This window comes from Carassius auratus, unplaced genomic scaffold (assembly GCF_003368295.1).
Source record: "Carassius auratus strain Wakin unplaced genomic scaffold, ASM336829v1 scaf_tig00030164, whole genome shotgun sequence".
In the NCBI taxonomy this organism is placed as follows: Eukaryota; Metazoa; Chordata; class Actinopteri; order Cypriniformes; family Cyprinidae; genus Carassius; species Carassius auratus.
In genome coordinates this window covers 16,085-117,813 of record NW_020525830.1, presented here as the reverse complement: position 1 = coordinate 117,813, position 101,729 = coordinate 16,085, and the positions used below count along the sequence as shown (strand labels likewise).

At 36.8% G+C, this 101,729-nt stretch overlaps 1 pseudogene; it reads right to left on the bottom strand.

Annotated features, from left to right (window-relative positions):
* Positions 1-29,618: 29,618 nt before the first annotated feature.
* Positions 29,619-84,929, bottom strand: LOC113080036 (cadherin-11-like; annotated as a pseudogene).
* Positions 84,930-101,729: the final 16,800 nt, after the last annotated feature.

Sequence of the window (101,729 nt, the reverse complement as noted above, 5' to 3'; positions counted from 1 at the left end):
TACACCACCACCAGCGTGGCTTCACAAATGCTTTGCTGCATACCTCGGTTGTAAAGAGTGGTTATTTCAGTCAAAGTTGCTCTTCTATCATCTTGAATCAGTCGGCCCATTCTCCTCTAACCTCTAGCATCAACAAGGCATTTTCTCCCACAGGACTGCCACATACTGGATGTTTTTCCCTTCTCACAACATTCTTTGTAAACCCTAGAAATGGTTGTGTGTGAAAATCCCAGTAACTGAGCAGATTGTGAAATACTCAGACCGGCCCGTCTGGCTCCAACAACCATGCCACGCTCAAAATTGCTTAAATCACCTTTCTTTCCCATTCTGATGTTCAGTTTGGAGTTCAGGAGATTGTCTTGACCAGGACATACCCCTAGATGCATTGAAGCAACTGCCATGTGATTGGTTGATTAGATAATTGCATTAATGAGAAATTGAACAGGTGTTCCTAATAATCCTTTAGGTGAGTGTAATTACATTGCTTTACATTATGTTATGTTAACTGACAGAGAAATTAACAAATTCAGAGAGAACAAGATTCTATTACACTATGTTTTTTTTTTTTTGCATTGCATTGTTTTGTGTTGCACTACTTTGCATTACATTACAGAGATGACAATTTCAGATAATTCAAGATTATGTAATATTGCTCTGCACTGCATTGCATTGTATTTGTTGACTTCCATTGCTTTGCTTTGCATTACGTTGTGTTGTTGCAGCATTCCTTTAAGCTATATTTGCAGTTTAAGATAAACTGAGATTGTTACATTATTTTTCTGTGTCTTGCATTGCGTTGTTGGAAATTGCATTGTCATGTGTTGCAATAGTTTGTGTTGCATTACACAGTTTTATATTACCTTAAAAATAACAGATGGGTTTGCAATTTTATGCGTTAAATCTTAATATCCAGCAGTTTTTGGAACTGTCTGCCATAATATTCTACTCACCGCTTATCAGCCTTTGGCATCATGGTAGAGTCTTCCTCTGGCTAATGTAATTTTTCAGTGCAAGTCAGTCATTTCTATTGAAGAACATAGATCATGTACTGTTCCAGTCTAACGCGGTGTGTCCCCCAAGGCTCCAATCACAGCCCTCTCCTCTTTCCAATTTATATGCCTCCCCCTCGGCAAATAATTTGACGGCACATTCTCAGATTCCATTGCTACACTGCTGACACACAAATCTATATCAGCTCCCAGGCCAGATCAGTGTTTTCACATCCTTTCTGATCTTCTTGACTTTTTTGTAGTTGTTTTTTTTTTCCCCGGTTTCTTTCCTTTTTTTTTACTCAGAAAGAACAAACTCATAACCCTAAGAAGCAAACTTTGTCATGCATCTCCTTTCAGCTCCATTTGCCATAAGGATAATATATCAATGATGTGTGCTATTACTTTTCTAAGTGATCAAACTAATGATTTTCACCTTGCAAACATAAAATTGGGGAAAACAACCACATTTGTACAAGCAAGTACTCCTCACACAGCTTATATATATATATATATATATATATATATATATATATATATATATATATATTTTTTTTTTTTTTTTGTTTTTTTTTTTTTTTTTTTTTCATAAAGCTTCACAAAGCTTAGTGATTTAATGAAATGAAGTGTTATGTTCACAGCATGATACATTTCATGGAGTTATACATATAACATATTATTCATTTGATGGATAATTTAAAGAAATGTCCATATGACAATCTGTGTTTAATAGGAAATGGCAGAGACAAAATACTATCAGACAACTGCTGCATCTAAATTATTTTTCTTCAAATGAGTTATGATGTGCAATAAATAGATATAATTTGTTTAATGACAGATTTTTATTAAAGTCCTATGATCTGCCAGTAATTTTACACATTCAATAATAACAGTGATCATCTACTCATCATCTTAGGACCATTTTTAGTGAATTAAATATGTATTTTTTTAATCAGTGGTTTCCCCCTAAATTATATTCATGCAATTGAGCTTCTCTCAGTTGTAGGGAAAGCGCGACTGATTAATTTAACCAGTGTAATTACGGGCCGATATAGATGCTAATGGGTCAAGGGAAATCAATGTGGTTAACCTTTCCCAGCCAGATATCGGCCCCTAACGATTGTGAAATCTCACAGCCGGAGTGTTGCAGAGATGCTTCAGGCTTGTTTGTGAGAGAACCGCAGTATTGATTGATGCCGGTTTGCTGGAAAGGGAGCATGTGCTTCTTTTGCAGCATCATGTTACATTGATGAGATGCTGTTTATGCTTGATTCTCACTGGCTGCATCCAGTATATAACCATGAACCAAATAAATAAATAAATAAATAAAATACAAATATTTTATTTTTCTATGATGCCCTCTTAAAAAAGTACTGCAACCAAAATTCAACAGCCTGAAAAAGCCTAATATTTCTAATTTAAAAAAATCTTTTTTTTTTTTTTGCGTCGAAAACATACTGGTATGCAATGATACAAAAAGAGTGTCATTCGTGTTCGTGGTGACACCACCAAATGATCCAATCCAACTGATCCCCAAAGAACAAGTAGAACAAGCAGTGAGGTGACTCAGCGCTCTGTGCCGAAGGTTTATAGGTTTAGACTTTATGTGCTGATGGCTTACTAGACGGTAACAGCACATGGTCAATAACATGTCAAAAAAATTATGAACTGGCTGTTTCAAATCCTCTGTTTCAAAACCGGCTTGCTTGAATGCTGACTTATATAAGCAGCTACTTCAAAGTTTTCGAAGTATATATATATATATATTTGAGCTATAAACTCAGAATTATGAGTTCACAACTTGCGATTACAAGATATAAACTTGCAGTTGTTGGGAAAAATGTCTGAATCGTGAGATAAAAACTCACAATTGTCAGGAAAAGAGTTGCAATTGTGAGATATAAACATGCTTTTGAGTTTTGACAGGAAGAAAAGTCTGAAAATTAACACGATGCAACCTTTTTAATATTTAGATTTTGTCACAGAAATAAATTTAACTTATCCATTTCGCTCTCAGAGAAAGAGAGACCTGCCCACACACTCCTCTGATTGGCTGGAGATTTTTCTATTTATTTTGACTTATATTTGTATTTCATGTCTAGTCTCCACTTATCGTTGGAATTTTGTCACATTGCATCCGGTTAGGTCGGGGAGTAACATCAATATACCAGTGTAGTAGTTAAAGCTGACAAAAATAGTGAGAAGCAGTAATTCTGTAGTTAATGTTTAGCTATTTCATAAAGCCCTTCAGTATGTCCCGCCCCCAGCTTCCTGTTTAAATGGGAAATGTGTCAACTCGGGAAAGATAACTTTGCTTTTCAAACATTTCATGTTTTTCATTCAGCTGACAAGATAATCTGTAGTATATGCTGACATCTGAATTATGTTCTCAGGTGCCTGTTTATTCAGCAACAATGTTTAATGAATTATTAGATGGAATCAATAATTTATGAAAAGATGAGGCACTTCTATATGCAGTAACAGATTAGGCAATTTTCTAATGTCAAAAACAAGCAGTTTTTTACCCATCATGAGATGTGGGTTTGAGCATCCATCACACTTCAACTGCCTTAATTGATTGGATCCTCCACTGAAAGGGAAAGAAGACTGAAGAATATTAAGAGAAGATCTCCCTGAAGAATATTAAATGGTGAACTTCTGAGAGCGTTCCTATCATGAGATTTCCTGCACGCTCTTCTGCTTGGATCCTTCATCTTCAGGAGCCACACACAGGGCTACAGTCACAGAGCGATGATAGACCAATATCACAAGAAAGCTTATTATTGTATTGATGTCTTGTAGAAATAGTGAGACCAATACAACAGATCATCACCAGGGACTTACGGCCAGGTTTAATAAGTTAATAACTCTCTCTCTCTCTTTTTAAGGGTCAGATTGGTCTCAATATTAGTTGGTCAAAAAATCAGTGTGTTTCACTTTATACTTGTTGAACTTTGATAGAGATTAACTTCCACCATACAAATGAATTATAATACAAATATAATGAATTAATGTCTCAAGCTCAGAAGGAGAAGATTCAGAGGTAACATCAACAAAAAAGAAAAAAATCCCCCTCTGACTAAACCTCTCCATCACGTATGGATAAATGAGAATCTAACTATGTCTCTGTATTGCAGTGATGCTTTTGCAGGTTGAAGGCTTCAGCAATTCCCACCAGCCGTTTGATTTTTATGCATTTAGCAGATGCTTTCATCCAAAGTTTTTTACAATGCAAAGTATACATTTTTATCAGCTCTTGCATTCCCTGGAAATTGAGCCTTGGGGTTGCTAGTAGCTCATTTGAGTGTAAACATTTGTACATCTCTAAGTTTGTTCATATCAAAACGTTTACATTTTAGAATGCGTCAGTACTTTGATGTTCATTTTCCCAAAGTTTCAAAAAATGCAGTTAACGTGCAGCTCATTCCGAATCTAGCAAATGCGAAGGAGATAAAACAGACTGCACAGACAAAATATAAACTCCCATTAGAGCAAATGACTGGCAATCACAACATCTGTTGTTTCTAAAGATTCATCGCTGGAACTTAAAGGAGCAGTTCGCCCAAAAATGAAAATGATTTGTTAAAAATGTACTCACCTTCAAACCATCCAAGATGTTAAGCGGTTTATTTCTTCATCAGAAAAGATTTTGAGAAATTATGCATTTCATCAGTTGCTCACCAATGGATGCTCTGCAGTGAATGGGTGCCATCAGAATGAAAGTCCAGCATCTTATAAAAACATCTCAATAATTCTCAAATAATCCACACCACTCCAGTTCATCAGTTAATGTATTTAGTTTGTAAGAAACAAACGCATCAAGATATTTTTTTTTTTTTTAACATTCAAACCATTGCTTCTGGTTGAAACGAGTCCTGTATCCATAATATTGCTTTCTTCAATGAAAAAGTCATCTCATCTGAATCAAGAGAGAAATATGTTCAGATCAAATACCGTTTACAAGCCAAAAACAGTTCTAAACAAATATGTGGATGGATTTTGATATGAGAGCACAGCAAGAAATTGACTTTTTCACTGGATTTTAAGTGTATTGTTGATTATTGTGATGTTTTTATCAGCTGTTTGGACTCTCGTTCTGACGGCACCCATTCACTCCAGAGGATCTGTTGAGCAAGTGATGAAATGCTAAATTGCTCAAACTCATCTACATCTTGAACGACAACATTTGATTTTGGGTTGAACTATTCCTTTCAGTTTTACATTTATGCGATTCACCTTTGATGTATTTGTATCACAATATCTATCTATCTATCTATCTATCTATCTATCTATCTATCTATCTATCTATCTTTCTATCTATCTATCTATCTATCTATCTATCTATCTATCTATCTATCTATCTATCTATCTATCTATCTATCTATCTATCTATCTATATATTATATATATATCTATATCTATCTATATATATATATATATATATATATATATATATATATATATATATATATATATATATACATATAGCTGAAATGACTTGTCAAGTCTTATGCCAGTTGTTGCTCTGATAAGGCTGAAAACACTGAATAACATTCAAACAGAATTTTCTGGCATCCTAATGAATGATACCCCTTCATTGTTTTTCTTTTACAGCCATATTTAATGCATTCTTCACATTGTGCGTCTGCCAGAAGGATTGTGCATTTGCATTATTAATAGCATTTAAAGCACATTTAAATGACTGTGTCTAATCTTAATGCCTAATCTTCTTTATGAAGCATATCTCTGCCTAAAGCTGCAAGTGTTTGACTTTTCCACCTCGGCTTTTATGATAAGAACAATAACCTGTAAAATTGCCATTTACTTCTCTATTTTATCAGGCAAATTAGTTTAGCTAAACTCATTTGGTGTAATTTACTGCATCAAACAGCATATTAAAATGAGAAAATGAATCAAAATAAGTTTGCATGATAATTGTGCTCATATTAAGCCAATACGAGAGTTTTCCTATCTACTTAAAAAAACAAGTGTCACGACCTTTTGTTTTTTGTTTTGATTGAGTTGAGAAATGATGGCATGCACATGTTAGTTCCACGGGGATGAGAACTAAACTTGGTTAAGAATAAACCTGCTGTTAAATCTTTTTATTTTTTATTTGTTTTATTTTTTTATGAAACAACAACTGTCACACAGTAAGATTTCAAAGGTAACAGAGGTTACCATACGATTTTAATGATGTAGCATCAAAGAAAAGTTAGGAAAATTGATGTCAAGTCATTTGAATATCTCCATGGAAACAGTCAACTCTAGATTTAATCACAGTGAAAAAAGAAGATATTTGAAGACATGGCTATAATCAGTTTATGCCAGTCACAGAACGTGTGTACAATGGTTTTTACCTCGAGAACAGCAGGGGACACAGTTCTGCAGTCATTACAACGCAAATAAGATTGGGAATATCAGTAATATTGTAAAATATTTTTTACAATTTAAATAACTTTTTCTATTTGAATATATTTTAAAATGATTTTTAATCATGCGATGCTAAGCTGAATTTTCAGCATCATTACTCCAGTCTTCAGTGTCACATGATCTTTCAGAAATCATTTTAATATGCTGATTTGCTGCCTCAAGAAACATTTCTTCTTATTATTATCAATGTTGAAAACTGTTGTGCTTATCAATGCAACTGTGATGCACTACCATGCAATTATGTGAGCTTTGCGTCATGGGAATAAATTACATTTTAAAATACAATAAAATAGAAAGCAGTTATTTTATTAATTTCTTACGATACATATTATAATGTATTATCACATTGCGATATCTTTTAACTTATATGATACATTATGGCACAATGCTTGAAACGTGGATTTTTAATTAAGAACAGGTAAGTGTTGTAATGTATTTTAGCTGTGTGTAACTAATGAAAAGGTCTCCTCAGACTCATCGCGCTCTTCTGTGATGAATGGGTCATGTTGGGCAATAGTATTGATTGTCATTAAAGTGCCATTATAGAGTCATTATATTCACTACTGCTCTTTTTTATTTTCTCATAAACTAGATTTCTTTAGCTGCAAGATACTGCCAGTTATTTTATATTTTCATAATTTTTTTATTTCCCCAAGAAGCTAATGAAGTTTAATGGCAGCTGTATTGTAATGATATTAAATTACAGCTGAGTTGTGAACATACTTTTTGTGGAATGTCTTAATCAATCTACAGTACTTCTGATTCACTAATTCAAGTTGGATTTTAGTTGTATATGCTGAAATGTTGTTGTAAATATATATGATTTATAAATGTGTAGTTTTCATATTTGGTGTAAATATACACTACCATTCAAAAGTTTGCGGTCTCTTCTGCTCACCAAGCCTGAATTTATTTGATCAAGACTAGAGATAAAGATTAAAACTGTTAAATATTATTAAAATGTAAAATAACTGGTTTATTATTATTATATTTTAAAATATAATTTATATCTGTGATGCAAAGCTGAATTTTTAGCATCATTACTCGTATTACGTGATCTTTCAGAAATCATTCTAATATACTGATTTGAAGTACCCTAATAATATATACTATTTTTGTTGACTTTTATACTTTATTTCCAGGATTCTTTGATGAATAGAAAGTCCAAAAGAACAGAATTGAATGAAAATATAAATATTTTAAATATTTTAAATAAAACATTATAAATGTATTTTCCTTCATGTTCTGATACACTGAATGCATCCTTGCTGAATAAAATGATTAAAATATTTGCAAACAATATTACAGGCCCCACATTTTTAAACGGAAGTGAATATGTTCAAGTTTAATGCTGTTATTTATTATTATCATTACTATTGTTATTACTATTGTTATTATTATTATTATTATTATTATTATTATTTGATCTTGTTAGTTCATTCAGACACCAGCTGGTCATTTCATATTTCAGTTCATCCAGTCAAAACTGTAAAACAGAAGTTTAGTTTAAAAAGAAGACAAACATTCACTGAATCAATTCATGCCTAAACAAATTGACTCACTAGACTCAATCGAACTTTACTGAACCCCAGAGAGAAATTTCATGCATAAACAGCAGCATTACTGTAAAGTTCTCAGTCGTCAACTACACAAACACTTGGCACAGAGACAGTGTCATTAATCGTGACTGGGGAAGCAGCCCAGACTGCTGTGAGGACAGTCGGTGCAGGAGGAAGATGAGGAGGCGATGTACAGTCTGATGACAGCAGGTAGAAAAGATTCCCAGTAGCACTTGGTAGAACACCTTGGTGAAATAAGCCAGTGGCTTGACATCATTTGACATCACTGAAAATCTTCAGTGCTGGCTGGGAGCTAGATACCCAAACCTGGCAAAACATTGTATTTGTGCACTTAGAAATGTTCCAAATTTGGCTGCGGTAATGAAAAACCTCCACATTCTTCATTCTTCAAACTTCGTGTCGTTTAGTTTGTTGTGTACATTTGAATAAAGAATTGCAACGGCATAAAGCCTCATGAAATGTGCTTCATACTCTTATATAATGACTCATTGCAACCTCACTATATAAAGTTCATGAGGTTTTGTGGAGCTAAAAAGCTTGTGATGTGACATTGATGGTTTATGGGTCTTGATAGGATATCGTTGAAACTTTGGAGCCCCCTACAGTTAAGTATTTTAATATTATAGACCCGTATTAAAGCTGTACAAGACCACATCAATACATCATAGTATGTGAACAGAGTATGTCCGAATTCACAATAGGCCTAATCTTAGTGCCAGGATGATCTATAGTTTCTAGCGAGATCTGATTAAGGGTTGTGTTCACATGACAAAACTGAAAAGATTTTCCTTTGCGGTTTTGAAAGGCTTTGCGTACATACAACACTGATAAAACAACAACAACAACAACAACAAAAAAACAATCCCATTTCACATTGATGAACCAAGATGACTAAAATGCTGTGCAATGTATGCCAGGCCAGTAGGTGGCGATGTCAATTTGTAAAGAAACACTAGGCATTTATGCCTGGTTTGTACACATACAGTACCTATTGACTAAACACCAAATTTACACAGAAATTATAATAATTATAATTTTCCAAACCTTCACTTTGAATGTGTTTTGACACATTGACCCAAATGGCATGGTGTCATGTAAATGCCCCCTAAATTGTAGGGCTTGTTTTGTTTGCTTTATAAAGACAGAGGTCAGTTAATCAGGTCAATATGAGACTATTATCAACAATTCTTCCTTTTTGTTATGCAAAGGTTTCTACAAATTAATAAAATGTATGGGCTAAAAGAGATCGCCCCCTAGCAGTGAACCACTTAAATTTCAAAATGTTTCAAAACAGTTATGACATAAAGCTCTGTTTACTGAACTTACAGTATATGATTATGCCAGTTTTATACGCACTCTAAATTTATAGTTCGAAACAAATGATTCATGAAGCAGTATTTAGAAAGTGCCCATCACTAATTCTTCATTAAGGTCATTAAGTAGCTTATTTAAAAGAAGTACCTAAACTGAAGAACCGGTTGATGATGTTTTCTCAAAGATTAGAGCACAAAAAGTTATTTGTTATTAACTCTGTCTTTAAATTTGTTTCGTTCTTCCACAATTCCAGGTTTGGGGGCAGATAAGGTGAGCTACACTTCTCAATTATACAATTATAGATTGCTATCTTGATTGTGTCTTGGACATTTCTAATGTAATAAATCACAGCCATTGGTTGCCTCTTCTCCCTTTAATTACAGATTAAGGGTAATTGAAATCCACCATCCATCATGAAAATTAGTTGTGGACTTGCCGACTCTTTGCTGCCAGCGGACACAAGATAACTATTTAAATCATTAACAGATGATCATTTATCTTTCTAGATTGTTGTTAAATCTTCAACACTGTAAAAAATTATTTAGCAGTTTAGTTGTTTCAATGAATTTTTTTATGTTGACACAACTTGCAGTTACTGAATTTGTTCATTCAACTAAAAATTTTAAGTTTTCAGTGTCTCAACTAGTTTGAAAGTTGACTGAACTAGGTCATTTGTCCTCATAACTTAAAAAAATTTGTTGACTCAATTCAATAGCAATATCACGTTCAGAACATCACTTATCGCGAGATCTCGTCATTCTCCTGAATGCTGTTGAAGAGAGAAGAAAGTCGTCAGCCATTCTAGTCAGTTTCTCCTCAAAGTTTGGACATTTGACTAGAATACAACTTTGGTAAGTAAAATATTCGTATTTATTGGCTTAATGTGTAAAATTACATTTGTTGTCTCAGAAGAGTAAGTATTGTTTTAAGAGTTGTATATTCTGTATGTAAGTTACTGTATTTAAATGTTCGTTTCGCGGCACTCTGAAGCCTCAAAATACAGGCGGTTCCACAGTATTCTCCTTATAAATATTAAAACAGATATTCTCCCATGCGGGACAGCGGAGCTAAACTTATGTGGAGCACGATAAAAATACAGTTTGTATGTATTATTTGAGCCCAGGGCTGCGTTAGAGGCCGTGCAAACAGAGCGCGAGAGCTCAACGCGGATCACTGTATGGATTAAGAACGGCGGGAATATAAAAAAAAGGAACTGCTCTAAACCTGACAGCGTAAGACATTCGTCAGAATATACATCGATGAAACATTAGGAGAAAAAAGAAGATTCCTACTCGAACTGTGTCTTTTCTGCATGTTATAAGGGAAACAAATGAGCACCATAGATGAGCACCTCCCTCAGAGTTCTTCTGGAGCGCGTAACTTAACGTTACATTTGATATCGCTGACATAAGCTTAGTTGTGATGATTTTTTTTACAGTCTACGGTTCAGATGAAGTTCTGAAGGTAGCGTTACAAACTCTTTCAGTTTTCTGAAGTAACGTTAGTCATTCTAGTGCCTCGCTAGAACCTAGAACCCAGTGTAATACTGCGTGAATATCTGTTTTTATATAGTCTATGGTGAATATACGGTCATAAGTAAATTGCGTACGTTTAAATCTATATATTTTAGAATAAAAGTAATAATATCATATATCTTGTATAAATAGAGATACAATAACGATCGACACAAATGTGTTAAATTTTCCTTTTATTGTGTTATAATTATGTGTTGTGTCATTTAAAAGCATTGGATGGTATAGTTTGTCTTTGGCATTTAATATAAACTTGTCAATACATTTGTCTTTCTCTGTAAAGATTTATTTATATGTATGTTTATTATTTTACAGTGTTTTAACATGTTTTTGTATTTTTCATGTTTATGATATTTTTGAATGACTGAAGATTCAGCGCAGAATTCAATAATCCTGTGGATGGACCTCAGCGAGTCCTTTTGCAGTTATCCATCAAAAAGATATGCAGACATAATGGAAATGGCACTTACATTGTAGAGCTTGGACGAAGTTGTAAGTAAATTTATTTATTTATAAATGCACATTTATTGGAGTCTATGTGCTTTACAGTTGTAAGGCCCTGTTTAATGCATCCCTTTGTTTTTATTAAAGCACACAGGCTTCTTGCGCAGGAATTCATCAAGGACATGACTGCTGGGATTACGCTTGTGGATGACCAAACTGAGCATCATCAGTCTGCAGTGATGTGATCCAGGTAAAAGAAGAAGAAATCTGGGTGATCTGGGGTTGTAACTCGTTGTTAGACGATCTGTGTACTGTGTTAGACGATCTGGGACTGGGACTAACAGAAATAAACTAATTCAGGTTTAAAACAACTTGAGGTTTAGTAAATGACAATTTTCTTTCTTTTTCTTTTTTGGGTGAACCCTTTACGAAAATGTAGATATTTGCATTGGAAAACAGCTTCAAAATTTAGAGAACATAATTTGACATTATTTTCCCCAGTTTTAGTCCGTGAATTTTCTATAATTGGTATTTAAAATGTCTTTATAAAGTGTTGAATTTATCTTCATAAAAACACCAGAAACCCTGTTTATGGAAATAGCCATTCTTTATTATTTTGCTGAATATTGTTTTGAATCATATACACTAGCATATTGGCCATTAGCAACTTTGCTTAAAGGATTGTTTCACCAAAAAAATTAAATTAGGCCATGTTTTACTCATTCTCAAGGCACCCTATGTGTATATGATTTTCTTCTTTCAGAGGAATCTGATCTGAGTTGAATTTAAAATTGTCCTGGCTCTTCCAAGTTATTTAATGGCAGCAGAAAGGTGTGTTTTTTTTCTCAGCAGTCCAAAAATAGTCAAATAAAATGCACCCATCAATAACACGTGCCTCACATGGCTCTGGGGGGTGAATAAAGGCTTCCTGTCGCAAATCGATGCACTTTTTGTAAGAAACATATCCACATTTAAAAAGTTGTAAACACTTTTTTTTTCTCTTCCACTGACTATCATACGTGCAAGCCTAATTTTGTGATTCTACTTTGTGATTGGTGTATTGTTGTCTCCTCCGCTCTTCCGTGTTCGTCACTAATCACCGGTGCATGCATGACCCCTATGTCCTATTTTCATCCACCCGGAATGGCTCTCACGAAAGTGAAATTTGCTACAGGAGGACATTATTCACCTCTCAGAGCCATGTGAGGTACTTTTTATTATGAATTGATGCACATTATTTGACTACTTTTGGACTGTTGAAAAAAACATCCACCTATTGCCATAAATATTTTTTATATAATCCGACTGGATTTGTCTGAAAGAAGAAGTCATACACACCTACGATGCCATGAGGGTGAATAAAACATACATGGGTTAACCAACCCTTTAGGGCCATTTCATAGTCAACTCATCTGTAGGCATACGTGTCCCCGAGGCTACGCATCGTTATGGTTCGGCCGCCATTATTCGTCGGTGTGTAGCCAAATGTGTGGTCCTAGGTTTTGATACGCGACGTGCCGATTCACGCAATACTATGCGTTGTCGGTGGGGGCGACATTGCTTATACATATTCATCCACATTTATACCATAGTTCATCAGCAACAGAATACACTCCTCTTCAGTTGCCATTGTAATCTGAATATCACGCGACCCGACTCTACTAATATCACCCGACTCTACTACCCCCTGTTGCGTGAGCCATGTATTGCATACACGCATCAACCGTGACGCTTGCTTTCACTGTTTAGACTATGAAAAGGAGTGTGTCGCTCGCGTTTCTTGCTCGCGTTTCCCGCGTTGACTATGAAACGGCCCTTAGGAGTCATGCTTTACTCTGAACATGCAGTGCAACAGACTAATATTTTAAAAGGAATACCTATTTACACCAATATATTTTCTGATCATTGTATAAATGGTGTGACAGATTAGACACTTAGAATCAGATTAAGAAAAAAAACCTGAGTTGTATTGGTTTGTCACATTTTATGTCATTCAAAAATCATGTAGAATACCAGTGAAGAAAATAATTTCCCCCCATTTTTAGTATAGTTGTTTCTGGGGGTGTATTTTACACTTATCTTCCCATAGGATTTTAAACTTTGTGTTCAGCAGAACAAAGAATTTAGTACAGGCTTTTAACAGTTTAATACAGGAAGTTATTTTGAATGTTTCTAAACGAAACCGTTGAGGAGCACCATTTAATTTTGACTTTCATTTTTGGTTACATTTTTCAAAATATATTCCACTTGAAGGTGAATTACACTTTGCAATTACTACTAATTGGTAGCTGTGCTTTTAACAAAACACACAACTTTAATAGTGTATGTACATATGTGTGTTCGTTTATAAATTTATTAAGTAATGTAATATTTTTTTTCTTTTCCCAGCCATACAGTGACATTAAGGATGTTGAGAAAGAAATTGAAGAGGGCAACACTGATTGTAACTGAAGAACAGCAATGTGATGTGCTTCCCAAGGAATAACCAACATTGGTCTCATTTGGACATCCTGTCATCACTGACATCTCCCATGTCCCCAAGGCATTTGGACTCCTAATGGGTCTGTATGCAGTGAACATCCACCACCTCCAGCGCATTAAATACACCATTGAGGATCTGCAAAAACTTGTGAAGACCAGCTGCTCCCACCATGTGCTCGCTACCGCGGCAGGAACTGAAGATGTGGGGGAGTGAATGTCCAGCACTCTCTCCACCCTCAACACCACAAATAAGGTGTCCTTGAGCAAGGCACATCTTCTCCCCGGGCGCTGCAGCATAAATGGCTGCCCACTGCTCTGGGTGTGTGTTCACGGTGTGTGTTCACTGCTGTGTGTGTGCACTTTGGATGGGTTAAATGAAGAGCACAAATGTATGTCATGTCACTTTCACTTTTCAGTGTTCATGATGTGTCCATCGGCTCCACCTTCCATCTGCACTCTTTCTTAAAAAGTAGTGTTTTTTTTTTTTTTTTTTTATAAGGAAAGGTTCTTTTGTGCCTTTCACTATATAGAATGTACATTAAAGTTTACATGTCATGACTTGGAATATGCATGTTCTCATGTAAACAAATGTTTTTTCACCTCTCATTTTCTTAAACAGTATGTACACATTTTCAGTATGTAGCATTATGATGGGGGACGAGTTTGGAAACTTTCAAGATCCTTCTGATGTTAACACCTCTGTCTGGTCATGTTGTGCTGTGAAATTTAGAATCTGACTTTAGATCTTTGTGCTTCCATGTGCATTCATTCCATTTATATCTTATTATACAGAAGTACAGTACACTCATTTTTTGTTACTAATTGTGATATTATATTACATATATCTTGGTTTCTCATTTTGACCATGACTTGCATTATGGTGGGGGGAGTGCATGTGAACTTGTGCAGGGTTAATATGCAGAGTTCAACCTTCTGATTTTCATATTGCATTATGAAATTAAAAACAATCCCTGTGGTTTTGATCTGATGAATTGAAATGCAACTATTTGTTTCTCAATCCCATGCCAATGTTATTTATTATACATCACACTTTCAAGTGTCGGTTCAGATCTTTAGACGTGTTTGTATTTTGCATTTTTTGTTTTGTTTATCAATTATCAGTTGATGTGTTGACAGCAAATTGCTTGTTCAATTTAAATGTGAATGAAAGTGTTGTCTCTATCATTAAATAAATTACATGAAAAAAAGTGTTTTGTCATCTTTATTTAAACATTTAAGGCAGTGGAGTAACATTTGTTTATGATTATTGATCGAAGTAAAAAAAAATCCCTGTTGACACAACATGATTTAGTTGACTGGACTAGAAAATAATAGTCAAGTCAACTTAAAGAAATTTGTTACCTGGACTAACTCCACTCTAGTTTGAAGTTGTTTCAACAAGATTTTTTTTGTCAAGATAACAAAAAAATTTTAGGCAGCGGGGTAACAAAATATTTTTAGTTGACTCAACAAATTCTTTTTTACAGTGAAGTCATATTCAATAATAGCTCCTATCTTAATTTTTTTTGTTATAATCTCAATGTTAAGATGGAGATAGATGGATTTTAGATCACAAAACGCCTTGTGGAGAATCACATCTTCTGAGAAAAAAACCTTCTCTGAACTGGAGAAGACTAAACTTTATTTTGATACTTTATTTTTTTTAGAAAAGCTGTAATGAGTGATTTTTGAGGTCAACTGCAATTATCCAGATGCTTATCTGTTTTCACTAAAACAGCGGTATCCTTATTTTGAAAGAATAAACACTAAATAAATAAATGAAGCAAGTGGCTTAATTGGCAATTTAACAGTCTCTCTGTTGTTTTGGCACCTTTAGAAATAACTAGCAAATGCTGTGAAGGGCATCTTATCTTGCTAAATCTTCTCTCCAGTGAACAAACGTCTAAGAGCACGGTTAGTTCAAAATGAGATAGGAATAGTTCACTCAAAAATGAAAAATCTGTCATTTATATCAAAAGTGTATTCTATATTTCCATTGCATATTTTAAAAGAAACGTTTCATATATTAGAAACATATAGGCTATCACACTGTATATCTATGTATATCAAAGATTCACTTTGAGACAAAAGAGTTCAATGTAGGCTACCATAAAAACAAAACGTTTTACCTAAAACTTCCCCCTGGACTTAAAACTAAATTGTTATTTAATTAATTAATTTCATATGCAATCTGAGATGTCTGTCATCAGACAGATGAATCCATTAATGCATGAATAAATACAGCTTAAAAAGAGATAACTGGGGATTTTTTTCTTTCTTTTTTTTATGTTGCTCATACATAGCTCAGGGGACTAGTGAAGTTCTCAGTATATCATATTTCTTTGAAGTACCGACATCATCCCTGGTGTGCCTCCTACATGATTTTAATTCTAATCTACTGTGTCTATTAACCTCTTCTAACAATCAGAGAAGCACAGCAATACATTTCCTAGTTTGGATCTAAACATAAAAGTGAGTCACAATCTACGTTGGCCAAGAGTTAGCCGAAGTGTAATCAGTCTTGGTTTTTAGATTCATCTTAGACTAATCAATGTTTTATGTAACCATCTAAAAAGGTTATGACCAGAAAATGTTAGATGAAACATGTTGATCTTCAGAATCGTGACAGAATCATAATCATATTCTTACAAAAAGAAAATGTCATTCGCGATTTATCAAGAACAGTGCAGCTCTAATAACAGCTCTAATACTATTAATAAAATGAATAATTTACCATATCTTAGTCTTGGAAGAATTTTATGAGTAAATGTCAACTTTTCATGTAAAATTATTAGGTCTTTCTCTCAGGAACAAAATGAAAGATTTCAGTGTAGAATTGCTGTTAAAGATATGCTACAGAGATCTCATTTGGGATTTATCTTTCCCTGAGGATTTGTTGGTTATTATTTGAATATGAATGCACACGGGTAAAACAAATTCCTCTTGTGAGACCATAAAGGTTCATGATGATACACTTGTCCTGTAAGTTTACGGTAACCATTGTTAGAGATGTCTCGTCAAGAGAGGATTTATCAGTGAGATTTGGTGTTGATTAGACTGACATTTGAGGCAAAAAAAAAATTTTAATTCTCAAATGAATGCTGCTTTTGCCCTAGGTTTCACTTTTAAAGTTTTTCCTCTGCAGCAAGATTAACAGATAAGGTGTGTGCTGTTGGGGGAGTGAATTGGATTTGTACCCAAATCTGTTACATAAACCTACCCTGTGTCGGAAAACTTTGCAATGAGTTCTTTTGAATTTCCGTGTACTTTCTATACTCTACAGATGCAGATATCTTCAAAGTGAAGCTCGCAGAGGGACGGGGCGATTAGTCGGCAACATATCTGAACTTAAGAGCCTGTCAGTCGAACCTCAGCAGGAGCAGGTGAATCCATCTGAAGAAAATGACTGTAAGAATTGGGAATTGCTGTGAAAGCATAGAGAAGGAGGACGTTATGTAGAAGCAGGGTGAAATGCAGCAACACTCAGTCTGACAGATCAAATGGGGAAAGTCAGAGTGAACTTATAGGGGAAATATATGACAAAAAGATGGAAATGAAAAGAGAGATTCACTTAACAAAGATCCATGAAGTGAGAATGAAGTGTACTTGTTTAAACCTGCAATGATGTTAGATTTTCATTATGATGAGCAGCACCTCAAATCAATCTATATCTGAAGCCTGAAATGAATGAGCAGTCGGTTTTGAATGTTCAAAAGATAAAACAAAATGATCCACACAAAAGGAACGTTTGAATGTCCATTTTGCAGTCCATCAATCAACAAAACAGCTTGAATGGCATACAGTTGTTCTGAAATTGCATTTGTAATTTGAAACACTGTTTGGAATGAAATAGCTACAGCTGATTTATTATGTAGCCTATTCTAAATACATATTGTATCACTTGTTCCAGAATTACACAAATGTACTGCTTGAGTCACTGGAAGCGATGCACAATCAAGTGCTGTTTGCTGTTTGCAAGTCAGATTTACCTTGGTTTTTCGTTGTTTCTCATATTCCGTCTCAGGCTCCACTACTGTCTCCTTAGAAACCAAGATCATTTATTAGAGTGAAATTTGTTTGTACTGCTGAAAATTACATCAAAACTGAAGTCGTAAATTGCTTAAACAGTTCATATTTATTTGTGGAAATCTTACACAAGAAGAGGGCGGATGAAGGTAATCTGCATAATAAGCATTCTATAATAAGCAATTATTTTACTAAGTACACATCAGAAAAATATAAAGGTCCAGATCTCGGTCACCTCATAGCTGGCTACTCAGGCAACAATGATTAATATTGATTAATGACTTAAACAATAAACCTGTTTCTTCTTTTTCTTATTATTATTACAAATAAGATTGTGATTATTTATAACATTTTTATTAAAGAAGATTTGGTGCCCTTCCCTCGTGGGCACCCTTATGCACTACATATATTGCAACCCCCATTTTTGCACCCCTGGTCTGTCTCTTTTGATGGCTGTAGAGTGGTTTTATGCACTTGGCAAACTGAAGACACAGACTAAATCAGCAAATCACCCATCTGCTAAAAACGGGTCTTTTTAGCAGGGTACATGAGCTTACTAAAGCTCAGTGCATGAAACCCTGGACAGAAGGATATCCCTGAAGGGATTTCTTCAAGGGTGTTGCAAAAACATTCGTACTTTTAGGCCATTACAACAAGTCAAATTGAGGTTTATTGTCATTTGTAGCACATTTGAGTCCTTTAGGAAACTGTGGTGCAGAATGGCAAGTAGGAAGCACTGCATTAAATTACAGGCAAGAGATAGACTATTTACAGACCGTAATGGCAATAAATCAACCATTATGCCAAGCATTTAATGTCAAATCATTTCAAACCACAGCAACATGACATTTTGATTGTGCAACAATTGAGTGGTGCAACAAATTCATTCCATTATAAATTAAGGACAATATGTGCATACCTGCAGTGTGGGCACATTGTCACACTGTCATCTGAAAATAGCAGACAACCAATTAACAAACAAATCAGAGACAGAGAGTTTGATTTAAATTCATTGTATTAATATTGGCTCAAAACTTGCTTGTTGGCAAATGAACACAAATTTGTAATCACCACACTTCTAATTATAAATATTAACATAAAATATTATAATATTAAAACATATTTTACAAATACAGCCTCCTGACACCCAGCTGTGGAGATTTGTCCTCTGTAGAGGACATTATATTTTAGCAAATTTCTCTGTTTGTTTCCTAGTTGAGAATCATCATTGTACAAAGTTTGGTATAAAAAATAAAAACTGAATGGTGATTAAAAAAAAATAAAAAATCCCCCTCTATAGAAAAAATCATCTTGAAATATCACTTATAATATAAAAGTTATTCTTATGTTTACTTAATAAAAATTATCTTCACACCAAAAACCACGAGCTGAATCAGAATGTTCTTACAGTTATGGCTTTTATTTGCTAAAGAAATATAACCAGATGACTGAAGGCAGGTTATAGATTGCGTACAACAGGTTTTTCAGCAAAGTTTGATTTGGATGACTTATAAATGTGAGTATTGGATATGATACAGCAGGCTTTATAGGGCTAATGAAGACTCTTAACCTCAGGCAGCAGATTTGTGAAAGTCAGATTTGTGAAATTCACAAATCAGCTCATCACAGTGATATTGTATGATTGATTGAGAGAATAATAACTCATGACACATCAGAGTGGCTGGAAATGATTAGTGCTTCACTTTGTCATGTCTGTCCAGTTATCCCAGGAATGCATCGACAGCAGCTTCTACAAAGATGAGTCTGGTCTCCTAGCAACCGGCTCCTCTCAGCCTCCCTGTGGCTGATGGTTCTGATGGGCATTGTCCTCACCACCACAGGATTCAGGGACAGAAGATGGGTTTAATCAAATGTGCTTGAAGAGAGGGGAAGAGTAAGACAGGGATATCATCTGGAACAGCCATCCTATTTCATGTCATTTTATCTGAGCAGGAAATGAAAAAGGGCAGAGACATACTGTAGTTCACCTGAGCGAGTAAATTCAGGCACCGAGTGCCAGGGGTGTGTACAGGATTTTATCATTTTGATGGGAAATGGGGGCAAGAGCAGAATGAGAGGTGGCATCTAGGTTTGTCATATAAACCAGTCAGGGGGCAGCAAATTATTCATGCAATTTCTGTTAATTGTGTGAATGAATAATTCAGTTTTCAGTTTAATTTTAATTGTAGATTAAATAAATACAATTAAATAAAGCAAAAAAAAACAAAAAAAGAAAAAACCAAGAAAAAAACAAAACAAGAAGCCATAGTTTACAGTGTATTTCTAACAGCTAAGGAGCATTGTAGGCATGATGTGGAGCTGCTATAAATGCACTATAAACCACAGCTTCAAGGGGTTTATTACTTTTATTAAATAGTTACCACCCAATAAAAAATACTTAAACCAAAAAATGCATATATCTTAAGTTCAATTTTTGAAGTAAGTTCATTAAATGCTGTCCTTTCGCTAAAAAATAGTTCCTGACAGCCGTAAGGATGTCCTGATGTAACATGCCTCATCTGATGAAGCTCAAATCAAAACAGAGAATAGGAACTCTTCTCATCCGCTGGGTCTTTTATTTCTTAACACCATATGATGTTTTTTCACACGCATACATCTGCTTATCTCTCAGCATGAGAAAACATCAGATCTACCGCATGAAAAGAGTTTAATTGACGGAGGAAGGGTGTGGTCTTGAAACTAAAGGTGAATGATGCAACATAATGCCATACTTCATTTAATAAATAACAAATTTTGATGAAATAATACATGGAACAGTTTTGAGGCTGTATTTATGTTGCTAAAGGTGTCGCGCACTGAACCGTCAGTTGAAGCGGTCATAGCCATGCTTTATTGTGAATAAGACACAGCTGTTGACCAATCAGAATTGAGGACTGGAACTAACTGTTTTATAATTCAATGTTTACAACCAAAATATGCATAATGGCAGTTGCATTTTCAAGATCAGCAGAATTAATTTGGCAGCAGCAGCTCAGGAGAAAGTTGAATAGCATTACTAGCTCAATCAGTAAAGTAAGGTGCTAGCAACACCAGGTTTATGTCAATGGCGCCTTCTACTGCACTGAAAGTTACTGGGCATCAGATGAGCAAGAGATTACCAGTGCCATGAACATTTCAATTGCTATAAACCGGAAGACATATACATATGTGGAACTAGAGGTTGACATGAACGACACAGTCTCCTGTGAGGAGAAAGATGTGCAGGTGAAGGCTGAACCTCAAGGATGGTATCTCAGAGCCGGTGTAGCTGAAAACAATCCAGCAGGACCTTCTACAGAAGAGACAGGAAGCAGCAGTGAGATCAACCAGGATGGCATGAATGCTTCTCCTGAAACCTCTGAGGAGGACATCCAAACAGGTAACTGAGAAAAGAGCAATTGAAATCCAAAATTGCAATGAATTGCAAATAAAAAATGTCAGACCAAATGTTTAAATCACATAAGTGATATTTCAACGACATTTCAGCTGACTCAGAGCTCACTTTTAGCCTAGAGGTGTAAAGATGCACAAAAATGCAAACCGTCTGCCATTACTTCTAAAAGGCACTTTTGTTGCAGTTTGTTTTTGTTGTAAATGGAAAATTTAAGTGACCCATGTAAAAATGAGTGCAATCTGTGGAGGAAATTGCTTTGCTCTCACTTGATTTTGCTGAGCAACATTTTTTTTTTTTTTTTGTGGTTAGATGTGTTTGTAATAACATACTTTTCTTCTTTTCCAGAATTTGCCAAAGATAGGAAGACCATTAGTGAGTTCTTCCGGACTGGGATCTCAGCACAGCCTAAGACTGATCCAGCTGTTTCTGAGTCGGCAGGAAGCAGCAGTGAGATCGGTCTGGGTGACATGATGCTTCTCTTGAAATCTTTGATGAGGATATCTCAATAGGTAAATATCAACAGAGCATGTGAAATACAACATTGCATTGAGCTGCAAATAAAAATGTCGGACTTAAGGTGAACAACATGTACGTGCTGAACTTTTAACACCCATATTTTGAAACAAGCAGCTTTATATCGGTCAGTGCGCTGAATTTAACTGACCAACTTGAATGTAAGTGTAATCTGCAAAGGGAATTTTTTGGCTGTCATTTGATTTTACTGAGCAACAGTAAATGTGAAATGTTTTTCTTAATTATTATTATTATTAGTAGTATTTTTAATATTCCAATTTGAGCAAGACAATTAGTGTTCTTCCAAAAACAGTGTTCTTCCAAAAGCGTTATGGGATCTCAGTGCAGCCAGATCCAGATGAGTCGCTGTGTGTCCCAGCTGTAAGTGCTCCTGAACAAACATCTGAACCTTTGACATCAACATCTGAATTTATGGAACCTGAACTGGATCCGGTCTAAACTGTGGAATGGTGTATCCCAGATCCATCACTTCTGAATAGGGACCTTTCATTTTCAGGAGGTTTAGTGGATGACATCGGCGATCTGACTGATCGAGCAGAGCCTTCGGCAGAAGTGAGAGGGAGCATCAGTGGGAACGATCAGAGAGGCACTGATGCTTCTCCTGAAACCCCTGAGGAGCACATCCTAACAGGTGAATGTCAACAAAGCATTTGAGTTGCAACATTACAATGACATTCAAATATTTTTCAAAATGTGCATGATTAATCTGTTGTTAGAGATGATTCTAATAACATACAATCTTCTTTTTCAGAATGTGCCAAGGTAAGGAAGATAAAAAAAAAATTGTGCATTCTTCCAAAAGCTTTTTGGGATCTCAGCACAGCCTCAGAAGAATCCTACTCTTCCAGAGCCACCGTGTGTCCCTGGAGCAAGCGTCCCTGAGTAAGAACGTCAAGTGATGGAGCTTTCGGTGTCAGAGAACTATATTCCTCAAAACATTTCCCAGTTGAAAAAATGTTTGGAGCAATGTACTGTATACTGTATAATGTACTGAGACACCGGTCACTGAGGTCTGGCCCAACGTCTTCTTGGGAAATGAGTAAGTCTGCAACTTATATAGATGAATATAAACCATGTGATAAAGCAATAATGTAATGCAGGAATCAAACACAGTTGTATTTCTACAATATTAATCCTCTTTACTGAAAGGCTAAATTAGGTTGTTGTGTTCTTGTGTTGAGAGACAGCAAGAGACCGAACCAAACTCAAAGAGATGGGTATTACCCACATCTTAAATGCTACAGCAGTGAAGAAGAAGCTGAGGGTCCTGATGGGAATGCCACGAGAGAAAGACCTGAAAGGAAAGATTAATACAGGGGCCAAATATTACAGAGGCATGAACATCAAATATTGTGGCTTGGCCACAACACACAGAGATGGTTTCAACATGGACATACTTCTTACCAGCTGCCAGATTCATCCACAAGGCCCTGAAGAACCCAGAAAGTAAGATCTTTTTATCAAGTGTTCTAAAGTTTAAAATTTTTGGGGGAATTTATTTTTTTTTTTCATTCTCTTTGTTTTATTTTTTACAGATAAGGTATGAATTAAATGCAGTGATGGTGTCAGACACTCTCCTACACTTTTTCTTGCATATCTGACATGATGGTGGACGAAGCCATCGATCGCGTCATAAGCGACGCATCAAGCCCTCCATAAGCTTCCTGACACAGCTGATGTCCCTCAGCGCTGAACATGTGGAGCAGTGTAAACAACAGCTACAGGGCAACAGGCAGCAAAGTGCCGCTAAAAACAGTGCACAGACTACTTATAACTAACAGTTAAACTATTTTCACATGAATTTGAATTAAATTCCCTGGAAGTGTGTTTATTGTCAGTATATAAAATCAAAATACAACATGACTACCATTATGTAGGTATTTCTGTCCACTGTACGTATATTCAGAAAATGTTTTTTTTTTCTACAAGAACACTTTAATCAAAAGTGACAGTAAAGACATTTCTAATGTTACAAAAGACTTCTATTTCAAACTTGAAATAGAACTTTCTAATATTCATCAATATATTATCAAAGTTTCCATGAAAATATTAAGCAGCCAAACTGTTGATTAATAAACAATAATAATATATGTTTCTTGAGCAGTAAATCAGCATATTAGAATGATTTCTGAAGGATCACGTGACACTGAAGACTAATGTAATGTAATGAGTAATGATTTATCACGGGAATAAACTGCATTTTAAAATAAATTCAAATAGAAAACTGCTTTTTTAAATTGTAATAATATTTGACAATATTACTGTTTTACTGTATTTATGATCAAATAAATGCACCTGGGTATAGTACAAAAACATAAAAAAATATATCTTCATTATTCCAAACTGTGTTCAGTGGTGTACAGTAATTTCACAGTTCTGTTCTAAATCAAATTGACATATAAGTGTGTGCGTCTGTCTGTTCATGCGGGGCCTCGCTCACATGTGTCTACAGTACCTCAGTCCCTCTGACTGTTGTTCTGTCTCCAGGCTGAAAGCTGACAGTGGCGTCCAGTTTTCTGACATGATGCTCTTTGATGATGAGGACAGGAACATTGTGGAGGTTGGCAGGCTAGGTAAGTCTCTGCTTACTCTCCTCAGCAAACCTTTACAGCTGCTTCAGAGATCTGGAACTGTACAGTGAAAGTTGGAGACTGTTTGTTCGGTTGAATAAGCAGTTGATTCCTGCTTTTGAGGTGTTCACTGTGTGATGGTTGATAAAGCCATCACCGGGCATCTAGTCAAGAAAGCACTTGAGCAGTTGAGCAAGAAGCAGTGAAGGCGTCTGGTCCTGTGGAGCTGCAGCTGCTGCGCATGAAGAAGAATCCATTTGCTGTGCAAAAAACTGACATGTATAAGAGTGTCATGTTTAGTGGTTATTTCTGTATATTCAGCCGTCTTTAACTTGATTGATAAAAGCAATTGGCAAAGACTTAAAATTCTATTTTATCATTTAAATAGTTTATTTAGCGCCATTTTTTTTTTGGTAAGTTGAGATGCAGTTTATTCATATTTTAATTTTTCAATGTATAAATTAGTAATTAATTTATTTAACCCTCTCAAGGCAGGCGTTGCAGATTTGCAACAGTAAAGTAACTAAAAACCTCATTACTCCAGATACATATTTTATGAATCTGGAGTACTAAAAACTTTACTATAGGTTACTAAATTAACTAAGTTACTAAAACTTAATTTGAGCCTGAGAAGGTTAACTTAAGTGAAACACCTAGACTTCCATAGAAATTCACTTTTACTTATTTTTATCCGAAAAATACATTGTTAAATGGAACTGTACATGCAGCATGCACAAATTGTAATAGAAAATGTATGTGACATTTCCAGATTTTCTGTACAAAGACATTTTTATATTTATAAAACATGTCCTTAATTTTTTTGTTGGTCTCTTTTTTTAAAATGTAAATTTCTCTCTTATTTGTCTCTAAATTAATTTATTTCTCCATACAAAATACTATTTTTTATATAGAAGTAGACATTCTAGTTTTTATTAAAGGATGTAAATACATACCATTTTAAAATAGTTTTATAATGTTGTAATTGTTTAATTGTCTTATTTTTAGTACTTAAATTTTATAAATTAATACTTTTATTCAGTAAGAATGCATTAAATTGATAGAAATTGACAATAAAGACATTTATAATGTTCTGGAAGTTTTCTAGTTCAAATAATTTCAGTTCTTTTTAATTTTTTTATTCATCAAAAAATCCTCAAGTATCAGCTTCCATAAAACACACACACACACACACACACACACAACTTTATAGCATTAACATTAACTAAAACCATAATTTCTTTAAATAATTGTTTTAATTTCATTTCACTTGTTTTTTGAGTTTGATGTCTCATTTTTAGTTTAAGTAAACTAAAATCTACATATTGAAAAAGGTAGGCTAATAAACAAAAGCACAACATAATTACTGAAACTGTGACTAAAACCAAAACGAAAACCGAAAATATATCGAAAAGAACAAACAGAATATCACTAATACTATGAGTTTTACTTCAAAATACAAAGTAATGAAGTGTTCTTCTGAGGAATCAGCCCACTGTAATTCTCTTCTCCCTCACACAGTGGTCTTGAGGTAGTTTGGGAGAAAACAAACATTAATTAAAGTCCTTCATGAAGGTTCATTTCTCCAGCGAGCACACAAACAGCCCGAGGATATCATCATCTCAGAGCAGGTGACAGCAGGATCTCTCATAATCCTCATGACTCATGTCATTAGCACAGCTACATTTTCCCGCTTTAAATAAGAGATTGCTAACGGCTAGGGAGCAGGCGGCCATCACGCTATGCTTTTGGCGCTACCAAAGGTAAATTACAAACAGCAGACGACGCTGTCTTGAAGGTATAGTTGCTTAAAACTTTAAAAACACTCTATCTGTGGCGGTTTTTGTGTTTTGCTGAATAATTTAGCGTCAGCTGGCCACATAGCAAAAGGACTAAAAGCCCGCTGGCCTCCTTTCCCTCTAATTTAACGCTATTCCAGTTTACGTTATTAATGGTGGCGTGCCTTTACCTTCTAGATCCCGGCTTTCTTCTGAATAAGTGATTCTGTGTCTCGCTGTCAACCTGTGCAGATAAAAGCAGAAAGTGCTGCACATCATGCAGTTCAAGAGACAGACGGAAAGATGCACTTGATCTGGATCTCTCAACCTGAGGTCTTAAGCCTAAAGCACGTTTCTACCTCGCTTTCTTCTTCGTTTCGCTGGAGTCTCGAGTTAGAAACCAAAGTGACAGTGCAATAAAAATGCATTCTCCCTCTGAACAGAATCTGTGATAGCGGCCTTGTGTCAGATCAAGACACTGGTTCTGTATTTAGAAGTTTGCGGTGTGACGGTCTAGTGCTGCTAGATCTTAAAATAGTGTTAATAATTCACTCCTGCTTAAAAATTTATGCCGTGGATTATAATTACGCACTGGAGCCACACTTTAGGCTGTCATATTTAAAGTTTTCAATGAATTGCAAAAAAATATAAATAAATAAATAATTTTGCGTAAGATGGGCATTTAAAATAATTTCATATGAGCCGTTATGTATAACAATGGATTTTTAGTGAAATTGAATTTTATTCTCAATGCGATAAAGCCTCTCGGATTACGACTGTAACCCTTGTTTCCCAAGAAGGGGAACGAGAACTGCGTCGAAGCTGCGAACAGGCACACTTAGGACGAGAGCACAAGGGTGCCAGGTGTCGATGGAATGTCCAGGCTGTAGAATCTAATAAAAGTGTGAGGGGTGGCCCATCCTGCTGCATTGCAGACCTCCTGGATGGGGGCCCCTGAGAGGAGGGCTCTAGAGGACGCCATGCCTCTGGTAGAATGAGCCCTCACGGCCAGAGGTGAAGGCAAATTGCGCACCTGGTAGGCCATAGATATAGCTTGGACAATCCAGTTGCTAATGGTCTGTTTGGAAGCAGGAGGCCCCTTCTTGGGCGACCCGAAACAGACTAACAACTGGTCTGACTTACGCCATAAGGAGGACCTCTGGATATATATTTTTTGAGATCTGACAGGGCAGAGCAGGTGAAGTCTCTCCTCATCTGCCGTGAGGTGGAGTATGAAAAGCCTGCAGAACCGTAGGCCGTGCCACATTAGTCGGCACCTTGGGCAAATAGCCTGGCCTAGGAAGTAGGATTTCCATGATATCGCCTGGAGCAAACTCCAGGCACCCATCAGATATAGAGCGTGCCTGGAGATCTCCTACCCTCCTCAGAGAAGTAATGGCCAATAAGAAAGCCACCTTAAGGGAAAGGTTCTTGGCCTCAGCCGACTCCAGCGGTTCGAAGGGGGCCTCAACCAACCCTCCGAGAACCACCTCCAGGTCCCAAGTGGGAACCCTGGTACGAGCCGCCGGTCTCATCCTCCAAGCCCCACGGAGGAAACATACGACCAACGGCTGTCTCCCCAGAGGCCCATCACACAGAGTAGCATGGAAAGCTGAAATGGCAGCCACATGCACCTTGAGAGTGGACGAGGTAAGACCAGCTGAGAAGCGATCGTGGAGGAACTCCAGCACTGAAGCCACTGGGCAGTTAACTGGGTCCACCTCACGCTCTCTGCACCAAACGGTGAAAACATTCCAAAACATTTTTTTTCTGCTGTAAAGTTGGCCATTTTAACATGGGGAGTCTATGAGATTGACTCCCTTTTGCAGCCAGCCTCGGCCAGTCGATGAATTGCAATTTTAGTCACTTCCTTGTTGGTTTCAAGAGAGGGAGTGGGAGGTTGTCGCTCGATCAGGACACATTAATATATAAAGGGTCCTCAAGTCTCCTTATGTTAACATCAGAATCTTTCACACAAAACACAGTTAACCATAATAACCCTGCTTATTGCTACTTGCACATTTTCAAGCTCATATTCAATGAATCAGATTTGTACCAAATATGAATATGTACAAGCGTGAATGATATTTCAGAGGCAAACATTTTAGCTTAATGACTTGCATTTCAGTCTCTTCATCACACAAATCTGTCATATGATTTCAGAAGACGTAAGATGTTGCACTTGGCTAACAAACAAAACTACATTTATTATGCTTATATGGTGCATTTAGTCCTCTTGAGAGACTGACAGATCAATGCAAACTTTCACTTTATGGAAAAGAGCACTGTAAACATTTCAGTGGCTTGGTTAATTACTAAAGAAATGCACATACATCTGTGAATCCACATTTACCAAAGTTCACTGTACACTATTTATTGAACATCATATGACAGTCAGTTTGACAAGAGATCATACAACACATTAGAAATGATCTGGATCTTCCAGCTGTGGTTTTAAAGTAGGACTGAATTCAACATTCACATAAACAGATTCAGATTACCATAAACTATCTGGTCCAAAAGGCTTATTAGATCTCCAATGATATTTACATCTGTGCATGAGAACGCAAACAGCATACAGGACAAAAAAAAAAAAAAAAAAAACTATATGAAACAGGATCACATTCAGTTCAGAAGTTCACGGTCTCAAAGTTTCAATTGCATAGGTCCAAAAAAACTAAAAGGGTTAAAGAAGTGAAGCAGTTCAAGAGGTCTAATCCAAACTATAAGCAACCCTGACTAGTAAAGAAAGAAAAACCAGTCTAAAAACGGATAGAAATAAGCCATGCGCAAATCATCTTTATGCATTGACGTGTGTGTGGTTGCAGTGACCTAGTAAAAAAACAGCCTTTTATCGTACCGTTGAGTTTCCTCGCTGTCAAAATCTGTGCGAGAGAGTCGCCTTATTAATACACAAGCGTCGATATGAATTCGTCAGCATCTGTACATATTTCATGAGACCTATTTTTCAAACAATGGCGCTTGTAGGGCTGAAATCAATATTTCAGAAATGAGATGTTTCATAGCTTTGGCTTGTCATGGCGACGTGAATTATTAAGTGAAGTGTAACGGGGAAACGTTGAAAGAGACGACTAAGACACGTGCTGCTAATATGCGTATGTGGAACAAGACAGGCCCTGTTGTGGTGGATTCCCCACCTAATATGCCATATTTAATGAGAAATCAAATCATCACTTACATATTACAGGCTGTGCAAACTGAAACATTTCTGTCATTTACCGAATTGAAAAAATACTGACAGATAATTCAGATACTTTTTCTTGATTTCTCACATTTTGTAAACACTAATGCCTCAATAAATTATTTTAATAGTAATCAGAAGTGAAGAAATGAAGATTTCAAATGCTCTCATTGGGGAGAGACAAGCTTTCAAGTGTAATATAAACATATAAAAATATTGTTTTTATGTATTATTTTAAATTCAAATTATAAATTAACATTGAAATATATAAATAATAGAAAAAATTACACTGGTGAAATAATTTGATATATAATCAGATACTGCTGATTAGATTGTGAGAAAGTTATGTCTGTTTTTTCACATCTTGTGACCATAATAACGGATTATCTCATCACCAAAAAATTATCAATGTATGTTAATGCTGGGTATCACAACGAAAATCTGAGATTGAAATCTGGAAATATGAGAAAGATTTAGATGTTTGTATTTTACTATGTTAACACTGTGTGTGTGGCTGGACGTCAAATGAAGGTGAGTACTGCAACTTACATAAGACTCTCTGTTCCTTTAAACACTGACATACAGGTTTTTGGCAGGTCCATATAAAATTCTCTTTGTCCAGATTGTGCTCATTGGCTCCTTTCAGCACTTATTGCTTTTGAAAGCTCACGACGTGACATCACATCCTTCCCCTTTACTTCCATTTCCTCTTTAGTGTATTGCTTCCAATTCTTCTGTGTTTTCCTCTTCGGCCCGCCGTGTCTCGTTCAAATCAGTTTTTTCATCCTTTTTCCGAATTTCTGACTCACTGTTGTTTTCTGTCTTGTTCATTTCCTCCTCCTGATGTTCTTCTTTTAAATGCTCACGCTGATGTTTTTCATTAACCTCTTTTTCTTTCGCTCGTTCCCTGAAAATATCAAGCAACCTGTCAAACTTGGGTCCCCACTCCTCAAATCTGTGTTTCTGTCCCTCTGTATCTTTTTCAGCCTCGCTTTCGAGCGAGCTGAGAGACGTGGCCTGGGAGCCGTCCCCCTCCAATCCGTACGTCTGCAGCGAGTCGTATGGTGGCTGCATGGGGTCAAAGGTCACCAGGGCTAGACGGTGTTGCAGGAAATCGCCCATACGGTTTGTCAACGAATCTGCACCTGCCTTTTCTGAGTTCGCATGGCCAACTTTCCCATTCCCCAAGCCCAACCCCCTTTCACCCAGCCCTGCCCCTCCTGGAAGGGGCCTCACTAGGTGTGGCACATAATTCTGCCCACCCACTCCATACAAGCCCATTAGTCCGGCAGCTTCTGGGTAAAGAAGTGTCGTCCCAGTCAAAGGTATCCCTCTGCCGCCTCTTAGCAATGTACCTTCCATCGTTCTGAACGGCATCTCCGTCGTACCCAGGCTAGATGTGCTCTGACTGGTGCTGATGAGCACAATGTCCCCATTCTTATCCAAAGCCGAAGCGGGGACGGAGTCATCTGTGGTGATGGTGGAAATGGAGGCACGTGTGGTCAAGCAGTGAGGGGATGGCTCCGGTTTATGGCTCACAGAAGTGCTGGAGGCCTCTGAGCAGGAACCGCTCTGACTGGAGTCCTTCACGAACAGAACCTGATCCGAATGCACAGACTGAGAAAAAAAAAAAAACTGTGAGGAACATGGTCAGGCTGTTTAATAGCTCACTATTTATGTACTACATATTTATGCACTAGCGTTCAAAAGTTTTAATGTTTTTCAGTCAAGTCTCTTCTGCTATTATTTGATCAAAATACAGTAAAAACAGTTATATTGTGAAATATTATTACCATTTCAAATAACAGTCTTCTTTTTTTATATATTTTATAATGTAATTTATTTCTGTGATGCAAAGCTGAATTTTCAGCATCATTACTCCAGTCTTAAGTCTCACATGATCCTTCAGAAATCATTCTGATATTCTGATCTGCTACTCAAGAAACATTTCTGATTATTATCAGTGCCGAAAACAGTTGTGCAGTGTCATACTGACCCCAAACTTTTAAATAGTAGAGCAAATCTCTGGGATCTCAAATTTAAAGAGCAAAGATTTTTAATATAACATGAAGATTTAAACATTCTATGATAAGAGAGCGCATTTTTTCCTATTAATTTCCTCCACAAGCATAAAAAAAAAAAAAAATTAAATAAAGTTTAAAGCAAAGAAAATACTTTAAATCAATATTACTTATACTAAGAAGCACTGTGCACCATGTAATCAAATATATATAAAATGAGTATAATTTTTAGTTTCGTAATTTTTGATATAACTGTAAATCAATATATTTTATGGTTATTGCAAAATATAAGAAGTTTGAGATTATAAGAGACCGACTCACTATTGGCCACTAATTGAGCTCATTTGCTTTGATTTTCATTGACATATTTAGCAACATCCACTTTTGTGATTGGTGGATCTTTTATTTTTTATTTTTATTAAGTTGATATCACACCAATTTGTGGCTTTAAAGGAATCACATCTCATCACTTAAGAAATGTTTAGAAATTATAATTAAAGAAACAATTTGTTTATAAAGACAATAGATTGAATTTGCACTCCTTGAATCCTGCTGTTCTGCTCTATAGGATTGTAATGTGATAAATATTAGTGGGAAGAAGTTTACCTGATCCTGGCTGAGCGTGTGGCTCTCAGAGATGACCTCACTTCCTGTCTCGCTCTCTTTTGGAATGCTGCTGGTGGATCCGTCCGCTCTTTTCTGTTCTAATCCATCCCTGTTCTTGCCGATAAATACTGAACCGGATTCTAAAGGGCCGCCAACCTGGCCTTGGCTGCCAGGAAGAACGTAGGCCAGTTTGGCGAGGTCCAGCCTGGAGCTGAACGGGCCGAGTCTGTTTCTCGAAGCTGGAAGTGTCTGGATACTGTAGCAGTATCGTCCGTAGAGAGGTGCAGAGACGGGACGGCGCGGGTCCAAACCCAAACTCTGACTCCAACTGAAGGTTCTAATGCTTTCCAAGTTATCCTGAGAATAACTGTTATAATAACATAGAAATTAGGAAATAAAAAAATTATAAATTTGTTTAATTAACTATTGAAGCCTTAAAATCATGCTTTTGTTAATTTTGATTATTACACAAGTCAAAAATATTGCATAATTAAAAATGACGAGATAAAATCAACTTAACTCATAATTATTACTTTTTTATGAATAATTAATTTTTATATTTTGCTCAGAAATTATTATATATATATATATATATATATATATATATATATATATATATATATATAACAAAATTTCGACTTGGTATCTCATAACTTCTCAAAATTGTGACTTACTGTCTAATATTTTTGACTTATAACTTTTTGTTCACTTATATCTCTTAATTATGACTTTGTGCTGATTTGGTGCTTAAGAAACTTTTATTATCAATATCGAAAACAACTGTGCTGCTTAATGTTTTTGTGGAAATTGTTATCTCTTAATTATTATCTCATAATTTAAACTTTTGTCCTCAATTATTACTTAAGCATTTTCATTTTATAATTATTACTTAGTGTCATAAACGTTTTAATCTCAAATTATGCATCTTACAATTTTGACTATCTCATAATATCTTTTGACTTGTTATCATAAATGTTACTTTTTAATGCTATGATTATAACATTCAATGCATTATTTTATTTTTTCGTGGCAGAAATTAGCTTCCATAGTTATGCTTTACCACATAGTTATGAGATGATGCAAATATTGCATAAAGCTTCTGTTCATCTACACAGATGAAGCATTTCATTGGGAAACAACATTCCTTGCAACTTTTGCACCAATACCAGATAAACCAGATACTTCTAAGTTACCATAAACATTTTTAATTAAAAGATTTGCGGTAGTCCCTGTCAGTTGAGTCTTTAAAAATAGTCTTAAGAGTTAAGTATTTCACCAACTTGCCCAGGAGTATTACAATGACATCAAATAGCAATATGATGGATAGAGGACTAGAACACAGAGTGGGTTTGAACAGCATAAATATTAACTAGATGAACTCTGCACTGAAACATCTGTCAGATTTGCATTGTGAAGGCTCATTAAACCGCACACACTTCTGAGTACAGAGCCCTCATTAATCAGATATACATTTAACATCATTTAACATGACTGAGTGCATTTAGAGCAACCAGAGATTCGATAGAAAGATACACCTGTTTTTGTTTGTGGTGAGTGTCAGCTTATATTCAAGCTGAATGATTCACATGGACTATTGATCTAATATGGATTTTCTAAGCCAAATGTCAAGAAATGACATGAAGTGATTTGAAAGATCAAATAGTGGCAGCAATAAATCTGGGAGATTCAAGTGATGAAATTAGATGTATATTTATGTGAACATTAAAGTCATTGTAAACACACACACACGCACAAACACACTCACATATTCTTGCTGTCCCGAAGCCGCCGTGCTCTTTGCATGCTTTGGGGGGCACTCTTCAGGGTCGCTATATCGAAAGCGACCGTATCTGCTTCGCCCCCTCCCTCATCATCATACGTGATGATGTTCTCCCTGATCTCATCATCCTCCACTGGAGACTGTGTGTCCCGTTTCTGCCTCCGCAACAATAATGAGAGCGCTGCCACTACTATCGGGCAGAAGAGAACGAGAGAAAAGTGACAGGAAGTTATTGCCATATTTCATGACTAAGGTACAAAATAGACAAATTCTTGATTTACACTAAATAATCAATGAAAAGAGGTGCTTGACCTTCAGAAATTATCCCAGCATTTGATGTGTTTAAAACTCCTTTTCTTGCTAGGCTGATTTTATATTAAGTGAAGTGAAGTTTCATTTTTGATCTGCATTATCCCATCCAAGTGCAAACACAAACACAGCAGTGAGTATAGTAAACAAACACTATGTATAGAAGTTAATTAGTTTTCACAAATATATATATATATATATGTGATTTTTTTTTTATGACTCCCCTCATTCCCTGTGGATTTGCTTGAGCTAGAAAGAACTACTGAACATAAATAAAATGAGCAAAAGGATTTTAAAAAAATACCCTTAGAAAGTGCTACTGCATTACTGCTCAAATGATTCGCGAACCAGCTCCGAACTCCCGAACTGACTCAAATGAATCACGCTCCGAACTCCCAAACTGAGTCAAATGATTCGCGAACCCGCTTTGAACTCCCGAACTTACTCAAATGATTCGCGAACCCGCTTTGAACTCCCGAACTTACTCAAATGATTCGCGAACCCGCTTTGAACTCCCGAACTTACTCAAATGATTCGCGAACCCGCTCCGAACTCCCGAACTGATTCAAATGATTCGTGATCACCAAATTGACTAAAATGATTCGCGAATCCGCTTTGAACTCCCGAACTGACTCAAATGATTTGCAAACCCGCTCCGAACTCCCGAACTGACTCAAATGATTCGTGAACCCAAACTCTCGAATTGATTCAAATGATCCGCGAAGCCGCTCCGAACTCCCAAACTTACGCAAATGATTTGCGATCCCTAAATTGACTCAATGATTCGCGAACCCGCTCCGAACTCCTGAACTGACTCAAATGATTCGCTATCCCGCTCCAAACTCCCAAAATGACTCAAATGATTCGCGAACCCGCTCCGAACTCTCGAATTGATTCAAATGATTCGCGATCTCCAAACTGACTCAAATGATTCACGAACCCGCTCCGAACTCTCGAATTGATTCAAATGATTCACGATCTCCAAAATGACTCAAATGATCCGCGATCCCGCATCGAACTCCTGAACTGATTCAAATGATTTGCGATCTCCAAACTGACTCAAATGATTCACAAACCCGCTATGAACTCCCGAACTGACTCAAATGATTCGCGAACCCGCTCCGAACTCCCGAACTGGTTCAAATGATTCACGCTCCATTCCCCGAACTAGGAAGAATTAGGAAGCATGCATTGTGATGGGTGCTCTGAAAAGCGGCAGCACAGGCAAAGGATTAAAACCTCTATTAAAACAGATGTCCAAATGAACATGCCAGTACACTAAAAGCACGTTCTGGGCACATGGAGAGGTGGCGGTACACTCAAGAGCTATATTTGTAAGTGGTAGTACTGAGATACTGGTGGTACCGGCCCACTTAAAGCATATATAGGAATAAAAAAAAAAAGTTCTAAACATCGCAATATGGCAACAATATACTGCAAGGAAAATGGTCCAAAATCTAGTTTCTTAAAAAAGATTCCAAATTATCTGTAATTTGGAACTGAGACTTCAATATATTGGATAAGTATTAAGGTTTATTCAATGGTGTTACTAAAAGCTTTTTTTAATGTTCATTTTTATTTAAGAAAATACAAATGATAGCTGTGTGGTTTTTGCAGAAATACAATTATGTCATGGTAAACATTTCCAAGAAAATGTAAAAATATAATATAATAATATCTACAAAATTCCCAGTGAGAAAATGGTGCACTAGTACACTTCCAATTTCAGACAATTTTTTAATTATCATACAATGTTGCCATATTTTCATAATTTTCTGTAAAGTCATGTTAAATAAAGTTAGTCGGTTAACAACAAATAATTTTGGATGCAGAAAGGCAGTTTGTGGAGGTTTTTTTTTTTTTTTTTTTTTTTGGTTGGAGAGGGGGGTTAAAGGTTATGTGGCTTTAAATCAGTATACATTTGTTTACTTTAAAACTGCCCTTTTATTTCCGTAAATCCTTTTTTTGCATGTGAAAAATTGTTGGAAATTATATGTTGCCATAAGGCTACACATTAACACACCAAATTGTTTTTGTAGAAAATGCCTATTCCACCTCTCACTGCACTAGCAGCCTTATTTAGTAAAGTTTGAGTGTTCAGTGTCATTTGGGGAACCTTGAGGGTGGGAAAAGTTTGCTCCGCAATCTCAAAATTCCATACAATGCCCTCAGCACTCATCAAATGCTGTTTATTATTATGACCTTAAATGCACAAACGAAACCCAAACACGTTCATTAGCAAACTCAACTGACAAACGGAGGAGAAACATCGAAGCAGGTTGGTGGAAAGGCCAGAACGACTCACAAAAACACACACAGTGCAGATCAAAAGTTTGGAGACACCTTCTCATTCAAAGAGTTTTCTTTATTTTCATGACTATGAAAATTGTAGAGTCACACTGAAGGCATCAAGGGCTATTTGAGCAAGAAGGAGAGTGATGGGGTGCTGCACCAGATGACCTGGCCTCCACAGTCACCGGACCTGAACCCAATCCAGATGGTTTAGGGGTGAGCTGGACCGCAGACAGAAGGCAAAAGGGCCAACAAGTGCTAAGCATCTCTCGAGGAACTCCTTCAAGACTGTTGGAAGACCATTTCAGGTGACTACCTCTTGAAGCTCATCCAGAGAATGCCAAGAGTGTGCAAAGCAGTAATCAAAGCAAAAGAAGAACCTACAATATGATATATTTTCAGTTGTTTGACACTTTTTTGTTATGTATATAATTCCATATATAATTCCACATGTGTTAGTTCATAGTTTTGATGCCTTCAGTGTGAATCTACAATTTTCATAGTCATGAAAATAAAGAAAACTCTTTAAATGAGAAGGTGTGTCCAAACTTTTGGTCTGTACTGTACATATATGGAAGAAAAGCTGCAATTTCAAGACAAGCCAGGAGGCAATGCTGGATGAAGACAGGGAGTGATGGACAGATGTAGCAACAACACATCCTTAAATCAGACGGGTACAAAGATGGCGCTTAACCTGACGACATGAACTGAAAACCAGAACTGACCCAGAAGAGTCGACACACAGGCCAGGATGGCCAGCATAGCGGCCGAGCTGACGCCCAGCAGCAGGGAGTTTGACGGTAAAGGCAAGCACGCCACCTGTCTCTCCCAGTCCGGCACAGACGCTTTATCCTTCTCGTCCGTTTGTTGTTTTCGTTCTTCTACCCACATGCCACCGTTTTGGCACGGACATACCGTAACGGTAACCGTTCCTGTACTGCTGAGGTCTGACACACCGTCACGAAGCATTATGGGTATTTTTAGAGTAGGTAAAGAGGAAAATCGAGGAAAAGCCTTCAGGGATGACAAGAGCACCAAACTTGCCGTGTGGTCTGAAAGCAAAAGAAATTAAAAACAAACAGTCATTAGACATTTGACACATTGAACAAAAATATTATGTTCTCTCTCTCTCTCTCTCTCTCTCTCTATATATATATATATATATAATTTATTTGTATGCATACTATATACACATTTTTATAATTCAAAATATTATTTTTTCTAAAATATATTTTATATTCCTAGTAACCAGATCATTTAATAAACAAAAAAATACAATAAATATTATTTATATTGAATAACAGTAATATATAGAGAAATGTTATATTAAAAATGTTAATTATTATTTGTTAATATATGTATATATATATATATATATATATATATATATATATATATATATATATATATATATATATATTTCTCATTACATTTTTATATTATTTACAATACAGATGTTTTCCTCACTCAAGCCTTTCTAATGTCTCTGTCTGTGTTCCACTGCAGAAAAATAACAGCTTACGGGTTTAGCCAGACATGAATGATGAATACATTTTAATTTTGGGGTGAGCCATTCCTTAAAGCAAATTAGAAATCAGCAGATTGAAGCGGCGAACAGGACAAATGAGCGAAATGAAAGAACGGATTGCCGGAGCACAGAGAAGGGAGTTTGCCGTGTTCACTGGAGTAGAATGTGACAAAAAAAGATAAATGGATGAATGTAATGAGGGTGGATATATGTCTGGACAGAGACTGGGAGGGAGATTAGGAAAACTGATGGGAAGAAAAGACAGATGGATGACAAGAGAAGCGAGCACACCTCCCCGCTCTCTAATGGAGAAGTTGAGCGAGCTGCTGGACTCTGCAGGAATACTGAAGTGGATGGGAGAGTTGTGGCTGCTTTGGTCTTTATCCATCGCTCGAATCACCTGCACCACCTGAAATGCAAATGGGGAAAGACTGATACAGTGATTTGCACAAATAAGTCTGTTTTTGCCACTGAACAGCTAAAGGATTAGCAGTCTAACATGCCACGTCATGTTTGGGTTGACTTACTGTGCACTGCGTCAATAAATATATCAATAGCTTATAGAAATGTGCTTTTCTGAAATGCATTTGGTAAACAAACAGGTTCACTTTTCCCAAAGAAATGCAGAAAGTATTATAATTGATCGGTCAGCTGATCACTATTGTAAAATAAACCCTGACAGAGTGATCAGTGTCAGAACCTGTTCCTGTCTTGTGTTTTCCTCCCCAATGTGCTCCATGTTATGTTTATACCCTTCTTTGGTTTTCCTGTTCCTGCCCTGATTGTGTTTATTTGGTTCCAGCTGTGTCCCATTGATTTCCTTGTTTCATTCTGATTATATAAACCCCGTATTTCTGAATTTCCCTTGTCCGGAATTGTTCATCTCTCCCCAGTGCTATGTGTGCGCTTTCCTGGTGTTCTGTTCATTAAAGTTCTCTTATTATTGGAGTCTCGTATGTCTCCTACGTCTCCGCGTCTTCTCACTCCAGCACAGTAGGCACGCATGACAATCAGAAATAGGTGTTGGATTTTATTTAGCAAAAATGTCCAGCTGACTGCACATAATTCTTCTTATATGGGTACTTGCCATAATGCCATAAATATTCAAAAGACATGCAATCATGATGTGACAGTAAATGATTTTAATATGCAACAGCTATTGTAGGAAATCAGCGATTAATTATGCAATGATACTTTATTTATCTGAATTAAGCAACTCAAATTTGTTTATTCCAGAAGAAATATTTATTCCACTGGTGTCTTTTATTAAATTGCATTTGCCAATATGACAAGAGATGACATGCATGAGTTATTTTACTGTGGTTAAGAGGAGTTGTTAAACATACAAACTAAAGATAAAACACACCAGTGTGCAAAAATATTATTATTATTAATAATGTTTTCAAATACTCGAGGTATACTTCTGAATATTTTAATCATTTTTTTCTTTTTCTTTTATATTTAATATTGAATTTTTATATTTTATTTTTCAATTTATATTTTGTATTTTATTTTAATATTTTAATGCTGCTATTGACCAGTCAGAATCAATCATCACAATATATATATATATATAAGACATTTAGTCTTTATCTTTTTATATATATATTTAACGTTATTTATTTTTACATATTTTATTAAAAATGTTCAGTTTGTTTGTCTTTCACGGTCTTCCACTGTGGATGCTTCTTGGCCACAATAATCTTTTAATGCAGACCATGCTGCGTCATTTACAGACTCATTCCATTGCAGCCTTCAAGGGGTCAAAGATCACTGACCTGTCCGACAGCGCTGGAGTCACACACAGCCGTGTTGTATTGTCGGTCCAGCTCGGGGGCATTGTCATTGATGTCCAGTGTCTCTATGGCAACCGCTACCCTGGTGACTTGGTTGGGGCTGTCTAAGAAACAGAAAAGAAAAGCATGATGGGATATACATATATATATATATGTATGTATGTATGTATGTATAAAGTATATGTATAAAGCAAAGTAAGTTAGAAATCAAAAGTTTTTAAGCTGCAAGTAGGTCAGCTAAATCTTACTGACCATGAAACAGAAGTTAACTCCAATCTGTTCTGTTACTGTTCTATATACGCTCTTTGCTCTTTTGGGACATAATGTTGTATCATGACCAGAAGTGGCCTGAACGTCATCTGATGTTCTGAATATGACATTACATAAAGCCATAACAGAGGCACACTTATCACACTCGAGCGTGTATCTAATAGGAAAGTAATTACCAAATATGAGCTGAACAAATCCACTAAAGACTCCGAGTCACTTCTGGGGATGCAAGATAGTGTTTTATGAGGGCCAACGGGAAGCACAAACGGGTGACCTTGAGCTCGGGTGGACCAGACTCAAAAGCAATTCGAGTTTTCATTCTATTTCTCTTCCAATTCTTTTTGTACGTGTCTCTGCCATGAGTTTTCATGTCCACGGCCACCACAGAAGTAATAGCTTTCCTGTGGGCTGATTACACGCTGCTACCTGTGTGAAATTGTCAGATGCTCAGACGTGATGTGATGTCTCTTTAAGAGCGGCGGTGCAGAGGAGTTCTGGTACCTCTCTGTGTGGCGATGACAGTAATGTTATGCCATTGCTCCTGTTCCCGATCCAATTCCACGGCAGTGGTGATGAGGCCATTGTCAGAGGCGATACGGAACAGCGCCTCGGGGTCCGACTCGGGATCAATTGAGTACCTGAGAAGAAATGGACAGGGATAAAAGGAGGAGGGCAGACAGATTAGAAGATATAAAGCAGCCAGTCCATCAATAACCCAGTTAAGCAAGTGAAACAGAACAGGTTTCGTGAAAACATCCCACATGCTAGCTGTGGCAGACAGAGACATGATGTAATATGAGTTTTTTTAACTAATAATGTAAAAACTGTATGTGCTGTATCTGTAAAACTCACAAAAACATGTCACGAGCATATTCTGGTAAAATATCACCCCGAAATCAAAGGAATCTGTGTGTGTGTGTGTGTGTGTGTGTGTGTTTGTGCGTGTCGGTCTACACTGCAGTTCAAAAGTTTGGGATAAGTAAGATTTTTTAAAGAGGTTTCTTATATTATCGCAAGCTGTTATTACTGCCTTGCTATTAATAATTTATAAAATTAATAAAAATGATTCTTTGTTTAGATCTGGTTTTAAAATAATATATATTTTTTTTATATCATTAATATTCATATTTTTGAAGTTTAAAATTAAAAGTGGATAACATGGGTAAATAAAATTCATTTGAAAAACAGCACAAATAAATCGGTAAAAAGTTTCCAAAATCGAAGTTTCAGTTTTAATGTGGCCTTCAAAAGCCCCTGGCACATAAAAGTAACCTTAGTTTATGAAAAACGCTAAATTTGAATTAAAAAGATTGGAAACAGATCTGAGCAACAGCATTGAGAATTATGCATATGCAAAATTCATTATGCAAGATTCATTTTCTGTATGCAAAATACTTTTGCATTGATTTTGGGGTGACCAATGTGCAGAACCTGATTTTACCAAGTGAGACATCTTTGTTGTCCCTGGAACAACATTTTATAGATTTTGTGAAGTTTACGCTTAAAATCACTGTTTGGTGCTTGTACACCAGTGTCATTCATCTATAATTTCCTCTGATTTTAGGGATTACTCATGGATAATGTTAGGTTTAGGTGTAGGGATATGGTCAAGAATATATTTTTGGAGTAAAATGTTGTTCCAGGGTCAACAAAATATGTTGACCTAGGAACACATCTAACTCAGCAAAATCAGGACGTGTGACCAATGTGTTCTTGTGGGATTCCCCCATTTACATGTATATGTGACTAAAAGAAAGTCATACTGAGTAAATAAAGTAAAAAGGTGTTTACTTGATGTTGTTACTGAGGCCTGTATCCGGGTCCACAGCGGCCACTCTTCCCACCACACATGCTGGAGGACAGTTTTCCGACACATCCAGCCGGTACCGTGAACGGGAGAACTTCGGCGGCTCATCTGCATTCAGAACCGTGATACGCACCATTGCCCGGTCCTTAAACGGACCTCGTCTGAGGAATCGTGAGTCCACGTTTGGGTTTTGCACCTCCACTGCGAGAGTGTAGGTGCTTCGCCTCTCATAGTCCACAGCCTGGTGTTCCAAGATAAAAAACGCTCCATCGTAAAACACTCATTTATTGAAACTCACATACACCATCATTCTTTTTACTGTGTTTTGGCACCAGGAAGGCACTCTGAAATATCTTTTCATTTCAGTGAGATGCTGAAACTCCCACTTTCACTCCTTTTTCATCTCTGCACCTCACTTACAAAAAAAGCAAAACCAATACAGAGAGTCAAAAAAAAAAAGCAATGTGTCTGGGTTTCAGTGCTTCATAACTTAAACTACTGCAGGGCTTGCTCTGCTGGTATTAAGATGGAAGGAAGTCATGGATGTGGTTATATTAACATCCATAACCGCTTCAGAACTGTATTAGAGGTTGTGGATGCACTTTTGACGCTGGACAAAATGAGATTGGAGAACCGTAGGTGTCCACAATCAAAGTGTCAGAAGATGCAAGTGATGTAAAATAACAGGACGACATTATGAGCCGGTCAAGAAAGTTAATGGGGTCTATTTTGATGTCATGTTGACTTTAAATGAGGCATTAATGGGAGTGACATGAGCACATGATGTGACCAACTGTATTTACATAACTTACAGAGAATTTAAAGCTGTAGAAGCGAACGCTTCTGGCTACTGAAGCTCAATTTCACATGTTGTTGCATTTCAAAATGTGTGCCTGCAATGCACTGGCCGAAAATTCAAATCTGCATTTGCAGATTTGTGTAGTTTTTGGCTAAAGGAAAAGTGGAAAATAGTGCTGTAACATTTAAATAACAGTGGATGGATGGATGGATGGATGGATGGATGGATAGATGGATTCTGATGTTGTGACAGGATTTGGGTCACACTGCTCTTTTAAGTATAACTAAAAGTATAAGTGGATTTGAGGAGAAAAATAAAATGCATCAAAAGTTTATAATACTGTACTGAAAGGTCAGCAGAACCGTGTGTAGTGGTGTGTGTGCATTGGAGCAATGGGCATGAGCAGTGCTGTGAGCCGCTAACACACATGCAATGCTCTGTCACTTGTGTTAATCTACATCTCCACACGCTTCCTCTCCCTTGTTACTCAGCTGCATTAGTCTCTATGCGTTCTTCCGCTGTCTTTTCGTATTCACCCCCCCACCCATGTCTCTGACTCATCTTGTTTCTCACAACCTTCTCTTTCCTGTTTTCCTTTTTATCTGCGTCTCTCCTCGTTCTGTTTGTTCTGGCTGTCTTTAGCTTGCACATACACACCTGTCATTGAAGTAGTGCGCTCAGTGAATGGGTAAAGATCTCTCACTCACACACACACACACACACACACACACACATACATGTCTGTCTTTATAAGCACTTATCAGGGCAGAAAATAGCGTGTGATTCATTTTCCAGTTTGATTATTTTGAATAAGCTAAAAGGTGGAATCTCTTCTCTTCTCAATTAGTTACATGTGACTTACCATCACACAAAGTCCTTTTATATGAAATGCACATTTTCTGTCCCTGCAAAGTTTATATTTATACAAACAGCTGCCTTTGTGTGCTGTGATGAGGTCTCTCCGGGGGCTGCAGGTTCAATACCCTTTCTGCCGGCGCTAATATGGATGTTCGCTGGCAGACGTTTGTGCTGCAGATTACCTTCATTTACATTTGAACTCAGAGTCAATTTAACTAATTTGTGATTCATTCTGCTGTAACTTCTTTCTTTATTATTGCTTTGCTTTTAACTTTGCCCTCTAACAACTTAGAATACATGCAACATAAATACAACCAAATTCTTTCACTTTCTGAATGGAAATGAGTCATACTTTCCAGTGCAAAAGTCATTTACCACAATGAGGCATTGTTGGTGATTGCCAGGGTGTTGGCATCCATCTAAAGCATTCAGAATGTTTTTTTATTACGTTGTTACATGGTTACTAGGGTTGTTGTTTTCAGTGCACTGGTTTGTGGTTTCCCAGGTGTAGCTATGTGGTTACTACAGTGTTCTGAGTGTTTGCTAGGGCATTATTAGGTGGTTATTAGGGTGCTGTAAGAGTGTGTTCACATTTGTCATGTTTGGTTCAATTAAAACTAGTGGTGGGCCGTTATCGCCGTTAATCTATTCTCACAGTTGGCTTGCGAGCTGGGTCTATACTAAGCAAGCTATGATGACTTTCACCTTGATATTTTATATAACCGACTGGCTGAGGACAGCCTAAAAAGATGCTCAGGACAGTTGACGGACCACTGCTGTGCATCGTCACGAAAGCTTATCTTTTTCACGTGTTGTTAAGCCAATTACCGCTTGTCGATTTAAACATTAAAGCATCCAAACACAAGACGCGGAAAAGCTGAATGGAGTAGCTTGTTACTCGCGCACTGTGTTCGGTGCCGAGAGAGAGAGAGAGAGACGCATATCACAGACAGCGACACTGAACCGAGCTCTCTTCTGCGAAGAGAAAGGCGTCTCAAAACACTTGGACATCGAATTTGCTTATTTTTGCTCTTGTGCCGACAAATACATAAAAAATATTTTAAAATATCCACCTTGGAATTTATGCTAAAAAAAAATGTCAGTTATTTCTTAAGTGAAAGTAAACAGCTGAGGAAAAAAATTGGATGTGTATTATATTGGATTCGTTCATCGTCTCTTAAAGTGACCGCGCCTAATTTAGCTACTGGCTGTTGTAATGTAATGGTGCGATTTCTCTGTTAGTGCAGTTCGAGAAAGGGTGAATTCACACCCGTCTTGTTTGGTTCGACTGAATCGAACTCAAGTTCATTTCCTCCATTGGTGCGGATCTTTTGGGCAGGTTTGAATACAGCAATCGCACTCAGGTACGGACCAAACAACCGCACAGAGACCCAGCTGAAGTAGTGGTCTCGGCCCGCTTCTAAATGAACTCTTGTACGCTGAAGAATTTCTGTTCAATTAATGAATGACCTTTAGCACATGTGTGGTTCACTTGCAAAAAGAGCAGTGTGAATGCGAACCACACCAAAAAAAAAAAAAAAAAGAAAACAACACATTGTATTTGGTCATACTTTTCTGGACCTTGACCGATGTATTTCACTTGGCAGTGTATGGGACAGTTACAAGCCTCCCGGTTTTCATCCAAAATATCTAAAATTGTGTTCCGAAGAGAAACAAGGCTTTTACGGGTTTGGCCATGGGGATAAGTCAGGGGTAGGCAGGTTTGGTCCTGGAGAGTTCAGCTCCAACCCTAAAAAAACCCTCACCTCCCTATAGACTGACTTATTAATCCTGAAGACATTGATGAGCTTGTTCAGGTGTGTTTGATTAGGGTTGAAGCTGAACTCTGCAGGACTGCGGCTCTCTAGGACCGAACTTGCCTACCCCTGGGATAAGTGATTAATGACAAAATCTCCATTTTGGGGTGGAGTATCCCTTTAAGTCGATCACAGATTTTGTTTAGGATGTTCTGTGAGTTTCATTGCAAAATATACCTCGTTCAACCTGACAAATCAGGTGGTGAATGTATCACAATGGCTGTGTGTACGCTCAGCGGACCAGGAGCAAATGTATTGTTTTCTTTTTTGGAACTGAACTACAAGAGTGAACACATCCTAAATGTTTCTGGGTGGTTGCCAAGGTGTTTGCTATGCAGTTGATTTTTGAGGGTTATTAACCCCTTACCAGTCACCCCCATTTTTTGGCATGGAGACATTGACATGTGGTTGCTGGAGTGTTCAGAGTATTTGCTAGGACATTTTTAGTGCACTATGTTTTTCCTGGGTTTTTTGAATGGTTACCATCATCACTATACGGTTGTTAAGGGTAAACAAAAAAAAAAAAAAAAATAATAGCTTGTTGCTATGCAGTTACTAGTGTTTTGAGTGTTTAATGTTTTATGGTTATATAATTTTTTTTTAAATCAATATATATATATATGTATATATATATATATATATATATATATATATATATATATATATATATATATACACACACACACACACACACACACACACACACACACACATACATACAGTTTATACATACAGTATAGCAGTATAGCCCATCCTTGGCTTTTGTATCACTGTACAGTATATTTGCTACATTCATCCCCAGAGACTGACAATCATTTTGCAAATAATGAAATTGAATTCATTCGTTTTGACAGTCAATGTAATCCATATGTAGGGCAGCTACATTGCTTGCTATGGTAATTCAAGTGTCAGTATGATGCCTAACTACATAAAAGAATGTCTGTGTTGGACAAAAGAAATAGGAAAATGGGAAATTTGGCATTTTCTTAGCTCATAATATGAATATTCCTCATTCACTACTTATGCATTTTTCACTTTTAAGACAATCAACAGTTTTGAGTCATACAGACTGATATAGCATAAAATTGGATTTTGTTCTAAGTTGGGAATGTATGGAAGAAAACAACATTACTATACAGTAGGTATTTCCGTTTCTTTACTCCCACCTTGTTTAATAAAATCACAGCCTCTTGGTTCAATCCAGTAATGTTGAAGGTGTCCCCTGCCTCTCCGTCCACGATCATAAAGTCCATCCGAGCGTTTTTCACCCAGGTCTGCATCTGTTGCAGAGAGACGACCAATCTCCACCCCGGGGACGGCCAATTCAGAGACTGAAAATGACCACATAACTGCAGGAAACAGGGATGGTAAATAATCAGGCAAAAACACAGCCATAACATAAAATTAGAAGATCATCATTAATCTCATTTACATGAGGTTACTGCATCCGTACAAAACCCCTACGGCCTTTTCAAATCAGCTTGACCTCTATCCTAAACTAGAGTTTCATAAAAAACACTGCAACGGAAGTCATGCCTTGCCATTTGTTCTCAAAGACAGTTTTTCTAAGACAGTTTAATAACTGGCTCTTCTATCTTTGTGTGCGGCAGCTAAATCACAGGCCAAAAATACAACTCTAAAAAGAGAAACCTGCTTGAGTGTGTTTAAACCTAATTAGAGACAGCAAATAACGCAGGCAATCTACTGCATTCCATAAGAGAATGAAAAGTGTTTCTCATCTCACACGAGAGACACGCATCAGATCTTATACCATGATCAATCACGATAACAGAAACAAATGTGTTGCCAAAGAGTTCGGAGTGGTTCTCAGTTAACTTTTATGTGGTTTCTAGGGTGTTTTGGGTGGTTACTTAATAGATCAAGTCAAAACAGTGATATTCTGGTCCATAAATACAGGTCAGGTGTTTCTACAATGTAAGTCTATGAGTTTTTTTCATTCTTTTGATCATCCATAAACCATGTTTGAATGCTTTCAAAAGTAAGAGCACACCTGTCTTAAACGAAGCATGTGATTTGAGGAATCATTCATGTTTGTAGCACAAACAGATCAGTTATTTAGTTCACTTAGTTCTGTAGTTCAGATTAATTACATTTATTAGATTTTTATTGGACAATCCATAATTTTAAATATGAGTAACAGTACATGCAATATAAGAACCACTAACAATATTTATTTGTATACAGCAGATAGACGGGACAGACGGACAGACAGACGGACGGACGGACGGACGGACGGACGGACGGACAGATAGATAGATAGATAGATAGATAGATAGATAGATAGATAGATAGATAGATAGATAGATAGAGATAGATACTGTAGATAGATAGATGGATGGATGGATGGATGGATGGATGGATAGATAGATAGATAGATAGATAGATAGATAGATAGATAGATAGATAGATAGATAGATAGATAGATAGATAGATAGATAGATAGATAGATAGATAGATAGATAGATAGATAGATAGATAGATAGATAGATAGATATTATTGTAGAATTTCTAAAGTTTTAGAAATAGAACATTTGAGCAGCATCACAATAGTATCACTGCAAAAACACGAATTATTAATTCCAAACATGCTTTTGGAAGAGGATAGCAGAGAGACCGGGTAAGAAAGATCCAAAAAGAGAGTGTGATAGAAATATGAAGCAGGACACTGATGATTCCTTGCTTCTTTTAAGAGCCAAATTTGCTCCAGAACAGAAAATGAATCATGCAAACAACAAAGGCTGAGACAGTGTGATTCACCAGAGGCAGTTTGTGCCAGCTAATAACTCCTAACATTCATTAAAGCTGAGTGCAGCCAAGAGAAGATGATCACAGAAACACACTGTGGGAATACAATATGGCTTCTTTGCACAGTGTATTAACACTGTGTATTATTCAGAGGAGGAGAAAGGGATGAGGAGAGATTAGGGGAGAGATAGAAAGAACAAAAGAGGAAACGGCAGCAGGAGACCCTGGAAACGAAAGGGAAAAGAGGAAGAGAGAATGAAAGACAGAAAAGCAGAGAGTGTATTCATGTAGGAGGGAGGGAGGGATAGGGTGGAAGATGTATTGTGTGTCTCCGAGCTGTATTTTTCAGCTGTGATTTTGTTGCGTACTGATGCAGAAAGCTCTGAACTTTAAATGAAATATTAATCACGTGGATTTTTAAGAGAGGATCTGTAGGAAGGCACTCTACAGACAGGCCGAAGCCCTCTGAAAGAGACGCAACACAGATCATCATTATCTCTGACACGGTGATAATAGTCACCAGAATCATCAGCACTATAATCTACTTCATAATTATAATACGCACTACAATACTGTAGTCATTCCTCTGAGGGCCTACAAGAGTCAATCTTTGTAGCGTTCCCCACTAAACGATCATTGACGTGTTTGGAATAAATATTGCTTATCATTAGCTAAGGGTCCCTGCAACAGTTTTTAAACACTTTTAAATACTGTTTGAGTGTACTTCGTAGGGCACTTGGCTATTCCCACGCAGTGGCGGCTCGTGGGTTTTAAAATAGAGGAGGCACACTTTGAATTGTATTGGTCTGGAGATCCCTGCTGATTGTTATTATTATTATTTGCTTAACCACCATTTCTTAAAAGTCTGTGTTAAAAGAGAGCTGTCTGTTGTGCTATTTAATCAGACCTACTGCTAGAGCCTATATTCTAGCTCCCATTATTTTAATTTGTGTACTGTATATGCTGTTTGAATGACAGCTAGGAAAATCTGTTGGCAATCAAATATTCAGTATCACTACTCATCATAAGTACTTGGTAAATTATCTGCCGGGCCCCTACAGGAGACGTTCAAACTAGCACGTAATTTACGTCTCTACGATGATTGGTTGATATACCAGAAGTGAGGCTAGCCTCCTCTATGATGTTTCTTTTCTCAACACTCCTCAGCGCTGAAAGTGAACACTCGATGCTGATTGGCTAATTTTTTTTAATAGAATAGAAATAGAATTTCTATAGAAAAGTGGAGCTTTCACGTAATGGTATTGGTAACTGTGAAATTACAAACAAAAATATATACATTCTGAGGCATAAACTGAAATTAATTGTGAATTTTATTAACATTAAATCATCCTCATGTTCACCTCACAATTTTGGGGAAGCTGTGCCTCTAACTTGCTAGTTAGTGATGGTATTAGATGTTCAGTTTCTCAGAAGAGTCGAAATGAACATTTTAAACATCTGTTAAAAGTGTATTATTAAATAAAGTTTCTTTATTGGAACTGGTTCCATGAAGAATGTTTAACATTGCAAAAGGTCCTTTATAGTGAAAAAAAAAAAGAAAAAATTAACACTAAGAAACCATTCTTTTAAAGGAATGGTTCACACAAAAATGCAGATTTGCTGTAAATGTACTCACCCTCATGCAATCCAATACGCAGATGAGTTTGTTTCTTCATCGGAACAGATTTGGATAAATTTAGCTTTACACCACTTTGGCTCACCAGTGGATCCTCTGCAGTGAATGGGTGCCGTCAGAATGAGAGTCCAAACAGCTGATAAAAACATCACAATAAACCAGAAGTGATCCAGTACATCAAAGAGAAAAGCTGCATGTTTGTAAGAAACAATCCATCAAGACTCTTTTAACTTTAACCCGTTACTTCTGGGTAAAATATCCAGAGTCCTATTTCCATAATATTGCTTTCTCTGGTGAAAAAGTCATGTCCTCTGAATCAGAAGAGAGATATATGCACAGATCAAGCACCGTTTACAAGTGAAAACAGTGTGAGAGGACAACAGAGGAAGGGCTTTTCCACTGGCGAAGCATGATTATAAATTATAGATTTCATCCAGAAGTGACAGTTTTTAACGTTAAAATGTCTTAATGATGAATTTGTTTCTAAGAAATACCCAGCCTTTCGATTCACAAGATGTTAACTGATGGACTGGAGTCAGGATTATTGTGATGTTTTATCAGCTGTTTGGAATCTCATTCTGACGGCACCCATTCACTGCAGATGATTCACTGGTGAGCATGTGATGTAATGCTACATTTCTCCAAATCTATTCCAGTGTAGAAACAAACTTGTCTACATCTTGGATGGCCTGAGGGTGAGTAAATGTTCAGCAAATTTTAAATTCTGTTTGAACTATTCCTTTAAGAACTGTTCACTGAAACTTTCTTCTATGACACCGCTGTGAAAACCCCCATTAGAAACCATTATTTTTAAGAGTGAACACTAATCTGAAAGCTAACAAACACACACTAAAAGCCACATTTTTTATTTTATTTTTTTATTTCACTGGGTCCCCATGAGGAGAAAAAGTCTTTTCGGCATCTTTGTTGTTGCAAACAATACGGCATGTTTCCTTGTTTCAGACTAACGAGACGGAAAACAAGCAAGCGAGCGGCGCTCCGGAACCAAACACAGCACTTCCAACAAACACGAGCATTCTAATCTTTTCAGTAAACTTCAGAAAGTTCAGCATTCAAAAAGCCCGGAATCACTCACAAACAAGACAGGAAGAAAGGCTGTTGGCACCTGTGCTTTCATCAGCATCATAAGGTGTGGTTTACATGCAATCGATTGGAATTCACTTTTGTTTCCTTTTTTTATTTGCAGGTGTTTTACAGAAGCTCTTTCGAGCTTGAGCTGTCCTGGATGGTGATTTACATTGGCGAAATGAGGCGAGTTGTCTAACTTGGAGGGTCACATTGAGTTATGAGTCCTATAGGCTCACGCCAACTCACCGGACATCTCTTGCTCAGAGGTGACTCAAGCGAATGGCTTCGGGCTTTGTTTACTCACTCACACATGCATTTATTAAAGCCGACAGATATGGACTGACAGAAACCCATAAGCTTTTTCAAATCTACAGTCACTCACACTCACCTCTCAAATGTTGATATCTCACACACATAGCAAATACCGCAAGCATCCTATCTTTATAGACATCATCAAATATTTCATACACACATACAGTACACACAGTTGCTCCCTATGTCCAAGAAACCAAACCACACTTTCATATCTCTCCTTGAAACACACAGCGCAGAGGTTTTTAGCACTTCGAGAGAGACACAACAAGAATGAAAGCATTCACAGATCATGGGTCAGCGGGCGCAAGGCTTGTTTGAGAGATTCAGTTACACTTTTTACAATGCCATGAATCGGCTCCTGTTGAGAGTCACGACTCGATCCATACCAGGACACGACATCCTTAACACTTCGGCTGGACCTGGAAATACAGCATAGTGTCCTGAGAGACTCACGGGATGTCAAGTTCAGATTCTCAGAGACTTGTTTTCTCACTCTGCAATCATTGATCTCGTAGAGTGCTGAGTCTCTGAAGAGGATCAATGTACAAACACTGTAAAGCAGTGTTTTCCAGTCCTGGCCCAACACTACACAATTTGGATGGCTTCCTGATCTAAAGAGGATACAAGACCAGAATTTACCATTTAAAGCAAGTCAGTTTAGCCAGGGACCATATTTTCCCCATGCATGTACGGCTCGTATCGATTTCAATTGAGAAACACCAACATTTATGTAACTCAGATGTTCGTATTTTAAATACAGAATAAAATCAGACAAAAACAGCATTGTATATTGTAATTCTTTCATTTAAACATGCAAAAAGCAGTATTTTTCAAGCTGATCAATGCACAAAATTCAATATGCTAGTTAAATGTACACTGTAATTCAAAAGTTTATAAGATTTTTTACTGTTTTTAAAAGACTACTCTACTCTTTTGATTACCAAGACTACATTTATTTGATCCAAAATATAGTAAAAACAGTAATATTGTGAACAGCATATTGTAGCTGTTTTTTTAATTGAATGTATTTTAAAATAAAATATATATTTAAAATATATGAAATATATTTTATAATTGAGTGTCACATGAGGCTTCAGAAATCATGCTGATTTGATGCTCAAGAAACATTATATTATTATCATTTTATCAACAGTTGCTGCTGCTTAATATTTCTGTGGAAACCATGATGCATCAGTTGTTTTTTCTTCTTCTTCTCACGTTTCTTTGTTTAATAGAATGTTCAAAATAACAGCATTTTGTAGCACTATAAACGTTTTTACTGTAACTTTGATCAATTTTGCATCCTTGCTAAATACAAAAATTAATTTCTCCTTCTATTGACCCAACACTTTTGAAAGGCAGTGTATGTTAGTTTGAATGTGTAGTTTGGCAGGGATTCTGAAAGACAACATTTCTGACACAGTTTTACTAAACACTTCATTATGTTTCATACATTATTAGCACTGTCAAAGATATCCTGTTAACCTACTGTGTTACATTAAGATATTAATAAAATATGTTTTAGAGCATTTTTTACATAGTTAACACATACTTCTGTTTTTATTTTTTCCTGAATATTTTATTTATAGGCCTTTTTGCATTTATTATATAGGACAGGGAGGAAAAGAGAGAAATCAGAAGAACGGGATCAGAAAGTGAACACGCAGGCTGTATTTGAACCAGCATTCCTGTGATCATGTGGCTCTTAAATGTGCAAATGAGTACATCGGCTGATTTCAGAATATCATAAATTTGTCATACTGTATGTGCCAGAAATAGTATGCTACATGCTCTCTATCCATTGTGCCATTATATATCACTGTGTGACATTCAAACTGATTAAATCTCTTTTGTGCAATCTCTAAAAACAGGAATTAGAGAGCGGGCATCTCTTAATTGCAATTATACATCTACATTTCTCAGAAAATTTCACAAATGAAGGTAAATATGAATATGAAAAAAAATTGAATAGACAAAAATTTGATTCAAAAATCGATTTAATTCTCTGGCTCTTTATCCAAAATTATCACATTTTTATTAGCCATTTGAAACTGCTTTTAGGCTGATTTTAAGCATGACCAAGTGAGTCATGACCTGTTTTAATATTTTAATATTTGATATCAGTTCAGCAAGACTGGGTGTTAATGAAGTTTTTACTTGATATTTGCTACGCTAAAAATGTATTACATATATATTACAAATTTAAAGTTTTTCTTTCTTTTTTTTATTTAATAAAAACTTTATAAAGGTAAAAATCCTGGGTGCTCAGAGGACAGTGTATTAAACTGTCCAATAAGAGTAATTTAATAGTTTTCAAATTTGCAGAAATCAACAACCACTACTAGAGTTATGCCGGTATAATATGTTCTTGTTGCGATTAATTGCTAATGCTTTTATTTATTATCATGGTTATTTTATTATAACAAAACTAACTGAACATTTAAATACAATAAAGCAAAACAGAAAAATATATAAAGTTTATACAGATTAAAGTGCAAATAAAGACCAATCTGTGTTGTTACGCAGGGGTAATCACAAATGTTAGATCCATGCAAGCTTTTAATAAGAAACATTGTGGTCGTACAGGCAGGGGTCAATGACAGCAAACACAACAGGGAAGAACAGGCAGAATCATGTTTGGTACACAGGCCACAGAAAATCACAGTCCAAAAAAACAAGCAATATAGTCCAATATGCAGGCAGCAGTAATCGTAAACCGGGGAACAGACAAAATAAGCAACAGGCAGACAATAATGCTCAGAAGTGTAAACTGTAGTAAAACAAGACCTTGCGATGAACACAAGAAAGCTGGCAGCTTAAATACTAAAATCCAGTGAGCTGCAGCTGGAGAGTAATCAGAGTCAAAGGATGGGGCTTGTGGGAAATGTAGTACAATAGTCACTGTGTGTGTTTATGTGGTTGTAGGAAGAGTGGCAGGTGCAGGGTGAATGGGAAATGGAGTTCAATGGATATGTGAAGTCCAGTTTGGAGTGCCCTCTGGTGGCCATGACGGGCACTCTCATTTGTGATTATGACAGGTGTCACTTTACAATAAGACCTCATTAGTTAAAGGGATGGTTCACTTTCAAATAAAATTTTGATATGTTTTAGCTTAACTCAAGGGCATCCAAGATGTAGGTGTCTTTGTTTTCGCAGTAGTTCCCATTTTGATATTGTTAGGTCAAACCGTTCTTGTCTGTGACTCATATAATGGAGGTCTATGGTCACCACCTCAAAGAGCATGCACAGAGGAGTCCGAATTAAACTATGCCCCATCGTAAGTACACATTGATGACTTAAGACACGAAACAAGTGGTTTGTGTAAGAAAACAAACAGTATTTATATAGTTTTTACCTCTTGTACACAACCACGTCCAACTGATCTGAGGGCGCACGTGCTTCCTGTTGTGTGACGTGTGTGCACGCTCTGGCTTTGTCTGCAAAAGCACGGAAAGTGCTGGAAGTGATCTCTCGTGCATGTACGTCACTTCATAAAATTATTTGAATATGTTTTAGAAAGTAGCGTAGCTGCTTTATTAATGGGGTTTCCATGGTAAGGACTGTATTTTCTGCAGTTAAGCGCCATCTGCTGTCAGAGAGTGAATGTGCTATCATTCAGCGCATCTCTCATGTGTTCCCCCATGTGCTTCTCATGCTTGCTTGTTTACATCAGTGAACACCTGCATCTTTCAAGCAGCATATAGGGCATTGTGCATCTTGACCAGTTGATGGGGAAATTATTCTTAAAATGCATTCCAAATTCTGAATAATTTGTTATATATAATTATTCACAGTATTAAGAAGTGCCCATGATAACAATTTCGTGCATATTTATTATTACCATGATATATTGCATTACAGAATACCGGCACATGTCTAACACACTAATTTTTCTTTCCCACAGTTCTTTTCCACATTGTCTTGATGATGCTTGATGAGCTTTCATTAACTATAACAAAAAGTGCACTGGACTGACCTAAACTAGACCAGACCAGATAAGATGATTAGAATCAAACCAAGTTCACTAGACTCGAATTAAAACAGAACAGACTAGACCAGATTAGACAAGACTAAAATAGAATTTAGCTAAGTAGACTTGGCTATACTAGAATAAACTAAAACAGAATAAATTATTTTGTCTTATAGCTTTTTTTCAGGATAATAAAAAAAAAAAACATACTGTTCTTTTGTAAGAGACACATGATATAGAGATGGATTCAGGGAGTTGATAAACACAAGTGATTATATAATTGAAGCACAACAAATATCATAAGCCATGATATTCAGCTAACGTTATTACACATTTCTAGGGAAATAAGCCATTTCGAACAGTTCAGGCGATTGAATCATGCAGCTAACTAATTGCGAACTTCATGATTCTCTAGTGTATCGACGGATAGGATCACATCCCAATCAGACAGAATATAATATAGTAGACGCAAGTCGGTCCCACATGTGTCATCTTTTGACATCACGCCCACAGTCTCCAAACCTCCACTCACGTCTTTGAGCTGCCAATCAATTACTGCAATAAGACGGCATCCGCTGCATGAATAGTATGCATGTAATAAGCTCACCGCGGCTAACAAGTGGACAGAAGTGCAGTCAGGAAAATAGAACAGAGTGATTTAAAGTAGAAGAGAAATAAAGCATGAATCCATTTCAAAAGGTTACATCATGTCACACAGAAACCTGAATGCCCACATCTCTTCTCTTCCTGTTGGGTAGTCTGACCGTGGACGTGGAAACAGCATTTGTGATGTTAGCAAACGGTGCACTGCATGTCATAAGAGCAGCTAATGGGCAGTGTGTATGCTGACAGGGATATAAAGGGTTCACACTGTGGCTCCTTGATCTTCATAACAAAATAGCCAATAAATTCAAAATTGATTTGCTCTGAAGGAGAGCTCATGGAAAACAAATGAGACCAAACTAGACTAAGACTGGAACAGAACAGAGAACACTAGACAGAGAACACTAGACTAGAATAGAACACAACAGAGTAGACTAGTCTGAAACAATCTTATATAGTACTAGTATTTATTCATATTTTGAGTTGGCTTTTATATTTTTTAGTTTTAATTTTAAACTTTTAGTAGTTTCGTTACATGCTTTTGCTTTAGAATTTTATTAGTTTCTTTTAAAATATTTATATATTAATCCTTCATTTATTTTTAGTAATTGTAGTACTTTAACTTATTTTATTTTGGCCATTTTTTCATCTAATATTTGTATTTTACTTTATTTAGACTTTTTGTCAATTAACAAAAATAACTTTTGATAGATTTAGTTTTAGTTAACTAAAACAGATTAGATGACAAGACTAAAACAAACTTGTGTAAACTAGATAGGGAATAAACAGTGTAGTGTACTAAAATAGATTAGAACCGACTAGACTGGACTAGACTAGGCAGGACTACAATAGAAGAAAGTTAAGTAGACTAGGCTTTACTAAAATAGAAAGAGTAAACTAGTCTGGAGTACACTAGACCAGAGAAGATACATTAGAAAAACTGGAATAAAACAGTGCAGTGAAATAGAATAGAATATAACAGAGTGGACTAGACTAGACCAGATTAGACAAGACTACATTTGTACCAGACAAAACCAGATTGGAACAGAACAGAGAATACTGGACTAGACCAGAGTATGATAGATCAGACTAGAACAGGAAATAACTGGTAAACTAGAGCAGATATGATCCTTCATAGAATAGAATAGAATAGAATAGAATAGAATAGAATAGAATAGAATAGAAGAGTAGACTACAGAAGATATGATTCCTTTGTACAATAGAGTGGAGTAGAATAGAGTAGAGTAGAATAGAACAGAATAGTAAAGTGGAGATGAGTATATGGACTTAGACTAGAACATAACAGAACTGGACTAGACCAGCCCAGATTACACTAGACTACAGCAGATTACAATAAAATAAAATATAGTAATAAGTAATAGAATAGAATAGAATAGAATAGAATAGAATAGAAGAGTGGAGTAGACAACAGAAGATATGATCCTTTCATACAACAGAGAAGAGTAGATTAAAATAGAAAAGTAAAGTGGAAATGACTATATAGACTACACTAGATAACAGAACTGGGGTGCGTTTCCCAAAAGCATCGTTAGCCAACTATGGTTGCAAGTTCCATCGTTACCCACATAGTTTGACGATTCTGGGCCCTATCATACACCCGGCGCAATGCGACGCAAGGCGCAGCGCAAGTGTGTTTGCTAGTTTCAGTCCGGCGCCATTCGCATCTTCCCATCCAGCGCTACGTCATTTAATTAGCAAATGCATTTGCATTCATTTCCGCCCATGGGCTTGCTGGTCTAAGAGGTGTGTTCAGGCTCATTGCTGGTGCAATGCTATTTTAAGGAGCTGAAAATAGACTGCGCCATAGACCAACTCAAACCTGATCTAAAGTCTGGTGCAATGTTTTTTCTTTGTTATTTAAAGAATTTGTAATTAATTTCAAATGTATCACATTTTAAAGTTATATTAAATGAAGTAAGTTGAACTTTTGAGTGTTTTTTTTTAACAACTTAAGTGGGAATTAAGTGGCACTTTTTAGTACATTTATATGTACTATATATATGTACCTAATTGCTTCTAGTTTCTTTAAAATATGCTTAAAGTGTACGTACTATTAATGTATTGACATTCAATTAATGTGAACTAAAATACACTTTAATGTCAGTTAACAATACACTTAAGTGTGAATAAAATGTAATGTTTTTGACCACATAAATGCATATTACTTGTAATTAATTTCAAATATATTACAATTTAAAATTACATTAACTGCAATTAGTTTAACTTTTGAGTGATATTTTTGAACAACTTAAGTGGGACTTTAGTATATTTTACATGTGATTTGAAATATGGTAAATATTTACTTCTGAATAAGCAATTTAATGTGAACTAAAATATACTTCAATGTCAATGAAATTTAGTATATTAAATAATAATAATAATAATAATAATAATCTCTTAATAACCTAGTTACAATCAAAGCAAAACCACAAAATGGTAAATCAATCTGTAAAAAAATTTTTTTTTGCTGATGCACAAGAAAAACCCTACACTATACAGTTACAACACTTCAACTCACTTATTAGAAAGAGTCTGGAGAACAATGTTAATTTCACCATCATGGAAAACATCATTCTCTAAGATGTGTAAACCTGTTTCCTCATTGGGAACCTAAAAATGTCCACAAGGTCAAAATTTACTGGTACTACTATACTTGTGGAGTCATTTGGTCCCCATAACATATAGGATTACTAACACACAAACGACACACATTTAATGAAAAAGATAAAAAGAAAATTATCTATCCATGTACAACAAATGAGACCTTATTGTAAAACATTACCAAAGTGGGTTACTTGTACCCTGGTTTCACAGACAAGGCTTAAGACCAGCCCAAGACTAAAATGTAATTCTGAGCTGTATCAACTGATAGAAACTTTCACTGACTGATCTTTAAAAATACCACTGCCTTTGTTTTGTCTCAAGATGCACACCAGTAATGTTTTTTCTAAGGCATGTCAAGGAAAATGACTTAAGTACTAACTGAACTATGATCCTGGCTTAGTCTAAGCCCTGTCTGTGAAGCCAGGCCATTAGTTTTTGGGGAAGTTGTGGCTTAGTGGTTAGAGAGTTTGACTCCTAACCCTAGGGTTGTGGGTTCGAATCTCGGGCTGGCAATAACACGACTTAGGTGCCCTTGAGCAAGGCATCAAACCCCCAACTGCTCCCCGGGCGCCAAGCATAAATGGCTGCCCACTGCTCTGGGTGTGTGTTCACAGTGTGTGTGTGTGTGTGCACTTTGGATGGGTTAAATGCAGAGCACGAATGCTGAGTATGGGTCACCATACTTGTCTGAATGTCACGTCACTTTCACTAGTTCTCAAACCTTTACTAGCACCAACATTAAACAGGACCGACAATTTTCATCTAAAATCTTACTCCAGCATTAGTGAATGCAAGTTTGACTTAATTAATTAATTAATAGAAGAAAAAAAAAAGAACTCCAAATGAACTTGCTGGGACATGCTGTCTGTCAATGTCCCAGAAGCTCTCCATCGGCACTAAACTTCACATGTCATGAAGCTGCACACCATCTCTCCACAGTCTGTGTGAACAGAAAAATTATCTAAAGAGGCAGAAAAGTCCAAAAGAATTCCATGAGGAAAGAAAGAATAACAATATTGTTATAAAACAAGGTTGTGGGTTCGATTCCCCGGGAACACATGATAAGTAAAAATTGATAGCCTGAATGCACTGTAAGTCGCTTTGGATAAAAGCGTCTGCTAAATGCATAAATTTAAATTTAATTTTAAATTAAACTTAATTTAATAAAACAAATCCAGTCATTATAAATGGTTCAGTTGAGTGAAAGTAATAGACACAGTCTATAGTCATCGCATGTATCAGAATTAGGCTATCTATTTACTCGCACATGAGTGCAACTGACCAACTAGACCTTGCGCCTGGGCGCGCCAACTGTTTTTCCGTCGTTAAAATAGCAAAAGTAGCCTTTTTTGAAGAGTACGCATTTGCACAAATACCTAAGGGAACCCCAGGGTATGACGTAAGAGGGAACCCGCCATGAATCAAACATCAAATAAAGCAACATGACAGGGACCGAAACATAGTAAATTAGTCATCAGTTGCCATGTTCAATACAGCAGTATCTTAGAAATGTCTAATCGGTTAAATAGCAGAAGTTATTCCTCCACCACATGCGTGTGACGTCATCAACAATGGCCATATGTTGTTGAACTAATGTGCTTCACACGACAGAGATGCGACCGTGTTCGGGAAACAGCTAGTTCAATGCATCATACTGTGGTGGTTAATCAGCGAGTTACGTCATTGTATGGGAAACTCACCCCAGGACTAGACTAGACCAGCCCAGATTACATTAGACTGCAACAGATTAAAATAGAATAGAAAAGAATAGAATAGAGAAGTGGAGTGGTGTGGAGTAGATATGATCCTTCATAGAATAGTAAAGTGGAGTAGAATAGAGTAGATAGACTAGACTAGAACATAACACAGTAAACTGGACTAGACTAGACTAGACCAAACAACAAGAATAAAACAAAGTTAAGTAGACAAGGCTAGACTAGAACAGATTAAAATAAAATTAAGTGGCATAATAAAGTACAGCAGAGTACAAGAATAGATCACAACAAAACATAATACCTTAAACTGAACACAACAGAACAATAAAGTGGAGTAAACAAGAGCAGACAGACTGTATTAAACTGAATTTGTGTTCTGGAGTAGTGCTGGATTTGTGACTCACTTTGAGTGAAGCGAGGTGGGTTGTCATTGACATCACTGAGGTGCACGGTGACAGTGGTTGTCCCTGTCAGACCCCCTTGATGGCCGCCCATGTCTCTTGCCTGGAGCACCACCTGGTACTGTGCCTGAGCTTCTCTGTCCATATCAGGGACCGCTGTGCGCAAGATACCTGCCAGGAGAGACAGAGACAGGAACAGATCACTCACAGCAAACCTCACTTTGCTTTGACAATACTGAGCAATTTTCATGCCAATAAGGTAATTAGGTAAAACTGAAGGGAATTAAAAGCAATCACATTGAACATCCTACACCATCACACTGCTGTCCTGCCATGAGTTTCACTCACAAAATGTAATTTTTATGCCTTGAACACTTTGCTTTGCTTTTCTGTGATGTATTCTACACTGTTGCTGATCTTGCTGACTTGTGACCAAGATAATCTTATCTAACTGGGGAACATAGATGAATTTGCCAAATTGACATATTAATCTTCAAACCATGAATCAGAATGTACTGAAAAACACAAGCCAATCAAACATATTTTTCCTATGCCATCATTTCCGGTCTCTTTTGGAAAAAATAAAAAATGTAACCTTACTGCTCCGACACTTCTGAATGGTAACACACAAACACACACACTTCAACTAAATATATATATATATATATATATATATATATATATATATATATATATATATATATATATATATATATATATATATTTTTTTTTTTTTTTTTTTTTTTTTTTTTTTTGTAAAGAAAACTAAATTTTTAATGGACAAAACATTTTATAAAAAACAACTCAATATTTAATATTTCTAGTAAATTTTGTAAAAATGGATCATTCTTTTGTGCTGAAACCTAAAAAATTGAGTAGAACAGAATCTAGTAAATATTCATAATCTTAAAAATAAAAGAAAAAAATGAGCTGAGTGCGTGTGTCTAATGCTGTTGTTGGACCACAGCCAAACATGCTTTGTACTAAATTAAAAAAAAAAAAAACTTTACTTAAGGGAGCAATATAGAACCAAAATGTTATTCATACTTATAAGAGGTTACTTTACAGCAAAAAAATACTGCAAGTTTCAGAACTCAAAACTAACTAACAGTAAAAAACATGAATTATTATTTTCTACTCTTCTGAAATGGCCAGATTTGAATTTTTATTGTGAATAAAATAACAAGTAATCATGGTACTTTTAAACTGATATACTGGAAATTAAGCAAGCAAAAGTAATGAACACATTGAAACAGAATGTTGCAATTTTTGTGGTTGCATTGCATTGTTCAATTTCTTCTGCCTCAGGCTCAAACATATACAGCTCTATCACAGCACTTGCCATCTCCAGTGTCAAAACACATGACATGCTGTAAAAGAGGGGGTGTGGGTCAGGTGTGATAAACATAGCCAATCACAGCTGTTTACTTTTGTTACTGCAAGTGGAAACATCCTTTGAAACTGTTTTTCACAGAGTGAAAATGAGGGTGGAATTTTTTTTTTTTTTTTTTTTTTTTTACACAAATATTAGACCTTTTTGTGACTTTTTTGTACATTTAAATTGTTTTAAGCCAGATGTACTAAACAGAGCAAATTAATGTGGAAGTGAAATCCCACGAAACTGACAATGTGAGTGGAAGCTTCTGCTGGTGATCTACCGAAAATGCGCAAATTAAAGAACACAGACACAGCAAGAGCTTTTCAATGAGCAATGCAATCTACCAAAAGCAGAACACATAAGAGCAGGGTCGCAAACAAGAGCCGATGATAATCATGTACGTACATGCAATCTACTAACAAAACAGGCGCAAATAAAACTTTTTTTTTTGGGGGGGGGGGGGGGGGGGCATTGAATAATGGCACAAATACCAGTAAACTGACTACCGCAAACTTTAGTAAATCACCTTGATCCATTCCTTTAAATTATTTGCTCCCATGAATTTTGAGTCTTAAAGAGACACTCCTACAAATGCATAGGCAATAAGGTTAGCCGCAAAAATAAATCCATGCCTTTTCATCACTAATGTTCCACTACGTGGCCCTACTTAAAGGCGCAATATGTAATTTGTATGCTTTAAAAATAGCAGAAATCACTATATCTATGTTATATATATTTTTTAGTTGTGTACTTACATTATCCCGACATTTTCCACGAACTTTCAAATCAGGAGAAAATAATAGTTTAATTAGAAGACACGGCACGTTTCTTTATTTCCGTTTTGTCGCCCGTCTATGGCGTCATATAAACTTTGACCCCTCTAGTTTATCTAACTTCCTGCGGAACCACCAAATACCAGGCGGCAAGGAAGTCGACCGGATGTTGAAGTCGGCTGGGGGCTGCCATCTTGTAGAAGAACTTCACTTGCTTTAGCATTCCCATTGACTCCCATTCATTTTGGCGTCACTTTGACAGCGAATAACTTTACATCTGAGGCGTTTAAAGACTCCGTTTGTCCATTGTTTATTTCTAAAGTTACACGACAATGTATAAAGGGCTCCATTACCTTCTCTGTTACATTATGGCCCCGTAGAAACAGTTTTTGTAAAAAATAGGCTAACGATTGCGTCATAACCACTCGCCTCTCTGTCGCAATTAACTTAATATGGCGTACTGGCGTTACATTTTAAAATACTATACAAAATAATTAATCAGAATACTTACTCCTGCTCACTCACGCCAAAGAACTCCCCGCTCAAGCTCGCCGTCTCTGCAAGATTAACGATGGCAGTTTGCACGCACAGCTACTAGAAGATTTACATCTGTCAGACAGGTTGCTGACGTTGTCAAGCTTCGTTTGAGTCTGAGCGTTAGAAACGGAAGTGCTAAAAAACACTAAAAATGGGCTTCACTTGTCTCAATTGAGTTCCAATGGGGTCGCTGTGTCCATTTCTTTTACTGCCTATGCCAAATACAAAGGTGAACAGAAACAAAGACGAGACGTAGTAGCCTTGATTGAGACTATTATATTTTATATTTATATTCGATTTAAACCTCAATCAATAACTTAGTTATGGATCATGATTATGCTTTGCCTGCATGTTCTGTGAAGCGCAAACGCACGGGTGAAATAAATGACCCGAGAAGGTTTTGGGACAAGAGAAGCTACAAGACACAGGTAAATATTGGAGTTGCATTTCCAAGATAGAGAGAGCTTCGTGACAAGCTGAAACTACAGAGAGAGGCCGAACTCGCTTGCATTCTGATAAACAGGTATGCATCTATTCAGCTAACTGTATCTATCCGTATATTTTGTGAAACGATGATGTCTTGTGTAAAACGCAGACGGACTAGCTCTCATGTAAATCTACATTTGTTCTATATCTAGCTGAATAAAGTAGCTTCAAATGCAGTTCTCTAACTTGTTCGATATCATAGTATAACGTAATTATAATTATTAACAAAAGGCGGCCGTGTTTTTTAACATATATTACTACTAGCTAGATGGAATATTGATTTGATAGGGGTCTCATAATTCATATAGACGGTTTCATCGGGCGCACATGCCTGGACCTAAGTTAACCTCCGGTCTGTGTTGTGTATATCGGTCTGGCTGCGGTGCCTTCTTCAAACGCAGTTAAAGGCAAGGTGATGAGTAGACTGAAGTTGGGCTCAGGTGGTTGTGCTGCGGGATGTGTTTCCCATACATTTATTTATTTTTGGAGACTCACCACAATTTTAAAACTGATTTTTTTTTCAAAAAGGCTTCATTGAGTAACGTTAAGTACTGCACGTTTAATAATAATAATTCCTTACATTTATATGTTAAAATATCAAAGCGAGGCACAGTTGTTTTTATATCGCTGTATTTCTGAAGGAAGACTTGCATGTAATATGCCTGATAGCAGCCTATGAGCGTACCATCTCTGCTTCGTTTACAGCTGTTACTGGGGAAACCTCTATTTCTCGCGCTTTATGTCTATGCTTTAAAACATCTACTGTTGGCAAATAATGAATTGCATTTTCATTAAGTCCGTCTGACCCTCGCAGCAAACATTTTGTTTGTTATCAAAAAATATCTACTCTAGAGGGACTTGGCTGTTGCTATTGATTCTATTTGGAAGTCTACCGAAAGTTAAGTTAGGTCCACAAAAGCGCTCATGCGCAGTAACGTTTGTTTATGTTGTTGCCGTTGAAACCGTCTATATCTCTCCTTTCGAAAAGACGTGATTGTCAAAATACTAAGTTAGAATGAGTGAGGAATGATAGGGAGTTACAGAGCGCGTGTTCCAATGAACAACAACTCCTTACGCTATTTCCCGACGTCATCAAAGTACGTCTTATGTTATTATTTTGATTGAGTGACCCCTGGTGGCCAAAAATTCCATACTGCGCGTTTAAGTAGTGTTTAGTAAAGGAGTTGTATGTCATTTTTTGAATGTACTAAAGCATAAAAATATGTTTGCAGATATTTAAGAAAACATACAAAGTGCACATACTTGTTTCTCAGAAAAACAATGCTACAGCCACTACTATGAAGTGTGCGCTCCATGCCGTAATGTCTATTTATTTGTTTTGGTCTGTGTGATTTCACCCGCTGCTAATTTACCCAATAGTATTCAACACCCCAGGTTGCCAGTTGGTAGAAAACACAACATATGAAGCCATTCACACAGAACGGGTAATTTTGTCTAAAAACGAATGTTTTTCTAAAAAATGTGGTGCAGGTTGCCTCCTCCGCCAAGCTGCCGTCAAAGAAAACATTTGCCATGTCAACTTGCTACTGTAAACCTTACATTGTCAGATGTGTTTGTTCCTATTGTGTGTACTCAACCTAGCAACCCGCATGAATCTGAGGAGGTAGAGTGTGAGAAACTAACCCTCCAATATTTTGAATTATGACTGCAGTACCCATTTCAACCACTTGCTGTCAATATAATATACTGTATAACCTTTAAAGGCACAATATGTCATTTTCACCGCTACACATACTATTCAAAACAAACAAAGTAAAAAGGCACAGTTTGATGATGCTGTGATTGAGTGTGGAATCATGGGAATTGTTATCTTCATCCCCACAGCCGATGCAATCCAGCGGGACTCGAGCACTAATAATATATTAAAGATTTATTACCATCACTGTAGTATGAAGCAGGGTGGAGCTGAAAGCCATGGAAGTGAAATGAGGCCACATGAGCGACTGCTAAAGAGAGACGGGTGCGACCCACAGCCGACCACTTCATGTGTATGTGGGGTAAAAGCAATGCTGTTTTATACCAGATACACTTGAGTGTGTTGAAAGTTGTGTTATAATGCTACTCTGTGCATTCGTCACGCATAACATATTAAAGCGTCTTTGGTATTTCCATGTATTATAATAAATAAAACTGGAAATCGAGGGTGTATGACATTAAACATTCTTGGAAACATTTGGGATAATGTAAGTACACAAGTCAGCAAAATATATTACACTGTTCTAGTGGTTTTCGGATACTTTAATCAAAAAATCTTTCATATTGTGCCTTTAATGCTAAAAGAGGGTTTGAGCTGTTGCAAGCTGTACGTAAAACGTGCCTTTTATAAACTAACCTTGAGAGACATAATATAAAATGTTGCATTTCTAATCATAAAGAATAAAACTGAACACATACCTGACTGTGGGTCCACGGTGAAGTACTGCTGGCCTTGAACCACTGAATACACGAGTTTGGCACTACTCCCATACGTTGGATCATCAGCATCTGTGGCTGTCACTTGAATAACCGACGTGCCTAGGGAAAGAGAGAGAAAGAGAGAGAGAGAGATGAAATAAAAGGTAGTTTTGACAAAGTCAAGGTTCAATGAGCATGTGACCTTCCGTCTTTTCTCCCAAACCGAGCTGACAGCAGTCAGAGATCATTTGCGTGTGTGCAGCCAAGCGCAGTACCGATGTTGGCCATCTCAGGCACGGTGGCGCTGTAGGGGCCGTCCTGGAACACCGGTGGGTTGTCATTGATGTCTTGCACACGGATGATGAACTGGGATGAAGGCTCCAGGGCTCGGCCGGTCTGCCGGTCTGTTGCCGTGGCGATAAGGCGGTATTGGTCCTTTTCCTCACGGTCTAGGGGTTTGGTGACGTGGATGTTCCCTGTTCTGCTGTCAATAACGAACACCGAACCAGCCCCCTCACCTTTTAATATGTATTTGGTTCGTCCATCACCCCTGTCCACACTCGAATGAAGCTGGAGGAATGCATAAATGATAGAAAACACAAAATATATATAAAAAAAATCTCAAAATCGTCAACAAATTCCATTTCTTAGAAGTCTCTATGCACAGTATTAGGCACTTATAATGCTGTATGTATTGTATTGCAACTGCTTTTACTTTCTATGATAGGCTATATAATGTAGTAAATTCTTATAATTTGGTTGAAGACCAGCTTATCAGTATACTTTATCGTAATTCATTTATTTAAAAAAAACATATTATTCCTCTCTGCTTAAAGAATTACCATATAAAGTGTAAGTGTCAATGTAAGTGATTCATTCATATTAATATTTATATGATCTGTTTTTTTTTTTTTTTTTTTGCATGCTGTCATTTAATATTAGGGGTGATTGAACATTCAGACTTGTATTAGATTAAATATTATAATCAAGTCTCTCTGTTACTGTTAGCACATATACTGTACTGTCGAAAAGTTTGTGATCTGTATGATTAAATAATAATAATAATAATAATTTTATTCAGCAAGGATGCATTAAATTGATCAAAGGTATCAACATGTATCATGGTTTCCATAAAATAAAATAATAATAAACATTTTTGGAAATCGATAATAATCTTATATTTCTTAAGTAGCAAATCTGCAAAACAGAAAAAGCTTTGCATCACAGGAATAACTTACAATTTAAAATATAAATTATTTTTTTCTGTATTTTTAATCAATAAAATTCAGCCTTGGTCAGCATGAGAGACTTCTTTAAAAAACATAACAGAAATATTACCAAACCAAAACTTTTAAACAAATTTCTTAAGCCATATACACCTATACAGTATATTCATAAATCTTTCCTGCATACCTGAAAGATGGCAGATAGATCTAAAGTAGACTTTGAGATATGAAAAGCAATATTCCCTAAATTTATAATGCATTTTATTCACAGGCACTACAGCAGGTGTTACCAAATCTAATGCTATTTTCTCACTTGGCTAATATTCTTCTCTAAAAACATCCCGTGAAGATAATGACTCAAGAGACAGACTGGTTCCATGTGAATAAATAACTCATGAGGTAATGAGATGTGTTTGTAGTTTTCTGTAACTGAGATCCTCTAAGGCCAAACCACACAAATTTAATATCAGAGTATAAAAAAATGATGTGAAAAACTGTCCGTAATAAACTAATGGCTTCCTCGTTTTTGCAGCCAGTACTAATAAAAAAGCATTTCCCTTTTAATACTTTCTGACAAAGTCATAATTGCTCTAGTTGAGCTCTGGGCAGACAGACTGATCCAGGATCACTGTGAAAGGGCAGCGTTCACCAGGGGCTAAAATGACCTCACTATCCAGATATCCAGTGTGCCTGATACGAGTCACTCCAGGTGTTTTTGGACTGATAGGGGGTTGATGATTGGCCAGGCAGAAAATTCATTAGCTCAGCCGACCAATAAGGTCACGGGGAACTGTGAGGAACATGAACATAAATGTGTCAAATAAACCTGTAAAACCAAACATGCTTTGGCTACAAAGAACAGAACAGAATACAAGCTGCACAGTGTTCACTGAACACCGCAGTCTACTTTAAATTTAAATATGATACGCATAACCAAACACAGCCTGTCATCCCTCCAAATAAATAATGAAAAAAATAGTTATTTAGCATTTTTAATCCAGAAAATCATTTTAACTCTTGGCAGTCTGATTAAATAATGATTCAATGACATAAAAAATCTTGGTTGATATTATATATACACATACACACACACACATTTACCCGGGGGAAAAAAGACCTAAACTGTATAAGGACTTCACTGACACAAAAGAATCATTGAATCCTTTATTGAATTGGTTCATTTGTATAACCTGTAAAAACAAACTGATTCACTACAGTTAATCAGATTTTTACAACGCTACATACAAAAGACGTTTTTGATTGTTCTCTCTATTTGACTAGCAGAATTCTCAAACTTTAAAAGCAGTAGCATTAACTAAATAAACAAATTATTTCATATAAAGCACACATTTAAAACTATCATTTGAATTTTTAAGCTGCGAATGAATGGTTAATAAAAAAAAAAAAAAAAAATGCTTTCTAGCTGGACCATTAACAGTCATTGCCTGGTTTTTAAAAAATGACCTGAATTACCCCCCCCCCAAAAAAATAAATAAATAATATATATATATATATATATATATATATATATATATATATATATATATATATATATATATATATATATATATATATATTTTTTTTTTTATCTTTTACAATGGCTTATGGTTGCTGGACAATTTATGGTTATTACTTCAGATGAAATGAAAACTTTAAATTAATATTAAATTAATCATATAATTATAATAATAATGATTAATTAATAAATGATTAATTAATTAATGGTCAAATATAACTTAATTATTTATTATTAATTATTATATTAATTAATTGCTGCTCAATTGTTTTTTTTGTTTTTTTACAAATTTAACATAAATAAAAATAAAACACAATCATTTGACTTTTTCCTCAAATTGTGAGATATAAAGTCAGAATTGAGTCTGAACTGACTTTTTATTTCTCGTAATTCTGACTTTACATCTCACAGTTATCAATATATACCGTCAAAATTGCAGGATTTAAACTTGCAATTGCGAGTTATAAAGTCCAAATCTGAGGCGGGGGGGAAGACTTATATTTGTGGATTTATTTCTCACAATTCTGAGCTAACTCCCAATTGTGTTATTAAGTCAGAATTCTAAGGTAAAAAGTCAATGATTTTTTATTCAGTGGTGGAAACAGCCTTCCATATTATCTGGTTCAAGCTGTCTTCAAAAAAAGAAAAAAACTACAACAACATAACACATAAAACATAACATTACATTACACATAAAATAAATAATAAAATAAAGCTGAATTACGGTCACAGTATTACGGTCACTGGTCTGGCGCCGGCGCCGATACAGGATGGCTGCCTCCGTGACGAGCTCCGCATATGTTTTTGTGTTTTTGTTAGTTTGTCCTGTCTTTAGTTATATTCCTGCCATCAGTTTCACCAGGGAAGAACTGCTGAACATTCGGCAGAACACACCACAGGATATTTTACCGGATTTCAATTATTCAGACGTTTTACTGAACGTTGTTATCGGAGGAGCGGCGGCGCTGATCAAGCGCTTCAGGACGCGCAGACGGGGGAAGCGAGCGGGAGCGCTCGTCAGACACAGGAAGCGCGGATTTCGAACGCCGTTGCCTAGCATCCCTCTGGCAAATCTCCGCTCTCTACCCAACAAAACGGACGAACTCCTTCTGCTCTCTCGGACAAATAAGGATTTCACACACTCTGCTGCTCTGTGTTTCACGGAAACCTGGCTGAATGACACCATACCGGACAGCGCGCTCCATCTGCCGGGCTTTCAGCTGTTTAGAGCGGATCGTGACACAGAATCAACGGGGAAATCGCGTGGCGGCGGGACATGCTTTTACATCAATGAACGGTGGTGTACAGATGTAACTGTGTTAAAGAAGACGTGCTGCTCAAATCTCGAAACACTCTTCATTAACTGCAAGCCGTTCTATTCGCCGCGGGAGTTTCACTCGTTCATTCTGGTCAGTGTTTACATCCATCCCCAAGCGCATGTGAGCTCAGCTTTACAGAAACTAGCTGATCAGATCACAGAGACAGAACAACAACACCCGGACTCTGTTTTAATCATTCTCGGGGACTTTAATAAAGCCAATCTGTCCCGTGAACTGCCAAAATACAGACAGCATGTTACTTGTCCCACAAGAGACAGTAATATATTGGATCACTGTTACACCACAATAAAGGATGCATTTCACTCTGTTCCACGAGCAGCTTTGGGACGTTCTGATCACCTTCTGGTTCATCTAATACCGTCCTACAGGCAGAAACTAAAATCAGCTAAACCTGTATCAAGGACTGTAAAAAGATGGACTAATGAAGCAGAGCAGGATTTACAATCTTGTTTTGACCTCACTGATTGGAGTGTTTTTGAAGCTGCTGCCACCGATCTGGATGAACTCACAGAGACCGTAACATCATATATCAGTTTCTGTGAGGATATGTGTATTCCTACAAAGACTCAACTAATTTACAATAATGACAAACCGTGGTTCACTGCAAAACTCAGACAGCTCCGTCAGGCCAAAGAAGATGCTTACGTGAAGGGGGACAATGTCTTGTATAAACAGGCTAAATACACATTGGAAAAGGAGATCAAAGTGGCAAAGAGGAATTATTCTGAAAAAATAAGGACTCAGTTCACTTCCAACGACTCCGCATCAGTGTGGAAAAGTCTAAAGAAGATCACCAATTACAAGACACCACCCCCCAGCACCGTAGAGAATCAACGACTGGCAGACGATCTGAACGAGTTTTACTGCAGGTTTGAAAGAACACCCATCACCTGCCCTGAACGCCTCCCCCAACAACCATTCACACCCTTCACAACTCCTGCAACCAGCCCTGAATGCCTCTCCAAACTACCGTTCACACCATTAACAGCTCCTGCAACCCATCCTGAACACCTCTCCAATCAAGCACTCTCACCATTCTCACCTCCTGCATCCCCCCTCTCCCCCACACCTGCAATTCAGATCAGCGAGGATGCGGTGCGCCAGGTCTTCCGGAAGCAGAAAAGGAAAAAAGCACCAGGCCCAGATTGTGTTACACCAGCCTGTCTGAAATCCTGTGCTGACCAGCTGGCCCCCATCTTCACACAGATCTTCAACAGATCGCTGGAGCTGTGCGAAGTCCCTTCATGCCTCAAACGTTCCACCATCATCCCCATCCCTAAGAAACCCAAAATTACAGGACTAAATGACTACAGGCCTGTGGCTCTAACGTCTGTAGTCATGAAGTCATTTGAAAAACTGGTGCTGGGCCACCTGAAGGACATCACTGGGCCCTTGCTGGATCCTCTTCAGTTTGCCTACAGAGCAAACAGGTCTGTGGACAATGCAGTAAACATTGGACTGCATTATGTTCTGCAACACCTAGACAGACCGGGGACTTATGTGAGGATCCTGTTTGTGGACTTCAGCTCGGCCTTCAACACGATCATCCCAAACCTCCTCCTGCCCAAACTAAATCAGCTCTCCGTGCCCACCTCCGTCTGTCAGTGGATCAACAGCTTCCTGACAGACAGGCAGCAGCTAGTGAGGCTGGGAAAATACACATTCAGCTCCCGTACAATCAGCACCGGAGCTCCCCAGGGCTGCGTTCTCTCCCCACTGCTCTTCTCCCTGTACACTAATGATTGCACGTCTAAGGACCCCTCTGTCAAGCTCCTGAAGTTTGCAGATGACACCACACTCATCGGCCTCATTCAGGACGGTGACGAGTCTGCTTACAGACAGGAGGTAAAAGAGCTGGCTGTCTGGTGCAGTCTCAACAACCTGGAGCTTAACACCCTCAAAACAGTGGAGATGATCGTGGACTTCAGGAGAGACCCCCCTGCACTCCCCCCACTCACCATCATGAACAGCACTGTGACTGCAGTGGAGTCATTCAGGTTCCTGGGCACCTCTATCTCTCAGGACCTGAAGTGGGACATTCACATTGACTCCATTGTGAAAAAGGCCCAGCAGAGGTTGTACTTTCTCCGCCAGCTGAGGAAGTTTAACCTGCCACAGGAGCTGCTGAAACAGTTCTACTCCACCATCATTGAATCCATCCTCTGCACTTCAGTAACTGTCTGGTTCAGCTCAGCTTCTAAATCTGACCTCAGAAGACTACAGAGAGTAGTCCGGACTGCTGAGCGAATCATCGGTTCAACCCTCCCATCTATTCAAGAACTGTACTTATCCAGAGTGAGAAAAAGGGCTGTCAAAATCACTCTGGACCCCTCACATCCAGCACACTCCCTCTTTGAACTGTTGCCATCTGGTCGACGCTACAGAGCACTGAGCACTAGAACGACCAGACACAGGACCAGTTTCTTCCCTCAGGCAATCCATCTTATGAACAGCTTATAATAACGGCGGACACACTACACTTTATATTTATATACACACACACTTTATTTATCTAACACACATACTTAGTATACACTTAAATTTTGCACACAATATATATGTACATACATAACTTCATTTTGTAATATACTTGCCTACAATTGTCATTTGTATATTGTTATTCACTCTCTACTTATTTGTATTTTTTATTCTTTATTATGTGTTTTATGTTCTGTCGCTGTCATTCTGTTGTACTGCGGAGCTTCTGTCACGAAAACAAATTCCTCGTATGTGTACATACCTGGCAATAAAGCTCATTCTGATTCTGATTCTGATTCTGAACAAATGTAGTGGCACTGCTATGCTTAGTCTGACATTACAGGCTACTTACAAAAAGCTGTAAACTAATGTAGATTGAAGCAACATTCTCTGGATCTCCCCTTCACCTACACACACACACACTCACACACATAATGGTAGTCTACATGTCCATCTGTTTTTTCCTCATGTTCTCCTCTCAGCTGTTTGCTTCTTTGTCCATCTGTTTCACTCTCTCCCTCTCTCTTTCTTTCTGTTTGTCCATCTGGGTAACCCTCATCTAACACCCCTCTGTCATGTTTATTCATCCATCTTCCAGTCTTATGTAGCCCGCACGTTTTCGACAGCTCATATTCCGTCTTTGTCTGCATCTGTAAGTGTGTGAGAGGAGAGTTTAACAGGAATTAAGTTATTATTTCTAAGCTGGGTCAGTGTGCGAGAGAGAAAGTGAGCTGATTATTCATCCTTCAGTCTGGTCTTCTTATCTTTGTCTTGTTCTTACAGTTTTTGGAGTAGTACTTTAGTACAGAAGGAGTGTGTGTGTGGTCAGAAGAAGACTTTGCAGTGGTTTCCCATCCTGTGATCAGACTAACGCTCGGCATGCTGGGAAACTGAAGTGGGTTGAGGGAGCCTGCGATTAAAGGAGCTCTTAGGTTCTTTCCTCCTGCGTCTAAAACCTCTTACCCCTGCTTTTAGTCTTAAAACAGTGACACCTTTCAGTCTTGTTCCTTTCTTTTTCAATTCTTTGACTCTCTCCAACCCACTTCTCTGTACTTTTTAGACTCTCAACTACCATGGCGTCAAACACATTCCCACATCCTCAATCCTGCACAAATATACAGCAAGTACAGACATACAGCCAGCCCTGTGGTGCACATATACTAGGAAATGATCAACTGTAAAAAAAAACAATGCTATTAAAAACAATAAGACTATAAAACAATACATTAATTGTGCTTAAAGTGCTTTTTTGGCTTAACTATTCTAATCTGTTTGCTATTTACTATTATTTTCTATTCTATTCTTATTATTCATTATTATTTAAGTTTTTATTAGCCAATTTTTTCTTGCAGAAACACACACACATAAATATATACTGTAGAAATACATGCATTGCTGGACCCGTCTGGATTTAGCGATCTGTGCATTGATCATCCCTCATTATCATGTGCATTTTCTCTCATCACCTCATAAACACCAGCACTGTACTGCTGTGCATCTGACAGCATGTATATTTAAATCTACAAATTAGCTCTGAAAATACCATAATACACACAAACACACAGACACACACAGACAGATGCATTTGCATACGTCAGACCGGAGCTGTATATTCAGAGATGGCAGCGCTCAGCCATAGCAGAATACGAGTGCACAAGCTGTCAGAATGTTTTAAATAAGTGAGGTAAGAACATGGATTCATAATCCCATATTAACACTCATTCTTCAGTGGAACACACACTCACTGGAGGAACAGCCCTGCATTTATTCACACAGGTGCTATGTTTGCAATGCTATTAAAAAATATATATATGTGTGTGTGTGTGTGTTAAAGTATAGTTCTGAATGAGCAAAGACGAAAATGTAAAACCTATAGTTTAGCTCAAATTACACAATAAAATGGCTTGTTTAACTATCTGGGACTTCTTTCGCAAAATGGTAACTTTGCATTTTCACAGTCTGATCAAACATTTTGTCGAGAAGGGAATGTTAACAATGATGTTTTATATAATTTCCAGTTCAATTTACGATCTATTTAAAGTAATTAAATTGCAGCATAGTCTATGAAAAAGTAATTAGTTATACAAAAAGATGCAAAAAAAAAAATGTGACAACAACTTTTTAAATGCTATTGAGAAGACTTTTTAAATGTCCTTGAAGGATGTGTCTGATGCTCATCAAGGCTGCATTTATTTGAACAAAAAATACAGAAAATATTGTAAAATAATATTACAACTTAAAATAACAATTTTCTATCTGAACAGATTTGAAAAAGTTATTTATTCCATTGCTGTAAAGCTGAATTTTCAGCATCATTACTCCAGTCTCGCATGATTCTTCAGAAATCATTCTAATATGCTGATTTGATGCTCAAGAATCATCTTTAATTATCAATGTTGAAAACAGTTGTGCTGATGCGTATTTTTGTGAAAACTGTGATACATTTTTTCCAAGAACCAGGTTAGAAAGTTCAATTATGATGTAATATTATAAACGTCTTTACTGTCACTTTAGATCAATTTAATGTGTCCGTGTAGAATAAAAGTAAAATTTCTTATTATTAACCCTACAGTTTAAAATGGTATAGTGTACATTACTAACAAATCAATTAAAAAACAACAAAAAAGTTTTTTAATGATTAATGTGCACATGCATGCACACATAAGCTGATGTGATTTAAGATGACACAGAACTCAAGTAATTCATTGCATACTGTAGGTTGACATTTAAAGAGTGTTGTAAACACTTAAAAAAGTAGTAATTTACATAAACGATCTGAACAACTCTGAATTTCCTAAAGTGGCTTGAAAGGGAGACTTGAGGGAGAGTGTTTCATTATTTCCTCAGCTCGCTAGACTGTAAAAGATGTGTGCACAATACAACGTGACATTAAAAACCAGCAATGTGGCATTTTGTCACACAAATTACTACTAGATGAGAAAAGTAGCATGTTTTTGGAAACAACAGTATTTTGAAAACAGCTGAACTGTTGTTATGCTATTGGATACATTAGCTGCTCTTCAGCATTGCATGCACTGTAAAAAAAATAATAATAGTAAGTCCCGTAAAAAATGGTAATTGACTGGCAGCTACGGCTGCCAAACAAAAACTGTAAAATGCAAATAAAATATCATAATTGAAACAAGGAAAAATCTGTAAAATATATTTATTTTTTTCTGTAAAACCTTTACAGAGTGATAGTATGGTATTGTGAACACTGCCTGAGACACTCGTAACATCCACTGGTTGGTTGAAAATTTGAGAGGCATGAAGGCTTTTGATCATAATAAGAGCTCTGAGGTACGCCGAGTGCTTTTCTTTAATGCACTCTGAAGCCATTTGTACTCAGAGAGAGAGCATGCATGTGTGACACTGAGAGGCAGAGGAGTCGTCGCTCTTCTGAAGAAAGAAAGAGAGAATAACACAGAACAAAGCATCTGAGTAGATCTCAAAATCAGCTCTAATAGATATTAGCACCAGTCAGAGCGGCAAGACCAAGAAAGAAAATTACCACAGAAAAACTCTAAAATCTTCCGAAAAGCTTTCCCAGAAGAGTGGAGGCTGTCATTAACTGCAAAAGGGGGACCAAATTCATTATAATGTCTATGTATTCATGATGTCTGTTGATGTAATGGTCAGGTGTCACAATACTTTTGCCCATATTGAGCATGTTCTGATAAATGAGCAGATTCTCTTTCACTTCAGACATAATTTTACTTTTTTTTTTTTTTTTTACAGGCAAAATATTGCTAACATTAGCCAAACTCTTGTTTGAGTTTGTGCAGCAACATTTCAATTTCACATATCAATGAGGATGTCACTACGTGACGTGACTGATAAATATAAAATGCCGCCCATTGTGAGCTGTCTTAATATAAAAAGACATAAAAGACACACTGTGATGTCGCACACAGCCTGCCTTGGCTTTTATTCAAAATCTCATTGGTGGTACCTTACGATCTGACAAGCAACCGCCGTGACAGACAGAAAACAATTCAATATTCCTCCTTGTTTCATTTCGGAAGATTGGAGCTTTTGTAATATATTTGCAAACCCGCTGACAGTGGTCTCAAACCCCACACACTGACAAATGTTCTCTGAACTTCAGGGAATTCATCCTTGAATTCCTAAGAGCGTGGAGCTTAAGACAAATTCAGCCCCGAGTGATGTGAAGTGGGAAAGATTTACACTTCCTGCAGTCAGAGAGACTTCCTGTCCTGAGGGGGTCGCACAGGAGGCACGCTTGGTTGATTTTGGGAGGCAGTAAAGCAAACATTGGTGTGTGTCAGACGAGGAAAAGAGCACGGCATCAAAGAGCAGCTTAGAGGAGCCTCTCTTTCTCTCTCTCTGTGGTGAGCTACATGAAGCCGCGGGCTGAGCGGTCTGCGTTCACGCGTGTGTGAGTTTCAGAACACAGCATGAGCATGATGTCAAAGCGCATTCACTGCCTATTACTCTAACCAGTCAAAACATGCACACTAACACAGACGTGCACTTATTTAAAGTCAAAATGGACCCTATTGACTGGTCTGGTCTTATTGTGCGCAACTCATCAAAAAGCTCCATCCTACAATTTTCCCTGTTGAAATAATAGATCACAATACAGAAGTGAAACGGGAAAGGTTCGCAAAAGTGTACGTGTTCTGACTTGCATTTTCAAATGAAATGCAAAAATTATGTAATTGGTAAAGTTTTTTCTTTTTTTTCTTTTTTTACCATCACTGGCACATTTGCTCTGTAAATTAATTCATAAAATAATTAAATAATAATTAAATAATAAATAATAGATAGATGCATGGATGGATGGATAAAATCAAATTATTAATTTGACAAAATAAATAATAAAGATAAAAACAATGCACAAATGAGTAATACATAAATACTTTTGTAATAGTTGCGTATGAGTCCCTCAGTTGTCCTCCGTGTGAAAAGAAGGATCTTAAAATCATACAGTCATTGCTGGAAAGGTTTCAAATAAACAAAAGATGCTTGAAAACCAATGAATTTATGGGTCCTGAAGGATTTTTCTGAAGAACAGCAGGCAGTTTGACTGTTCAGGGCAAACAAGGGACTAAGAAACAACTATCACAAAAAACAAAACAAAAAAAACAATTGCTTGACAATTGCCTGAGATTAGACTCACGCAGTATATGATTTGGTTGAAGAGTTGTTTTTATTCCATTACATTTCACTTCGAGTCTTCTTTGGTGTCTTTCATCAGATTGCTGTTGCCGCCACTTCACGTCATGCCTAATAACACCCTGTACCCACGGTAAAATCATGGCGCTTTAGCTGCTGACAACATGTCACCGAACAACACCGAATAAGAGCTTGTGCTCATTTTGCACAGAATGGAAAAGCGAGCTGAAGAATCTGGATGAGACAGTGGTTGAGCAGACGTGGGCAGCAGTTTGTGATGTTTCTTTCTGCACACACGTTCCCCTGTCTTGGCCTTCTCTTTCATTTGCTGATTATCTGATTGCAGCTGCTAGTCTGAGATGCATCGTGTCTTGTAGAATCATTTGTTATTATATTTTTTAAATGTGTATTTTATTTAAACATTTTTTTAAACATTTTTTTAAACAGATTCTCTTATTTTTATTGATACTTTGTAATAAGATAATAACACAAAACTAAAATAAAGCAATAAAAAATACAGTATCAAGCTTCATGTGTCTTGCAGAATCATTTGAAATTTTATTTTAAAACCTTTTTTGAACAATATTGATGCATTTTTAAAATAATAATAAGAAGACCATCTATATTATACTATATGGCAATTTAATACAAATAAATAATATAAAATAATATAAATAAAATAATCTGCCGGATGATTGGATTTTTTCTTAATATTTTTTTAATAATTATTATTATATTTTTATTACGTGTTTTCTGATGTTGTTTCTGTAATGTTTCTTGATGCTGTAGAATAATCATCATAATAAAAAATATAGCAATAGATGTAAATAAATGAAAAGAGAATTACTAAATTATTTATTGAATGGTTTTAATTAATCAATAATTTATACATTTTAAAATACATTTATTTAATTATTACTAATCACTAGAACCTTACTGAATAAAATATATATATATTTATATATATATATATATATATTTCCTTTTTTAGTTTCTGAGTGATTATTAATTTATCATTTTCTTAATAATTAAAACTGCATTGCAGTTGCTAGTTTGACTAGTTGCAGTTTGTCTTGAAAGTATACACACCAGAAGAAGGTCGTAAATGGTCGAGTTGAACACTTTACTTTATTGGATTTAGTGCCTTTATAATGCACATTTTGGCAAGTAATCTTTCTGTATTTAGAAAAAAAAGAGTAATATATCATTATGCAATTTTGAACACATCTGAGATTAAAACTCTGAATACTAGTGCTGAAGGAGGCAGTGTGCATTCTGTCATCCTGCCATTAGTTGGCAGGTTACTGTTTAGCTTGAGCTATTACTGAGGAGGGAAAGTTAGAGATGGTTCTGGCGGCCCTGAGCTAGTAGTGCTGGGTTTATGAATGTTTTCTCAGGCTTGGCACTTTTGGAAGCTTTTGGCAGCTCTTTGCTGTGTGTGTGTGTGTGTGTGTGTGTTTGTGTGTGAAGCTGAGGGTCATAATTGAAGTGTAGGCAGTAAGCCTGCCCATCACTAGACCATGAGCAGAGCTGAAGCCAATCTTAGCATGTGGTCAGATTCAACACATGGTCTGTAAGCAGAGCAATACAGTTCCTGGACAACATGTGTTCTGTGTACATATCTGTTTCCTATAGTGATATAGTCACTATAGGACTATAGATTCTTATAGTCTCTGTGTATTCTTTGTAAATTTAGGAGGAAACACAATGCATTAAGAGCCAGGGGTGTAATGCATTGTGCATTAAATTCATTAAAGAAAAAATCACTTGACAAAATCACTAAAACTTAAAATAAAATTAAAATCATAAAAAAGCTATAAAGTATGAATTAATACTACAATAGTATACATTGCACACTAGACAAAAAGCAGCATCATGTGTTGCAGGTGGAAAAAGCACAAGTATCACACAAAAACACTTTGTTCTGCTCGCACAAGGCTAAGTTCAGTCAGCTCCAAATGAGGTGCAATCTCCACTAAGTGGCAGTAAAAATCACTGCACAGTCAAAAACAATGTTAAAAAAAAAGTGACATCAATGGCTTTATACGATAAAAAAGATGCAACTGTGCAAACTGAAAGATTAGATAGAGCGACGTTTGTCATGCAAATTCTCTTCATGTAGCCTAGGCTTTATCAAGGCCATAGGCAATCTATCTTCATTGAAAGTTTTGTTTTGGGCCGAAATGAATGTAAAACAATTTGTGGCGTATAGAGGAATGGAAGAAGGATTTGTTTCTTACAAACAAGCAGCTTTTGACTTCTCAAGAAGTTAAAGGGATAGTTCACCCAAAAATGAAAATTGTGTCATTAATGAATCACCCTCATGCTGTTCCAAACACGTAAGACCTCCGTTCATCTTCGGAACACAGTTTAAAGGAGGGGTGAAATGCTCGTTTTCACTCAATATCCTGTAATCTTGAGTACCTATAGAGTAGTACTGCATCCTTCATAACTCCAAAAAGTCTTTATTTGTATTATATTTATAAGAGAAAGATAGTCTGTACCGATTTTTCCCGGAAAAACACGACCGGCTGGAGGCGTGACGTGTGGGCGGAGCTAAAGAATCACGAGCGCCAGTAGGCTTTTGAGTTGAGAGCGTTTGGAAGCTGTGACACAGATCCAGAGGCTGAAATTTAACAAGAGCAGCATCAGCAAAGGCGGTATGCTATGTGGTATGTACTGAAACTCTATATATTTGCTTAGCGGTTTTGGAAAATGACTAAGTTCCACTTTATGTCGTCTTTTTTTTTTTTTTTTAAGCTGTACATGTGGAAAGTGCAGTTTGATGCCAACATCGCATGTTGTTTACTTGATGTGCTTACGCGCTGATAGCTAAGTTAACAACACAGAGATATCTGAAGCAGTTTTACTCACCGCCTGTGGTTCCAACACACAATCGTGACCCTTTTCCGTTGGGACTGCATTATCTTTAAGAAATAAACGATGTGCAATCCGAAATGCAGGGAACAAACAAAAACACTTGCACAACTCCGTTGATGCTCTGTAAAAATAAACTCCATCCACTGGTCCCTTAATGCTGTTTCTCTTTTGGTAATCTGTGCAGGGTTGTCTTGCCCTGACAACCAAAAACACAATTCTTTTGTGACTTTTCGCGACGCTCTCGCTCTGATCAGTGAAATGTCTGTGCTGCTCAGCCTCGCTATACGGGAGCGCTCGCTCTTCCGGCAGAAGTGCTCTTAGGACCCATATAAGGAAATTCCGCTCCATCTAACATCACACAGAGCCATACTCGAAAAAAACTTTCCGAAACTTGTGACAAACCGGAAGAGGTTTTTTTGGAACAAAAATACTCCTTCAAACGTACAACTTAATTTTTGAAACTTTGTCCATGTTTAGCATGGGAATCCAACTCTTTAACAGTGTAAAAAACTCAGTATGCATGAAATAGCATTTCACCCCCCCTTTAAGATATTTTAGATTTAGTCCGAGAGCTCTCAGTCCCTCAATTGAAACTGTGTGTACGGTCTACTGTCCATGTCCAGAAAGGTAAGAAAAACATCATCAAAGTAGTCCATGTGACAACAGAGGGTCAGTTAGAATATTTTGAAGCATCGAAAATACATTTTGGTCCAAAAATAGCAAAAACTATCATTCTATGTAACGAATCTTTTTGAACCAGTTCACCAAATCAAACTGAATCGTTTTAAATGGTTTACGTCTCCTATACACATTAATCCACAAATGACTTAAGCTGTTAACTTTTTTAATGTGGCTGACACTCCCTCTGAGTTCAAACAAACCAATATCCCGGAGTAATGCATGCACTCAAACAGTACACTGACTGAACTGCTGTGAAGAGAGAACTGAAGATGTTGCTAAATTTCTCCAAATCTGTTCTGATGAAGAAACAAAACTACAAAGAATCAAACAATCTACTGTACATCTTGAAAGGCAAATCTTCAGCAAATGTTTATTTTTGGGTCAATTGTTCCTTGAACAAGTTGCACAATCAAAAAAGAGATAAAAAAACTCAGTTTGTAGGGCAGAATTGTTTAGATGAACTACAAGTGCAGCAAAAGTACTTGATTTGAAGCACCATCTTGAACCTCAATCTGTATTTCCGCATCCCATTTTCTTTGTTTCATTCACCTCCTCTCAAATCTGTTATATAAATCTCCTAATCACCCTCTCTCAGATTTGTGCTTTAATTGCTCTACTGCAGTCATCTGTACACTACAATGTTTCACTGTGGGAATGAAATGAATCCAATATGCAAAAAGAAAAAAAAGAGAGGCTGTAAAAAAAAAAAAAAAAAAAAAAGATTGAAATTTGGGAAACGATCTCTGATGAGTTTCCCAGTAGGAAAAGTCCCCCCTCACTCCTCATTTTCTTTCATCCACACTGTTGTACACTCTTCTCCTTGATCTAGCCATTTCTCTCTCTTTTTGATTCTCTGGTGTCCACATTTGTTCTTTCAGAAACACCACATGCATATCTCTCCTACGCTTGTTTCTTCCTCCACTAATGAGTTAAAATGAGGCAAAATGCACACATTCACACACATAGTATGTGAACACTTGATTTCTCAATGATAAAAACTGATTTTGAATAGTTGCTTCCAATATGCATGTCTACACTTGGAGGTCACTGTAGCGTCTAAATTGAACCAAGTGGCTCCTTTGTGTTTGTAGTGAAAAGGCTGTGATGGGTACAAATCTCTTAAAGGTGAAGTGTGCCATTTTCTGCACCTCTAGCACTGATTGGACAACAACAACAATGATTGTGTACACTACAGTTTGGGGGCTTTAGGATTTTTCAAATGTTTTTGAATGAAGTCTCTTATGTTCACCAAGAATGCATTTATTTTATATTTAAAAAAGTACAGTAAAAACTGTTATTTTGTGAAATATTATTACTATTTCAAATACATTTTTGCAGGTGCTAAGACAATTGCAGGTGGTAGAGAGCATTTCTAGAAGGCATTTTATTGGGGGGAAATTTATTTTGCAGTTCTGGCTTAAAGGTGATACTGCTGTCTTTGTGATTTGATTGATTTTTTTGTTTGTCTTTGGGATAATAATTTTTCATATAATGTGAAATAGAACCTGTGTTAACACAACAAAACTGGAGCCACAAATAACTACTATCTGCTACTATTGCTAGTTGATTGCAAGTGGTAGAGAGAAGATTTTTTGGACAAAAAACGAAACAAAACAAAACCTGCTAAATTCAGTTAATTTTGTAAACGTTTAGGATTACACTTGTTTGCAGATTGGCCCCAAAGCTAACAGACATAGACTAAACTCTTGTTTTGATTTCATGAGGTCTAAGCCTGCACTGCTGCATCTAAGCTTATTTCTCATGTTAAACAACCCACATATTCAATTGCTTGACTATAAATCCAATAGGAAAGTTCCTAGCTCATAGATCAACATCAGTGCTTGTGTCTGGCCTTGTGTTTCGCCTCGCAGCAGTGCAACGGTCAAGTTCAGCTATGTCTCCGAGACAGCTGCCCTCCATTCAGCCGTAACTGATTCACAGTGAAGTTCTCTGGATAGCACACAGGTAAACGGCACATCGTGATGAAGGAAAACAGTGACAACAGCATGTCCTGGCCCATCGAATAAACATTTACTCAGAAACAGTGTCAGCACAGTGACAGGCAGAGAAGCGGATGCAACATTTATGAGGTGCGCTCTCTGGATCTCGTGTTGGTTTAGCGCCAGACTCTTTAAAGCCTTGTGTTCTGCTGGCAAACGTACTCAGTGTAAATCGCAGCTAATGCGATCCATCCAGTGCAGCTCATTACCACAGAGCGTGTGCGAGCATCTGGGTTTTTTAGTGCATGCCTTTGTCTGTGCATGTGTCTCTAAATGTGACCAGCGAGCATGTAATTGCGTTTTGCAGTCTTTTTTTCTGGGGACATCTAATAATTACTGTCCAAGTCCCATGTTTAATAAACTCTTGAGGTAATGCAATAGACTTGATTTATTTATAAAAGAACCTTCCAAATGGACCTTGTAAGCAACCGCTAAGCAACGAGGAGAGTGTAGGCATGTTTGCAAGCTTAAAATGTTTTGAAAAATTAAATAAAACCATAAAGGGATAAAAATTATGTGACCAAAAGTTTCATCATTTATTTGATAGAGAGAGAGAGAGAGAGAGAGAGATTGTAAAATTTTATATAAAAAAAGATTTTCTATTTGAATATATTTTAAAATCTAATTTATTTCTGTGATCAAAGCTGAATTTTCAGCATCATTCCTCCAGTCTTCAATGTCACATGATCCTTCAGAAATCATTCTAATTTGCTGCTCTAGAAAAAAATGTAAGAATTCTAAAAAAAATACACTGTTTTCAACCCTGATAATAATAATAATAAGAAACCTTATTAATAATTAAGCACCAGTAATAACTGATACTAATCAAACAATAAATCAGCATATTAGAATGATTTCTGAAGGACCATGTGACACGGGAGACTGGAGTAATGATGCAAAAAATTCAACTTTGCATCACAATGTAATATATATATTTCTTTAAATAAAATATCTTAAAATATAAAATTGTACAAATATTTCACAACATTGCAATTTTACTGTATTTTTGATCAAATAAATGCAGGCTTGGTGAGCAGAAGAAACTTCTTTCTTCTTTCAAAGTAGAACATATATGCATTTATTTCTTCTTGCATTTCTTTTTTTGCTCACAAAAATGAATGTGACAGTAAATGACAGAATTATCTTGTTTCAATGTTCTTCTCCTTTAGTCAATGAAAAAAAAAAAGTTTTGTCAATGCACATCTTTCCAAAGAATATGCATCACAATTCCTGTCACAATTCCTACCAAAACCTCTTCTGAAAAGACTTTCCTTTTCATCTTATGTAACCAAGCCATTTTATTTTTCATCACGTTTCACCAAATTAAGCTGGTCATTATTTTAAATAAACACAGGCATAACAAAAAATTATACAAATGTTCACCTCACCCGTCCAATCAGCACTGGTTCTGGTCCACTATATTCCTCTATCACAAAAAACTGGTTCCAGATCCAGCTTCTTCGGCTGCGGGATTGTGAAGGCATCTCATCCCGTCCAGTAAAGGTCCTGTGGAAATCACCACTGCTGTCTGATTCCTGATTTCCCATCATTACAGTTTTCACTTCCTGTCCGCCGCTATTTAACCCAGGTGGAGGCTTCAGAGGGTTCACACTGATATCCAATGGGCCATCCAGAGTGGATCTGTCAGTTTTAGTTTCCTCTACTGCAGGAGTTCGTTCAGTGGGAATGAAACGATCTTGGTCCTGGCTAAGAGTTAATAATGTCATCTTTGTGATTTCAGGGATACCTTTGGATTTGGGATAATAATTATTCATATTATGTGGAGTAGAATCTGTGTTCACACTCGTGCCATACAACGAAACTGGAGTCACTCTGATTTCAAATTCCAATTTTGCAGTTTCTTTCATCTGAGCATGATGCAGTCCTGATACAGACTCAATTGCATCTTTGTTTCTTTTTGGTGAAATCATCAAATGATCCTCATTTTTCTTTGCTAAACTTGGCGTTCCTGCTGTGTTGGTAAATGACATCTCACTTTGCCTTTCCTCCACGTCTAGAAGCTCTACCTGAAATTCTTTCCTTGCTCTTTCCTCACTCTTCCATCTTTTTAGATGAGCACTGCTTCCCCCGAGCTCTAAGCACATGCACAGAAAGAGCAATGCAGCCCAGATATGGCCACTCATCGTGCTTCACTTCGTTATTAGTGACAATGTTTGCCACAGGGGGAAATACAATAAGATAGACCTTCACTCATGCTATGTCTCGCAGTGTGGGAGGATGATCCATTCATCTCCTCTTCTAAATTCCTTATTCTTCGTGAGTCTCAGTGGTCATTTAGAATCTTATTAGATTTTTTGGATTATATTTCTCAGTTTAGGTCCAGTTAAACACAGATGGTGATTCCCATGTTTTTGGTTTGATCAGGGAAACCTGTTCAAAGAGATAAGGGGAAGAATCAGTGCTGATCAAGAGTAAACGTAATTGCCATTTGTGGTTAGGATTACTGAAAAAAATAACACATTTTCAATTAGGTAACAGTTTGCAGAGAATCATGGGTACAGAAATGTGCATGAGGGTTCATAAAACTTTCAATCACTTAAAATCTGGGCCTGTTCCAAAGAAGTCTTTCAAAGCTGAGTGGTTATTTTCCATTATTTGTCCAAAATAAGATAAATCAGTCTTTATTAAAGGCAAAGATGTGACACTTCCATTAAATTTGTTTTGTGTGATATCACTTTCTGAAATGTATGTACAAAACTACCTTTAACAATACATTTCAAATAATTTTTAAATAGATTCTCTGAAAAATCATGAAAATATGCAATTTTTTTTTCATGCCTTACAGTCAAATTTAGCAGATTAAGAACTAGGCAATAGTATAGTTTACATCATGCAATGATACAAGCAATCAAGCAGTTGAGATATTTTATATACTGTATTACCGTATACATATGCTAATTAAATTTTGACATGCATATATATGTAACTTTATATAAAAAAAACTGGGCGATGACATTTTGCGACCTTACAAGCAATCATGCAGTTGACATTTGCTTTATAGTATATATCACTTTATGCATGTATACTGTATATGCAGATGCAGTTGAACATATATCCATCTTTATGTAAAGAGCTAGGAGACAATATATATACTTTTTGTGATGAGATAAATAAATCTGTCAGCTGGGATTTTCCACGTAGTGTGTATTGCTTTACATGAGTGTTCTTTCTATATGCAAACAATAGCTGTGCAAAAATATTATTTTACATAATGTTTTTCTGCAATGATATAAAGAATCACAACACACAACAGATATATATTACTTTATATCTAATACTTCGTTTAAGGATATGCTTTATATTTATGTGAAATGGACAAAAGCAGGTAGCTTGTCTAGTCTGAACATGTTCAAAAAACAATCTCGCACCTTTCCTGCAACATCTTTTAACAGTGGAAGAAGCAAAAACCAATATTGCAATATTCCTTAAACTGCTCTTGGCCATCTCACAAACTTAATGTTCATGAAATGTAATTACTGGCTTGCATTTTAAGTGGCTAAGCACTTTGAAACAGTCAGGGTCTTGAAAATGTGTTGATTTGTGTGTTTGAGCATTTTACAGGGATGTTTTAAGTGTACGGACGAGGTTATTGCTGTCCATATTAAGGCTACAGTTTTACCATTTTACATTTTGGCAGCAAACCATATCCTCATTCACTTATTTTAGCACATTTTTAGAGGTCTTTTTAGATCTAAACTATAAACAGCTTAACCATTTCAACAAACAATACTGTCTTCTTTAAAAAATCTTTTAAATATTTTAAAAAGTATATATATATACTTCAGTAGACTTTTAACTTCATATTGAAATAACATACTTAAGTGCAAACTGAATGTAATGTTTTTAGACACTTAATTGCATTTTAATTGCGATTAAATAAAAATGTATTATAGTTTAAATGCATATTAAATGCAATTAGCTGAATGCAATTAACATCAAGGTTATGTGTATTTTTTATTTATGTATTTTTTAAGTTTTTGAAGTATGGTTAGTACAGTATCTTTTGTAAAATATACTTTTAGGTGTTCTGGAGCTTGTATGCCATGTATTTAAATATATTTATAAATACACATTGAAATGATTCAAATATTAAAATGTAAAATATATTAACTTATATAATAATAAATATAATATCAATAACACACTATAGTTAAAATTAAAGTCACTTACTTTACATTTACTTTTGTATGTTCGTCTACACATCATAACATGTTTAAATAAGGCATGACAGGATTAAATATATATATATATATATATATATATATATATATATATATATATATATATATATATTACATATAAGTACAGTTTTTTAAATATATACTCTTAAGATTTGAAATGCACTACAAGTGCACATTTATTACAATAAATCACCCTTCTTTTTCACACAGGTACACATCTGAATTATTTTAATTATTTTATCTAATCTTTACCGTACTTTAGCTTTACTGCATTTATAATGTTCCATTTTTACTGCATCTAAAGTATCTTACCTGTGCTGGTAAACTTTGTATTGCTTTCTCTAAAATCTTGTTGTGTTCTAAACAGTCAGACAGTTTTCCCTAAACAGATTAAGAACAGGAGAGAAACCAGTCAACCCTGCAGCTCTCCTCACACTTTTAGGCAGAAGATAACAGCACACTTTTAGCAAAGTATTCTTATGGCCATGGCACTGGAGCTAAATTTAAGAGCTGTTATTTTGCCTTTTTCTTGATTATCTAATCACACACACACACACACACGCATTTGAAAAGACATGACTAAATCAGTCTTCAAATGCCTTGCTACGAGTACTTAAGCGTTTCTCAAAAAAATAAAATAAAAAAAATAACCCAACACAGTCATGTTGAACTCGGTGCATCTCTCAAGAGACCGCAGTGCTGTAAGTAATCTCTGATCAGTGATTCAGAAGGAAACCTCAAATGTCAGCTTTCACAATCCTGACTGGCTCTGAGCTCAGGCTACATCAAAACTTTCAATTATCAAAGTTGTGGGACTCTTGGACCTCAGTGTTTGCACAGAAGTGGCATTTTGTAATTGTATTTCTTTACAACATACCCAAGATGAAAGTCAAGAAGAAAAAGAAAAAAAAAAAAAAACCTTTTAACGTTTTCTCAAGAAAATGTAAGTGGTGCAAAATCGTATAGCTTTTTTGTTGCTCAAGCTTTTAACACTATCATGTTTCCTTTTAATTCTGTACAGCTCTAAATTGTAGAGATTATTTAGCCTTACATTTGTATTCTCAGTGAAAAATATTTATTTTCATTCACTATGGTTATGTATACCCTTATGTTATGTTGAAATCAATTTTTCTGTTTAATATTTTTTTTATGGAAACTGCAATACATTTTTCAGGATTCTTTTATAAATAGAAAAGTCAAAAGAACCGTTTTTATTTGAAAACTAAAACAATTATAACACTGTATCTTTACTGTAACTTTTGGTCAGTTTAATGCATCCTTGCTGAATAAAAAGCTCGTATTAATGTCTTTGTTAAAAAAAAAACTAAAGATTATAATTAATCAATTGCAGTTTATCACGGTTTCCTCAAAAAAATATTAAGCATTACAACTGTTTCCAACATTGATAACATTTCTTGAGCATCAAATCATCATATTACAATATAGCATATAAAACATCATATTACAATGATTAATGAAGGATCACATGAGTAATGAATGAGTAAGGAGTGATGCTGAAAGTTCAGCTTTGCATCACAGAAATAAATGACATTTTTGAATGTCATATAAAATGGTTCTATTAAATTGGAAAAATATTTCACAGTATAACTGTTTTTACAGTATTTGTTATTCAATAAATGCAACCATTGTGAGTAAAAGAGTCTTATTTCGAAAACATTTTAAATTATCTTATTTATTCCAAACTTAGGGGTCTGTTCAGTTGACTAAGTATGAGTTACACAAGTGTAACTTCAGACAGACATCCCTGGAGTTCAACTCAAAGCTTTGTCACAGACCCTCTTCTCAGGAAGAATATTAAGACACAGGCTAGTGCAAGACATGCACATTAGACCTTGACTTAGATTGGTTTTCAACTGTAGTGAATTGCCATTTGGTTAAAACCAACATCAAGCCGTCGCATCTCCCCTGGAAAGTAGATTAACTTTCATTTATTCTGAACACGCCCGTCCCCGGACTGAATTAAACATATATGATATGTACACAAATCCCCATGACAGTTTTGCTTGCCCTGGGTCTGTGTTCACATCGTAAGAGCTTGTACCATCGGCCATGAAACGCATCATTAATAGAAAGCAATAAAGTCGCTGCACTGGCCGCCGCCTCCCCGGCTGTGGATCAATTTTGTTTCCACACATCAGTGGCAGTGACAGCTACTGTATCACAGGAGAAAGTAACAGAGACAGGTGGAAGTGAGTGGGCTGAACATGGCTGTAATGGAACGTCGAAGTCAAACTTATGCGATTGAATCCAATCCAATCTGATTAAGCAGCCTTTGATGTGTATGACAGTAAACAAGAGAATAAAGATCAGAACACACTGACCTGGGTGATTTTTTTCCCGTCACTCTGAGTCCAGTTTAATGCTGAGAAATAAGGGTTCAGATCAGGCCTCTGACATTTTAGCTTCATTATATCTGAAGCATTTTATCATATTCCAGTTCTACTCAATGAAGCATTTTACACCAATTCAGCTCTTAACACAGCAAGTACTTCACCATATTTCAGCTTTAATATATGTCAAGATATTTCCATTCATGTTCCCCATTACATCTCAAGCATTTTACCAATTGTCAGCTTTTTTTTATCCTTTCAGTATTTCACCATATTCCACCTTCTCAAGTATTTGACCAATTTACAGCTTTACCGCATCTCACGTGCAGTATTTGACTACATTTGGCTTTATTTCATTTGATGTATTTTACAGTATTCCACATCATATTCAAGCTTTACAACATATAAAGTATTTTAACATATTCCAGCTTTACCACATCTGAATATTTTACCATATTCAAGTTACCACATACTAAGTATTTTACCATATAAGCTTTACCACATCTCAAGTATTATATTTCAGCTTTATTACAATTCAAGTATTTTACCCTATTCCAGATCTACTACATCTTAAGTAATTTATTAGATTTTGGATTTACTATGTCTTAGATATTTTACTGTATTCCTGCTTTACTACATCTCAAGTCTTTCACTATATTCCAGACTTACCACATCTATTTTACCATTTCCAATTCACTACATCAATCCATTACTTTTTCAAGCATTTTACACTATTTAAGCTTTTCTATATTTTAAGTATTTTACCACATATTCACATATTAAGGATTTTACTATATAAAAGTTTTACTGCATCAAGTATTTTACCATTTTCTGTCTTTATTTAATCACGAATGCTTTTTACGGCATTTTAATATATCTAAAATATTAACAAAAACAACTGAAGTATTTTACTATATTTCCCCTTTTCTAAGACTTCTGTAATTTTTATTTTTTTGCATATTTTGGCTTTACTATTTTACTGCGTTCAAGCTTGATTGCATCACATTTTTACCATAGTTGATCTTTACCACATCTTAAATATCTATCAAAATCTCAGCTTTACTACAACAAAAGCATGTACAGTATTACTAGCCAGTTTTACTGTCTCTACAGTATTTTTCACTTGTGTGAATAAGAGGAATTAATCAACAGCCTTTGACATAAGTGACAGAGAACAAACGAATAAAGCTTGTGACAAACTCTGTTTTTCCTTGTCATCGTGTTTCCAGTTCACGCTTGCTGTGCAACAGGGAATTGTGTCAGTCTCTCTGAGCTGATAATATTGTTTCTGACTGTTAGAGGTTGTTTTGTATTCATGTATGCTGCACCAGTCATAAGGACAGCGAATTCTTTATATGAGGTAGCATTTTATGATTAACATGACACCTGATTTTGAATCACATTTCCCACCGTTCACTCCGAGTGGCCAAATCACAGAATCCACATTAAATGTAAGAAGTGTTGCCTTGCTGAGCTGAGAATTCAATACGGTCCTTCATGTGGGTCCAAATTGGATCTATACTGACTTAGGACCCCCCCAGGCCTTGCATCTTGAGGAGTGCGAACTATCTCCTTGAGCTGATAAATTGAAACTATAAACGGTATAATTAATTCCTGTGTTCTGCACCCATACATTTAATGATCTGAAGTTCGTTAGCATTAGAGTCAGGTCCCAGCCATTGATCTTTTCAGCCCCAAGGCATGATGGAGCCTGTCACCAACATAACGAGACTTAAGAACTATAATTACCAGGCATTTCTCTTCCTCAATCCTCCATCCTATCTCCTTCATCCATCCAGCTTATTGTACTTCCAAAATAACACTCTTAAAAATAATAATAATAAAAAAATAATAATAAAAAAAATATTTTATTATATATATATATATATATATATATATATATATATATATATATATATATATATAATAATAGAAAACTAGAAAATATTCAGAATACTGCCATTCAAAAATTCTAGTCAGTAAGATTATTTTTTAAATAATTATATTCAGCAAGAACTGATTAAGCTGATCAAAAGTGACAGTAAAGACATATACAATATAATGTTACAAAATATTTGTATCACAAACAAATGTTGTTCTATTTAGCTTGTTCTATCTATCAAAGAATCCTGAAAAAACTGCATCAGCTTCCACAGAAATATGAAGCAGCACAACTATTTTCAGCACTGGTAATAATAATAGAAAAACATTTGAGCAGCAAATCAACACATAAGAATGATTCTAAAGGATCACTGAAGACTGGAGTAATGCTGAAACTAATAAATTAGATTTTAAAATACATTCAGACAGAAAACAGTTAGGCTATTTTAAACTGTAATAATACTTCACAATATTACTGTTTTACTCTATTGTCTAACAAGTAAAGGCACATTTGGGGATCATAAGAAATATATTTAGAAAATATTATAAAATTCTTATCAACGTACCAAAGTTTTCAACGTTAGAGTTTTAATCAGTATGCTTGCACTGCATTCCGAATATACCGTTTCATCTAAACCGAGAAAGTGAGAGATTTGTTTTTACATTGGTTAACACATTTTATGTGAAGTAAATAATTTGCATTAAGTTTTATTAAAACACTTAATAATTTAGTATTACCTCTACAGATCAACTCTGCGTTACCAATGTGCTGACTGTCAGTAGAGTTACCAGCTCGGCTGATCAAAAACAAACTCAGCATTATTATGCCGAGCAGATATTGCAGCTCTTTTTACATAGGATATGCACAGCTTCCATGGTGCTCAAGACCTTCATGAAGATCTATTTACTGCAACTTATATAATATATATGTTAAAATAGTTCCTAAAATACTATCCTATGCATAGTTTGATCATCCCGACTTCTGAATCAGCAAATGGTGGGATGGAATCATTTGTTTTGGCTGAACAATGGCAGACAGGAAGATTTTATTGGGATCCATTCAGTGGGACCCAAAAGTTCAGAGTTTGGCAGATCAGGGCCCTGTCAGTCCATGCTGGTCGATGTTGACACTACAGCTTGCAAAAAAAAAAAAATCAGTGATAAAAATCAGTGGTTACACTGTATTTTGATAGCCCAATTCTGACATCATACTAACTATAAATAACTTTGCAACTACATGTCAGCTAACTCATTAATCTGCAACTACGTGCCATCTGCAGTGAATGGGTGCCGTCAGAATGAGAGTCCAAACAGCTGATAAAAATGACACAATAATCTACTAGTCATCCACATCACTCCAGTCCATCAATGTCCATCCTCTTGTGAAGTGAACAGCTAAGAAAGTTTCTAAATGAAAAAAAAATAATAATAATATTCCATCAAGTTATTTTATGCTCCCTCCAGTTAAAATAGTCCAGTTGTCTTCTCACTTCAAAATCCACCTACACTTTTGTAAAGAACTGTTTTGACTTTTAAATGGCAGTTTATCCATGATTTTTTCTCTCCTGATTTACGGGAGACATTTTTTTCACTGGAAATGAAAGCAATATTATGGATAGAGGACTTATTTTTTAGCCGGAAGCTACAGTTTGATGTTAAAACGTCATAAAGATGGATCCGTTTCTTACAAACACACAGCTTTTCACTTCACAAGACATTAATTGATGTACTGGAGGGGTGTGGCTTGTTTATGGATTAATGTGATGTTCTGAACAGCTTTTAGATTCTCATTCTGACGGCACCCATTCAATGCAGCGGATCCAGCATGTGATGAGCATGTGATGCAATATCAAGCAACATTTAAATGACAACTACGACTAACTACAAAACACAAATTTTATTCACTATACTGACACAAGCCACTAGATATTACAGATTTCAGTTATTTTAATATGATAATAGTGCCATATACAAATACATAAATAAACAGGATAAATATATAAAAAGGTGTGCATTGCTTAAGCCATGTTTGCCTCTACTTTCTAAAATAAAACCTTCACTGTGTAGATGTCACAATATATATACAAAATATACACACACAGCACTTTTACAAATCCTTTTTAGTATCCTACACTTTTCCAGGTCTCTACACCACAACACGATTATAACCTGCTCAATAGCTCACTAAGCCTCATTTATTAAAATGGAAAAAGCAAGTACAGCTGCCTTTTATTGATAAAAAAATATAGTGTTTACCAAAGTGATGAAAAAAGACACATTTTCATTTATTCTATAATTCACCACTGCTCTGTGTCATAGGGGAGCACAGTAAGTGTTCTGAGCTTCTGATCATAAAACTTTGACTTACTCTATGGCTCAATCTCTGTTTTCTCTTCTTTTCCCCTTTCTCGACCCATTTTCACAGCCCTTCTCAAAGGTAAAAAAAGGGGGGATAATGTCATCTCTGCTAGAGCTGCTTTTAGGATCACATTAACACTTGCTCATCAATATTAACAGCAAACTTTCCTCTCCAAATGCATCCTTCCTTCTCAACTCATTGCATGCCCCGTCTGATACACTTCAGTTTTGCTGAGGCCTGAACCCCTTTCCCAACCCATTAAACTCACTTTGGCTCTGGCTATATTTGGAAGAGCACCATGTTACTCGTACTATTCCTGCAGTATATAATTTTGCAGCATGCAAACAGCCTAAATGTACTGGATTCCTGGATGACCTACAACATTTGCCAAAATGTGCATTATACAACCAGAATCCACTTGCAGAATAATGTATCCTACAATGCAATGCATTAAAGCAATAGGGCACCCAAAAAAGACAATTTGCTGAAAATATACTCACCCTCAGGCCATCCAAGATGAAAGTTTGTATCTTCATCGCAACAGATTTGCATGGATTAAGCATTACATTACTTGCTCACCAATGGATCCTCTGCAGTGAATGGGTGTCGTCAGAATGAGAGTGCAAACAGCTGATAAAAACATCACAATAATCCACTCCACACCACTCTATTTCATTAGTTAACATCTCATGAAGTGAAAAGCTGCATGTTTGTAAGAAAAAGATTTGTCATTAAGGCATCTATATAATTCAAAACATTGCTTATGGCCAAAATACTAGTCCATAATCCAAAATAATGCTTCCTCAATTTGAAAAGTCCATCCCCTGTTGTCCTCTCACATCAAAACCCACCAACATATTTGTTTAGAAATATTTTGGACGGTTTACGCTAATAAACGGTGCTTGGCCCATGCATTTTTATCTCCTGATTCAGATATTCACTTGAGAATGCAATACTATGAATAGAGGGCTATTTTAGTCAGAAGCAATAACCGGAAGTTTATTAATGACAGATTTGTTTCTTACAAACATGCAGCTTTTCACTGAATAGGATCCATTGATGAGCAAGTGATGTAATGTTACATTTCTCCAAATCTGTTCTGATGAAGAAACAAACTCATCTACATCTTGGATAAGCCTGAGGGTGAGTAGGTGAATTTAATCTCGTTCTTGATAGAGCTGAGGACTTTTTTGCAAAGAAAAAAAAAAATATGTTGGCATACACACACACAGATATATATAAGAGACCTAAGGATTGGTTCTTTTGACTTCGACCAGCAAGCAATCACCTAGCAACCATCCAGAACACCCAGCGACTACATAGCAACATGTAAATAAAATAAAAACAACTCAGAACACCACAGCAGAGAACTGCTCTTTAATATGTGAAAGTTTTAATGTTTCACATAGCACCGAACCTAGCCTCTGTTTGAGGTTGCTTAAAAATGTCTCTGATGTTTAATGCATGATTTGAAACTTTCAACGGCGAAAGTGAGAGGTTTGCCTTGTAAATGCAAAACACCACTTTTCTCTGAGAGTCAGTATGGATACCATCCTGTCTGTAGACCAAATTATCAAAAACAAACTCAGTATTGTTATGGAAAGTAGATAATGTTATTTGGAATACACACAGCTCCTCCAGTGCATAAGACCTTCTATAAAAAAAAAAGTATTTTACATCCGATTTAATATGCCATAAGAAAACCTTTTTTTAAGGGGTTACTACTGTTTGGGGTGATGGTTAAAAATAAACTTTATTATAAGAAAATAAGAACTTCAGAAACTGCATAATGTTAAAAAATACATAATTTTGAAGAATAAAAAAATCTCTCATCCTATTAATAAGCAAGTTGTTGGCTGATTTCCCGTCTAAATGATAAAGCCTGTTGAATAATAAAAAAAGATTATATTCTTGTTTTGAAGAATATATGCATTAATTATACAATTTATCCAATAATATAAAAAAATTGAATTATAAATTCTGTCTATGTCACGGTTTTACGCTGCCTGAAGGAATACGGAGTCGAGGATAAACGGAATAAGGTTTTTAATATATCCAACACAGGGGATATCCAACATGGAGCACAGAGGTAGACACACGTAAGTAGCAAGTGGTCACAAGTGAGGACAAGTGAGTAGCTAGTGAGAAGACCCGACAAAACAGAACTGAAGGGACAAGGCTTATGTACAACAGATAATTGGGGAAACACAGGTGGATGGAATCATTAAATTAACAGGGACATGGAACACATGAGGAAGATAATAGACACCTGGGAACTAATCAAACTAAACACGGAAGACAGAAACTGGGTCACGGGCAAAAACAAGCTAAATGAGTCCAGGTGTGTGACAGTACTCCCCCTTCCCGGTAGGTGCGTCCTCGCACCGTAGAAACAACAGAGGGAGGCATGGGTGGGAACCTGGGAGGAGGTTCCGGTGGAGGACGGACTCCCAGGAGGGGGCCAGCAGACAGGGACCACAGAAGGAGGAGCCAGGGAGGAGACGACGGAGGAAGGAGCCAGGGAGGAGACAGGAGCAGGAGGAGCCAGATGGTCCACCAGAGACCAGCCAGGACGGAGATCCCAGGTGGAGTCGACGGCGGGAGGAGCCATGGTGAAGGAAGGGTCGACGACACCAGGGGGCCGACAGGCGGAGACTGCACCGATGGGTGAGGAGCCCAAGATGGAGCAGCACAGCCGCAGAGCCAGGGGGACGTCGAGGTTCCGGAGGGCCTAGGTGGAGCAGAAGGCTCAGGCGACCAAGGCGGAGGCAGGGTCCTGTCAGACCGCTGTGGAGCCGGAGCGACCGAGGATGGAGGTGGAACCGGAGGAGCCTGACAGAGCCGGAGGGATGGAGTGACGAGGTGGAACCAGAGGAGTGGAGTCCCGAGGCGGCGGATGGTCGACGACTGACCAAGGTGGAGCCGGAGGGACGAGGGAGCCCGGTGGAGCAGGTGGGATGACAGGCCACGGTGGAGACGAGGGAGCTAAGAGCCAAGGCGGAGCCGCTGGGTCGAAGGACCGAGGAGGAGTCCAGGGCTCGGAGGCTGGAGGCGGAGACAGGGCCTTAACACGCCAAGGCGGAGCTGGAGACTGGCAGTCCAGCGGCGAACCACCGCGCCCCGATGGCGCGGACTGAGGGTGAGCTGCGGGAATGACTGGCACCAGCAGGGATGGCGAGGAACTGGCTGGTCTAGGAGGAGGAGAGAGGAGAAGGATGGGAGGAAGGACAGGAGGATCAGGACTGGACGGAACCAGCGAAAGAGGTAGTAGAGGGACCAGCAGGTTTGGGAGGAGGCGGGAGAGGGAGGCTGGGAGGGAATACAGGAGACACAGAAGATTCAGGGCTGGGCGGAACCAGTGGTGAAACAGAAAAATCATGGCTGGGCGGAACCAGCGGAGACACAGAAAATTCAGAGCTGGGCGGAACCAGCGGAGACACAGAAGATTCAGAGCTGGGCGGAACCAGCGGAGACACAGAAGATTCAGAGCTGGGCGGAACCAGCGGAGAAACAGAAAACTCAGGGCTGGGCGGAACCAGCGGAGAAACAGAAGATTCAGAGCTGGGCGGAACCAGCGGAGAAACAGAAGATTCAGAGCTGGGCGGAACCAGCGGAGAAACAGAAAACTCAGGGCTGGGCGGAACCAGCGGAGAAACAGAAAACTCAGGGCTGGGCGGAACCAGCGGAGAAACAGAAAACTCAGGGCTGGGCGGAACCAGCGGAGAAACAGAAAACTCAGGGCTGGGCGGAACCAGCGGAAATGGAGCAGAGGAAATGACTGGAGGAGGTAGGAGTGGGAGACTGAGAGGGTATACAGGGGAATCAGGGCTGGACGGAACCAGCGGGGAAACAGGAAAATTAGGGATTACCTCCATAGACCAGTCCATCAGATCCAGAGCTTGCTCCATATGACCTTCAGAGACTGCATATACCTCACCCTCAGTCGCAGGAGTGTGGGCAGGGCTTTCCTCCACGCCCTCGATCTCCACGAGGACTCCCACGATGCACGGTGTTGCCGGCTCACACACCTGGTCAGTCGCGCTCTCGAGTTCCGGCTCCCTGTCAGTGGATGGCTCGGGCTCTGCGGCTGCGGTGGGCTCTGGCTCCGTGCGGCGTGATGGTGGCTGGCTGGTCTCTGGGTCGGGAGTGGGGCTGGCGAGGTCCTCTATGGGGCAGATGGTGAGAGATGAACCATTTCTCGCCAGAGTCCACTCCACGTATGCGGCGAAATCCTCCCGAGGACCATCTTCGGACGACAACGCTCTGCATTTGGAGTTCAGGCTGGTGTTGTAGAAGGTGCAGAGCGCGTTGTCCGGGTAGCTGGTGGCATTAGCTAATAGAACAAACTGTCTGGTATGGTCCTCGAGAGAACGTCCTTCCTGCTTCAGCAGAAGGATGAGGAATTCGGGACGATAGAGGGGATCCATAGAAACACTACAAAACAAAAAGACTGAGAAAAAACAAAAGCAAAACGGAGGGAAAGACGCAGTTTTCTACTTTCTCTTTTGATGGTCGGGTCTTCTGTCACGGTTTTACGCTGCCTGAAGGAATACGGAGTCGAGGATAAACGGAATAAGGTTTTTAATATATCCAACACAGGGGATATCCAACATGGAGCACAGAGGTAGACACACGTAAGTAGCAAGTGGTCACAAGTGAGGACAAGTGAGTAGCTAGTGAGAAGACCCGACAAAACAGAACTGAAGGGACAAGGCTTATGTACAACAGATAATTGGGGAAACACAGGTGGATGGAATCATTAAATTAACAGGGACATGGAACACATGAGGAAGATAATAGACACCTGGGAACTAATCAAACTAAACACGGAAGACAGAAACTGGGTCACGGGCAAAAACAAGCTAAATGAGTCCAGGTGTGTGACAGTCTAAAATTATAAACCTGTTTAAACAATTGCAGGAAAAAAAGATCTAGAAATAGTAAATTATATTCTTGTTTTGAAGCAAAATTAAACTAAGATATTTTCTGTGATTTAAAAATGAATGCATCAATAGTTAGAAATAAAAATACAAAAATAAATAAATAAATGAAATATATTAAAACATAGTTCATAAAAATGGATGATAATATAATATATTATTAAATTAAAAATAAAAAAAAATTAAGTAATGGATGAAGCCAAATGATAGTTAGAGTGCAAGTGTGAGAGGTTTATGAATATTTGTGATCACGCAGGCTCAGTTGGGTAATGATGAATGGTCACTGAATCTCAAATGGTAAATCGCTGTTCCAGTCTCACTTCACTGGACTCAAACACAGCCGCCAGTAAAAATAACCCGCAAGCTTGTCAGATTAATGGGACACACACACATATTGCATGTGAGAGATTCAGGGAAACCAAACTCACTTCAGTATCTCATGCAGATCTGAGCTTCTGCTTTGCAAACAGAGCTGAATGGCACATTCCACCCTTAACAGGCAGACTGGGACTGATAATAATGCAGAACATTTGTTGAACAAATTTGTTTTTTAATGAACAAGCTGGAGCACACGCACACACTTTCACACCCTGACTGGGCAAGAGTGTAATGACAGTGAGTTGTTGTAGTAATCTTGCTTTAATGCTCAGACTGATGCATGGAATCCATTAAGAGAGACAAACTAAAGACCAGAAATCAACGAGAAGCCAAAACACTTCCCTATGAATGCCAGTTTCCCAGGTTTGAGCTGTCAGAAAGCTCATTATTTTATTGCAACAAGTACTGGAAGCCATTTCAGATTTTCTCACACATGACTATCACTAACAAAGTACGCTCATAAAACAACATGGTAAATGAATATAGTAACCCTTTGGTAAATACTTTATTGAGAAATTAAAGAAGAGATAAATATTAAAATCATACTTTTATAGTTGTAATGTAAAATACAATTATTATTATTATATTTTTCATAAATACAATTTTTTTAGTAAAATATTAGAAAATGTATATTTTGTTTTTATTTTTATTTTGTAATTCTATATTTTTTGCATTTTATATAATAAGTATTATTATTTATTATTATTATGAATTATTTCATAATAATTATGATTAACATTTTTATATTTTATATTATTTGTATTTTAAGTTTTATAATTGTATATAATAATAATAATAATAATAATAATAATAATAATTACTCTTAATTTTTTTTTTTTTTTAATTTTTATCACATTTTAAATCGCAATCACAATTTACAGATTTTTCTTTTTTTTTTTTTAAAAAAAAACATTCTATTTATTTGTTTATTTATTTATTTTTAATCATGCATCCCTAACTTTACTAGGGTACTGCCACATTTTAGGATTTACAAGAAGGCTCTTTTTTTACAACCTAATACGTTACCTTGCTGTCTGCTGCATCCTAAATAAAATGGAACCTCATTAGTGTCTGTTTTGGAACACTCTAAATAGGTGAGATATAAATTAGATCAAAACATTTTTAACAAAACCTCTCAGTACTGAAATTAATAAATGAAATTCAGCTTCAGTTGAGAGTAAATTAAATTCAACTATATTTACAATGCTAACATTTACATATATATATATATGTATATATATCCATCTATACATGTATAAATGTAAAACAATATTCACTAGTACTTCCATCTGTGTTTTTAACCCCCAATGCATTTAAGGGATTGCCAAAGGAGACATGCAATGCTGGCTTAAAAACTGCTCAAAGAAGGAATTTTTTTTGGAACAGACTTCATGTCTGGAACCTTCTTATAATGTGGCCCACGTATGCAGCTCGCTAGGTTTTTGAACAGAGCACTACACTTCTGATGACCTCCCATATTCTTCAGCTGTTCTTCCTTGAAACAGTTTATAATTACCGCATCCTAATCTACATTTTGGATTTTATACATGACGTGGTCAATTTATGAATCTTTCTAAAAGCCCTAACAAGTAAGTTTTACGGTGTCTATGGGGATATTTTCAGACATTAACTTTTAAATAAGCTCTTGTTCTTTTTTAAGTTCAATATCTATCTATCTAGACTTTATATGAGAGAATCAAAGGTGTGACAACTTGCCCCGCTGTGTCCTACAGAGTAACATGCACGCACACACAGATGTTCTCCACAATAACGGAGACAATCAGAGTGAGGTTGTGCATTCAAACCCCATAAGGCTTGATTAACTATTGTTCCTGAACCGCTCCCTGAATCAACCATGTGTCTTTGATCAAGACAGTATACCTAAGGTCATTCTAACAGGACTCAATCTGTAAAAAGTGACCCGAAGACACTGAATACGAATGGAGCGACTAATTAGTAAATGAGCTCCGGTAACCGGTCACCAGTGCGCGCGGCGCGGCTCCATCTGTCACAGATTCAGCCGAAGCGAAAGCAAAAGATGTATCTTATGTCCCAAATGCATCCAAACGAAACGCGTCCAACCTGCACACATCAGGGAACATCTGCCTTTTTCCCACTACACATGTTTATGGACGCACCACAAGTGCCTGTAGTTATCCATACATTCAGCGTATGTTGTTGCTTTAATAAGTTTGATTATGCTGATGATAAATAGCCGGTTGTTCTACATGCAACCTGCCTCTTACAAAAAAAAAATAATAATAATAAAAATAAAAAAACACAATATCTTACCTACGGTAGGCTGATTTGAAATGACAGGTGGAGAGTCCTGTGTCTTGTGTTGGTGGAGGTCTGGGAAACAGACACACATGCACATTGAGGAGAGCGTACTGTCCCCAGCGCGCGCTCTCGCTCTCTCTCTCTCATCACCACTATTCAGCGTCGAGAGTTGCGCGCGCACACTTCAAATAAAATTAAGCTTTCTCTCGCTC